Source organism: Chanodichthys erythropterus, chromosome 7 (assembly GCF_024489055.1).
Source record: "Chanodichthys erythropterus isolate Z2021 chromosome 7, ASM2448905v1, whole genome shotgun sequence".
Taxonomy (NCBI): domain Eukaryota; kingdom Metazoa; phylum Chordata; class Actinopteri; order Cypriniformes; family Xenocyprididae; genus Chanodichthys; species Chanodichthys erythropterus.
This window is the reverse complement of record NC_090227.1, coordinates 4,381,926-4,526,104: the sequence shown is the minus strand read 5'-3', so window position 1 is coordinate 4,526,104 and position 144,179 is coordinate 4,381,926. Positions and strand designations below refer to the sequence as shown.

The 144,179-nt window shown below is 37.1% G+C and overlaps 5 protein-coding genes and 1 long non-coding RNA gene across 8 annotated transcripts; 1 reads left to right on the top strand and 5 right to left on the bottom strand.

Moving 5' to 3' along the window:
• Positions 1 to 17,375: 17,375 nt before the first annotated feature.
• Positions 17,376 to 25,477, bottom strand: LOC137022550 (uncharacterized). The gene is made up of 3 exons (XR_010895403.1): positions 25,385 to 25,477; positions 17,595 to 17,677; positions 17,376 to 17,419 (listed from the first exon to the last, which is right to left on the bottom strand). It is a non-coding gene; the product is annotated as an uncharacterized lncRNA (long non-coding RNA).
• Positions 21,180 to 25,476, bottom strand: foxa3 (forkhead box A3). Its single transcript, XM_067388939.1, has 2 exons — positions 25,048 to 25,476; positions 21,180 to 24,033 (listed from the first exon to the last, which is right to left on the bottom strand). The coding sequence occupies exons 1-2, from the start codon at positions 25,117 to 25,119 to the stop codon at positions 22,783 to 22,785; spliced, it is 1,323 nt and encodes a 440-aa protein (XP_067245040.1). The 5' UTR covers positions 25,120 to 25,476; the 3' UTR covers positions 21,180 to 22,782.
• A 4,642-nt stretch (positions 25,478 to 30,119) lies between the features above and the next one.
• On the bottom strand, positions 30,120 to 34,803 carry irf2bp1 (interferon regulatory factor 2 binding protein 1). Its single transcript, XM_067389644.1, has 2 exons — positions 32,713 to 34,803; positions 30,120 to 31,630 (listed from the first exon to the last, which is right to left on the bottom strand). Exon 1 carries the CDS (start codon positions 34,565 to 34,567, stop codon positions 32,726 to 32,728), a length of 1,842 nt encoding a protein of 613 aa, XP_067245745.1. The 5' UTR covers positions 34,568 to 34,803; the 3' UTR covers positions 30,120 to 31,630; positions 32,713 to 32,725.
• Positions 34,804 to 35,000: 197 nt separating this feature from the next.
• Positions 35,001 to 47,353, bottom strand: slc19a3b (solute carrier family 19 member 3b). The gene is made up of 5 exons (XM_067389645.1): positions 47,091 to 47,353; positions 43,962 to 44,727; positions 40,542 to 40,734; positions 38,777 to 38,918; positions 35,001 to 35,889 (listed from the first exon to the last, which is right to left on the bottom strand). The coding sequence occupies exons 1-5, from the start codon at positions 47,235 to 47,237 to the stop codon at positions 35,731 to 35,733; spliced, it is 1,407 nt and encodes a 468-aa protein (XP_067245746.1). The 5' UTR covers positions 47,238 to 47,353; the 3' UTR covers positions 35,001 to 35,730.
• Positions 47,354 to 47,990: 637 nt separating this feature from the next.
• daw1 (dynein assembly factor with WDR repeat domains 1) lies at positions 47,991 to 57,654 on the top strand. Of its 2 annotated transcripts, XM_067388938.1 has the most exons (13): positions 47,991 to 48,030; positions 48,182 to 48,254; positions 49,370 to 49,514; positions 51,247 to 51,305; positions 51,392 to 51,514; positions 51,765 to 51,864; positions 53,295 to 53,402; positions 53,981 to 54,087; positions 54,177 to 54,279; positions 55,415 to 55,529; positions 56,030 to 56,106; positions 56,789 to 56,951; positions 57,039 to 57,654. In XM_067388938.1, exons 1-13 carry the CDS (start codon positions 47,991 to 47,993, stop codon positions 57,071 to 57,073), a joined length of 1,248 nt encoding a protein of 415 aa, XP_067245039.1. In that variant the 3' UTR covers positions 57,074 to 57,654. The 2 variants fall into 2 exon arrangements, with proteins under 2 accessions (XP_067245039.1, XP_067245038.1); XM_067388937.1 differs by having other exon boundaries at positions 56,789 to 57,654.
• Positions 57,655 to 59,362: 1,708 nt separating this feature from the next.
• sphkap (SPHK1 interactor, AKAP domain containing) lies at positions 59,363 to 123,944 on the bottom strand. 2 transcript variants are annotated; one of them, XM_067389642.1, is made up of 12 exons: positions 123,704 to 123,944; positions 115,602 to 115,704; positions 108,750 to 108,860; positions 85,947 to 86,006; positions 85,468 to 85,605; positions 85,113 to 85,371; positions 80,394 to 83,778; positions 78,369 to 78,533; positions 75,182 to 75,265; positions 74,687 to 74,733; positions 63,539 to 63,723; positions 59,363 to 60,790 (listed from the first exon to the last, which is right to left on the bottom strand). In XM_067389642.1, exons 2-12 carry the CDS (start codon positions 115,683 to 115,685, stop codon positions 60,635 to 60,637), a joined length of 4,674 nt encoding a protein of 1,557 aa, XP_067245743.1. In that variant the 5' UTR covers positions 115,686 to 115,704; positions 123,704 to 123,944; the 3' UTR covers positions 59,363 to 60,634. The 2 variants fall into 2 exon arrangements, with proteins under 2 accessions (XP_067245743.1, XP_067245744.1); XM_067389643.1 differs by lacking the exon at positions 78,369 to 78,533.
• Between the last annotated feature and the right edge of the window lie 20,235 nt (positions 123,945 to 144,179).

The following is a 144,179-nucleotide window of genomic DNA, read 5'->3' as shown; positions in this document are numbered from 1 at the left end:
AGGACTGAGGCGGAGCCAGTGGAACTGAGGACCCAGGCGGAGTCGGAGGGAAGGTGAAGCCTGATGGAGCCACAGAGGTGGAGGGATGCAGCAACTGAAGTCTGTGGCGCAGAGAGAGTGACGACTGACCAAGGCATTGTGGAGGGACGTGGGAGCCCAGTGGAGCTGTAAGGACAATGGTGGAGCCGAGGGAGGGAGGATCCAAGGTGGGGCCAACTGGTTGACGAGCCACGGCGGAGTAACGGGCTCAACGGCTGGAGACGGAGCCAGGGGATCCTCTTGCCAAGGTGGAGCTGGAGACTGGAAGACTCGAGGCAGATCCACGTAGCAGAGTGGAGTCAGAGGAGGAGCCAAGGGACTGAAGGGAACCAGCGGTGGTGTGGGTGAAAGACTGGCTGTGGGATCACTTGAGATGTAGGAGACTTGGAGCTGGGCGGAACTATCGTAGACGCAGGAGATGGGCAGGACCAGTGGAGACAGGAGACTATGGGGATAATCGTCTTCCAAATCCTCATAAAAAACACAGAGGCCAGCTGCAGCTCACACTCAGCACACACTTTGAACTCCACGATCACACCCACTGGCACAGACCATGTTGTGGCTCGCACACCTGGTCAGACTCTGCGTTGGGTTCGTGCTCCTGGGTGATGGTTGGCTTATTATTCTTTCTGGTGCTGACATCACAGCAGGCTCGGGCTCTGTGTCTGCGGTGGGCTCTGGCATAAGCTCTGTGCAGGGTATTGGAGGTGGCTGGCTGGGCTCTGGGTCTGAAGTGGGGCTGGTGATATCCTCTTCAGTGGGGCAGATGGTTAACAGATGGAGATCTGTTATTCACTAGCACCCACTCCACAAATGTTTTTTCAAAGACAATAGAATGAAATTACATGTAAAGATGTAAGTCCTACTATAGGTGAGTCAAAAAGGCACTCTTAAGTTCAACTGATTTTAATACAATTTTTAAATATAATTGACACGGTGGCTGTATAACAACAGTCTTTAATATAATCACAGGAGAACTACAACCACTCAAACAAGATCAGACAAAGAACTGAAAGAACACAGGGCTTATAAACACTAGAGGTAATCATGGGAAAAACAGAACAGGTGTGAACTAATTAACTAATGATCAGGAAAACAGGCAAACTGAAACAGAGCAAACAAAACCAAAAACAGAGTGAAACCGTTACAGTTGCTCCCTGCTTCTGGAAGATGTGACGAATACACCTGAGGAGGGAGGGGGCTTTGGAGGAAGGTGTAGAACTGGTGATGGGCAGTGACGTGGAGGAGTCAGTTGAGACATACACCATGGTGGAGTGAGCTGATAGTAGAATTCAAAGGTGGAACCCGGAGACCACCTGACGTAGGCAGATCCAGGGTGCGTTGAGTATTTCAGCGGAGCAGAGAGGCAGATGGACCAGGACGACATCCACGGCCTGGAAACCCAAGGTGGTGCTGCAATTTCGTGGGGCTCTGCAGACCTGGGTCACGATGGAAGGAATGAGAACGACGAGGAAGCTGGAGGGAAGGAGAAGCCTGGTGGAGCCAAAGGGGTGGAGGGTCGAGGCGCAGCCGGAGATCCGAAAGTCTGTGGTGGAGGCAGAGCGACAACTGACTGAGGCTGATCCAGAGGGACGAGGGAGCCTGGAGGAGTCTTAGGGCTGACGGACCGTGGTGGAGAAAGGGAAGGCAGAGCCAGGGTGGAGCTGATGGGCTGAAAGTCCGAGGTGGAGACATGGGCCTGGAGGCCCGAGGTGCAGCCGGGGACTCAACGTCACGCTGAGCTGGTGGAGGGGAATCTGAGGCAGAGCTGAAGAGACGCATAGAGCTAGCGGCTGGGGCAGAGCCAAGGAGCTGGACAACACGAGTGGTGCCGATGGATCCAGGGGACTGGACATAACCAGCGGAGGGGATGGGATCAGGCAGTTGGGCGGGAACATTTTTGGATGGGACCAGAGCATCCAGATCGCGGGGCGGGACCGCCGTAGAACTGGATCTGCGGACCACAGATCTATAAGGCAGAGGTCCACTCATTGCTCTGGGATGGACTGAGCAGTGCACGTAGACTCCGTTGCTCTGATGGTAGCCGGCTCTGATTCCGGAACAATCACTGTGGCTGCCTCGGGCTCGCAGGCCGTGATAGAGAGGCTGCCGTTCCGGAGCATCCAGCTCAAATACCCCAACACACACCAGTTCTCTGGAAGGGGAAGGTGGAGACACAACGCTGGTGAGTCCATAGTTTTTCTTACTCGTCTTTGAGGGCCTGATCTTTTGTCATACGTTGGCTGTATAAATATACGCAGGAAGAAGGGAATGCTATAACAACAGTCTTTAATATAATTAGTTAATATAATTACTAATTAAGTGTCTGAAATATCTGAAGTGTCTGAAAACTCGCACTTAAGTATATCCTTTTAAAGTAAATGCGAATAAATGCTTTTTTAAAGTATGCTAAAGTGTACTTCTTTTTCACAAGGGTTAGATCGCCAAAAAAAAACGTTTTTTCTCCCCAAAATTAAGACTTTTTGGATCATGTTCAGAGTTAACATGATGAACTACACCTGTGCAGACGCTGACAATCAGACATTTTAACTGTGGCTTACGTGTTCAAATACTTCTTGTGGCCACAGAATATGTGGAGACGCCAGCATGGGCGAAATATATTTCTGTTCTATTTATCATCTGTTAAAATGAATGGCAAGAACGCAGCTTGGCATAGGTGGCTGTTCTTTTTCCGGTCATTAGTGTTCCAGGCAGGTAAGAATACTTCCTCTAGGTGAGATGCTGGAAAGTTAGCGTCAGGACGGCTGAAATATGGAGACCCTGAGCAGAGCTTGCTAAACTTAACTGACCCACGCAGGTTCAACCAACACATTAAAATGCTATTTATCCTTTCCTATTTGTTCACCTATTTTTGTTGCCAAATGGGAAGGATTTTTTTTCAGCGTGGAATGTCTGTATGACAGAGATAGAAAGAGAGAGGGAGAGCAACAGAGAGTGGGGAGAGAGAACAGTGAATGAGTCGGTGTTATTTATTTAGTTTGGAGCAGTGAAAAATCACCCGCCGTATCACTAATTCCGTCTCCCCCCGGCCACCGGACGAATGAAAGCACTTTGAGGGCCAAACAGACCAGAGCAGTGTGTGCCACACTACAGAGGACATACACCATCCAGCCGCTGTCACACACTCTCACACACTCCCTCTCTGTCTCTCGCACAAATACTCACACGCAAACTCACACTCAGGCAGAGGTGTCAACCGCACCGCACCCATTCAATGGAAGGAAAAATGTGTTGTTTGTACTTTTATGATTTAAAAACACTGATTCTTTAACATTTTTTATATATTTTTCTCTTTTTTTGGTCGTATTTCATTATGATATATATGAATTATATGAATACATACACATACACATGTGTGTGTGTTTTGAACAAATCATTTATAAGGCTTTTACTTGAATTATTATTATTGTTACTGTTTTATTTTTTCAACTATATATATATATATATATATATATATATATATATATATATATATATGTATATATATATATATATATATATATAATTATGAAATAATTATAACTATTATATAAATACTCCCATATTAGATATATATGTATATGTATTCTATCTATCTATCTATCTATCTATCTATCTATCTATCTATCTATCTATCTATCTATCTATCTATCTATCTATATATATATATATATATATATATATATATATATTCTAATATATAATTATAATATGGGAGTATTTATATAATAGTTATAATTATTTCCTAATTATATATAACTATATATATAATTATATAAGATTATATGTAAATGTATAATTCTTAAATAAATAATATTAATTAATAATTAATTTAAATTGAAAAACTATGATTTTTTTTATTATTTATAATTTAAAAATATATAATTATATAAAAAATATAATTATTTGTATTATTTAAAATGATTAATTATTTAAAATTTAAAATTTTTAAATAATTAATAATTTTAAATAATACAAATAATTATATTTTTTATATAATTATATATATATTTTTAAATTATAAATAATTTAAAAATATATATAATAGTTATAATAGTAATTAATACAGGATGGCCTGTATGTATAATTTTAAGCTATTATTTCAAAGTAAAAAGCCATAAATTGTTTTTTTATAAAAATATGTACATAAATGTACAAATAGTTGACATATATTCATATAAATATTTAAATTATTAATGCATTAAATGGTTATGATGATAATATTATAATATGATAATGATATGATATGATAATAAATTTATATTAAAAATTTTATGGCTAAAACCAGATTTTTTTGTGTGTGTGTGGTCTGACCAGTGAAAAATATCCTTATTATTGAGTTATGCAATATAGCTATTGAACATTTTAGTTGAAAGAAATCAGTATCCATTTACATGTTCATTCATTCATCGCAGTTTTTAAAAGCAAAATAAGTAAACAAATAGATAAACTTTGAGTTAAATGGCAGACTTTGGCTGAATAAAATGATAGAAGTACCTCTTGTATGAAAAAAGAGTGATGATATAGAAAGAGAGAGAGAGAGAGCAACAGAAGAAGGCAAAAGGTTGAGAGAAGTTTAAGCAGCCATGAGTCATGAATGAGCACACATTGTTAGCTCAGTGAAAATCCTCGCAAGTTCTTGGAAAAAAAAAGTCCTGCGTGACACCAGGATGCAAGACAGAGCAGAAAAAAGAGCAGAGAAGAACACAGCTGTGCCTCTGCTAACACTGCGGCTCCAGTGTTAATCTACAGCACAAACGATCCTGCGCTGCAGCAGACATCTACATCAAATCATCCTACACAACGTCTGATTAACGATGCTCAGACTCATCTACTGCATAAATGTCTTCATTCGACTGATGACAGCTCATGATCCAAAGAGTTTCCATATTTCCTCTCCTAATTTAACCTTTGCTATTTTTTCATCTTATACCTTCCTCTGTTTATCATCTTTTTTTGGCCTTCACCTTTCCTTCATTTGAATAAAGTACACAGCTCGTTTACGGGAAATACCGTGGAAAACCATCACTCCTGGCCCCTGTTTTCCGCTCTCATACTCTCCGCCTTTTTCCAAATGGTTTTTGCGAACCCCGCCGTTTAGAAGCGCTTTTAATTTTACTCTACACAACCTCCCGCACCTAAGAAATGGACAGCGGTGAAGAAGGAGGCTAAATATAAACCTGTAAAAGGTAGCTTTGTGAAGGCGGGCGCTGGAGAGAGTGAGAGCTAGAGAAATTCTCCCTGCGGCCTAACTGCTAGGAAGGAGCCAGGGGCCGAATTTTTTGCCCTCAATGAAAGAAGCGATTGTCCGGGGCCCTGCAGAGCCAGGAAAGTTACCCCAGTGGTCTGGTCCTATCTGGCAGGAATGCAAAAGAGAGAAAGAGAGGGGGACAGACAGACTCACATTCGTTCGGTCAGATACCTTCAACCCTTCAGGAAAAAAAGCAGCTTTTGAGGTGTTTATAAATATCACCTGTGAAGAGTGCAGCAGGCTGACTTAAAATGAGCATGTTGGGAATGTTCAAAAAAGACTCTCAACTTGTTTGTTTAGACAGTGGCCAGTAGGAGAGGGACAGGGGAAGAACAGGTATTTTAGGAGCAGACTTCATTGAGAAGAAGGCCCCATTGATGATGATGGTGAGGAGGGGATGCTCTTAGAAGAACATGTTAAATGCACAAGGAGCCACGTTGAGCTCAACACTGCTCTGCTGTTTTGTCCGGTCACGCAAATCCACAAATCTCTGTGCCACACTATTGCCTTGTGAAAAAAACCCTTGTGAAAAAGAAGTGCCCTTAATTGTATTGAATGTGGAGAGTACACTTTCATGACTATGTTTCTTACACAGCGCACTTTGAACAAACTTTTACTTTAAAGTACATTTTAAATCATTATGTTTTAAGAATCTTTAAAAGAAATATACAAAGTAAAGCATGCATGTGTGACAAAATGTACTAAACTGGAAAATCATTACAGTGTAATTACAAATATATTTAAATACACAACAAACAAGTTTCAATAAAAGTGACAATACATTATATTTAATTTGACCATAAATGCTTGCCAGTATACACTTTATCCATACTTCAGAGTATTTCGAGTAATTATGAAATTACATATAAAGATGTACTTAAGTCTTACTGGTTAAGTGGTTCAAAAAAGTGTAGCTAATTGCATTTATTATACAAATTATTTTTTTTTTATCCATTTTTATTTAATTGAAATTACATGCATTAAGTGTCCAAAACATTACATTCATTTTGCACTTTATTATTTGTGCCATACAAGTTTGCTTAAGTGTACTTCTTTTTCCACAAGTGAAGGTGTCTTCCTATTATAACACAAGCACTGACCTGAGAACAGTGAGCATCTGTGAGCATATTAATACTCAAAAACACAACTAGGGAGAGGCATTTTAAATACTGCTTGTGAAGGTAAGCAATCACTAACTGTATTAAACATTGGCCAAGTCTTCTTTTTTCTTCTTCTTTTTTTTTAAAGCATCAGACTTTTTTTGTTTTTGTTTTCTCACCTGGCAGATGATAAAAAAACATTCAAGATTTATTTTTTAAACTTTTCACTCAGACTTTGGCACATAACTTGTCCTCAAGTTATTCAAATAGCTAAGACAAAAGCAACCCGTAAGAGAAAGTAGCTAGTACAGTTAGCAACACTGAAGCTATACTTCTTTTTTTTTTTTTTTTTGTGATATATTAAAAACAATAAGCTGTAATGCAACCCGATCTTATGAATTAAGCCGTATGAATTTTTACAATGAGAACAGATTTATTTTTTTTGAAGTTCCACCCTAAAATTAAATTTGAAAGTCCAACATAAGAGCCATTGGGGCGTAAGCAGATCATACGAAAACATTTGAATTAGCCACCAATTTGCCAAAACAGTTATGATTGCATAAGATTGTGTTGGTTGAACCCTTCATATGCTCTAATCTCAAATAGACATGATTACTGTTGAATCCTTGTTAAATATGTAAAGTGTGTGATTGATTCATGCCATCAAAATCTAATTCCAGCAAAAGGAGGGGACCAAAAGATATCTATTTTGACCCAAAATACCCTAACAACCACCCAAAGGACCCTAGAACATCTCAGCAATGGTCTGGCAATCCGCCACAGCGTGATGGCAAAGTTACGATAAGTTTTGCAAAAGCAAACATTCAGATTTTCTTTAGAAACGACAAAATCTTGTTAAAAGTGTTTTCATGTGGATTAAGACTCATCTGTGTATGACGCTCACAGGAACAGTGACAGTTTCAGTAGCAATGAGCGCTGCAGGACATTACCTCTATTCATACCTCTTTCCCCTTCCACTCCAGCCACGGCTGTTTATGGACCCCAGCAGCCTAAAAACAGATACATGGAAAAAGAGAGGGAGGAGAGGAAAAAAGGTAAAACTCTGTTCTGTTTGGGATGAGCAGCTTCAGTAGAGGTTCTGGGGGGAAACCTCCACCCATTAAAAGGGTCCTTGATTATGATTTCATTTTTTTTTATTATCATTAGTTAGTGTGTAATGTTGCTGTTTGAGAATAAACAACATCTGCAAAGTTATGATGCTCAAAGTTCAATGCAAAGGGAGATATTTTCTTTTACAGAAATTGTTTTTTAAGGACTACAATAAACGGCTGGTAGGGACTACACCAAGCTTTTTCCTGTGTTGGTGACATCACAAACCCTAACATTTATATAAACCCCGCCCCCGAGAACATGCAACAAATGGGGCGGGGCCATGTTGGGCTGCTTTAGAGAAGAGGAAGAGTTGTTGTAGTAGAGTGTTGTTATCATGCTGTCATTTTATACTGCACTGCTTCACAAACGAGGGTCAATTTAATGCTGGATTTGCACAAAAGATTAACATGACGGCACATTACATAACAAGCAACTACATAAATTGAAAAGCTCTTTTCCAAAACGCGATAAACTCCAAAAAAATCAATAAAAATGAGTTTGTCATGCCATTTTGCTGTGTACTGAACCTATTCTCTGCTCCATCAATGTTTCATGCCAAATCGATATATTTCCTTGTTTAAAGGTGTCTTTTTAAAAGATATAAGTCTAAGGTGTCCCCTGAATGTGTCTGTGAAGTTTCAGCTCAAAATACCCCATAGATTTTTTTTAATTCATTTTTTTAATTGCCTATTTTGGGGCATCATTAAATATGCGCCGATTCAGGCTGCGGCCCCTTTAAATCTCGTGCTCCCCGCCTGCGGAGCTCGCGCTTGCCTTGAACAGCATAAACAAAGTTCACACAGCTAATATAACCCTTAAAATGGATCTTTACAAAGTGTTCATCATGCAACATGTCTAATCCCGTAAGTATAGTATTTATTTGGATGTTTACATTTGATTCTGAATGAGTTTGATAGTGCTCCGTGGCTAAAGCTAACATTACACACTGTTGGAGAGATTTATAAAGAATGAAGATGTGTTTATGAATTATACAGACTGTAAGTGTTTAAAAATGAAAATAACAAAGGTCTTGTCTCCGTGAATACAGTAATAAACGATGGTAACTTTAACCACATTTAACTGTACATTAGCAACATGCTAATGAAACATTTAGAAAGACAATTTACAAATATCACAAAAAAAATCATGTAATCATGGATCATGTCAGTTATTATTGCTCCATCTGCCATTTTTCGCTGTTGTTCTTGCTTGCTTACCTAGTCTGATGATTCAGCTGTGCACATCCAGACGTTAGTCTAATGCCTTGAACATGAGCTGGCATATGCAAATATTGGGGCTTACATATTAATGATCCCGACTGTTACGTAACAGTCGGTGTTATGTTGAGATTCGCCTGTTCTTCGGAGGTCTTTTAAACAAATGAGATTTATATAAGAAGGAGGAAACAATGGTGTTTGAGACTCACTGTATGTCATTTCCATGTACTGAACTCTTGTTATTTATGCAGAGGTAAATTACCTTTAAAATGTACTGCAAGATGCAGTTTCTTTCCAAACCGCTATAAGCACCGAACCTGTTTTTAGCCTATAAATGCGATATGTCCTCTCGACCAATCAGAATTCGGCGAGCGTTCAATGCAATCTCACATGGTGGTTCTTTGAAGCGAGGGAGTTTGTTTTTGCTCAGTCTTCAAAATGAGTGCTTTAAACTCTATTAACACTTTTGATGGCCTGGATGAGCCAGTGAGACCTATACCTGGGGGCCGGAGTCCGGAGCCCCAACTCGGCTCGGTTCCCGAGATAGGGTCGTTTGAATAAAAGGGTGTCTCGGCTCGCCTTGCCTCGCCTCGTATGTGTGTGTGTGTGCAAGTGTGTGACATCGTATAAGGCGATCAACCTGTTCAGTAAACTGTTTAAAACATATAGTCACCCTTTCAATACTGAGATTCTAGATGTTTTTTATATAAAAAGGCTAAAAAAAGATGGATTTGTAGCATTTTGAAACAAACAAACAAAAAAAAAACCTTTGAATTTACAATCAACACAATTGTTGTTTCATTTAACAATCATTGTTTAACATGTTCAGACTGAGCAAATAGACCATTTTAACAGGATAAATAGAATATTAACAAAATGTATAGGTCTAGGTAAATAAATGTCATTTTCATGAAAACTATTCAAATGGATTTATAGCGTTTTGGAAAAGAGCTCCTCAATTTATCCACTAACCATTCAGAAACGTTCAGTTTCATTCTAAAAGTTGTAACTTCTTCCTGAGTCTCTCCATCAGTGTCGACTCCGGTTTGAACAAGGTAAGGCTGAACACCGTTACTGACAATCCTCATTTTGGCTGCGCGAGATTCTCCAGCTTTGTTGTTGTTGAGCTGTTAAAGCTCCGCCCTCTTCTGGAAAGTGGGCCAGGAGCAGCAGTTTATTTGCATTTAAAGGGACACACACAAAAACAGCGTGTTTTTGCTCACACCCAAATAGGGCAAGTTTGACAAGCTATAATAAATGATCTGTGGGGTATTTTGAGCTGAACACCAGAGACTTATATTACATCTTGTGAAAAGGGGCATTATAGGTCCCCTTTAAAACAATGACTGGTATAGATAGACCTTAGTCAGGTTATATGCCATATTGAATTTAACTCTAATAAAACGAGGCTGTGAAGGATACACTTAAAAGCTGCGTCCGAAAGGTAGAAAGGCATCAAGAAGGCACATCCAAATCTAATGTTAGCTTCACTTCCTGTCTCTTGAGATACCTTCATCTGATCAATTTTTGAAGGCAGCATAGACGTATCTTTCGCTGCCTTTGATTTCCCACAATCCTGTGCTTTCCATTCTGTGACAGTTAAGCTAAAAAAAAATAAAGATGGTGTCTGAAAGTTGTGGTTGGTGGTTAGTTTGTGTGCAAATATATGTTTTTGACTTCTGATATAATTTCTAGAGGGAAATTACGCTGCCTCAGATGCCTTTGTGCGCAAACGCTGCCAGCAAAGTCATTGCCTATAAGGCAGCGGGATGACAAGTCAGATGGAAGTCTTTACAATGGTGTGCACTGAATAAAGGTCCTAGATCACTTAATTGTCAGAACTCACAAATTTCAAAACAATCTATGGAGATTTTGTCCATTTTGCCCACAACCCTACAGAGGACACACAATATGGATGGATGGATAGATAGATGGATAGACTGATCTAATTTTCATTAACATTTGCTTTACCTGTACTGAATTGATACATTTTTTTTCTATTGTTTTTTCATAATTATTGCCTTTTTTTGTATTTGCTCTTACATAGTTCTCACAGCTGAGGGGTGTTCGTTAACACTTTACATTAAAGTCCCATTAGTTAACATTAGTTAATGGCATTAAATTACATTTGTTAAAGTATTTATTAATCAATAAATTTATTAAGTAGTTCATATTAGTTAATAAAAATGTTAGCTCAGGTCCATTAAATCATATCACCAGATACAACTTTTGATTTTAATATATATTTATTTATATTTAATATAAAATGTATTAGTAAATGCTGAAATTAACATTAACTAAGATTAATAAATGTTTCAAAAGTATTCTTCATTATAGTTTATTGCAAAGTGTTATCGGCTTCTCTTTGTTGTTTCAGTTTCCTTTTCATTTAAAACATAAAAGAAGATATTTTGAGAAATGTCTCGGTGTTTTGTGTTGATTTTTGTGCATACAATGAAAGTCAGTGGGATATGATGTTGTCTGGACCCCAACGTTCTTCAAAATAACTTTTTTTGTTCTGCAGAAGAAGACATTCATACAGGTTTGAAATGACATGGGGGTGAGTAAATGATGACATATCTCTTAAAGTAAGACTGATTTACTGTTCTTTAAATATGACAGAGTTAAGATTGTGAGGCAGAATGTCACAGAAGTCACGAGACAAATGCAGCCTCAGAGAATGATCTATTACAGTTTCTGGTGAGCATACAGAAAATGTGTTGTTAGCTACATATACCTGGCAATGCATACGTAAAGAGATGTGTATGTATGTATGTGGGAGTGGAATGTGTATGAGCAGACATGAGAGAATGTGTAAGTGCATGAGGAAGGGAAGTATTCGACGCATTCCAGTGCTATGGCTAGTGAATGATGTGATTCTCTCTTTCTCACACGCGGGTGTTGTTTTTAGACCCTCGCGCTGCTATAAGGAGAGGAGGGTGCTGGTGGACCATTAATTTGGCCCAGCTGGATTCCTGTCATTGCTAATTGGTGCAAACGAGGGAAACCTGAGATTGGCAGGGCACGAAAACAAACCCCCCAGTAACGGGACCGTGGCAGGGGCTGGGAAGCTGGAGGGGGGCTGAGAACTTGGCGAGACTTTCACCTATATTCACCCAGAGATGTTTATCTGACCGTCTTTAGTGAGGTGTCATGTACTGCTGCGCTTCAAATGTCAAGAGCTACAGTTGTGGCCAAAGGCGATTGAACGCATCACTCAATTAGCCGAGACAAGCTGGTACACTACAAATATTGCGATGTTTCTTAACTGTTCCCCGGGGCGGTACATGCAAATGAGAAGCTGCTTTCAAAGAAGTTTACTTAAATGAAGAAATACAGGAGCTGGCTTTTCAAAGTAAGCACTTTACAGTTATAGTGAGCTAATATGTTAAGATTAAGATATTAGATTTGACAAGGAAAGTTATTATTTGGTCTGTGGCCAAATATTGCACATAATAATAAACACAAAATTGTGTAATTGAATTAAATCTGCATAAAACAGAAGTTCTGCCTTTAAAAGCATATAGATTAAGGATTTACATGGCTTAATTAACACATTTTAGGGAATTATGGGGAGACACTACAGGCAAAAACACATTTTTTTCTGGCACCTGTCAATTTTTTTTGCACTTTTTCGCTTTTTATAAAGTGTTTTTTCAGACTGGTGGAAAGAAAACATCCAAAATACACTTTAAAGTGTATATTTTATAGCACTTTATCTATTTGCATCTATAGATTTCAATTACAGTAAATATCTTTAAAGGCCGTTTTCTCAAAACGAGTCAGAAATTTCCACTTCTTACATACACCAAACTTTACAGTTTTATTCCTATTTATATTCTGAAGGTTTTTACAGAGGGATTTGTTGTTATATAATTTGCCTGATTTTATACAACATTTTATTCCTAAAAAAATGGTGAAAATATTTTTTTTTCTGGCTGAGTGATAAAAAGAGATAACCAAAATTTCCTCTGTAAAAGCCTTTGAATTTAATATGTCCAAAAAATTAAACAATCAAATTTTGCACTTTTTTGTTCTAGAAATGTATGCAAATTAGCGCATATTTAATTAGATAACGGCTAATTTGCAAATTTAAACATAACATTTTAGAAAACTTGTAATACAAAATTTTTTTGCAATTTTTTATGTAATAAATCAGCTGGGGTAGTATGATGATATCTATTAGTTAACTTTTTTACCCTATTCACCTGGGGTGTCTCGCCACTTTAACAAACATAAAAAGGGCTATTTTTAAAACCTCCACAATTGCTCAACACAGCTTAGTTTTGAATATATTTTGTAGTTTGTTAAGTGAAAAATAAAGGTATTGTTACTGCTTAAACAGGTTTCTACGGTTCTCTAGGGAAATGCAGGAGACAGTTAAAGTATAGCAATTTAACATGATAAATAATTGATTGAATCACTGACATGTGAGAGTGAGTATTCATGAGGTCATACATGAGGGGGCGGAGCCTGTAACTGACTGTGACCAATAATTCTAGTGTTTGTGTGGATGACAATGTGTGAGCAAGGAAAAGGGGGCGTGTCTTGCTTCAGCACATAATTCAACACAATATATCTGCACCTGCCTGTTATCAGTCTGCCATATTTTTATGTTTGTGTTATGACCGACAGTCATTCGGCTGTAGTCTTCTGGTCAAACTCCACTCGAACGCTTTTAGTTTAGACCTACTAACCTTAGCATACTCTAGTCACTATCACTCAGATGAGTAAGTTTTTATTACTTACGGAGGTGTGGAAGATGTCTGAGCCTGGCTATTGGCTACTTATTCAGTAAATGCATTAATATTATAGGTTTCAGTGCTGATAACAATATTTAGAGCTAGTCAAAGGATTTCGGAAGGGCCTTTATCAATTCAGTTAGTTATTTGATCTCAAAATTGTCTTCAGAGGTTAAAGGTGAGGTTGTATGTGTGTTTGAAGACACTATGGGAATGAACTCAACAGGAATGTCTGTGCACATCTGGGGTCCATGTGGACATAAGGGGACAGATCAGGAAGAAAGTGTCAGTCTTGACTAGACCAAAAGACAACACAGCCTGACTTGACAACCACTATCCATGGCCTCATAAATCACCAAAGCACTAATACACACTCACACATATACACACAAACACAGCCTTCTCTATATGACTTTTAGACCATATAAACCTCTTTTCTTTAACACAAAAGAGTAATTTCAACATAGTTTGGTCAGTTTTACCACCAGAAAGTCAGGCACACACAAATGTATTCACTTAGTCTGACCCGATTAAAACCAGGGGTGCAAAGTACTTGTACTTAGATAACAATACTATATTTAGGCATTATTTTAGGAATTTTTAAAAACTTTACTAATTGTTAAATATGTATTTACAATTTCATTTAGACCATCTAAGTACACTTTACAGGTCATTAAAGCTGCAATATGGAAGATTGTTTGGTTAAAAATTTACGAAATTCTATTTTAAGCCAGTAGCCTACATAAAAAACAAAAAACAAAAAAAAAACCCTCAGTGTTCAAACTTATCTTCTTGCCTTATCTTGATATATTATAGTAGGCTTATCAAATATATTTCGGTTTTGAGCTGCAGGGTCGTATTTCGAGGGAAATCCCTAGCCTACATAAGTCATGCTCCACTAGTATATCACGTGCGTGGCGTGTTGCTACAATTGTTTGAACTAAATAGTTAGACAGCATTTAACATTATAAGCTCTAAACAGCAACAATAACCCTTCTTGGGGAATCACTTATTGTTAAAATATAGCTAGAAACCTTGAACTGAAAAGTCTGTGATCAAAAAAGGAAAGCGTACTGAACAGATTCCAAAAAACGATTCGAAGCGCAACGGTAGATGTGACATCAAATTGCTCAAAGGACTTTTTTTTTGGAAATACATTTTGTGGTCATTTTTCTTACTGTCCAAATCTGCTTTGATATGGTGATCTCTGGTAACCATGGAGATTCAAAAGCATCCAATTAATCGCAGTGTAGAAGCACAACTGACATGAAAGGGTTAGTTCACCCAAAAATGAAAATAACATCATTAATTACTCACCCTCATGTCGTTCCACACCCTTAAAACTTTTTTTAATCTTCAGAACACAAATTAAGATATTGTTGATCAAATCCGATGGCTCAGTGAGGCCTCCACAGACGGCAATTACACTCTCTTTTTCAATGCCCAGAAAGCTACTAAAAACATTTAAAACAGTTCATATGACAACAGTGGTTCAACCTTAATATTAATATTAATATTTGCAAAAATAACAAAATAGCGACTTTATTTCACAATATCTAGTGATGGGCGATTTCAAAACACTGCTTCATGAAGCTTCGAAGCTTTACGAATCATTTGTTTCGAATCAGTGGTTCGGAGCGCGTATCAAACTGCCAAAGTCACATGAACTATTGAAGTTTCAAAACGCTTATGATGTAACCAAGCCTCGTTTACTGAAATCATGTGATTTTGGCGCTCCGAACCACTGATTCGAAACAAATGATTCGTAAAGATTCGAAGCTTCATGAAGCAGTGTTTTGAAATCACCCATCACTAGATATTGTTGAATAAAGTCGCTATTTTGTTATTTTTTTTTCAGAATAAAAAATATTCTCGTCGCTTTATAATATTAAGGTTAAACCACTGTAATCACATGAACTGATTTAAATATGTTTTTAGTAGCTTTCTGGGCATTGAAAAAGCGAGTGTTATTGCTGGAGATGCAGGCCTTACTGAGCCATCGGATTTTATCAAAAAATATCTTAATTTGTGTTCTGGGTCTTACGTGTGTGGAACAACATTAGGGTGAGTAATAAATGACAGAATTTTCATTTTTGGGTGAAGTAATCCTTTAAAATCTACTCCACAAATTACATGTAATTTTATGTATCAACCACGGATGGCGATAGAGAGTTGCACAAAATTCCTTAGTGCAGCTTTAAATCTTTGTTTTTATCGTTCTAATAATAAGCAAATCAAATTATTTTAATTTACTTTTATTTAAAGAAAACAAAAACAATAAACAAAACAGAATTCTTTAGAGTAAAATGTAATAACTAGGCCTCTATGAATACACCTCTATAAGCAATTTTGACCTAAAGCATTTTTTTTTTATTAATGCATTAAATAATTTGTTTTATACACATCATTAGTAATAAACTGAACGATAATTGCTTTTAAATAAATGAGGTTAAATTTCAAATTAATCAATTTCAGGACAGGTTTTAGGAAGGATTGAGTTTAACTAGTAGCCTATTGTGGTGAAACAGGTTTCTTTAACATGTTTGCGCATCAAAATACTTGAATGAGAAAATCTCCCCTCTCTCTGAAGAAAGAAAAGCTTACTTTTACATTTAAAATAGTACATTTAAATAGGAATACTTTTGACTTTCGCTCAGTGTTCTTATATAAAAGTAAAACACTAGATAAAAATAACCCATATTTTAACTTAAAAACTTCTATTTACTTTTTACACCTCTGATTACAACTAAAAAGGAAACTGACATTGGAAGAGAATATTTAAATGAAGCTATGTGAAGGATTTAGAGCGTTTAAGTATAGATTGGCCTCGCTCTAATGTGTGTGTCAAGGTAGAATGAACTGACTCCATTGACAGACTGCATTTGACTGCGGCTATGAGGCCTATACAGTGACGAGAACACCAGGTCTCTGTTTTGTTGACACAGTGATCAAGCCAAGATCAATCTCCCTCTGAAAGGAAAATTTAATCATGCTGTTCGGCTGTCGTTGTCTCTGTCTGGCCTAATCAGCAGCCATTTTACCTTCACCCACAGCATGCCATAGAGCAAAGTCCAGCTCTTTATCTACCTCTAACCTGCACACTATGAATGCTCCCTGTGACACACACTCGCTCTCTCGCTCTCTCTCTCTCTTTCCCGCTCTTGTTTATGTTCTTTTGCTGGCTCAGTTTCTTCACCGAAACCTGTTGTAGACAGCCAGCCAATGGAGTGACAGTAACTTGTGCTCAAAATAGTTTATGGATTGTTTGAAGTAAAAATACACCAAATATATTGTAGTACTTTGGGATGAATGAATAGACATCGAGGGCACATATGCAATACTAAGGAGAGTCATCAATATTTCAATGACTGATTCTAAAAGCTTTACATTTGCACCCACCCACCTTGATTATTTGGTTTCATTCTTGATTAGATGTCCTGTAGATATAAATAACAACAGTTCATTACTAACTATTCTCACTAATAATGTCACTTTCCATTTCAGAAAAAAAAAAAAAACCATTTTACTAATATGCAAATGCTTCAAATGAATGTCACTCTGGCAGACTTTTAATGACTAATATGCAAATGGCTCATTTATCATACAAATGACTCAAACTTCAGCACTCATAAAGAGAAAAGAAAGAAAAGAAAGTCTAAATCCATCTGCCTCAGGGCACACCTTGAAAAAACCTGACACCTAAGCAATCGCCTGTGGCACGAACAGGGTGTTGCTCTGAGAGGCCCATGCAAGCACCTCTTTAAAGAACACCCGCAAAAGTCAACAAAGCACACCCCTCCTACAGGATACAGTTAAGGATGCTGTGCTCGTCATTTGCATAGCACATCTTCTGGGACGGCCTTGTGTGTGTGTTTTAGGTCACCTTTTCCTTATATTCAGTTTTCTGTCTCTGTCCATCTTTGCCCCTTTAACCGTTTTACACAGGCTCTCTTCAGTCTAAAAAGTGGCAAACAGGATAGAGATAATGAGAGACGTGGCAAGACTGAGGAAGTAATAGAGATGAAAGTGATTTTATACATGAATGTCTCTTATCAGCGTCTGTTGTCCTATCAGCAGAATATGGCTCATAACATCCAGGATTAATACAGCAAGAACGGAAGTTATTACTCACCTTCACGCTGTCCGGTAAAAGGCCAGCGTCACAGGTGTGATGTTTTTCCATATCAGCATCAGCACTGCGCAGCACCTGTCGCACTTTAGGAACAACAGTGCTTTAGTGTATGATACTGTTATAGGCCTAACATGATTTGTTATTATTAATATTCCTTGTGGGGGGGAAAAGTGCACTTAATTGTATTGAATGAACACCTGTAGTGTACTACAAGGTGATGTAGTTACATTGTACTTAAATAAGTACTGTGTAATATTAATTAACTATACTATAGAGTTTGGGTTTGGTTTAAGGGTTAGTTATTATGCATAATTTACTGTTATTACATGTAGTAACATGTAACTGCACTGTAAAAAAGAATTGTTGGTTTAACTTTAAAAAGTAAGTTACCTGGTTGCCTTTTAAAGTTCAGTGAAATTAAAAATTGATGAAGGCGATTGATTTAATCAACAGAAACTCAAAATAGTATGTTATTTGAACCGCATTAATTATTGAAATTGATTTGACAAAAGATAACAAATCCTAAAAATATTTTTTTGTGTCACAGTGTGTCACCTTAAAATGAAGTGTTACCAATAGTGTTGTAGTAGGCCTAGTCAAGACCGTTTCGGTCTTGTCTTGGTCTCAGACTAAAAGGACTCAATTTCAACATTATTGAAATGTTTGAAAGGACATTATTTCAACACCGGTCAAGAGCACAACTGCGGGATATCGCTAAATGACGTTGCATTGTCTGATTTCTTTGTTAACATTAATGTGATTGGATGTAAAACTCACACTGGTCTTGGTCTCGGTTTAGGCTGTCTTGACTACAACACTAGTTGCCAACTATTATTTAAAAAAAAAGTGCAATTAAAGAGAGTACGATTTCATGACTGTTTCTTAACACACTTAAGCACACTTTTAAAAAGTGCACTTTGTAATAAAGTCAAGTTTTACTTTAAAGTACATTTTAAATAATTGTTTAAATAACATTTTGTCCTGCTTTAAAAAAAGAGCACTTATTTAATTGATGTTTTACAAACATACTAAAGTACTTGACTACAATTGTAATGGCTGTTTGTTATTCAAAATTACATTTAAAGTTAATATATTTTAAATGTTTTAAACTGCAAGTGTGTACTTACAAATGGCATACAAGTTTCAATAGAAATGACTTATGACTTAGAAATGATTATTTAGACACCATAAATGCTTGTCAGTTCATTTGACAGTACAGTTTAACCATGTTTCAAAGACAATATAAGTAATAATTATGAAATTACATATAAAGATGTATTTAAGTCCTACTTAAGTGGGTCAAAAAAGCACTTTTAATTAGATAATTATATTTGAAAACATTACATTCATTTCGCACTCTTTATAAAAGTACACTAAAGTTGTTCAAAATGTCCCAGTGGTTTTAGGACCCTACTGACTACTTTAATTGCATGCAAAACATATTTCTTCAAAGTATCTTCTTTTGTTTTCTGCAGAAGAAAGAAAGTCATACAGGTTTGGAACACTTTGCTGTGAACTATTCCTTTAAAACTGAGATAATCAAAGTTCTTAATTAGGTCACAATGGAAAAGGTACGCTCCAGTTTAGTCATGATGGGAAGGGCCCTCTGTTCCTTGTCCCTAATTTGCCATTGTGTCACCCTGGAAACCATATCAGTGGTGTATTGGCGTATCTTATCAGGCTGGTGCCCCAGCAGCAAGGTCCCTTTGTGTTTCTCATGAAGAAATAGCTACTATAGATTCCCACCAGGAGACCCAGGGCAGAGTCTACTTTACATTCTCTCATATTCTCCAGCCCCGTCTATCTTTCATCCTTGCCTCGCTTTTGCATGTGATCCGCTCTGCCTTTGAAAAAGCTCTACAGAGTGACGTGACAAGAGAGAATGGTTTCACAGCTCTCTGTGATAAAGCAAAAAACACTGAGCTGAACCGTGTGGCTTGAGAGTTCTGCCTGCCATCAGTCTCAGAGGACCAAAAGAGACAGGGTGGGATATTTCACACCAAAATAAGAAAGAACACAATAAAATACATGTTTAAAATCATCATGAAAACTTTCTGGTTCTTGCGGTATAGATGATTTATCATTACCGGATGCTCTTGGGGACAATAAAACATGATAGGGCTATTATCCTGGCAGATGTGCAACATGGTTGTTATATTGCTCATGCTCTCATTTTACAGTAAGGGTCTTCAAAATGTCACCCTTCAGATTGTGATTGTTTTATTTAAACATACAGTGGGATCCAAATGCTTTTGTTTTTCAGTGTTTTCTAACTTGATACAAAGATTTGCATTACAGCTCATCAGCATAACAATTTGACAGCAGCACTTAAAGGATTAGTTCACCCAAAAATGAAAATTACCCCATAATTTACGCACCCTCAAGCCACCTATGTGACTTTCTTCTTTCAGGCAAACACAATCAAAGTTTGAAAATATCCTGGCTCGTTCAAGTTTTATAATGGGAGTGAATGGAGGATGAGATTTTGAAGCCCAAAAAAGTGCATCCATTGATCATAAAATGTACTCCATGTGGCTCAGGGGGGTTAATAAAGACCTTCTGAAGCAAATCGATGTGTTCGTGCAAGACAAATATCCTTATTTAAAACTTTATGAAGTAAAATAATGAGCTTCTGCCGCGACTTACGTCTAAAACTTCCGCAATCTTCCACAATGTTATGGCGTTCTACACTATGTCCTACGTTATAACGTAGTACATCTGAAGCTTGTTATTTTACTTTATAAAGTTTTAAATAAGGATATCTGTCTTACACAAACACATTGATTCACTTCAGAAGGCCTTTATTAACCCCCCAGAGCTGCATGGAGTACATCTTATGATCAATGGATGCACTTTTTTGGCCTTCAAAATCTCATCCTCCAATCATTCCCATTAAAAACTTGGATGAGCCGGGATATTTTAAAATATTACTCTGATTGTGTTTGGCTGAAAGAAGAAAGTCATATAGACCTAGGATGGCTTGAGGGTGAGTAAATTATGGGGTAATTTTCATTTTTGGGTGAACTATCCCTTTAAGCTGTATTTTAACCGTAAGTTTATATACATTTATGTCAAACCTGATGATCATGTTACTTGATCTCAAATGTCAAAATGGGGCAATTCTTGTGCAATTACAATTCTGTATTAATCTTTATTTCTGCAATGATCAGGGCACTTACTGCTTATTTCTTCACTCATTTGCAGAAACTAGGGGCAGTACACTTAAAAGTACAACTTTCTACCTGTAAAGGGTGCATATTCTTTTCTTAGAGTATAATATGTACCCTTAAGAAACTACTTTGAACCTTTTATGGGTGATAAATAAGGTACATTTTTGGACTTTCTTTCTGGCAGTGTTCTGTTCATCCTTGATTAGATGCATTGCAATACTTTAAGACATCATAAAAATGACAACAACTTATAAAACTGACTAAGAGTCAGTGTAAAAGCTGTTCTAAAATACTATCTAGGGTAATTTATATACATCAATGTATAATATTTTTTTTACATTTGACTATTTTCAATAGTGTCACATTTATATTTTAGGAATATGTATATTTAAAATAACTCCAAAGCATATGTGAGAAGTTTCTTTTAATAAGAAGAGAACATAACAAACATTAAGAACATACCATGAAACGATCAACCAAATAAAGCAATATATATATATATTAAGACACTTATCTTCTAAGCCCAATGGCCAAAAAGCTGGGTTTAAATAAAACTAAACAGTACAAGAACATCAATTCTGACCTGCTTTCTTACAAGACTTGCAAGAAATTTGTGTATGAATGACATGATGGCTTGAGACAAAGTTTTTATTTTTAAAACTGCTTTAAAACCTCTGAGGAAGATTTTAAAATGACGAGATCTTACAAAAATACATCATGGCAATTTCGCTAGGGTCTGTATAATTTTCTGATAAAAAGGTAGTTACAAAGCATTTTTGTAACAAAACAATCCCACCCCTCCCCAACAGTGAAGAACAGAGAGGTCACTAGTGCAAAGTATTGTATGGAAATGGCCCTTAGTGCATTGTCTGCTGATCTAAATAAGAGCCGAAGCTGAGCATTGGCACACTGGAATAACAGTGAAAGGTCTTTGACATCTTTTTCATGAATCTTACTCTAAAAAGGGAAGTCTGGAAAACAAATAAGCTGGATTTACCACAGTTTAATCCATCTTTGTCAAACTTTTATCTCTTTATATATATATATATATACTTAACACAAAATTCTTCAGAATATACAAAATGACTTCATGGCCAAATGTAAAAAAAGTAATTCTTCAGCTTCTCTGAGGGACAAGCATAACGATACACACTCTCCTTACATGTGCACTGTATGTTAGTGCACTTCAAATGAACATGCGTTATGCTGTAACACAAAACAGGAGAGTTTCCCTGTAACACAGTAACACCTGCTCACAGCAGTAACCTGAACTCAATCATGCTCACGTCCTCTTATTGTCACATTGTTTACGTAACTTCACAACACAAAATCGTACAAGATATATTAAATTCTTCCCTTCATAAATAAATGCCTAACTCCTGCTTCCCCAAAACAGTATATACACATGGCATCATTTGTATACATCTTCTGTGTTACATCCAAGAACCAAAAACGTTTAGTTCCTGAATATATGTTAATTAAATTAGTTTCTGTAAAATAGCATTGGAACGGTCCTTTGGTTCAGGTAAAAGCATTTTTCTCAGCATCACTCTTAAAAATAAAGGTTCTTATTGGCATCTAGGGTTCCAAAAAAGAACCTTCAACATCCATGGAACCCTTTCATTGCACAAAAGGTTCTTTAGTAGAAAAGGGATTCTTTTAAAACACTAAGAAAAAATGGTTCTTTTAAGAACTGTTCACTGAAAGGTTCTTTGGGGAACCAAAATGTTTCTTGTATGCGGTGTTACTTTTAAAAGTAATGTTACTCCCTAAAAAAATAACTAATTGCATTACTTTTTGTAGGAAGTAATGCGTTACTTTACTAGTTACTTGAAAAAATTAATCTGATTATGTACGTAACTCAAGTTACTTGTAATTCGTTACCCCCAACATTTCTTAAATGGAATCACCCCCTTTATTTTTAAGAGTGCAGGAAACGTATTGTTGGCAAAGCAAGCTCTGAGATGAAGATGTCCTGCCATTAAGAGTCTGTAGAGTTCAAATGGCTGGTAAGCACATTAGGATGCATTGAGGACAGACCTGCTGTAGAGGGTCTGGTAATACGCACCAGAGTCAATGGCGGACGGACCAGCAGTGTCATAGATCTGTTTGGCAGCCATGGGAGAAGATGTGGTGTAGCTGTTGTAAGCCATCACCTGGTCCTGGTATGACTTGAGGTCCATCTTCTGCTCGTTGGACATGAGATTGGTGATGGAGAACGGATGGTTGAAATTGTAGTGTGGGTCCATGGACTTCAGAGGGTCGTTCTGCAGGTCCAGGTGCTGCATCGGGCTGGCCAACAGGTGAGGGCTGCCGCCCATGCCCTGAGAGTGCAGGTGCGAGCTGGACGGGGGCATGGAGGAGGACACCGAAGACGGGATTGGCACCGGTGAGCTGTGTGAAAGGTTGGGCGCTTGAGAAGGGCAGTCCAGCTGCACCAGGCTCCTCTGCTGCTCCTCCGAGGCTGATCCGGCATGGGAGCTGTCGGAATGGGCAGAGTCGGCACCTTCGGAGCCGGTGGCGGGACTGTGCTCCTCCTGCATCCCCTCACCACTGTGGCCGCCCTTGGCGGCACTGCCACCCTCCTGGGACTTTGTCGAGCTCTTTTTACCGGATTTTTCCTCGATCTTGAAGCGCTTCTGGCGACGCAGGTAGCAGCCGTTCTCGAACATGTTCCCGGAATTGGGATGCAATGCCCAGTAGGAGCCCTTGCCAGGCTTGTCAGGTGAACGCGCCACTTTGACGAAGCAGTCGTTGAAGGACAGAGAGTGGCGGATGGAGTTCTGCCAGCGTTGCTGGTTCTCGCGGTAGTACGGGAACAGATCCATGATCCACTGGTAGATTTCGTTGAGGGTTAGCATCTTGCTGTTGGACTGCTGGATCGCCATCGTGATGAGGGATATGTAGGAGTACGGTGGCTTGGCGTGGGTCAGAGAGCGACGGTATGGCTTTGGCATCTCCTTAGTCCGGTTAAGAGAGGTAGGAGAGGGGTAGCTGATCTGGGACATGGGCTGACCCATGCTTTGGTAATGCGAGAGGGGACCCAGCGAGGAGGCTGAAGACCCCAGCTGGGTCAGAGAACTGGGGTTCAGAGAGGAGGGGGACAGGCTCATGTGGTTGGGGCCTCCACCCATGCTGCTCAATGGGCTGCTGTTGAGACCTGTGCTGGGATAGCCCATATTCATGCTGGATGTGGAACAGGCCGAGTTCAGATTTATGTAGCTGTTCAAGCTGCTCACTGAGTTCATGGCGCTCGGAGAGGAATACATCTGAAAGAAAATAACACAGGACATTAATGTTTCGCCTTCAATTTGTTATCAAGAGTTTAGTAACTATAAAACAAAATCTAACAGTTTATGAACACACACAACATTAGATTATAACAGCATTTCACCTAAGGCTTCTATATTATAAAGTTAATGCTAAACTACAATACAACCTAACTTTGTTAAATTCTAACATAGAATATATTATATTCTATTACACGATTTGTATAGAATTAAGTGTAATTTAAGTGTTTTATAATGACATCTTTTCTTTCCTTTTTACAATATAAAACAAAATTTCAGTTAAAATAGCACTATTGTGATGTTTTAATGTCGGTGTTAAAATAGCAATGAGTCTCAGAAATAGAAATAAACACAAAGAAATACTAAATAAACAAATAAATAATAATAATAATTAGGCTACAATTATGGCGCAGTGTTCGCGGTCACGAAATTTTGGGCAGAAATAAAACAAGTTTGAATGGAAATGCGCAAATATAGAATGGAGAATAAAATTTGAAAATAATGCTGCTTTATGAATAAACAATTCTCTATTCTATAAAATTCACAGATAACGTTTTCTAGATTATTGGTTCCACTGGCATATAAAACGAGAGTGTAACCTCAAATTAAAATCGAAATCTAACAGAAAACTAAATGTCGACTCTTAAAAATAATATAATTTATTCAATTAATAAATTAATAGTAACGTGCATAAATGACATCTCTATAGATGGTATTTTATTGTCCTATTTAAATGTTACATGTTATTTCGTAATTCTATCTATATATCTATCTATCTATCTATCTATCTATCTATCTATCTATCTATCTATCTATCTATCTATCTATCTATCTATCTATCTATCTATCTATCTATCTATCATATTCTTATATATATATATATATATATATATATATATATATATATATATATATATATATATATATATATATATATATATATATATATTTGATTAACTATCAATCGAATATTGAAGACTTTCCAGAACTTACCTCGCTTGCCTCACTGTAGAAAGCATTCCATTCCGGAATTTCATGCGATTCCATCTTCACGGAGCTCAACATCCCCAAATAAAGTTGTAACTCGTAAGAAAGTGACCGGAGACTAACCGTGTATTAAAATACCCTTGTGTGTTTTTTTTTTTCCTCAGCGGTTTTGTAAAAAAAAAACAAAAAAACAACAACAACAAAACTGTCCCACAAGACGACACACTTTGTAATTCCACGTAATATTACGGCATGAACTGTAATAAAAAAGTTAGACAAAGTTAGGCTCTTCTGTTGTCTTCAGTCCCGTGGATCAATCAGTTGGTTTCTCATGATTGGGTACCTTAGTTCTCTCGGTTCTTGTGTGTGGAAGGACCCGTAAACATTTTCAAGTAATCCCGAGAAGTCCAAAGTGAAGCTGTCGTGGAGACTGTCAGGTCTCTGTGGTGAATACTGTAGAAAAGCCTCACCTCAGGCTTTAAACACGCGCAGGTGAGGGACCGCCCAAAACAGGCCCCGGGACTCAGGAAGACGTCCCTAAAGGTCTCTCTTGCCCCCTGCTGTTCTGTATATTGGCCAGCCGACGCATCCAGCTCAATTGTCATCCCAGACAACTTCAGGCCTAGAATGAAAATGAATAGAAATGTAGAAGATTTTGGGCAACTTACAGAAGGATGGGCTTCTTATAGACTTCTGATAGATAGATAGATAGATAGATAGATAGATAGATAGATAGATAGATAGATAGATAGATAGATAGATAGATAGATAGATAGATAGATAGATAGATAGATAGATAGATAGATAGATAGATAGATACTGGTGAGGTTCTTGACTTGCTTTTGATTTGTCAATCTTTTGATTCCGTCATCAGTGATGAGTTCAGGGTGGTATAAGCTCATCAGGGCTTAAACTCATCACGGCGGGGTTCCGCATCAGTAATCTGAGGTGCCAGTTTTAAAAGTTGTTAAATCCCCTCGGCTATCACTTTCACGACGGTCACAGTAAGAGAAGGACGGTGATTAATTCTCGAGATTTAAAAAAGATGATCTCATGCCGTCATTTCTCAAATCTGAGGAGAACATATGCGATTGAAGAACTACAAGAGAATCGAAATATGCTGATTTGATGGTTAAAGGCGTAGTGTGAGATTAGAAAATATGCAATGCATGCGATAAAACCGCCTTCTCTTGATATTTTCGTTTTAATTACAAATTTATCGTAGTTTTTTGGTTCATATTTATCCTATAGCTATTCTTTTTAATGATCCTATAACCTATCATTATTTTATTTCAAGCAAATCGCTTTTATTTGCCTTTTTCCTGGTCAAACATAGATTCAAATTTTGAAGGCTTTCCACAAATTTTCAATGAGAACATTTGTGAACTTTTTCCTGGCTTGAAATGACCCGTGAAGATGCGACTGTAGTAGCTGGGAATACACATCTGTTGTTAGGCGCAGACAGGAACATCACAATGTCAATGCATTTCCTAATGGCTAATGAATGGAGATGTAATTGATCAATTGGCGGGGGGTCGACAGGATTAGGAGAGACCTGACCCCCAAAATGCAATTTATGAGATGTTCCCATGGAACAACAATCTCCAAACATGTCAATCTAAAATAGATATGAGCTAGAATTATTCACAGAATTGCTATTAATTTTATGATAGCTTGTATCAAATCAGATGGGATGAATTTTCAACAAATTTTCCTATCTGTGTGTGTACATGATCATGTATAAAAGACACAAACTCTCTTGAGAATTGCAGACTTGTCTGTGTAGAGTTCGGCACGCTTTTCTTCCTCAGTAATCCCCGCGCGCGGAGTCTTGAGATGGTGTATTGGCGAACACACATCTGAACATCCTCCTGCTGGCTCAGCGCTTCTCATGCCAATGCAGCGGCGCATCGTTCATTAACACCTCTATAATTGGATAACAATAGTCTTAATGGGTGACGCTAATGGAGGAAGCAGAATATTAGAAACGTGTCTTAAGGCTTTTGAGGAGTCGAACAGCAGTGAGTCATTAATGATAGTCTAACAGGTTGAAAATACGAAGAATTCACATAATAAGCAGACTCCAGGCAGGAAGTTTTCACCCTAAAATCTATTAAAATAAATACGAAAAGCTTCAAGAACAATAGCAATATCTGTATTTGTCGTAATTTAGGCTGTTACTGTATGTTATATTAAAAAATAGCCTTCACTTAAGTGGCTTTTTATTTCATCAATGTTATATATTAGCCTATCTGCAAGCACAGTTTATAGGCTACTTCTAAGATTTGAGTGCACAATACAAGCGCAATTGGGGGTCTTTTATGTGACTAAATGTACAGAAGACTGATTTTAAGTAGTCCCCCCCCCCCCTGAACATCAACGAATCACGTGTTCCATGTCTGACCACCCTTACAAAAGAGAATTTTATTCAAGTGTATATGTATTTTAAACTAAAAATAAGTCTATTTTTATGTACTTCTCAGAAATATACTTAAAATTACAAGTACTTGACAGAAAAGTCTGTGTATTTGGCCTTTAGATACTCAATCTTTCGATCTAGATATACTTAAAAGTATGTATTCTAAGTATTATTGATTGAGTAGCCTATATTAAATACTTTCTTTTACTGTCTTATATGCTTACATTGTTTGAAAACAGATATGCTCTGAATTCTGAGTGAATTTTTCTGAAGTCCACTGGTAGTAAACTATAATGATGTCAAGTTCACTTAAAGAAAACTTACTTGCAGTACTATTAAACTAATAGTTTAATGAGATCATAAAAGTATTTAACTACCTATAAGTTCACTTAGTTACAGTGCAAATCAAAAATTGTGTAAAAGTTTACCACTTAATGTATTGGCTATTAGAGTTATATGCATATATTGAAAGTGAACTTGAGTACCCTACACTTAAGTGGCTTTTTTATTAGTATTAGTGTTAATATTAATATTATATTAGCCTATCTGCAAGCACAGTTTATGATTTGAGTGCACATTCAATACAATTAAGCACAATTAAAGGAGGTCTTTTATGTGATTAATGTTAAAGACTGATTTTAAGTAAACTTTTTTTTTTCCCCTGAAAATGAATGAATCGCGTGTTCCATGTCTGACCACCCTTACAAAAAAGAAGTTTATTCAAGTGTACTATCGCTTTATTTGTATGTACATCTCATACATATACGTAAAATTAAGTACATTAAAAAATGTTGGGTTAAAAACAACCCAAGTTAGTTTGAAAATGGACAAACTCGGTGGTTGGGTTAAATGTTTGAGCATTGGGCAGTCAACATTGTTTAAAAATGACTACATGTCTGGCTTAAAATTAACCCAAAATAGGTTGGATATTAAAAATCAGACACATAATTACTAGAGGCAACAATAATTATCAAAAGGTGGACATTTATTAATAAGCAATTTAATAAAAGTTCATTGTTAAATTATTATTCATTAAACTGATTAATAAATGTTCATTTATTAAACATATTATTAAATGTTAAAAAAAAAAACATATTTTGGGTTCATTTTAAGCAAGCAATACAGTAATTTTTAAACAATATTAGAGTTAAATAAAACTACCCAGCATACAAACATTTAACCCAACTGTTGGGTTTGTCCAACATTTTTTAGAGCGTATACTTGAAAGAAAAATCTAAGTATATTTAGCATACTTGTACTCAATCTTTTGATTAAGCCTATTAAATACTTTCTTTTACATACTGTCTTATGAACTTACATTACAAATATATTTTCTAAACAAATACTGATTTATAAAGAAAACAGATATGCAGTGTGAATTTGTGTAGAAGTGCACTAAACTATAATGTTAAGTTCACTTATAGAAAACTTGAATTCTTGCAGGATAAAACTAGTAGTTTAATGTAGTATACGTCAAAGTGTAAACTATGAAAGTATTTAACTAGTAAAATACCTATAAGTTCACTTGTTACGGTACAAACAAAAAACTGTGTACTCAATAAAAAATGTGTAGCCTACTCAAAGTTTACACTTTAGGCTACTAAAAAGTATTCTTTTATACACTAAAAAGGGGGCCAATTTAGTCCCAAGTAGTATTGAAATAGTATACTTACTACATAAAGTTTACTTAAAAATATACAGTACTTGAGCTTTAAGCATATAGGCCTACCTAATAAAACCAACTTAAAGTAGGTCAATGGTTTGGCCAATCGTTTTGCTGAGGCTACATTCTGTTCTATTCTATAGAAAAGTATATATGTAAAATTACAGTTCTTTTGAGGTTTTACACGCTGCAAAATGCATGAAAAAGTTTTTTTTATAAACTAAATCCATTGCCCCTATTGTGTTGTTGCATGGTATTTTTGGTTTATACAGACACATACTGTCCAGTCCCATGAGGTTTAATGGCATTCATGTCACTAAATGCTTTTTGGTTTACATTTCATCCCGCTTATCAACTAAATCAAGCGTTTACTAAACAAGCCGATACAGTTTCGTTCTGTTTCAATGTGTTGTAGAATATTTCCATCTGCTGGACAAAGTTCGGCATTACAGAAAATGACAAAACCCACGAGACTTTCACTGTTCATTTACAATCATTGAGATACTATTATAGTTTTTATTTTATTAGGCTTTTTTCTTTTTTTTTTTAGTTTTTGTTAAATGTCTATAGTTTGTACTCTTTAATTTTAGTTAACATTTATTTTATTTCAAGTAACAAAAATGTTTTAATGAAAATTGACAATTACCTGGATATTGCAGTTGGTCAGAGATTTGACAACATTCAGAGTGACCTGGTTTAACAGCTAACTAACTGTAACATCATGCATATTCAAAAATACTGTAATAAACTGTGACATTTGAAATCATGTCCTTTTTCCACACAAACACAGCAGATAAGCAGACTATAAGAAAGCAAACATGTTCTAACCTTGAACACTTTATAAGAATCTCCAATAGGTATTAAAACAAGCCAGTGAGGTTTACCCATAATCACACTTTCATAATGACTAATTCAAAGTCCAGAGCAGTTCCACCTTTTATTGGGTCATACCGTTTCCACATTGCACCATGTAGTTTTCCAAGTTAACCATGCCGTAAAAATGTTCTGCCAGTTAACCTAAAACTAATTCGAGTGTTATTCAAGTGAAAAAGGACATGATTTATTACTGGAAAACCTGACTACACTGGGTTACATCAGTGGAAGTTATCTGAAGGGTTAAAAGGACGCAGCTACCAACATTTACATCATTAAAAATGACCAAAGTCTCAGAGATTGTGAAAAGTCAATCTTTTAATTTAAATACAATTTAAGCTGTAACATAAAAGCCGATTAAACAGAGGTCTTACAGAACAGTACTTTGTGCATTTATATATTTAGTCATATATTTTTCAATGTCATGAAACAAGACTGAAGACGTGTCAAAACAATATGGAGAACCAAACCTACATGGACCCAAAAATATCTGGAAGAGCCCAAATAAGTCTGGGGCCACCGTTTATTGGACTACCTGTCTAATATACGCTGGTTCTTACAAATCTTTTATCACTTACATTAAAACAATTGTCATAAAGTATGTCTTTAACATGTAAAAACAGAAAGAAAAAACATATACTGGTAAAAAAACAGAGTGGCTCTGTTGTCGTAATATTAAACTAGTCATCGCCTCCACGGATTTTAAAAGCCAATGGGTTACAATAGAAAATATAGCGATCTGCTTACTCGTAATAAAAATCTATTGTGTCTCTACTCATAAGTTCCCAATGTAAAACATTCCCCATATCTGTCCTCGTTGTCTGACGAAAGCCACAAAACCATTTTACCACAAAAATATATGTTATAGCATCATATGATACGACAATATTCAGCATGTCTATCTTTGGTTTTCTATTCATTCAAAGACTTAGTGGTACATAAAGCAACATAGTATCAAATCTAGAGATTGCACATCTATAACCATTGAAAGGGATAACAATCTACACGGAGTAAAAAACATAAAGATATCTATTATACATGCTGTATCAAGAAGCAATCTGAAGGAAGGGCTTTTAGCACTTAGTAATATTCCTGGACTATTGAACAGTTTTATGCAGCATAGACAACAGCAAAAACAAGAGTGGGCCTGAAGTCGGTGCAGTTCTGTGATTGTGAAGGAAGTCGCCTTCCCGCTGTACAATCTGCATCTGTCTGGTGGTTTGTAGCACATTCTGGGAAATCACCGCTCACCCCACTGGATCTTTGAAATGCGTTTCTTGTCATAGTAAATACCGCACGGTATACGTGAACCTGATTTCGCTTTGCAGTACTGAAAGCTCTTGAGAATCGACAGGGCCAACAAATCAACAAATCTACGAGTCTGAAATAAGTGCTGGAGGGTTTAATACGTGGGCATCTCTGAAGAGAAAAATGGCTGCGTTCTCCTTCGTCTTGGCTGAAAGAGAGACGGTGAAGGGAAGGAAAATGAGAGGGAAAAACAGTGAGGGGGCCTGGTTAGATGGAGGAAGAGGATCTGCCCACCAGCAGTCGTCTCTTCAGTGCCGTGGGCCACGCGATCGCAGCGGCCATCTTTAGGGCTCAGGATCGCAGCTCCCTCAGAGTGAGGTGTAGTTCTGTTAGGGAGGCATTACAATACAGGTTAATGTATAGATTTCACATTATTGATATTATAAATAATATACTCACACTCTCAAAGGTTTGGGGTTGGAACATTTCAAAAAATGCTGGGTTGAAAATGGACAAACCCAGCGAGAAATGTTTGCCCAACCTGCTGGGTAGTTTCATTTAACCCAACTATTGTTTAATAATTACTCTATTGCTTGCTGGAAATGAACATTTATTAATAAGTTTATTCAATAATAAATAATAAACATTTATTAAATAGCTTATTAATAAATGTTCACTTTTTGATTATTATTGTTTCCTTCCCTTTAGTAATTATGTGTCTGATTTTTAATTTCCAACCTATTTTGGGTTCATTTTAAGTCAATTAGTCATTTTTAAACAATAGCTGGATTAAATAAAACTGGCCAGCATGTTGGGCAAATATTTGACCCAACCACTGGGTTCATCCATTTTCAACCCAGCATTTTTTTAGAGTGTAAAATGTGATGTTTTTGAAATACTGTGAAAATTTATTTTCTATTGGAATATATTGTAAAATCATTCTAAGTTGATTTACTGCTCAAGAAAATGTTATTATCATCAATGTTGAAAACAGTTTTGCTGCTTAATACACTGCAAAAAAACTTTTATTTAGTATTTTTGTCTTGTTTCCAGTCCAAATATCTAAAAATTATGATATTAAGATTTTTTTTCTTGTTTTCTGGGAAAAAAAAACAACAAAACGAAACGAGTTTTTGCTTAAAACAAGCAAAATTATCTGCCAATGGGGCAAGAAAAATCATCTTGCTTCTGTTTGAATTCTTATTCCTGTCCCAAACAGAAACAAGCTTATTTTTCTTGCCCCATTGGCAGATAATTTAGCTTGTTTTAAGCAAAAACTCCCTTCATTTTGATTCCCCCCACCCAGAAAACAAGAAAAAATCTCTTATGTCATTTTACTTATTGATTTAAGAATCTTTAGATATTTGGACTGGAACACAAGACAAAAATACTAAGTAAGAAAAGCAATTTTTAATGTCACATTTGATCAGTTTTATGCATCCTCTCTGAATTACGCATGTTTTCTAACCTGCTGCTGGCCGTTAGGGGTCTCTTTCCTTCTTCACCTTCACATCACCTGCCAGGATTGTGGAGATCTCGCCTTGCATGAAGGCCCACGGCACGTTGGAGCCCACGAGGGGGCACTTCTCCCCGCTGGGACAGTACACCTCACTTCCCGAGCCCTGTCTGCGGATGAAGTCTCGGGTGCAAGGGAAGCAGAACTTGTGCCCGGGCACAGATGGACACTGGACGAAGTGTGTGTCCTCCAGGCGCTCGTGGCAGATGGTGCAGCAGAGAGGGGCGCCGCCGCCTCCGGCTCCTCCTGAGCCTTCGGCTCCCATAACGGCGCCCTGGTCAGAGAGGGGCACGGTGACGGTCGTGGTCGGCCCTCCCGAGCTACTGCCAGCCGACGGTTCTCCGTTGCGCGAGGCCAGCCGCCGCTGACCGCCGGGCGAAGGACTGGTGCTGTTCTGACGGCCCGCGTTCGCCGAGTGGCTTCCGCTGCCGCCGGGAGCATCTTTCGGGGTGGCGGTGCCGACGTTGTCCGCCACGCTCATGAGCGCAGTGATGGGCGAAGGGTCGCTACTGTGGGCCTCCGGAGGCTGTCCTGCGCTGGCTAGCGAGGTGGCGGGCATATGGCCGGGAATGCCAGGGTAGACGCCCAGGGACCAGTGCTGGCGCATTTCCTCTGAGGTCATCCTCTCGGCGCCTTCCGGCTCGGGCGAGGCTTTGCGTCTGCGTACCCTGGGCTGCGTGGGACGGCCGATGTGGCAGAGCGCGGTGGGCAACATGGAGCAGCTGGCATCCAGGTACGGCTGTGGGAGGGCATCCGGGGCCGGCGCGTCTTTGAACGCTCGCACTGCGTCGCTGAGAAGCTCCGACAGGAGACGCCAGTCGCCGGTGCCGTGCCTTTTCTCGTACTCGACGTATTTGAAGCCCGAGTTGATGACCTTGCCAGTGTCTTTCTGAGAGTCGTGGAACATCTGTTTAACTAGCGCCAACACGCTGGAGAACACGTTACCAGACCCGCACGGGTACTCGACGAAGACCTTCAGCTCACACTCAACCATCAGCTTGGCGTCGAAGGCGAACACCCTCCCCACCAGGCCGTGGTCCTTCTTAAAGCGGACATTGAACGGGGTGCAGCCAGAGAGGGTGTGCAGGGCCTCGCGCATGTGTTTGGGCCGTCCCGCCCAGTCGTCGGCGCGGTTCCTTACGCTTTCAGAGAGCTCGGTGAGCGCTTCAGCGTTCCTCTGCTTCTCCTTGAGCTCCTTTTCAAACTCAGGGCTCATGAAAGAAGCCACACCCACGTTCATCCCCATGCCCAGGGCCTGTCTTTTACTGATCTCGTTCAGCATGGGAGCAGAAATGGTCAACGGGGCGCCTCCGGCTCGGGCATTCAGACCAGGCATGGCGGTCAGCAGACCATGAGGGGCTCCGACAAGCCCCTGCGCCATTAAATTGGGTGGCACAGCCCCCACCAAAGTCCTCCTGGCAGTAGGACTCTGCCTACTCACCTCAGGCGGACCTCCATCTTCCAGTCTGGGCAGCCCGTTGGGCAGCCTGCTGGACCCATACTCTCCCCTTCCCCGCTCATATCGCTCGGAGGGCGGTCTGCCGGCCTCCATAGGACCCTCCTTACCAGCGGGACCGTGTTTACCGCCGGGCTGCGGACCCGGAGATCTGCCGTCCTGCATCACGTGTGTTCGCTTGAGCTGCCGCGCCGTGTCTATGAGCAACTCTATTCGGTCCGCGCCCTCGTAGTTCACACAGCCTCTGCACACGGCCTCGCTGAAGTCCCAAATCATGGCCCAAGGCATCTTTGGCAGGTCGCAAAGGTAGCACCATTGCCGCCTGGAAGATGCCTGCGAGGAAGAGGACATATTTGATAGGCCCTCGCGATCTTGCGTTCTCAAATCCACCCTGAATCTCTTTCACAGTCAACCTCCGAGCGCTTGCGATCGACTATTTCCTCGTTACGGACCACTATATACAACTCCGTCGGATTTTGTGTCATTCAGAATCGAGGTGTTTGATGTTTCTGCCAAGTCGTCTGGGCCGCAGAGTTTCTCCTGGAAGACGTTCCGAAAGTTACGCAACTCTGAGCCGTTGGATTGTGGGAAGTGTAGTTTTCTACAGCTGAACGCGCTCTTCACTCGTAGTGCTTTTGGCCAAAGAAAGTCCTTTATTTTTTATAAATAAAGTCCCCTGATATTAATATTAAGAGAGGCGTCAATCATCACATCATCTTTTTGTTGTAAAGCTCACAATGTATATGTAAAAAAACTTATTTAATTATATTTATTGCGGAAAAATAATTTGTATGTATTTAATGTATCATTTTATTTAGAATATATTTTATATAATTTATTTTATTAGATTTATCTCGAACTATAATGACATATTGCATCGTTGTTGTTGTTGTTTTGGTCATAAAAAGATCATTTTAATGACAATTGCTTAGTCAAATCAAACGTAACCGCTCCAGCAATATGGATAAATGTGAATAACCGCTATACGTTCTTGCAAAAATGTTATTCGACTGCAATTCCCAGTTTACAAATAGTTAACGTCACGTCCGCTATTCCTAATGACGTGTTTCAAAAACTTCCGGTGTTATATTACAGAAATGACGTTCCATGTTACTGTAGTAAGCGCTCGTCTTTTGTTTACTGGTTTAACTATTTGATTCTGTTTAAGATGATTTAGTCTTGATACTGATTCTTGATTTGATTTTTTTTTTTTACTTGAAAATCGTCTAAACAAGCTTATTGTATTAAAATGTTAGCATTTGTTTAATATTTGCTTAGAACAAATAGTAATCGCTTCTTTTTAATTTATAAACAGGAAATGACAGGACAGAACAGTCTATGCAAATATACTGGTTGAAATAAATAGTTATACATATTATACAATACACAACCACTTACAGTATAATTTTAGTTTAGGCTAATAACAACATTAAAAAAGACAAAAAAGCAATGGGCTTGTGGATTTTTTTTTTTTTTTTTTTTTTTTGTAAACTCATGGTGTTGAATGTTCCATCTTATTTTGTGTCTGTGGATTGCTGCTCCAGAATGGCAGAAGGAGGCCGGTCTGTGTTTGTTTGTGCTGCAGACCTGCGGTAATGCTTACAGACTGTGTACAGCCCTTGTGTGAGGAAGAGCACAGAGATGATGCTGTAGTAACCTCCATATACAAGAAACTAAAAGAAGGGCCAAAATACAGGTTAATACAAACATTCATGGCTATTCTTTTACTCTCATGAAAATCTTTTTAACCCTGTAAAGCTCACTGTTTTCATATTTTACACATTCATTTCTGAGCCATTCCACCGAATGGGTGCCATTTATGTCCCCAGGACATTTTATGTAATATGCATGAAAATTACCTCTAAAATACATTTTATTATTAAGCAAAATGTCCTGAACATTAATCTAACTGCAAATTTAAAATATATAATTTAAAAACAACTGAAAATACTACAAAGATAGCATTTTTTACATCCATAAGAAATCATTTCACTCAGTCCTGTTACCCTCACACATTCCCCCTCTAAAAAACATTCCACAAGACACATTTTCAACAGGAAGTTGCATCATCTGGATCTTATGCAGGCCATGAGAAGACCAAAGGTAAGTCCTCTCATTTTAATTTCTGTATATTTGATGAAATTTTAATTATGAATGAGAGGGCCAATTTCAATGTACTGTCCTGTTACCTAAATTATTTCTTATTTGTTTATTTTAAAAATAATAACTTTAGGTAAGTCACTAGAAGTTGATCAGTGTCCTTGTGCTATTAGAATGTACGCCATCTGGCCATATGTCATGTATTTGACCATTTTTTGCTTTAAAACTCAATCCTGTTACTTTCAGTCCTGTTACTCATATGAAAAATAACAGGAGTGAGTTAAGAGTATCAGGAGTGAGTAGAGTTTTTTTTAATTAACAGTGTGAATATTTTGTTGATATAATACTATTCACTTGTATCATGAGTTTTACAGTTGAAATTACTTAAATTGTAGATTTTTAGGATTATTTTTACTGTGTGAATGCCATACTTGCAGGGACTTAATCTTTTTCTCCTTTTCTTTCTTATCTTTTGTAGAACCCATTCTATGCAGCTGCCAGAAACACCCACCCATGTCATGCTGCAAGGGAAGGAGTGAAACACACCTGCAGACTTTTCTTTTTTCTTTCCTTCCCTCTCTCTCTCTTCTCCTCTCTCTCCTTTTTCTTTCCACCTCCTTCACAGTGAAGTACCACCAGCACACAGCACATCCTTTCAACACAGAAATCTCACTCGCACACATGCACACACTCTCTTTCTCACAAACATGCACACACATATGGACACTCATTCCTGTTACAAAGTGTTCATTCCTGTTACTGAATTTATTTATTTTTCTAAAAAAAAAAAAAAAAAAAGTTAAACCACTGTTTTTATCAGTTTTGTTTGATCCATGATTTACAAAATTGTTAAATAAATTAAATTATTTCAAAAATTATAAACTTGAGGCTTCTGTCTTCTATGGAGGAGGATTAGGGCCAAGCAATAATAAAAAAATAAAATCATCTCGAGATTAAAATAGTTAAATTTCGAGAAAAATGTCGAGATAAAATGTTGAGAAAAAACTCATTAAATTACAAGAAAAAAGTTGTTAAATTACAAGAACAAATTTGTTAAATTATGAGAAAAATGTCGTTAAATTTAGAGAAAAAAGTTGAGATGTTGAGAATAAACTCATTAAATAAAAAAAATTTGTTCTCATAATTTAACAACTTTTTTCTCGAAATGTAACAAGTTTATTCTCAACATTTTATTTCGACTTTTTTCTCTAAATTTAACGAGTTTTTTCTCGTAATTTAAAACATTTTTTTCTCAATATTTTATCTTTTTTCTTGAAATTTAACAACTTTAATCTCGAGATGGTTTTATTTTTTTATTATTGCTTGGCCCTAATCCTCTTCCGTAGTCTTCTTTTAAATGAAAAAATCGTTTTGCATTTTTTTATTAAAATACACCTTGCCTTAATAAAGTGATTTTTTTGTCACAAATATCAATTATTTGAACAAATAAACAACCATTTCTTTAAAATAAACACTTTCTTTAGGTGAATACAAAGGAATTAACTGACATGATTTTAAACAGCACATGAGTTTTGATAACAGGACTGAGAAAACATGTGTCCATCTTCTGCTTTGAAACCTTGTAAAAAATTAAATAAAGTTGCCAGAGATTGACCAATAAACATTTTGAATAGTTAAATATGTGTAGTATTAGATTCAGTGTTGAAAAAAGATAAAAAAAATAAAGTTTAGTTTTGAAGAGTTACAACATGCAAATGTCACCTATTTGGTGGAATGGCCCATTTACAGCCTCTAAATGATCAACATGATCAAAACTTTGCTGACACATGCCTTCTGTCGTCTGAATGATAGTTTATCCTTTTTAGCAAGTAAGAGGAGTTTTAGTATAATTGTAAAACTGTCCACCTGTCTTTTTGCTCAGAAATCTTTACTGATTTTTATAAAGTAAATATGAGAATAACTTGCATATTATTAGTATTATTTCAAGATGAACAGTTACACGACTGCAGAAACTTGTTTACACTTGATTAGCCATACAGCATTTCTTAGGAAAGTCATGTTAAAATGTAAGTATTAAATATGATACATCAGGCTTTTGAGGAACGTTTATTTGTTCATCTCTCTGTCATCATTGTAATGCACTGCATTATATGTTTTACCCCAACAATAAAACTACAGAGCTTTGATCAAAAATCTAAGTATCATCATCATATTATTGTGAGATATAGTGTGACAAATGATATTTAAATGTGACATTTTTGATAATCTTGAGTTTGCTAAGATACATATTCTCACTATATCATATTATATCTGTCATAAAAGCCTAATGTATTAAATATGATACAAAACATGCTAACTTCTTGATTTTCTTTCATATTTTGTCTACGGGTTCAATAAACTGTATTTTCAAAAAAGAAATAAATAAATATTGGACTATTATTTCATATGTTAGGCTTTACAGGGTTAAATTTCACTCAGTTGCATGTAGTGAGAGCTTACTTGTGTTGTAATGTCCAGTCCCAGAGCTGAATTGTCCACCACAATAGCAGTAAGTATAGTTTGAAGTGTAAGGGCAACAAAAGTGTTAATGCCAAAAGTTAGAGCATAACATTCCATAGAGAGGTTAACTGCGATCTGAAACCTTCCAGCAAAGGAAAAAAGAAGGGCAAACAAATTAGTCAAGGAGAAAACAAAAAACACTTAAGTTCAGCTGCTGACTTAAATTTTTAAGTTCAATCATCAACTTAAAACAAATTATATTAAACTGAATGTCACCGTCCTACTGGCAGGACGCTTGGTGCTCTTTGTTTTATTGCCTTTTTTCCCTGTTACATATTTTAGTAATCATCATAAATAAGGAATCATTTGAAATCTTAAAAATTTGGACACTGTATTACCATGGAAAAGGTACTTTAAATTCTTTTGGCAGGCTCCTCCCCCTAGTGGCCATTTCATGTTTCATATTACAAAATTAACTATTTTATAATGAAAAAATTTTCAAATCTTGATAAAACACATTTTCGGAAACGTCTAAAACTCAATGTTCCATATATGGTGACTGTTTTATGATAGAAGTGATATTGTGACAGAAATATATTAATTTGTTACAGGAGAACATCAAAACCTGGTGGCAGCTTTTGGTATTATGCCTAAACAAAATTTTTGAGTAAAACTGAAAATGTTGTTCTCCAAGTTATATTATTAACCTTACTTTCACATTATAAGTTAAACAGATGTAATAATAAACTTAGTCTTGTCAACATTTTGGAAGTTGTTTTTGTGTTCATTGAGATATTGTTTAAAATGTTAATTTTCAAAGGGGGTGTACTCATTTACGCTGAGCACTGTATATATATATATATATATATATATATATATATATATATATATATATATATATATATATATATATATATATATATATATATAATATACAGTACAGTCCAACGTTTGGAACCACTAAGATTTTTAATGTTTAATGTTTTTAAAGTTTCGTCTGCTCACCAAGGCTACATTTATTTAATTAAAAATACAGTAAAAACAGTAATATTGTGAAATATTATTACAATTTAAAATAACTGTTTTCTATTTGAATATATTTTAAAATGTAATTTATTCCTGTGATGGCAAAACTGAATTTTCAGCATCATTACTCCAGTCTTCAGTGTCACATGATCCTTCAGAAATCAATCTAATATGCTGATCTGCTGCTCAAGAAACATTTAATGTGTAAAATTGTACAAAATATTTGTGTACAATATTTTTTTTCAGGATTATTTGATGAATAGAAAGTTCAAAAGAACAGTGTTTATCTGAAATCTAATCTTTTGTAACATTATAAATGTCTCTACTGCCACTTTTGATTGATTTAATGCATCCTTGCTGAATAAAAGTATTAATTTCTTTAATTTCTTTTCAAAAAAATAAAAATAAAAATTCTTACTGACCCCAAACTTTTGAACGGTAGTGTATAATGCTACAGAAGCTTTGTATTTCAGATAAATGCTGTTCTTTTCAACTTTCTATTGATCAAGGAATCCTGAAAAAGTACACAACTGTTTTCAACATTGAAAATAATCATAAATGTTTATTGAGCAGCAGATCAGCATATTAGAATGATTTCTGAAGGATCATGTGACACTGAAGACTGTATTATATATATATATATATATATATATATAATACAAAATATATTAATTATATAATTAATATATTAATTCATACATTAATCTGCTTTCTGTTCATTGTATAATGGATAACTTACATTGTGATTGTGATGAGGAACATGTATGATGCTTTGAAGATAGCGTAGCCTGCGTAACACAGCCAGATACTGTCAGTGAGGCCCATGAGAAAGACACACCCTGCACCTATGGCAGAGAAAACACCCAGAAAGAGCTCGCCCCACACGCCCCACTGGACTCTGATATAACCCACAGAGAACGCTGCAGCTGCACCTGAAAGCAACAATCACAACATCACTCATAATAAGAGAATCTGTGAACAAAGAAGAGGCACAATGGAAGCCAACAAATAAATCTGAGAAATGCATTTAGGCTCATTTTTATTCTGTGTGGTATTCAGTACACATTTATGTTGCTTTTGTTGGAATGTTCTTGTCAAGACATCAAAACTGAGAGACATTCTTTTCTGCTGCAATTAAAGTGACTACTAACCAAACCCCTACTGCTGTAATTGCTTAAATTATCTTCCCCACACACACTGGGCTGCTGAATTCCTAAGCAGTCTGCATAACAATTAAGCGTCAGAAGGCTTCTGCAGCTCGACGCATATGCTGATTTGACGTATAATTTGCGGATAAAGCACATTGGTTAGGTTTTTGCACATGGTTTCCCAAATAGGGGTTAACACATACAGTACGTGGGAACTGAAGGAGGTTTGTGAGTTGATAAAACGCTAATATGTAATCGAATGAAAAAATAAAATAAATAAATGTAGCTGCGGAATTAATTGAAAAAAAAAAAGAAGCCAAAATCGCAATCAAATCAAAGGGTGTTATTTAAAGGTAGGGTGGGTAGGTAACATACACTGTGTGCAGAATTATTAGGCAAGTTGATTTTCTGATCATATTATGAAAAATGCCCTATATTCAGGTGTGCAGAATTATTAGGCAGGTTTTCTTTTACAGATAAAATGAGCCAAAAAAGAGATTTAACTCAGACTGAAAAGTCAAAAATTATCAGCGGGGTCATACAAAAACAGCTGGAGAAGAAAAGACACGTTAACTGCAAAATAATTAAGAATTAATGTGAAGAATTAAGTGTGAAACCGTCATTTTTTAGGATTCTTCACCTAACCTAAGTCTCTGAGATCCTGACACCTCACACTTCTGAAGACTCCAGGTAGGTTTCAGTACTGGGAAATGGTGGCGCTGGAGACTAAAGGGTTCCCGATGGTTTCACACTTAATTCTTCACCTTAATTCTTAATTATTTTGCAGTTAACGTGTCTTTTCTTCTCCAGCTGTTTTTGTATGACCCCGCTGACCCAATGAACATTTCACTGTCCAATGGTCATGCTTTAACTTTGCAATTTCTAGTATTACATTAGTATTGCGTCCTTCTCATGAGTATTTAATAATTTTTGACTTTTATGTCTGAGTTAAATCTCTTTTTTGGCTCATTTTATCTGTAAAAGAAAACCTGCCTAATAATTCTGCACACCTGAATATAGGGCATTCTTCATTTCCAGCCTTCATGAACAATTATATATCACTTATAAATGATTAAAAACAATATTAATAGTAGTTATTAAGATTGATGTGGATTGGAATTGGTAAAATGTGCTTGGAAAAAAAATATGATCAGAAAATCAACTTGCCTAATAATTCTGCACACAGTGTATACAAAACATGTTTCAAAGCTAGCTTGCTATTGCTAGCCTCTCTGAAATTGCCTACCCTACCTTTAATGAAATAAGCTCATCTGTTTTTCAGAGTTGTGCTCTAGCTTCCTAGGTCGTGAATCAGTATATCGTGTACACGTTTTTGGGCACTGTAAGGACAGTGAGGACCCCGGCTCACTACACATTAGGACAACAATGATGACTCTACTCTACTCTACTCGTTGTACAACATCACTACTGGTTTTTATGAACGACAGCAGAACTGATATCTTTCCGACATAATTTTTAATGTTATTTAAAGTACATTATGATAAATATTTTGCTTGTTACATATACATGCAACATTTCAGCCATAAGTAAATAATAAATGTTAGCTAGATTATGATCATTACCAGTCTAGCGATAAATGTTTATACTTAAATATAATTAAATAATAGTTTGTATTTAAAAAAAAAATGTATTGCATGTGTAGTGAGTTGAATAATGTACACTATATTGCAAAAAGTATTGGGACACCCCTCCAACTCATTGAATTCAGGCGTTCCATGTAAAATCACAGAAACGGGGTCAGAGCATGCTGAGGCGCACAGTGCGCAGAAGTCACCAACTTTCTAAAGAGTCAACTGCTACAGACCTCCAAACTTCGTGTGGCCTTCAGATTAGCTAAAGAACAGTGCGTAGAGAGCTTCATGGAATGGGTTTCCATGGCCGAGCAGCTGCATCCAAGCCTTACATCACCAAGTGCAATGCAAAGCTTCGGATGCAGTGGTGTAAAGCATGATGCCACTGGACGAGCAGTGGAGACGTGTTTTCTGGAGTGACCAATCACGCTTCTCCATCTGGCAATCTGATGGACGAGTCTGGGTTTGGCAGTTGCCAGGAAAATGATACTTGCCTGACTGCATTGTGCCAAGTGTAAAGTTAGGGGATTATAAAATAAGGGGATTATGATGTGGGGTTGTTTTTCAGGGGTTGGGCTTGGCCCCTTAGTTCCAGTGAAAGGAACTCTTAATGCTTCAGCATATCAAGACATTTTGGACAATTTCATGCTCCCAACATTGTGGGAACAGTTTGGGGATGGCCCTTCCTGTTCCCACGTGACTGCGCACCAGTGCGCAAAGCAAGGTCCAGAAAGACATGTATGAGCGAGTTTGACTTGGAGGGACTTGACTGGCCTGATCTCAACCCGATAGAACACGTTTGGGATGAATTAGAGCGGAGACTGCGAGCCAGGCCTTCTCGCCAACATCAATGCCTGACCTCACAAATGCGCTTCTAGAAAAATTGTCAGAAATTCCCATAAACACACTCCTAAACCTTATGGAAAGCCTTCCCAGAAGAGTTGAGGCTGTTATAGCTACAAAGGGTGGGCCAACTCCATATTAAACCCTACGGGTTTGAATGGGATGTCATTAAAGTTCATGTGCATGTAAAGGCAGGTGTCCCAAAACTTTTGGCAATATAGTGTCATCGATGCTCCCTGGTTTTCATGGTGCATTGTGGGACTTTTTAGGGAGCGAACGTTTCAGTGCACTGGTAGGATTTTACTAAAAAAGGCAGTAAGATATTTTATCTATTTTACCTCTATTATGATGATTAACCAACATCAGAGAATCATGACAATGCAAATTTTTCATTAAATAATTAAAATATTAATCTTGGGGGTGTACTTCTTGTAAATAATTTACACCTAAATGCATATTCTGATATCATTAAAGATAATGGCTTTATTACATAGTGATAGTGTTCTGGTAAATAAAATCTTTGAGTGCAGTGTCTAATCAGATACGCTCACTAAAATATTACACAAAATGCCTCACCTACAAGTGCGCAGATGGCCTCTACTCCACCATTGTACACAGAGGACGTACTGGAGGGCTCAATGTGGTCCCACATCAGCTGGACGTAGTTGAAGACCTGTCCATATCCAGCTGTGGCCAGAGCCCACCAGAGGGACCACTGCAGCAGAGTTCTGGAGGAGTAGGATTCTTTGAGACTCTTCCACATTTGTTTTCCGGAAGTTTTAATGTTTCCCCAAGCACAGCATCTTCCTGTGTCCTCCTTTGCTAGATCCGTTCCTCCCCCGGATGCGCCTGCAACCTCGTTCAGTGTCTCCGTAGACACCTCCACCTTCTTCTTAAAAAACATTCCATGTTGAGGCATTGGCAGGACCAAAGAAACACAGAAAGCCACTGCCATTAGACCCAGAGTAATAGTGTTTACATGGAAGTAGCTTGTGCCAGCTAATGATATTAACACCTGCCCTAATGTGGCTCCAAATGTATAGCCAGTCAGCATGGCACTGCGAACGTACCCCGTGGCTCTCTGGTAGCGTTCAGGAGGTATGACGCTGTAGATATATGAAAAATAGGCCACTTCGGTGGAGGTGACCATTGCAAAGTTGAACTGTAGGTAGGTCAGAGCGGTCAAGCTGTTAGCAAAGCACAGAATTATATAATTTGTGACAAGAAAAAGGCCTTGAGCTACAATTAAAGGTTTGTATCTAAGCAAATCTGTCAGGAGGAAGACCGGGCAGAGCACAGCCAGATATGAGTACGTCCAGATGGGAAACAGATAGTTCGTTACCTGGATGAAAGGAAAGAAGATTGTTTTTTGGTCATTTGAATATGAGACTGTAGGAAATGTTAAAGGCACAATATGTAAGATTTTTGGATTAAAATATCCAAAAACCACTAAAACAATGTTATATATTTTGTGGACTTGTGTACTGACATTGTCCCAAATGTTTCCAAGAATTTATAAATCAATGCAAAGACGCGAATAGACATCCTGTGGCAGTGGCGGCTGGTGCAAAAAGATTTGGGTGGGGTACAAATTTTTTTTTTTTTTTTTTTTAGAAATGCAGGAATGAATAGGCTAATTGTTAAATAATCATCTAACAAGTGATATAATAATGTATCATTACTAATCTAAAACATGGAAAATTCAGTATTTAAAGCATGCATAGGACTGGGATCTAAAGATTCTAAATAAAATCTGTATTTAATAAAAAAATATATATATAAATAAATATATATATATATATATATATATATATATATATATATATATATATCACATCCTGCCCAATATTGTCCTAGAAACAATGTTCATATTGAAGACTATAAAAAGAAACATGAATGCATGCGCGCGGCGGCGCTCGTTCACGGAAGTTTGTGCTTGCTGAAGGCTCGTCCCGGCTCGTCCACGCCATATTTTCTCGACTTTCTAACATTTGCAGATGGAGAATATATCTGTGAAATGTAAATAATGCACTGAGAAAATTATTGGATGTCACTTCAGTTTAAAAAAAAATATATTAAGAGGTATGTTATTTTCCACCAATCGCTGCACAAGTTAAGGTTACGTATGATGATGAAAGCACGTTAGTGCGAGCCCTCCCGGAACCCATAGAGATTGCATTGCAGTGCCTGCAGTTCGAAAAAAAAGTTTTTTGAATAGAAGTCTATGGGAGCAGTCGGGGCAAATCTCCACCAGATTGAAATGCCCAAAAAGAGGCGGTACTCCACAGAGCGTGACTCGATGCTGATTGGACTATATCCAGAGGGAGAACAAACAGCAGTGACAGCTAGCATAACTCTGGTTGAATGTGATTGAAAAATCCGTCCCTTTCTCACTTTGGTGGTGTGTTGCCCTATTGCCATAATGAAGAAACCGCCCCTGTCCTGTGGCATGATTCACACAAATGAGGCGACGCGAATTGAGCGTTTCGGGCGTTTGATGCATGTAAAGCGTGATTTGCGCGAATTGTGCAAGTTGAAAAATCTGAACTTTGCAGAATATTCACGTTGCATTAACCAATCAGGAGCTTACTCTAGTAGTGATGTGATTACGACATAGCGAGCAGAGGCAGGAATCCGAAAAAACATTAAACATTGTCGCTGTATGATACATCTTTGTACTTTTATAGAAACAGGAATTAAATGGATCTGGCTTGGAAGAAAGTGAGTGACGAGGCTGGTTGATCTGGTAAGATGTAAAAAACGCTCTTTACTCAATTTGAGCTATATATATATACATATAGAGACTACAAGCTAGCTAAAGCCGAGCTTATTCGCTGTATTTTACAGCTACTTTCCCGCTGACTTTCCCGAGTTGATGTGTTTATTCAGAGGAAGTGTGCAGAAACGAGACTGGAGCCGCCTGGCAGAAGCCCCTCTCATGACGTGAATTTGCGTCTGTTGTGAAGTGAATTTCACGCACGAATGAAGCGAGTAAACTCAAAATGTTCAAGCGTCCAACTACGCGCGAATAGCGCGATTTATTCGTGAAAGTCGTATCTGGTGTGAACGCCCCATTAGTCATCAAGCTACACCTTTGTTTTGAATAAGCGACCTCTAGTGGCGAAAATTACACAGTGTGCCTTTAAAGTAAATGATTTGAAATCAGTGCAGCTAATTAAAGGGGAAATTGCGTAACAGACATTATTAAGATAAGACTGACAAAGCATGTGTAGCTTGGGTGCGACAGTCATTAGTAATCAATGGAGAATGTTAATGCAGTTAGCCAATATTTGAGCTGCTGATGTTTTAAAATAGATGATTATTGTGATTATCACACCATACGTTACCTGAAAATGGTTTGGGTAGGAAAATCTGTTTTTCTATACATCTACCTTACAAAATACAATCAATACTAGACAGATTATCATTTCTATTGTAATGGGAGTGTTAAAAATCCATATTGTCTTAGCAGAAAATTAGCAGTACCTTTTCTGTTGAGTTTAGGGACATTTCCTTCAACCCTAAAACACAACGCAATGCAATGCGTAATTCGAAATGTGGGTGAAATGCCTGTGAAAAATCAATGTAGAAACTTCCTTCATATTAATAAAGGTACATTGGGCCCTATTTTACGGACTGTTGTTGTTATCTAAGCCCTAAAACAATCTCTAAGCCAACATGCAAATGTAAAAAAGCAATCCTCACCACTTCCTCTGAGATGTTTTTCGGTCCCACTAAGTAGGGTGTAAGGAAAGGCTCTGCCGGTCTGCAGTTGGCAAAGAAACCATAAAGAGAGAGTAAAACAGTGGGGAAGACCCAGTCTGACCTCTTCATTTTCCTCCAGAAATTCATTTTTATCTGCCTGACTATGTTTTCACCACCACAAGATTATGTCTCTCCTTTTAGGTCCAGGAACTGCTGGTTTAGTATATCTATTGCCGTTTTTGTTGTGCAGTGTAAAGTAAGCCAAGTCCAGTCCCTGAATTCCACGAAAGGATCTTATTTATGACGGAGACTTTGATCTGTGTTCATGTACGCCCTATATGTGTATGTGTTGACAAAAACAAAAGCTTTAATGACTTAACATTGTAATCATTTAACCATAAAATTAATGATTAATCATTGTTATCATTTAACCATAATATTCAATTCAATTCAACACATTTATTTGTATAGTGCTTTTTCCAATAGAGGCCTAGCCTACGCTCTAAAAACACTGGGTTGTTTCAACGCATGTTTGGGTCAAATATGGACAAACCCAACCGTTTTAAAGCAGAAAATGCATGTTTCAAATAAATAATAATAAAATAAATAGCAGGTAACTATATGATATAGCTTGGGAAGATTCAGGAAAGTACACAGATAGGCATTTGAGTAATCTGCAGTGTGGCTAATATTTTCAGTATTATAAATGAGTTGGATTTTTTTCCCAACCAGATATCATGAGAAAACATAACTATTTCACGTGGTGGCGACATCGTATGAATCCGTACGATTTTTAAAAAATACGTAGGAAAATGATCAGAAGACCGCGCGCATGCGCAGTAGGGAGCACATGTGTCTAGTCACCTTAGTAACCGTTTGTTGACAGTATTTAGCGGCGCGATGAGACTGAAACGGCTGCACATACGATACTACCCACCAGGTAATATACATGTTTAAAGTTTTATATTGCATTATATTCACGTTATACAGTTTTACAGAGTACCTGCTTCAATTTGACGCTGGAAACGGTTTGACTGAAAACACGTTTATACGCATTAAAAAAAAGTAAAGCTTGTTTTGTTGCTGTGCAGGAATATTCCTGGACTATGAGCAAGGTGGGGAGCTTAGGACGAAATCCATCGATCTGTTAAACTTGACTCCAGAGTAAGTTTGATTATATCAAACTAAACACAATTTTAACATTAGTTAGGCCTAACTAATACACAAAGTAACACTCTAAAGCTTTTATTATGCTAATTTAAACATTTACTACATTATTAAAATCAAAAACAATAAAAATTGTTGGCTTATCTATTAATATTATTTAATTGACCTGAGCTAATATGAAGTAACAATGAAAAGTTGTATTTTTTTTATTATTGTTTACTAATGTTAACAAAGATGAATAAATAATGTAACAAACTTACATTAAAGGGTTAGTTCGACCAAAAATGAAAATAACGTCATTTATTACTCACCCTCATGTCGTTCTACACCCGTAAGACCTTCGTTCATCTTCAGAACACAAATTAAGATATTGTTGATGAAATTTGGTCACGTTCACTTCCAGCAATGTTACTGCACCTCTCAAGATCCATTAAGGTATTAAAAACACATTTAAATCAGTTCATGTGAGTACAGTGGTTCTATCTTAATATTATAAAGCAATAAGAATACTTTTTGTACGCCAAAAAAAAACAAAATAACGATTTTTCAACAATATCTATATGGGCCGATTTCAAAACACTGCTTCAGAGCTTTACGGGATCTGTGAATCGGAGCGCCAAAGTCACGTGATTTCAGCAGTTTAGCCGTTTGATAGGAGATCAAAATCACTAAATTCATAAAGATTCATAAAGCTCAGAAGCTTCATGAAGCAGTGTTTTGAAATCGGCCCATATAGATATTGTTGAAAAATCATTATTTTGTTTTTTTTTTGGCGTACAAAAAGTATTCTTATTGCTTTATAATATTAAGATAGAACCACTGTTCTCACATGAACTGATTAGTGTTTTTAGTACCTTTATGGACCTTGAGAGTTTCAATGGCTTTGCTCTCAATAGAGGCCTCACTCGGATTTCATCAACAATATCTTTTTTGTGTTCTGATACTGAAGATGAACGCAGGTCTTACAGGTGTGGAACGACATGAGGGTGAGTAATTAATTACATTATTTTTATTTTTGGGTGAACTAACCCTATAACTAGTGAGACCTTATTGTAAAGTGTTACCAGTATAACTGTCAATCAGATAAACAAGTGTCTGTTTTCCTCCTGTAGGACTGATGTGAATGAGTTGCTGTCAGACATTAGAGCAGCTGAGCCTCTCATCACCTCATCCTGTGTTGAGCAGGTCAAAGTCTTTATCGGAAAACTACAGGAGAAAGTTGGCCAAAAGGATGAACGAAAGTTCTACCTTTTCAGGGTACTAATAAATACTGACCAGCCAAGCACAAACATATATGGGTCATGCATATTTTATCTACTTTAGATATTATGATTCCAGGCCCGGCTCCAGCTTTGAGATGCAATGTGGGCAAGTGATATTCCTGGTGGGCTGGAGGTGTTCAGTTAAAGGATTAGTTTACCCCAAAAAAATTCTGTCATTAATTACTCACCCTCATGTCGTTCCAAACCCGTAAGAACTTCGTTCATCTTCAGAACACAAATTAAGATATTTTTGATGAAATCCAAGAGGTTTTTTATCCTCAATAGAAAGCAACGAAATTACCACATTCAAGGTCCAGAAAAGTAGTACATGAAGTGACAAGAATACTTTTTGTGAGCAAAAACAAAACAAAAATAACTTTTCAACAAATTCATCTCTTCCCTGTCATTCTCCTATGCTATTTTCATTGCAGCGCTTCCTGGTTCTACGTCTGAACAGTGGCTCAGTATTGGTCGACGCCTGTTCACGTGTGCAGAGCGATGCATGCGTGTGATGCTGACGCAGGAGCCGGCCAATAATGAGCCAGCATTCGGACGTAAACACAAAAACAGCATAGGAGAATGATGGGGAGAGATGAATTTGTTGAATAAAGTCATTATTTTTGTTTTGTTTTTGCGCACAAAAAGTATTCTCGTCGCCTCATAACATTAAGGCTGAACCACAGTAGTCATGTTGACTGTTTTAACAATGTTTTTACTACTTTTCTGGACCTTGAATGTGGTAATTTCAGTGCTTTCTATTGAGGACAAAAAAAACCTCTTGGATTTCATTAAACATATCTTGTGTCCCGAAGATGAACAAAGGTCTTACGGGTGTGGAATGACAAGCGAGTGATTAATTAATGATAGAAATTTCATTTTTTGGGTGAACTAACCCTTTAACTAGATGCATTACCATTAAAAAAAAAGTAATACTATTTTATTTTTGCCTCATAACAGATTTTGTAACAATTTTGTCATTTTTGATTTTTTAACAAATGGGACTATTAGTACCATCGCTATTACTATTTTTAGAAGCACAAATTTGGTGATTAATTTTTCTTTAATGCTTCAAAATTAATATCACGTCAACTATTACCATTATAAATTCAAATGATGTTTCAAATGGAAAATGATGTTTTTTTCATATTAGTTGGGGATTAAAAGAGTTCAAAGAACATAAATGATTACATTTTTTTTTTTTCAGAATGTAATTAAAAAAGGAACAAACTCAGTATTATAATTCTAGATAATTTTTTTATTAAATTTCATTCCAATAATTGAACCGGTTATTTAGCATTATCCAGCTTGTTATCTGATATCATGAAAAAATGATCAGAAGGAAATTAACAGGTTGTTAACAGTTTTCCAGCTTGTTATCTGATTTCCCGAATTGAATATCGCACTAGTTTTATAATAGGTTGTTATTTGATGTTGGGCCTTTGTTGATTTTGTCCCATACCACCTCATACCACCATGCTTATATATACTAGTAAATAGCCAAATTAAATGCATTTGAATGATTTTCTGAAGACATCTGCTCTGATCAAGACATCTTATATTGATATTACCCACAAGGTGGCAGCAGAGGGAAAACTGCTGTTTTTGTACATCAAAGGCATAGTAATTATGTATGGAAATTACACAGTCAAGCTTATATATCTGAAATGAATTAATGTGGTTAAGTGCTTTCCCCCCCGAGCATTCGTCTTCTCTGTTTTCGTCTACAGGCACTTCAGGCTCACATCTTGCCCCTGACAAATGTAGCCTTCAATAAATCAGGATCGAGGTGAGTTTATCAGCTGAGCTCACATGCCTGCTCCCCCTCCCTCCCTCTAATTCTGCCTCCCTCCTTTACTTTCCGTCTGTTTGCAGTTTTATAACCGGAAGCTATGACAGGACTTGTAAAATATGGGACACCGCATCCGGAGAGGAGCTGCACACTTTGGAGGGTCACAGGAACGTTGTGTACGCCATCGCCTTCAACAACCCTTATGGGTAACAGCACCGCTCCTGCACATTTGATCACTTATCATTCAGAATGGCTTACTCTTAATCTCTTTTTTTCCCCCTGTGGAGTAGAGAAAAGCCCCTCTCTGTCTCTCTCTGCAGGGTTAGGGCACTGCAGGGTAACTGGTGTTGTTTTTACAATGGGACCATTTGTCACTTTGAGTAATAACAGGAGCCCTTTTTTCTCTCTCCCTTTCTGCCCCCTTTCTCACTCAATGTCTCTTGTTTTCTCTCTCAGAGACAAGGTTGCCACAGGCTCCTTTGACAAGACCTGCAAATTGTGGAGTGCTGAAACGGGAAAGTGTTTCTACACGTTTAGAGGGCACACAGCAGAAATCGTACGTCTGCATTCTCACTTCCCACTGCTTAAAACACTGTTTTCTCCCTGCATTCACACTAGGCTCAGCAGTTTGAAGAACAGTTCAGCCAAAAATGATGATTCTGTCATCATTTACTCACCCTCAGTTGTTCCAAACCTGTATGACTTTCTTTCTTCTAGAGGTATTTCACAGAATGTCCTGGCATGAGATACATGTGATGCCACTGAATTCAAACCTGGCACGACTTGATATATTTCAGTGTTTGTGAAATGAGATTTAAACCAGTTAATTGTCAGTCTGTTCCTCCAACAAAGGCTTTGGAAGAATGGTGAACGTGATTTTACCAAGTACTTCTTTGTTGATCCTGGAACAACATCCAATCAACCAATCAGATTTGAGTGACAAGTTTTCAGTTTATGTCAAGTTTAGGCTTAAAACCAGGGTTAGGTGCTTCAACATCAGTGTTATTCACATATCATTTCCCTCTGATTTTAGGGATAAGTTATGGGTAGGGTTAAGTTTAGGGGTAGAGATGTTGTTTCAGGATCAACAAAATATGTTGATCACAAACTATTTGGTGACCAACATTCTTCAAAAAATTCCACAGAAGAAAGAAAGTCATAGAGGTTTGGAAGGACATGACTAAATGTCTGATCACAGAATTTTCATTTTTGTGTCTGGGATTGAAAAGCTGTCCCTTAGAAGCAATAATGCATGCTTGAACTGACATTTTGTTTTAAGAACAGACAAAATAAAAGTCACTAATGCATGTGTCTGATTCGCTGTTTGTTTGGCTGTTCATTGATTTTTGGCTGGTATTTATTTATTTCATTAAAGTATTTTTTGGACAGGACATCTAGCAACAACTTTAGGGGGCCTGAACTGGGTTCCAAAAGACAACAGTGTAAATGGAAAGTTATGAGACTATAGTGGACCAAAATGAGATCCAATCCACTTTCAAGGTCAAGGATGGTGTGAATGCAAAGAGCCTGTTTAGTATATATATATAATTTTTACTGAACAAATTGAAATGGCTGGTGAAATTGGGCAAGGCCATTCAACCCATTAGACAACATATCTGACCACCTAGGGTGGGCCCCATTTTAAAGGGGTGGTTGATTATGATTTCACTTTTTTAACTTTAGTTAGTGTGTAATGTTGCTGTTTGAGCATAAACAACATCTGCAAAGTTATGACGCTCAAAGTTCAATGCAAAGGGAGGGTATTTTGAGCTGAAACTTCACACACACACTCTGGGGACACCAGAGACCTATACTACATCTTGTAAAAGGGGCATGAAAGGTCCCCTTTAAGTATGTTGAACAGGCAGTGTCACCTGGGATGCCAAACATGCAGAACCCTGTTTATGAATATTGTGCTTTTGGAATTTATTAAACACCATTTGTTCGATGAAATGTCTCTAAATTTCTGCGTGTGTCTACTATTAGGTGTGCCTGGCCTTTAACCCTCAGAGTACCCTCGTTGCTACAGGCAGCATGGACACCACGGCTAAATTATGGGATGTTGAGAGCGGGGTAGAAGTGTCCACATTGGCAGTACGTATTATCCTCTGGTTTTTCTGTATTATTGTTGCCGCCTATCCTCCATCATTTCCCCCTCATCTGCTCTTCTCCTAAGGGATTTTTAATTATATCTCTGTTAATTCGCAGTGATCTGCAGCGATCAGTGAAAACTCACCCATGCGTATGTTTCTTAATGAATTTGAATCAAATCTTTCATTACGGGCATTTATGGGATAATTCAAGCATTCCACATTGTTTAGCTGAACGTGCACACGGAATGCAAACGGATGCGTCAGGTGACGCGGTCTGAACCAAATCTGTGTAGAAACGTGTGGACGGAGGGAGAGGGATGAGACGCAGCATTTGGAGGTCTTTTCCTCTCCGCAGCACATGGCAGAGCAGTGTGACTGAGCGTTGTGTGTGTGTGTGCTGCGTAATTACCCCTCTTAACTCTCCAATTATTTCTCTATGAATCTAAATTATGAATAGCTCTGTGAGTTCTTACAGATGAATTGGGGAAATTAATATGATATTTCTTTGCAGAAGTGAAAAAGGCTGCCTTTCTGTTCCTCTCTCCACTCACAGCATTTCTCTATTCAACACTTTCCCAGGGTCACTTCGCTGAGATCATCTCTCTCTCCTTCAACACAACGGGCGATCGGTTGGTCACGGGGTCGTTTGACCACACTGCCATCCTGTGGGACGTTCCGTCTGGCAGGTCAGTGTGTACAACACGGTTAATGTTTAATGCTTTAACTTCCTTTCAGACAGCCTAATGGCATTTTTTATTTTGTCCGTCTCTCCCAGGAAAGTTCATGTTCTCACAGGTCACCGTGGAGAGATCAGCTGTGTTCAGTTCAACTGGGACTGTTCCCTCATCGCCACGGCCTCTCTGGATAAAACTTGCAAGGTTTCTGTTTCTCTTCACTCTGTAATTCTCATTCTGTCTCATAAAAGAGCCTCCTTAAATTATGCAGGTCCATTTTTCCCTCATCAACATTTGACGGTTGCATCAAAAGCAGCTTGATAGCAAGATGATAATCAAATGAATTTGGTTGTTTTTAGCTGATATTTTTTATAAAACACAACAATTCTGGAACAAGACATTTGAGTTCACAGTTTTGAGTTCTAAAACTATGTTTACATGTTACATGACCACAACTTTTATTTCAAAAGATAAAGGAAAAGTCGATTTTTCATGATGTGACCCCTTTAATGTTCTTTTTCTTACATGTTGCATTCACTTTCATCTGTCTGAGTAACTTTCCCCTCTGATTGTGTGTTCCTAGAAGTGTGAGAGCTCTTAATTATTTAGCACAGTCAGATGTTTCTGAAAAACAAAGTCATCCTCATTTATACGCTGTTTTACAGGTTTTTAAAAGTGTCAGTTTATTTGGTCTGTAGTTTAAGGGACCCCTTTTCAAAGTCTTGATTTTGTTTTTGGGTTTTCATGCTTGAATGATCATTATTTTTCACATATTTTAGCTTACTGCAGCACCTCTCTTCCCAGTCTGTCAGTAACACTCTGTTTCTGTCTCTATGGCGAAATGTGTTCTGATTGGTCAACTGGATTAGTGTGTTGTGATTGGTCAACCGCTTTGAGCGTTTGGGAAATGTCCCATCCCTTACCATAACTGCAAGTTTCAACACACACTAACAGCACAACTCAACCAGGAATTATTTAAACGAGGAATACTATGACGTGTTCGTTCTTTAAAGAAAACTCAAGACTACAATTGAGGTGTTTCAGGGAATTCAGAAACATTGGAGTGGACTTTTCCCTGCTTAAACAGCAACATTACACAATAAAAAAATGCTGAAACTGTAACAAAGTATAATAGGACCCCTTATAAGAATGGGAAAATTCCATTGACAGGAACTATGGGTGGGACACACTGAACCCTTCATAGTACTCACACTTAATGAGTGAGCAGGGTAAAGCGAATTCACCCAAATGAATATACAGTGTGTTTATGAGGCTATTTTGGTCATCATGTGGTCTGTGTGTGTTATATAACAGGTTCTGTGTGTGTTTGTGTGTGCAGGTGTGGGACACAGACAACGGTCAGTGTTTGGCTACTCTCTTAGGTCATAATGATGAGGTGTTGGATGTGTGTTTTAACTACACCGGTCAATTGATCGCTACTGCCTCTGCTGATGGTGAGACACCTCCATCTCTCTACATCTTAATGGGCTCTTAACGGGTCTTTATACAAAATATATGGGGTAAAATGTGTCAGTGAGTAAACTGTGGCACCCTCTCTCTCTCCCTCTCTCTCTCTCTCTCTCTCTCTATATATATATATATATATAAATCCTTTTTTTTCTGGGGGTTTATGAAAAAAGTTAATATATGCTGTAAAAAGACTTTTTCATTTCTGTTCTTAGGTTCATTTAAAATGTAAATCATTCATGTATTACCATATAATTCCACTTAGCACATACATGACACGGCTTTCTCATTTCAAGTGACAGCAGACGAAGGAATATTAGGAATATTCATTTTACACTTCTCTTAACCTAGAGGATAACTTGAAGTTAAAATGGAAGTAGCGACAGATCCTTTCTTCCTTATTGGGATTATTGAAAAAGATCCGCTTTTGGGACCTGGGCATGTTTTCGTGACATTCACTCAAAACTGCTGTGGTGTTTGTGTGCAGGTACATCAAGAGTGTTCAGCGCAGAAACGTTCCAGTGTTTATGTCAATTAGAGGGCCATAAAGGAGAGATATCAAAGGTAAGAAATCACATGATCTCCATCCTCACCCTGTCACTCGAGCTTCGGACTCAATAATCCTCTCTGCTTCTCTCATATCTCTTCACTCAGTCTCTTTCTTCATCTGCTAAGGCACTCATTTCCTTCCATTTCTGTCATTTCCTGTCTAGGTCCCTTCCTGTTTTTATCCACCTGTTCTGCCCTTTTGCTTTCATCCCAGCATCCTGCCTGTCGTTCGTCATCTTCACAACAATCAGCATATTCATGCGGCCGCTTTCTTTCTTATTGCTCTCTTCATCTGCCTGCTCTTCTTTTCTTAGGCCTATCCCTAAACGATCTTGCCATAATATCCTCGCTCCATTCTTTTCCATCCCCCTCCCGACCGTCGTCGTCATCATCATCACCACCAGAATGTTTCCATTTCCTGTGTAAAGGTGATAACTCAAGTACGCACACTCAGTTCTTCAGCGCTATAATAAAACGCCTGTCATATCAACACGGGTCAAATTGAGTTCAGCTGTCTTTCTCTCCGACTGACACGTTCTTCCTCCTGTTTTTCTCCTGCACGTTGAAATAGGATGTTCTCACATGCAAAACAAAAAGTAATTGTTTCACGATGGAATATGATTAAGAGCCGTCCCGAAGCATTATCATAACAAAAGGCAGAAATATAATTTGCTTCTTATTTTCTCCCTCGCTCTAGGTGTGTTTTAATCCGCAGGGGAGCCGCGTTTTGACGGCGAGCGTGGATAAGACGGCTCGTGTGTGGTGCGTGAACACGGGAGTGTGTTTGCAGGTGCTGGAGGGACATTCTGATGAGATCTTCTCCTGCGCTTTCAACTATGAGGGAGACACCGTCATCACAGGCAATTACACGCACCTGCGCAACACTCACATACACAAAAGTAATCATACGTCAGTAATTTCAAGCCTTGTTGTCAATCTTTCTGCAGGCAGTAAAGACAACACCTGCAGGATCTGGCACTGAGAGAGCGGCTGAACTCTGATGTTACAGTATTCCTACACCTCACTGGATTAAGATATCGTGTGTCATCTTGTCACACTGCTGTAGTATTTCTATTCACAGAGAACATGTGGGATGTGTAGAGGATATTTTTGCTGTGACATTTTCCCCCTCTTAAAAAATATTCCTGGTTAAATACAAGTTAAACTTATTTGTGGTGTGTGTGTGTATATATACATAGATAACATCACAAATTATGCTATAAAAGATAAAAGCTGTGTCAGTGGCTCAACTTGCTGGAATACTATTACAAATACTGTTAATATTATAAATAATATTACAAAAATATTGTTTCAATATATTCAAATGTTCTGAAAAATTAAACCTTGTTTTGTCTATGAAAAAGTTAATGTGCTGTAAAAAGACTTTTTTTTTTCATTTCTGTTAGGTTAATTTAAAATGTAAATCATTCATGTATTACCATATAATTCCACTTACCACTTACATTTTCCCCCAATAAAAGAATATTCTGGGTTAAACTTATTTGTGGTATATACAGTGGCAAGAAAAAGTATGTGAACCCCTTGCAGAATCAGTGAAAATGAGAATTAGTTTAATAAAATAAGTGAGAACATACAAAATGCATGTTATTTTTTGTTTAATACTGTCCTGAGTAAGATATTTTACATAAAAGATGTTCACATATAGTCCACAAGACAAAAAAATAGCTGAATTTATTAAAATAAAGTATAAGTATAATATAAGTATGTGAACCATTGATTCTCAATACTGTGTGTGGTTACCTGATGATCCACGACTGTTTTTATGTTTTGTGATGGTTGTTCATGAGTCTCTTGTTTGTCCTGAGCAGTTAAACTGAGCTCTGTTCTTCAGGAAAATCCTCCAGGTCCTGCAGATTCATCAGTTTTCAAGCATTTTTGCATATTTGAACCCTTTCCAGCAGTGGCTGTATGATTTTGAGATTCATCTTTTCACACTGAGGACAACTGAGGGACTCAAACACAACTATTAAAAGGTTCAAACCTTCACTGATGCTCCAGAAGGAAACACGATGCATTAAGAGTAAGGGGGTGAAAACTTTTGAATTCAAATATCAAGGTAAATTGTACTTAATTTTTTTTCCGGGAAACATGTAAGTATCTTCTGTTGGTTCCGAAGGGCAGTAGTAAATGAAAAACAACGATATTTAAACAAAATAAGAAAAATGTGGACATCTTCATCCTGTTCAAAAGTTTTCACCCCCTGACTCTTAATGCATCGTGTTTCCTTCTGGATCATCAGTGAATGTTTGAACCTTTTTTAATAGTTGTGTTTGAGTCCCTCAATTGTTCTCAGTGTGAAACACAGATCTCAAAATCCTACAGTCACTGCTGGAAAGGGTTCAAAAATGCTTGAAAACGGATGAATCTGCAGGAGCTGGAGGATTTTTCTGAAGAACAGAGCTCAGTTTAACTGCTCAGGACAAACAAGAGACTCATGAACAACCATCACAAAACATAAAAACAGTCGTGGATCATCAGGTAACCACACACAGTATTGAGAATCAATGGTTTGCATACTTTTGAATGGGGCCATTTTAATAAGTTCAGCTATTGTTTTGTCTTGTTAACTAAATGCAAACATCTTTTATGTAAAATATCTTACTCAGGACAGTACTAAACAAAAAATAACATGCATTTTGTATTATCTCTCATTTCATTAAAATTCTTCACAAGTGGTTCACATACTTTTTCTTGCCACTGTGTGTGTGTATATATATATATATATATATATATATATATATATATATATATATATATATATATATATATATATATATATACACACACACACACACACACACACACACACATATATATATATATATATACAAAATGAAAAAAATAAAATTATATATATATATATAATATATATGTCCTCATGTCCTGTGCGGGGCTCCGTAGTATGCTGTCAAAAATAATTTGAATCATACCTGTCTGTTAAACCAACAAAAAAACATTCTCAGAGAAATGCACTTACAATGGAAGTCTGTGGAGACTCTTTTGCGCAATAGATTTTCAATGTAAGCGCATATTTGTCAACTTAATATTAAGTTAGTTATTCAATATTAAGACTTAGGACCTACTATATTAAATGTAAATTATTTTCTGGTGTATTTAACCAGGAATATCTTCTCTTTAGTATGCAAGTCTATTTTTGAGTTAACAACTTGCTGAAAGTGTATGTACAGACTTCATTCACATACGTGTGGCTGTTTTCAAATAAAGACTGTTGACGTCAAAGTCACCGTACGCAAATTTTATTTTGAAAAGATAAATACATTCAGGTATACCGTGACAGACTGGATACAGTTGTGTGCCTTCAACGCTGATATTAAAACACATTACTATTATGTTACTATGCGGAGAAAACCATTATGCCACCAGATTTCACATTTACACGTCAACTTTTACGTGACAAAACTGTACTTGTACTTTAAATATACTCTTTTATGTTCATACTTTTATATTCAAACGTTTACAGTGGTGCTGTAATCCTGTCTGTCCACGCGTCTTTGCAATCGTAAAACCGAAAACTTATATTTCCATTTGCAGCCCAAAGGTACAATAGCTCACAATCTAGACTATTTACATCTAGCCAAAATAAAATCTCTTAAATAACACAAATACTAAACATAGAATTCAGTCTCAGAGGTACAATAAAATGACTGAACGTGTTCGCCAATGTAAACTTAAAACAACAAGTGTGGTTGGAATGGGATCTCACTATATTTCACTTTAAATACAAACATTTAAATATCTTTAAATCCTTACCCCAGAGCTCGCACGTCCATTATTCTTGATAAAAAGTCACGTTGTGCATTTGAAACGGTTTGTTGTACAGTAAAAATCTGCAAGCTACAAAACGTCAAGGCTGATCGGTTGGTTTAAACCATGTTCCTCTACGTTGGCCGGTAACTGGTGGATCTAAGTTTGCGTGCGCGTAAAGACAGGAACATGCTTAATTTAAAGGGAAAAATCGTCAAATCACAATCTATGCGATATGCGAATGTGCATCTATAGCACATGTTTATGGACAAGGCATTTTTTCCTACAGTATATCCCATGATTCCTGTTACCTAGCAAGGACATATACAAGTGTGACAGTGATGGAGGTATCCGAATAAAAGTTTGTCGTTTGTGTTGGTTGTAAGCTGTGAATCTTAATGAAGATATCAAATATGGGATGTGCTGGTGATTAGAGATGGCACGTTCGGTACTAAGGAAGCCTCATGCTAAGGATTGTGGGATTGAGAGCCATGAATGCATGTCTTGTAAACCTTGCTAACTTGTGATAAGCAGAGTTTCACAGCTGAGCTCTAGAAAAACGTGCCGATGTACAGTCGTGCCGGTGGTTGTGGATTGGTCTGTTGGATCTATGAGGCGTATGTTTACAGTTGAGAAAGTTGTGGTTGTGACGATGGGATGTTTGTTGGTGTTTTCACACTGGCTCCAGACTATATACGTGCTAGCACAGGACGGATATGTGGCGTCTCCAGCTCCTGGTCTGTAGGTGGGTGGCGCTCTAGCGCTTGGTCTTCAGTATCCAGTCAAACAGGCTGGGCACTGGCCGTCCTCTCTGCTCCAGGTCCTGGTGGAGCTGACAGAACTGAGCCACAGTGCTGAACAAGTCACCAACACGCCAAGCCTTCTGACCTGCCAACTGCACCACTCTGTGGAACTGAGAAACAAACACACGCTGTTGAGTTCCTCGTGCAGACGACTGCTGAACCATGATCGTTCTTATCAGCAGTCGGTGCGGTTAGGGGCTGTTCACATAGAAGGCATTTTTGCATTCTACTGCACTGCTTTTCCATTGGTTTTCTATGTAAACATGCTAGATGGCGTGTTTGACTGTTGTGCTCGTGACTTGCATCTTTTAGAATGTGCATGAACCAGCATTCTAAAAATGTGGCCATGAAGTTAAAAGAAGTTCAGCTTTTAAGAAAAGGGCTTCTACACTATGGAAGCTTGTTTCCATGAAATAAAACATAAAATGTAATTGTGACTTTTTATCTCACACTTCTGACTTTTTTTTCTCGCAACTGCGAGTTTATATCTCACAATTCTGACTTTTTTTCTTAGAATTGCGAGATATAAAGTTGCAGTTGCCTGTTATAATGCCCAGTTGTGAGGGAAAAAAGACTGACATTTTCTCAGAATTGCAATTTTGACTTTATCATTTGCAATTTTGATTTTATATCACACAATTGTGACTTTATATCTCAATTTTGACTTTATAATTCGCAATTATTGACTTACATGCAATTCTGACTTTGTCTCACAATTCTGACTTTAAAACATGCAATTCTGACTTTATAATTCACAATTTTGACTTTATATCTCAATTTTGACTTTATAATTCGCAATTTTGATTTTATATCACACAATTCTTACTCTATATCTCACAATTCTGACTTTATATCTCAATTTTGACTTTATAATTAGCAAATTTTGACTAACATGCAATTCTGACTTTATAACTCACAATTTTTGACTTTGTATCTCAATTTTGACTTTTAACTCGTAATTCTGACTTTATAACATGCAATTTTGACTTTATAACTCACAATTCTGACTTTATATCTCAATTTTGACTTTATAATTCGCAATTTTGATTTTATATCGCACAATTCTTACTTTATATCTCACAATTCTGACTTTATATCTCAATTTTGACTTTATAATTAGCAAATTTTGACTAACATGCAATTCTGACTTTATAACTCACAATTTTTGACTTTGTATCTCAATTTTGACTTTATATCTCAATTTTGACTTTATAATTCGCAATTTTGATTTTATATCACACAATTCTGACTTTATATCTCAATTTTGACTTTATAATTAGCAAATTTTGACTAACATGCAATTCTGACTTTATAACTCACAATTTTTGACTTTGTATCTCAATTATGACTTTTAACTCGTAATTCTGACTTTATAACATGCAATTTTGACTTTATATCTCGCAATTCTGACTTTATAATTCACAATTTTGACTATCACACAATTCTGACTTTATATCTCAATTTTGACTTTATAATTAGCAAATTTTGACTAACATGCAATTCTGACTTTATAACTCACAATTTTTGACTTTGTATCTCAATTTTGACTTTATAACTCGTAATTCTGACTTTATAACATGCAATTTTGACTTTATAACTCACAATTCTGACTTTATATCTCAATTTTGCCTTTATAATTCTCAATTTTGACTGTAATTAGCAATTCTGACTTTATATCTCAATTTTGACTTTATATCTCAATTTTAATCTCAATTTTGACTTTATAACATAATTCTGAATTTATAACTCGCAATTGCAAGTTTAAATCTTGCAATTCTGAAAAAATTCAGAATTGTGAGATAAAAAGGATGCTACATTATGGTGACAATGGTTTATTTTATTCAATTCTTATATATATATGGGCTAGTATGAATGATAAAAAAAAAATAGCACCAACTCCACTGTCTTCTACCCTTTCAAAATTCACATTTGAGGTATGACTGTATAATTTGTGTTGTCGAACAAAATGTGAAAGTCTCCTCAGATGATGTTAACCACCGACCTTATTTTACTCACAAATCGAAAACTGCTATTCTAAAAACCCATTAGAAATTCCTGAGGGAATTCATGCTAATTCTTTTTCAGGTTTGAGGACTAGAGCCTGAACAGCTCTATACCCCTGGAGCCTCGCTGAAGGGCACAATGATGATGGTTTGTGCCTCGTTCCTCTGCAGGGCTCAAATCAAATGTCAGTGCACTACACTGCCTCCATACACACTTCATCCTGTATTTCCTAAAAATAGTATATGAAACAGTATGTAATGTTACAGTATGCAGTGTTAAAATGCTTTGAAATTGTAATATGCAACACCATAGACACAAACTGACTGCATTCACGTTGTATGTTTTCATTAGTAGCATGAGAATAATAACTCCTGAATGATTGTCAGTATACTAGCTGGCAGGATCTGAGAAAGTGATTTATTTATTTATTTTTCCGTCTATACTGTGGTATATGTTGATTGTTGTCATGTTGGTAACATTAAATGTTGAATTATTGCCAGGAACTGTAGAGAAACACTGACTCTCCCATGTCTGGGCTGAATAACAATAAAGTGAACTTGAACTAATGGCCCAGATCAATTCTGCAGGCCTTTTTTAAAGGATTTTTTTTCTGATTCTGCAAGATGGATTTAAACATTGAAACTCTGTAAACATTGTTGCTTACATTTTATAAAGTATTAACTCTTATACTGGAACTATAATCAAATTAGCTAAACATAGTGAGACTGTAGTATTTTATGAATGACAGGCGCTCCAGCTCTGCAGAAATCTGTGAGTTCTGTAAGCGCAAATTCCATCCAGACCTGGTTAGTTATTCTAACAAACCGTTGCGCATGACCTCCATTTGCCCTCACCTTAGCGAGATTGTGCTCCGGGCTCTTTCTGAAGTAGAGAGCCGGCACGCCGAGCTCAGACGCAGCAATCCACTGGAGCGCTGCTCTTAGTTCTCCATCCACACACTCTGGTTCCAGGTCAAAGTTCAGCACCAGAAGCTCCCTTTGACAGCTGCTGCCGGCTGTGGACAAACCCGATGTGACTTCTGCCAGACAAAATGAAACTGGTTACTTTGAGACACTTCTGTGCAGGTTACTCTCAATGAGATTTCTATAGATCTAATATGTTGCAAGCAGAATCTAAAGGAAAGAAAAAGCATTTGAAGGTGTAGAATTGAGTAGCTCTATGTTTTATGCATGTTTTAACTACAGGTACATTTCTGAAGGAAGTGTGAGCAGTGCAAACCTCTCCACTACAATGCTACCATATTATGGGTGGTTGCCAAGGCGTTGCTATGCTGTTGCTAAGGTGTTCTGAGTGGTTGTTAGGTGGTATGATATTCAGGTCTCTAGATATGGCTTGGGTTCCTCAGTCTTTATCAACAGTCGGTGTAGTTATTCCATCATTTCAGTTACTGGAAATCTGTTAAAGGATTAGTCCACTTTTAAATCAACTTTTCCTGATAATTTACTCACCCCCACGTCATCCAAGTTGTCCATGTCTTTCTTTCTTCAGTCGAAAAGAAATTAAAGTTTTTGATGAAAACATTTTCTCCATATAGTGGACTTCAATGGGCACCAAACAGTTGAAGGTCAAAATTAGTTTCACTGCAGCTTCAAATTGTTCTACACGATCCCAGATGAGAAATAAGGGTTTTATCTAGAGAAACAATCACTCATTTTCTAAAAAAAAATTAAACTTTTATACATTTTAACCATAAATGCTCGTCTTGAACTAGCTCTCTTCTTCTTCTTCTCTATTAGAATTCCGGCAGTGTAGACACTGCTAAGTGTATTACTGCCCTCCACAGGTCAAAGTTTGAACTAACTGTTATATACTTGCACAAGCATATTGCATATAAAAATTAGTTCAAAACTTCTGGGATCGTGTAGAACAATTTGAAGCTGCAGTGAAACTAATTTTGACCTTCAACTGTTTGGTGCCCATTGAAGTCCACTATAAGAAAATGTTTGCATCAAAAACTTTAATTTCTTTTCGACTGAAGAAAGAAAGACATGGACAACTTGGATGACATGGGGGTGAGTAAATTATCAGGAAAAGTTTATTTAAAAGTGGACTAATCCTTTAAAGTCACTGTGAAATCAAAATGGACAATTCTTATTACTTTAATCAGAACTTCCCCTCCCTCTTGCAGTGACTTCTCTGATGATGTGTTTACATATGTGAGGGCGGGGCAACCTGTCACTCACATGAGATCCACCAATAGCAAACCACATCCATCCAATCAATTCCCCATGGACAAAATCTAGCCCCGCCCTACATTTCTTCTTGTTCCAGAAGCCGCTTCACTTGGATAGACGATACAATAGGTAAGAAAAGACCATTGCAACTTCCATTTCATGATGACTTTATATGATGCTTGCTACATAGTTAAGTTGTATTTATTTTATTTTATTTTTTATTGTTTTTTTGGTATATAATGTCTAATATGAATACTTATAAACAGTACTAACTCTTAAAATTCATGTTTGGGTAAGACATGTGTCATGTTTTTTTTTGTTTTGTCATTTGTTATTAGCCTTTTTTATTTGTCTGTTCATTCACCAGGTAAAAAGGTCTTTTTTAAGACATGCATTGAAATCATTCATCTTGTTCATGATATGTCCCCTGCAACATTTTTAGCCGCAAGATTCCTCATTAAAACTGAATTACATATTTTTATTAGTAATTTATTTTATTTGTTTTAAGTTTTAAAAGCTATGGTCATTAAACATTAAAGGGTTAGTTCACCCAAAAATGAAAATAATGTCATTAATTACTCACCCTCATGTCGTTCCACACCCGTAAGACCTTTGTTCATCTTCGGAACACAAATTAAGATATTTTTGATGAAATCTGATGGCTCAGTAAGGCCTCCATTCACAGCAATGCCACTGAACTTCTCAAGATCCAGAAAGGTACTAAAAACATATTTAAATCAGTTCATGTCAGTTCAGTGGTTCTACCTTAATATTATAAAGAGACGAGAATACTTTCTGTGCCAAAAAAACAAAATAACAACTTTTCAACAATGTCTAGTGATGGCCGATTTCAAAACACTGCTTCGAATCTTTTGTTTCAGCTGTTCAGAGTGCCAAAGTCACATGATTTCAGCAGTCTGGCAGTTTGACATGATCCGAACCACTGATTCAAAACAAAAGATTCGAAGCAGTGTTTTGAAATCGGCCATCACTAGATATTGTTGAAAAGTCGTTATTTTGTTTTTTTGGTGCACACAAAGTAATCTTGTCGCTTTATAATCTTGAGGTTGAACCACTGTACTCACATCAACTGATTTAAATGTGTTTTTAGTTCCTGTCTGGATCTTGAGAGTTTCAGTGGCATTGCTGCCTCAGATTTCATCAAAAATATCTTAATTTGTGTTGGAACGACAGAGTTAGTTTTATGACCCTCTCTGTGCAGACTAAGAGAGTTCATTTTTTGTTGTTGTTTTACAAAGTTTAGTTCATCTAAGTGAAGAAAGTGATCCTTCTGTAAGATATACAAGAAGACTTGTTTGACTTTTCTAAAAATGTGTCAAATTGTCACTGAGCTGTCATCAAATATTTGATAAGTTTTAACTTTATTTATTTATTTATTTATTTTTATAATTACTTTTCAACTACTGGAGTACCCTAATTCTGTTTTGTATTTCCTAACAGAGACACTATATTTGCACATTTTAGAGAGAACAGAAGACTGAAGGACTTTCTTGAATTGTTTCATTGCATGAGCCAGTGAGCTGTTGTCAGATGACTGATGATCTCATGCAACTTCAGGATTTGCAATTTTCAGGAAGTTTAATTAAATGCTCATTACATTTTGGTTGCATTTGTGAGTTCTGGGGCACATACAAGCTCAAACCGGTGCGCAATGTTTTGCTACGTTTTCCGGGTTGAACGTCATGTTTCCTGGAAACGGTGTGCAACGGTGTGCAACAGGTTTGAGATACGTTTTCTCTTGTTTGGTGGGTGTGTCAGAAATATCAGCCCAATCAGCGGCCAGATGTATATAAACCACGCGGTATTAAAGAGACAGCTTGCACAATGGGTATTAATGTTACAAAAATACTATACTTATATATTTTGCTATTGTATTGTGAAGTGACACTTTTAAGAAACTTTTCTATACTCCTCTGATTATATAATGGTAAATATTACAATATCATATCACAACAACAGTGATCAGCAATAATGATAAGATAATACCCACAATAAAAATAATATAGATCAACCGAGATCACCTGAAATGTTTGTCTTTTCATGCTGAAATGCAAGGCAAGTGTTGTATCACAATAATTCAATTCCACAAATCCCTTCACTTGATTGCGATGTTCTCTTTCATACTGGACGGCAAGGGCAGTGACTGTAATATTGAGCGTGTTTTGTAGTATTAAACAAGTATTTATACCGACTTCATCAGGCTCAGAAAATTCTTCAAAAAGAACACAAAGAATGGCCTTCTCAGCTGCCATAGTTGCAACACTTGCGTCATCAGAACGGGGTGTTCAACACACCACCGTTTCCGTTTAAAAAACGTTTTGTCGGGGCTGAACACAGCCCTGGTTGTGTAAAATAGTCACATAATATTGTAATATTGACATAATGATTGCAGACCCCTCAATCTAAACAATTTGTATTGCAGCTTGTTTTGAGATATCAGCAAACCAGATTGTATCTTGATGAACATCCAGTTTACACTTCCAGTATTGTAGGGTGATCATATGTGCCATTTTCCCAGGACGCGTCCTGTCCAGGATTTCTAAATTGCCTAAAATGGCTTGAGCCCTTGCCTCTTTAATTGTGAAAGTGGTCATATTGATGTGCCCCCTGAACGTGATTTCTAAACGGAGGTCTGTGCAAGCCACTGTAAAATGTTGTCGTATTTGCAATGCTTTGACCGTTCTCTGTAGATCCAGCCTTCTCGCAAGCCACGATTGGTCGATTATGTATAATGCACGCTATTGGTAAAATAATTTAATCATTACCTTCCTCAAATATGAAAACAAAACCAAAACTACATTTTATGCAACTTAGAAATACTGGACAGGACGTGTCCTGGGAAAATGGCACATATGGTCACCCTATAGTATTGTGCATTTTAGTGTGTGCTCACACTTGGCAGGTTTGGTTTGATTAAAACGAACTCTGGTGTGATTGCTCTGTTAGTGCGGTTCATTTGAATAAGCGTAAACAATGCCATCTGAACCCTGGTGCCCACCAAACAAGCGGACCGAGACCTACATTTTTTTAGGATGTCTCGGTCCGCTTCAAACAAACTCTGGTGCGATCTGACTGAACGAATGAATGCAACACCAACCAAAGACATCTAAACCAGTGGTTCCCAACCACACTCCTGGGTACCAACACTGCACATTTTGCATGTGTCCTCAATCAAGCACACCTGATTAAGGCTATCAGCTCGTTAGTAGCTACTCAAAGATCTAAAATAGGTGTGTCAGACAAAGGAGACATGCAAAATGTGTAGTGTTGGTGGGCCTCCAGGAACGTGGTTGGGAACCACTGATCTAAATGAACCGAAAAGGACAGAATGCTCAAGAATACCCGTTTCTTTTCATCATCAAGTTGCCCATTACAGTTCAGTACAGGCGTCGGAAAAGCCATCTCCTTGCAGCAGATCTTCATTTGTGTGCAACGAAGGAAATCCTAGCACTGTTTTGACTCCTTTACACATTTTATAAGCTCTTCATAAGTTCTCAGCTGGTAACAACAATCACATTTAGCACAGCATTGTTTTGGATGTTTGGTACATTTCGCCACAAAATATACATGATAAAAGCTGTTTTTTGTTTTGTTTTGTTTTGTATCTTTAGGTTTGGTGTTAAAAATGAAGTGTGAACGCTAAGCGAATCAGGACTTAATATATAATTTTCTTATTTGACCCAGACCAAAAGAACCAAGTGTGAACACACCCTTAAACTCACTTTATAAAGTCAAAAGCCAACATTTATGGGCGCACAATCCAATGTGAGTCGAGACCCTTACTTTAAAAGCGACTGTTCTACAGGAATGAGGATCAGTGTGAATGATAAAAAGCTCATGGGAAATAAAGAGAGGGCTTAAATATGCAGAGAGCCTACCGCCTCACTGCTAAACCCTATTGTTCTACAGGAAAGATGGGCTAAACTCTTCTCCCTCCCACTATTTTAGAGTTATATTCAAAAGTAACATTTTTTTTTTTCCCATTTTAGCTTATTTCTTAAAGAGCAAATCAAGCTGTTCTTTCTTTGCCTCAGTAATATTCATTTCATCATGACACCTCTATCCTCCTCCTCAGTGCTCCAAAAAAACGTAAAGATTTGTTCCAAAATTAATCTGTCCTCTGTTTTCTTGCTCTATCACACATCTTCCCATTTTAACACCCTCTCGTCATCGCTCCTTCTCTCTCCCAGCAGGATGATGCGTTGCCTGTCAGTTCTTGTGTCTGTGTGCCTGAACGTCTCTTTTGTTCTCCTGCATGTGAATGAGTCATTTGTGAGGTGTGAGTTTGTGTTGGCAATACAAAAGTCTTTTTAGCTTTCTCGCGCTCTCTCTCGCTCACTCATTCAAGAGCGTCTGTCCATCTGCCAAAGACTAGAAGCACACTGAGCGATGAGGAGCAGAGGGCAAGTATGCTGCTCTTGCAGAAAGGATGACTGTATGCTAATTCAGGACATGTACTGAAGATGTTACTCAGATAGAAGAAGTCAAAGATTAAAGGCCAAAGAAAAGAACACAGAGAGAAAAATGCATAAAGGTCATGAGTAGAATCGTAGCAACCACAATAGGGCTGCACAGTGCCAATTTTTTTTTTATATATATAGTTTTAAAATTGAAAGTAAAGACTATTTTAAGCCATTTGTATGTGTGCCATTTGATTTCTGGAGCTTAGAACTAAGAACACGTACGATGAGTCTAAAGGCATTTGCACACTGAGTCTGAAATTCGCATGCGAAATTTTCGACCTCACATTATGTCAATCACGTTTGCACACTGCCTCCGAAACTTTCGTCCGTCAAAAAAATATTATTGCCGCATCCGTGGCAAGCATTTTGAGAGACGTTTTGACAATTCAGAGCCACCGTATGCGAACGCAAAAATCCCGAATGCCATCTGACAAGTTGATCCACGTTGCCTACAGCACAAAACAGCAGCACTGAATGACAAACAACGTGAGGAATACAAAGAGACCGAATATAAAGACAGATTGTGCCAGTAGTGACATCCTGAAGTAAACTTTGAAACGCTCGGGATAATCACGCAGCTCCTTGATGAGGTGAATTCTTTCTCTCTATGCAATCTCGAAATTGGATGGACCCAATATTTCCTCTTTTTAAAGAGAGAGAGGACAACTAAATCGTGCTCACTGCTTGAAGACTTCATTTTGAATTGTTTTCTGATTTTTTTCGCAACGAATTCATTAATACGCATCGGACTCGGTGTGCAAGGTCTCTGTACGTGACGACTTTTTAGGATTACAATACGAAAAATGCATGCGAAAATTTCGGACTCAGTGTGCAAAGGCCTTAATGTTTTGCTATTACCAAATCCTGAGCATTTAAATATGGAGAAACAAACATGTAGAAAAAATTAAAATAAATAAATAATAGAAAAACAAATAAAGGAATAAATGACTTGGTAAAACAAATATTTAAAAAACAATTTTTTTATATTTATAATTTATTTTTATTCTTTACAACTATTATTTACTTATTTTTTCATTTATTTTATATTCGTTTATTAATGTGTTCATTTATTGTTATATTTATTTATTCCCACATGTATTTATTTCCAGATTTATACATTTATTTATTTTTACTTTTTCGTGTGCAACATGAAAATTAGGGAGGCGGTCCTTGCGTAGCTCCAGTGCTTCATTGGTTGAGAACTCACATATAAGAGTCAGATCTAACTAAGCCATAGAGATCAGAATTTGACACAGGGCATGACAAATCAACTGAAGAGTTGTAAGTTATTTTCACTTATTCGCATTACGTTGAATTATTTTGTAGCGACCACGGTTTTCCAGAAACAGAATCCAGCTATTTATGTGACCGTTCCTCATGGCATCGCCAGCAAGTCCGGAACCATCAACAACATCGTCATATTCTAGGTTGATGACACCTAGTGGATGGTAGTTTTGTAAACTAATACCTGTGTTTGTTTTGTAATCACGGAGAAAATCCTGACTCTGCAATAACTGATATGATCAGGGTTGCTTTCCCAACCAACCAATGGCTTCAATGAAGAATGGAACAATCCAGGGCTGCATTTCCCAAAAACATAAGCTTAAGTAGATCTTATAGACCTTTAGTGCAATTGGTTTACGATCTACTTATGCTCACCATGCTTTTGGAAGTAAAGATTTTCTCTGTGATTACAAACTAAACACCTACCATCCACTGGGTGTCATCAACCTAGAATCCGACGAGGATTAGATCGAACCAAGCCATATCGTAATGCCTGTTTTATTTCACTGAATCATGCGGCCCTATTGCAAAGTTTGTTTTTAGCTTCAGTGGTCCAACATATTAACTTCTGGCTCAGAAGCATCAAGCCCACTCACACTGGCCCCTCAGAGATTTGAGCTAAAAGTTATTTTAATACATTCAATAACTTCCAAAATCAAGTTATAGAGACCATCCTGTCTTACATTTGCATGAAGAACAACTAAAGTTGAAAAAGTATCTCATCTAGGGCACCAAGTGAGCCTCTTGTGCCCCCTCAAAAATGTCAATTCCCTCATTCACAGAGAAATAACATGAAGTTCACTCTCGAGAAGAATATGTAAGATTTATGTAAACGATCAGACTGTCAGACAACGGCTTAGTTCAGACTGAATACATTAGCGCAGAAGTGTGAAGAGCAGTGATAGCATGATTTCCTTTTAATTCCAAACAGAGCTGTGAAATTTCAGTGATGTATCTTTAACTCTTTCCCCACCATTGATGGAATTTTCCAACTGACTGCAGTACTACAAGCCACGCCCCTACTGATTACACCCCCTAGATCAAGTTACACACACTACAATGAAACAGCCATTCCAGAGCCCCTCCCTCTGGAATCTCTGATGTCGTCACTAGTACTTCACTATCGCCACCTAGTTATAAGGCATACAGATTGTATAAAATAACAGACGGTGCAGTCATCCTGTTTGTTTTCATCAGTTTTTAAAGTATTTTAATTATGAAACTCTACAGTAAATTTTATTTTTATGGAAGGGTTGGTTTAGGGTAAGGTTTCAGTATGGGGGGTAGGTTTTTAGCTATAATTACTAGTATGTCTGTATTCATTTAATAGTATAGTTTATTTTATTTCATACTTAAAAGGTTAGTTCACCCAAAAATGAAAATTCTGTCATTAATTACTCACCCTCATGTTCCACACCCGTAAGATCTTCGTTCATCTTTGGAACACAAATTAAGATATTTTTGATAAAATCCGATGGCTCAGTGAGGCCTCCATTGACAGCAAGATAATTTACACTTTCAATGCCCAGAAAAGCTACTAAAGACGTATTTAAAACGGTTCATGTGACTACAGTGGTTCAACCTTAATGTTATGAAGCGACGAGAATACTTTTTGTGCGACAAAAACAAAAAACAAAATAACGACTTTATTCAACAATATCTAGTGAGGGGTGATTTCAAAACACTGCTTCATGAAGCTTCGAAGCTTTACAAATCTTTTCGAATCAGTGGTTCGGAGCGTGTATCAAACTGCCAAAGTCACATGATTTCAGTAAACAAGGATTCATTATGTCATAAGTGTTTCAACATGTTTTGAAATTTCAATGCTTTACCACTGGGAGGCGATGATCTCTGTCATCTAGCGATGGGCAGAGCGAGGCTTCGTGAAACACTGAAACACCCTGCGTTCCATTCAGAAGCGTTATCTTAATGAGACAATCAAAGAGGAGTAGATTGTGCAAGCTGCGCTCTTTGTTTAACGTTAGTTTATTTATTTATTTATTTTAGGTTTATCGCACCATGTACTGTATATTGTATCTATGTATTTTAAACATTTGAAAAAGGGAGCTGTAAAGTATTTTAGTTGAAGTACAAGGTCGTTTTGACCATAATAATGTACCAAATCTAACTAAAAATACTATACATACATTTATAGGTAAAATTGAACTCTGAGCCTCCTGTACCCACTGTGACATCAAACAACCTCCCTGTGCAAAGGATCATGGGGGCCCGAAGTGTCCATCAGTTGTACCCTTTGAAATCCTTAATTCTGAAGGCGGGCCCTTTAAAGTGGCCAGTTTTGAACACTTCGGTTTGGAACGACCCTTCAATATGGCAGCCATGATTGTTTTCACTCCGAAGTGCCCTTCGGAGGGCCATATATCCCGTTTGCAACGCACCGACAGTTGAAGCAAATGAGTCAAACTGTGTTGAGGCTTCGAAACAATCCAACACCCGTCTCCAAGGTGACACTTATTGGTATAATTATCATGATGTTTGTGCCAAGCAAGCAAGCGTGTGGGGGAGTGGATAGTGTTCTTGACTGGGTTTTGAATCCTGGTCAGAACAGTGCTTTCTATAAAATCTCAAATAAACACCTTTTACAAACCCATTGCAAATGTTTTATTCATAGTAAAATCTATAACTCATATAATAAGATTGAAAATTTTATTTTCAATAAAAATATGTTTATGTATAAAATGCTTTCTTTTATCAATTTTCAGGGCTTGTTTTGTTTGTTCCTTGGATGGCTCAGCTAAAAATGCCAATAAGAGACTATTAACTACTACTATTCTTTTTAATTATAGGCCTACTAATGTCTAATTAAAATGTCTACAAATGTATAAAACTAATCAGAGATCAGAAAAAAACTTTTTCATGGGTTCACAGAGATCATCGCCCCCCCAGTGGTGGACCACAGAAATTTTGAAACATTTTGAAACACTTATGACATAACGAGCCTCGTTTACTGAAAGCATGTGACTTTGGCAGTTTGATACATGCTCCGAACCACTAATTTGAAACAAGAGATTCGTAAAGCTTCGAAGCTTCACGAAGCAGTGTTTTGAAATCGCCCATCACTATAAAGTCATTATTTTGTTATTTTTGGAGCACAAAAAGTATTCTCGTCGCTTTATAGCATTAAGGTTGAACCACTGTACTCACATGAACTGATTTAAATATGTTTTTAGTACCTTTATGGATCTTGAGAGAGGAAGTGACATTGCTGGCTACCTTTCTCATTGGTACCTTTCTGGGCATTGAAAGTGTAAATTAACTTGCTGTCTATACAGGCCTCACTGAGCCATCGGATTTTATCAAAAACGGTTGTGGTACGACATGAGGGTGAGTAATTAATGTCAGAAATTTTGGGTGAACTAAACCTTTAATAAGATTCAAAAGCAATAAAAGTTTGTTGTACAAACGTTTCATTCATAAAATAATTTAAATAATTAATAATTTACTTCAAAAGATTGTTTTAGTCAATGACGTCCACCCTTGTTTCTTCGCGGGAGGCGAAGTAGGCGTAATCTGAAGGGGCGTGGTTTGTAGTACTGCAGGAGGTGGACAGACCCTTCTCGAATAGTGTTTTCACTGTTATATGGTAGAGGACACTATTATGCATCTTCTGACAGAGTACAGAATCTCTGAATCAAAACACAGGGAAAAAAGGAGCAGAAACAAGCGATAAAAGCATTGCTTATGCACGTTGCAGTCTTTGAAAAAAATGCAATTTTCTCAGCTTTTTGTTCAAGATGTTGCTTTTTTTAATGAAACTTTCCCACATTCAAGTGTTGATAAAAAAGAATGCATGAAACAAGAATAAAATGTAATAAAACATTTCTTTGAAAAGCAGAGGCTTTCTTTTGATATATTGCATGTTTAAATACTCATACAACAAAATATTCTGAGGGCCATGAAAGTTTTGGGAAAATGATCAAAAACGCTGATGGTAGCTGGCAACTTAAAAAAAAGAAGGGGAAGAGTTCATTCAAATATGTATGTGTGCTAGAGGGCTGTAAGAGAACATATCGCTCACCATCCGCCTGGTCCTGACAGTGCGAAGCCTTCCTCTCTCTCTCCTCACTGCAAACAGAGACACTATCATTATCATGCTGTATAGAGCAATGCTGGCCTTGTTCCAGTCACCTCATGGAGCCCTTCAGGGGCCAGGACTGTATTGCACTCATCTAATATGAGCTTAAAATAGTAATGACTGCAAGTTTTTGGCGACAAAGCACATTAGAACTGCTGATGTTTGAGACTGTTCACAGACACAACAAACAACAGCACTTAGGGAGCACATTTACAAACTCGCAGAAGACACTATCGGCTCTAATATGATAGACTGTGATCCAAATTTGAGCCAAGTTTCTTGTCCTCTAACTGTGGCCGTATTCTCATGAGGGGATCTGCAGAAATAAGGATTTGGCCAACACTCTGGGTTATGGATGAGCGCTTAACATCTATTAGCTCTGGCGCTCTGAGCAAGTCTCTCTAAGTGTGGCGCAGTTAGCGTGTTGCCGTTGGATACCTGATTAGGTTGCCGGAGATGGAGAAGTCTAGAAAGCCCTCCAGGTCTGCCAATCCCAGACTAGAAGCGCTGCTGTTTCCGTTTCTGAAACACAGATATGTACATGAAAAGATAAATGTGTACACAAACACTACAGGTCAAAAGTTTGGAATTAGAATTTTTTATTGTTTTGAAAGAAGTCTCTTCTGCTCACCAATGCTGCATTTATTTAATCAAAAATATTGTGAAATATCATTACAATTTCAAAGAACTGTTTGTATTGGAATATGTTTTAAAATATAATTTATTCCTGTGATGCAAAGCTAAATTTTCAGCATCATTACTCCAGTCTTCAGTGTCACATGATCCTTCAGAAATCATTCTGATATACTGATTTGCTGCTCAAAAATATTACTTTTATTATTATTTATTATTGTGCTGCTTAATATTTTTGTGGAAACAAAACATCATATATATTTATATATATTTTTTTTGGGATTCTTTGATGAATAGAAAATTCAAAATAAATGGCTTTAATTTTGATCTATTTAATGCATCCTTGCTGAATTAAAACATTCAAAATACAATTTTTTTATTTACTTTAAAAAAAAAAAAAAAAATCTTTCTTAACCCAAACCTTTGAATGGTACTGTATGATGGTGTCCAAAAAAATATAAAGCAGCACAACTGTTTTCATGCAGGAAAAAAGTAAATCGGGTGCACTATTTACTAATATGTTCCCTCGATCTACTAAAACGTGTGAACGATTTAATATATTTTATTGCCTTGATTTACTAAACTGTGCAAACGATTTAATATTTCGTTCCCTCGATTTGCTGAATCGAGCGCAGTATTTACTAATTCCTTCCCTAGATTTACTATTTCGTCCTTTGATTTACTAAATCGTCCGTATGATTTAGCCTACTATTTTTTTCCTGGATGTCATGTGCAGGGCTCCATAGTTTTCAACATTGATAATAATCAGAAATGTTTCTTGAGCAGCAAATCATCATATTAGAATGATTTCTGAAGGATCATGTGACATTGAAGACTGGAGTAATGATGCAGAAAATTCAGCTTTGCATCACAGGAATAAATTATATTTTAAAATATATGCAAATAGAAAATGGTTATTTTAAATTGTAATAATATTTCACAATACTACTGTTTTTACTGTATTTTTTTAATAAAATAAACAGCCTTGGTGGGCATAAGTGATGTCTTTCTGCAACATAAAAAAAAAAAAAAAAATCTTAATTATTCCAAACTTTTGATTGGTAGTTGGGTGAACTTTTCAACACTTTCTCTTGTTGGATCTGTAAGAATGCGAACAATGCAGAAGCTACTAATTCTCTCAGCAATGATCACTAAGGCGTGAACAGCAGCGGGGCTTGGAGCAGAGGGAGTAGGCATGAACACTGGCATGAGATTCATTAGCATGGGCATCTCCCCTGCCAGCTGATGACTATGAACGCTTGCCACCTGTGCCCGTACCGACAACAGCCGGGTGGAAAGCAGAGAGTAACCTTTCCCCCTGACAGGGCAGAAAGAAAACTGGGAATGAAGTGGGGGTTAAAGCCAGATGGAGGCAAATGGCCGGATACTCAGACTCGGGTAAGTGAGGATGGCGTTGAGTTGGCACAGGTAAGGCGGCGTCAGTGAGCGGGGCAGGCTGGGCATGATTCAATCAGCAAGGAGGACACGCACACCCATTACATCCTTTTCATTCTAGAGTCAACAGGATATGACATATGGCACCTGCCTGTCAGTGTGAGGCACATCCTGTCAGGGCTATGTGCGCTGGCTCTGGGCGAAAGCTCGGCTCCAGACTCCAGTCATGCTGTCAGAGCCACTTACTCCGACAGCTGTGCTGGACTAGACTCGCAAATGAAAACTCTCTCACTTCAGAGAGTTACACTACCTCAGGCACGTGTGCAATAGTTAACTATAATAATCATGGTTTAAAAGAAAGTACTTTTCTAATCTGACCGAATGTTTCCATTTTTGCCATATCAAATACAAATACTAACATGAAAAACTGGTCATTTATTTCAGGTGTTTCTTTTTTTTCACTTCTGCAATCAAAATATTTCAAATAAAACATTTTCTGGCACGATTTCTTGACAATATTGCTATAAATTTAGTTTTATCTGTGTCCTCAATTTTGCTTCCACTTTTGTAAAAAAAAGTCCATAAAACAGGGCCCAATGTGCTGTATAAATATGAAGGAATTTTCCGTATTGGTATTTTATAGGTGTTTCACCTGTATTTTGAATTACGCTTTGTATCATGTTGTGTTCTAAGGATTAAAGGAAAATTCCGTAAAATTACTGGATAATGTCCTGGCAGAACAGTTTTTACAGTGTGGGAAAACAACACATAACACGTATTGTAACATAATAGCAAGAGAGTTGATGTTTTGTGGTAAATATTCTGTTAAAATGACTAAATAAAAATTTTGAAAGATGGTTAAGAAAAATATGCAAATGTACTTAACTGACAGCCTCATGTAAGCCAGTTCTCAATTCCTCAAAAAGCAAGTGCTAACTGTGGCTCTTTATTTCCACCCTTCTTTTATGTAAGGAATCCTTAAATTATTTGCTTGCCATTGTGTAAATAATTCAGTTTAAATGAATAAAGTGCCTGAGCGTGGGGAGAGCACAGTACTGAAGGTTTGGTATAAACTATAAATTACATCACAGGCATATTTATTTTTTAAAACGTACAGAGCTCAAAGAGTACAGCATAACAGGAATGACATGAATGTCTAGTAGGCAATTTTCTTGAATTATAACACTCTCTGTGTGTGCATGTCTCTTCAAGGCATTATGTCTCATTTTGCATCACTATGTCTGTGCATTTGTGCTCTAGACGGTAAATTAATGGCAACGGCTACAGACTTTAAAGACAACACTGTTACGTGAGCGACGAATCACACAAGCCACATCACATTAATATCAATTAAGATATGTCAAAACTGTTATATTAGTCATATGCACAGTGAGTGCTTTAACTCTTAATTCTCGCCTGAGCTTTAATTTAACCAATTACTGCTGTAAAGATGAGGGAAGCAGGCTCACATATGGGTGCTACACTGGATGTGCTCAGTACTGTCAAGAATTGCATCTAGCACATGTAGCTTAATGAAAAGCCAAAATGGGGAAGCCACACAGTCCAGCAAGGCATGATGGTCTACTGGAAGACTGACCCCTCGCTTAGCTGGATAAAGCTACTGGTGGTCTCCTCCTGGGGGTCGTCTTCAGGGGCAATCTGGGCCCAGCTGCCTGAGCCACTTTCCTCACTGCTAGCGCTGAAAGAGCGTCGCTCCACCTCCACACCTGCAGAGGCCACTGAGGAGACCCTGTCTTTGTCACTGTTGAGGGGGGAAAGAGGATACACGGCAAAACTGCAGTGTCACAATGAGCCAGTAATTCTACCAGATGACTGATCCTCAAGCAGCAGCTCCTTTTCAATGTAAAATTGCTCTTTTTTAAATTAAAGGGATTGCTCACCCAAAAATGAAAAATATCCCATGATTTACTCACCCTCAAGCCATCCTAGCTGTATATGACTATCTTCTTTCAGACGAATAAAATATAAAAAAACATCCTTGCTCTTCCAAGCTTTATAATGGCACTCCTGATCTTGAAAAAGTGCATCCATCCATCATAAAAAGTAATTCATATGAATCCAGGGGATTCTGAAGCGAAGTGATGGGGATTTGTAAGAAAAATATCCATATTTAAAACATTATAAACTAAAATAACTAGCTTACGGCAGATGGCCTATGCAAGTCAACTTGCGTCAAAAAGTAACTTCTGGCGCAATATACGATGGAGGATGTAGGAGTATCAAAGATATTTTTCTTCCTAATTTCCATCGCTTCACTTCAGAAGGCGTTTATTAACTCCCTGGAGTCTTGTGGATATCTTTTATGATGGATGGATGCACTTTTTGGACTTCAAAACAGCGGAGCCAGGATTTTTTCATAGGGGTGGCCAGGCAGGAGCCAGCAACCAGTCTGAGGTGGCACATAAATCTTCATTATTTCAACTTAAAAATGAGTCTGACTATAATGGACTGGACTGTGCCTACAACACAACTGAATACATTTAATTTGTTCTTAATTGTTATTGAAATAGTGAATTAGATCACGGAATGCTGAGTGAATTTGACCATTTTTTTTTTTTTCTTTTTTTTTTATATCATTCCTCACTTGCAGGCATATTAATAAAGGGGCTGACACTATAGCTACATTTTTCAGTCAGTTCTGGTTCTCAAACCCCCCAATAGCTTGTTCTCCATTGTTGCATCTCCATGGATGAGACATGCAGATAACTACGTACTGTAGTTCAAAGATTATTCAACCTTCATTGAATTTTATGTATAATCAATGAACTTCAACAATTCTGAGTTTGTCTGTTTCAAAAACGTACCAAAAAAGTTTAAAAAAGTTTAACTTTCTATATTGTCCAATTGCAACAGTTCTATCATACCTAAATTAAACTCAGTACACAGTGTGTATAGTGTGTTTGAAGTTCAAAATCAGGATCTCCATTCACTACCATTATAAAGCTTGGAAAAGGCAGGATTTTATAATATAATTCTGTGTTCTTCTGAAAGAAGATAGTCTCATACACCTAGGATGGCTTGAGGGTGAGTGAATCATGCGATAATTTTCATTTTTTGGGTGAACTATCCCTTTAAAATTGCTAATTTTGCCCCACAATATCTTTTGGTGTACAGAGCCGGGGCCAAGAAAAGAATCAAGGGAACATAGGTATTAAGTCTATATTTCTTTTTTTTTTTTAGAAGTGTAGGAAACTGGTGGTAAAAATGGGTTTTACAGAGAACCGTTCTATCCCTTTATAGAGATGTGTTATTTGTTTTATAGACCTTGTATCAATGTTTTGTGTTGTCTTCTGAAAACTTCCAGTTTTAAAGGGTTCATAAACTGAGAAATCAAACTTTTGATTTTTTAACGTATAAGAGTGGTACTATAAAAACACTAACACTACCATTAAAAAAAAAAAAAGCAATTAATGACCCCTTTTGCATTTGTGCAGCTGTTCTTTATTTTTTTTTATCTATATACCAACTTGCTTCTCACACTCACGTCAAATTCATACGGTTGATTTGAGATGTTTTGACACATATTGTACAATGAGCAGTTACAAGAATTAAGGCTTGACTTCTGATAGCAAGAATGTGTATGCTTTTATGTAGACTGTACCTGCTTTTGGCTGCTGTCTCACTCTCTCTACCACTTTGCGGCTGGATCTGATAGGATGCTTCCCTGTGGTGGGGTCCAACCCTCCCCTTGTCTTCTGAGGCCTCTTCTCTTTGATCTGGTTCAATGTGAATCAAGGGTACCTCCCTCTGTCCACGCCATGCTTGCCTCACACAGGAGGGACTGTGGGAGCTACCGCTGTTTTCCTGATGTTCCACGCTTGGCTGGTTTCCACTATTTTCACGACGTGAATGTTTAAAGCCATATCTTCTTTCTCCAACTGTAGCTTGTGAAGCAGACACAATGACGTCCTGTTGGCCTCCAAGCAAGGATTTGCCACTCTCTACAATGTCTGCCGCTAGACGATTAGCAAAGAGCTGTACATGTGGCTGTGAGTCGGCAGAATCGAGTTCCACACTGTCCTCTGAGGGCTCCGCAATTATTTTATTCTTGCGCATTAGAGACTCAATAGAGCTGGCCCAGGTTTCATGAATCAGCATGTCTGTGATTTGGTCTGTTTGGCCACGCTTATACAAGCAAGAATCAGACTTGCAGAGTCCCGTTGATGACACAGAGTTGGTTGGATATATGTTGAGTGAGTCCCCATGTACATTTCGAGCAAAACCATCGAATGAATTAGCCTTGATGGGTGAGTTTACAGTTAGTCTGGAATCTGAGGATCGTCTATCAGGAACAGAAGACTGACGGAAACAAAACGGGGTTCTTGGGGATGGGGGTAATAGACTATTACTCCACTCTTTGGTCTTGGTCAGACTGTAATCCTTATTCTCCTTATCCATGTCTTTCAGCATGAAGCGATAAAATTCTTCCGTGATGCTCTCAGTGCTGGACTGCTTAGAGAGACAAGATGATGTCCGCACATTGAGGTGTCCGTTTTTTTTACTGGCAGCTTGTTGAACAGCTGCAGCAAGGATGCTGCTGGCATTTTTCCCAGCATAGTAGTCCAGCAGAAGGTCAAATCCTCGACCCTCTGTCTCCATCTGGTTCACCATGAACCGAGAGAACTCATCCGTAATACTCTCACAGCTGGACTGCTTGGAGATAGAGCTACCTCTGCTCAAATTATGCCCAAGCCTGTTTCCTGGCCCCAAAGTGTTTAGTGTTCCGGAGGGATCTGAGTCCTCCTCTGGAATGCTCTCATAGCTTGATGCTTTCCCCCTGCTGCTCCATTTCTCACACTGTAGGCGACTGCGCGATGCCTGACCAGATTTGGAAGTATCCACCACATTTAATTCTGGGCAGTTCATTATCCTGGCTGTAACCTCTGACGCAAATAGTGCAAATGGATCAGAAGTTGTGGGTTCATCTAGATTGACAGTTTCATCCACAACACGGTTGACCAGACGCTCCATGAGTTCAGGCTGTTCTTCGGTCTTACGTTTGATTTCACTGAGACGTGGAGGTCTGTGTTTCTTGGTGACTGCGGTGCCATTTTGTGTCTCCTTTCGGCGGAGTGCTGCAGCTGTGCGACAGGGCAGAAGCAGCCCCTCTGGACCTTCTGAACCTCCCTTTAAGGCGCAGAACCATGGCTGTTTTCCGCTCGAGTTCTCCAGGCATATCGCTGCCAGCTCTGTAGCCATGGATACCACTGTGGTCGCCAAGTCTTCAGCAAAGCATGTGACAGGAGTTTTGGTCTCACCCGAATCCATTTTAAGTGCCACAAGTGCTCCTGAAGAGGATGATACAGACTGCTGTCTGCTCTCGCTCTCTCCTCCTGCCCTCCCTCGTGCCATGTGAAGTGGTGAGCTTTCAACTGAAGGGAATGGAGAGTCTGCGTTCTTGTCACTTCTGCTCAGCTGCCCTTGCAGGTCAGATTGTTCCTTGACCAATGTGGCAGTCACTCTGTTCAGAGTAAGTCTGTAGGGTTCTTTCAGTTTGGGCTCCTTTTCTCTCTCCTCCTGTATGTGCTTTTGCTCTCTCTCTCTTTTCCCTATGAGAGCAGACAACTTCTCCACACTTCTTCGCCTCTCGTCATGATTATAAGCCTGGATTGGCTCAATCAAACGCTGTAACTGGCTCAATGCTTCCCTGCCAGACTTGTTATCAGCTTCATACTCCCTAAAACTGACACTGCCTTCTTGCCCATCAAATGATTCCATATTACATTTTGAAATTTCACTAATTTTCCTTGATGTTATACATAGGACATCAAAAAGCAAATTATTCACACAGTCCAAGAGAAAACCCTCAATGTTTGGGGCATCTTTTCCAGGACCCTCAAGCTCTTTTCTCTTCTCAGCCTTCTCAAGGGCATTCTGAAAGATACTGTCTGATATTTCCTGGGTAAAGTTATCCACGTCCTGTTGTTCCTGATAGGGCCTTCTTGGATTTGTGATGCCATTCACTATCTTGTTATGTGTGGTCTCAAGGAAATTTGCAACGCTTGAATAACTTTGTCTGTGGGTGAGTACAGCTGAAGCTTCCCTGAGGAGAACTTCAGCCACATTGGCTCTGAAAGCCTCGACACTGGTGCCCTCTGCAATGCTACAGTGGAGAGGTATTGCAGATGAAGCTTGGGCAACTGACAGAAGTCCCATAGAGGCAGAATACATGTCTGTCAAGTCTTCATTATCCCCAGAGTCATCTGCTAGATCTACCACAGCTACGGCTCCAGCGACCTGAGACATTCCACATACTGCAGAAGAAAATGAATAATCCCCTTGTTCGGTTTCACTCCCTTCTTCGTCTTCTTCGTCATCCTCACACTCATCTTCTTCTCCCGACTCCAGTGTGAGTTTTTCTGCGACTTGAGGGGCGGTAATGGTACCAATGACACTTGCAGCACATGCCAAAGCAATTTCCACTGGCTTAGTGGAGTGTCCAATTGGCGAGTTGTGCTGGGGGTGATGACCATGCTTCGTTCTGGCTTTATTTGGACTATCATGCTCAGTTGTCCCATGTGACTGTGCTTCCGGCCACTCTGTTACCTCCTCACTGTTGTCAGGGCTCTGGACGATCACGATTTTAGGAAGTTCAAAAGAGCAAGCTCGAGCTCTCGGTGGCTCTTCAGTGGAATGGCTTACATCACTTGAGTGCTGCGAGGTGGTGGACACACTCACAGCTGCCTCCGTTACAAAAGAAGGCTCATCTTGTGACAAACGAATAAAAGCATCTTGCAGGACTGATTCAGCCAGATTGGTGGCATAGTGACCAGCAGACTCCTTGGTGTGACGATTGACTTGTTTTTTGAGGGTGGCGTGTGGTCCTCTTGAAGGGCAGGAATATGTTCTTGAAAGCTTTTGGGAGTTGGAAGAGGTACAGAGGGTCTCAGAGTCCTCACTATCCTCTCTCTCTATTTCACTCCTTCTTTGAGCGTGGGCTGTTCTTAACACCTTAACCGACTCAGGCATGATAGAAATCTCAGGATCTGCAGAAAGAAAGACATGTGACAGGGTTGGTGAGGAATGGGGTGGTGGGGGATGGGGCAGAGAGAGATATACAGTAGATTAAAGACAGACCTCCTAAAACGGTTTCATAATCCCAAACAAAAAGTCAAATTTAATGAACATGTAAATGAAGTACATTCACATTCCCAAATAAAAAAATAGAGACAGAAAGACTCCTTCGGCGTTATGAGTAAAAATGAAAGACGAAACTGAGAAAAGGAGGTCAGATTTATCTCCTTGCCTGTTATGCCCAGTGGATATAGTGAGGGTCGGAGTCAGAGCTCTGAGCAAGCTATCCATAACACACAGTTATATTTGTATCAGTTTTCCCTTTTCCATAACCAAGCCCATACAAATGCAGATATCTATCTGGGCCATTTATGAATATTACATTGGCTTTAAGGAGAGCATAACCTTCCCACAGTATTACTTCTAATTTCATATGAGAGATTAATTATAGATTAGCCCAGCAGAGCCCAGTGCATCTTGTCTCTTTAATATTAGACTTGGGGTATGTAGATATTCAGGGGTCTGACTTACTGTTAGAGGCCAAATCAGAGGCACAGAGTAATGCAAGACAAATAAGCTTTCAGGCATGCACAATGGAAATGCACAAGACGTTTCGGGGCCAGCATTTCTTTGTTAGGGAGTATTCTGCAAATATAACCTTCATAAAATGTTTTGCTACTCCTGTTTGTGAATTTTTCTCTATCACACACATACTCAACATAGATTGAAGAGAATTAATTGTTTCCATGCTGCTGCTTGGTTACTTTGTATCTAAATAAACACAGCAGATTGCAGTTTCGATAAAGTCTATTATAACCAGTGACAAAAGTTAAGTTGGGATCCAAATTATTCCCAAAGGCGAAACTAAAGACTTTATTTATGTGCTTTTTATGGTTGCAAATTTATGTGACATGCCAAAATTGTTTTGAAAACCTTAATCTCATTTGTAGTGACTGGGGCTACATTATGTTACTAAACTAAGAAATAGCCTTGGGGTGGAAAACACTCTCGAACAGTCCTCCAAACAGGGCCAACTCTTATCGAAGCGGGCTCACAGATAGCAAGAAAACGTAAATGGCTCTTTCAATGCTCTTTCAACCATAATTCAAGCAATTTTCTGTCTATTCAAAAGGTGGACAGGAGGAAGATGCAGCCAAAGTGCCAGAGCTGCACTAAAGTAGCATTTTCTCATTACATATACAGACATAGAAAGATACATATGGACATATGGACTGATCTTTTGGACGGACGGATGAATTGGATTTCTGGATGGATTGGTGGATAGATGGATGGATGGACTGTTTACCATTTCTGAATGGGTCATCTTCACTGTCTTCCCCAAGCTGCTCGGAGGCAGTGAGAAAGTCTTCTTCTATGGATGAAACAGAGCGGTTGGTGTCATCTTCGGCAGCCCTCTGACCAGCCAATCGGCCATGTCTCTGCCTCTCTTGCCCAGACTGTAGTCCAATCAGGAATTTGTTGATCTCAAAAACGACATTGTTCGTTTGGGTAGGGCGTCGCCCACAGGAACAATGCACCAGACAGACATCCGCTGTTCTATGGCTCTGAAATACACATACATAAACACACACACAGTTAAACCAGGCAGACTGTAAGCTGTAAAATTCTGTCAGCTGTTCCGGTCTATATTCATATCTTACCTGTGGGTGGCTTGGGTCATGCTGGCAGGAGTCCGGTGACTCTAGGCTGCTGAGAAGCAGAATCTCATTTTCTTTGGGTTGCCGCACTCCGAGAGACTCAATTAACCGTGGCAGCTCTGGGCACACTGAGGCCAGTTTCTGTGGGAAAATTTATGCTAATATTCAAGTCACATAAATGTGAGTCTTTGCTTGCATTATCTTGGTAATTTGTATTGTTTCTAATTTCCCTTTTAATTAAATGAAACATTGTTTATGTTGTACGCTTAGGAAATGATGAAAGACATTCATATATTCGTTATTAACTAGAATAATTGAATGAATTAGAAATGAGAGGGTGGAGGGGAGCGAATATTTGTTTGGATATTAATAAAAACTGTCAACTGGGAATGACAAAACACTAGACTATTTATTAGTGATAGTAAATGCATTCCCTGGGAAATAAAGGAAAGGGAAATAAAGGAAAGGGAATCTCCACATACTTTGATGTAGCTGTCGTCATGCCGATCAGGGGTATGTCTGTCCAAGTTAACAAAGCAGATCTGAAGAAGAGAGAGAGGCTGAGTTGAAAAAGCACCTGGTAAAGTAAGGTAAAGTATCTTTTCACAGAAGTTTTAGTAAAGTTATACACACAGGACACAGAAGATCAGCACTGAAAACCTTCTCATTTGTTGCAGCTCTCAAATGTCATTCTTTGTTCCACATATTCTTATTTACAATGTCAAATCTTCTGCAGCGTTGCCTAAAAGTAAAAATTTTCATTGAATGTAGAAAAAAAATGACTCAAAGAACAAGTTTACAGATTTTTAAGCAGCTTTGTATTGTTATTTTGGTAGGATACGTAAATGAACAATGTTTAGTCTTTCTCCATGTTGCCTGCACCAGTATCTACCTGCTTATTTGTGAGCAGAAGTCTGCCGGATGACACAAAACACGTGATTTTTCGTCATCCTGGAGACTTTTGACAGCTCCAGGGATCTTGTTAAAACTACAGATCATACTTCTGCATTTTGGTATCCCTGTCCCCGGACAGTCGTATCAACAGGCAGTGCACAGTGCATTATGAGTGTTGAAGTTTCCCAAACTTTTTGGTAAAAAGGAACGCCACAGTTCTTTATTTTGTTTTCTCTTGTCATGTAGCACTGATTTAATAATAATAAAAAAAAAGATCTGCTGCACAGAGAGCCAAGTTTAAATTTGAATCCCTCACACAAATCTGCTGTTGGGCTTCAGAAGACTTGGAATACAGTGCATGAATTACATGGACCACTTTTAATGTAATTTTATGGTGTTTTTTTTTGTCATGCTTGACAGCTGTGTCACTATGAAGTGACAAAATAAAAGCATACAGGTTTGGAATAACACAAGGTTGAGTAATTTTAAGCTACTGCATATAAAAAACCTTCATCTCTTTCTCACTCATGTTTACAGAGCTTGAACAGCACTTATTTTCACTTATTTATCAATCTTAAGTACAAAACAAAAAGCTTTCTTACTCTCTTTTTTTCTTACTCTCATCTGCGTTCATCTCACATCACTCTATTCACTTGACATCTTTTAGACTGGTATTAATTGGTTCTTTAATGTGGGCACAAATTGACTCTTACACACACACACACACACACACACACACACACACACACACACACACACACACACACACACACACACACACACACACACACACACACACACACACACACACACACACACACATACGCTGCACCAAACTGATTCTGATGACTCATCAGTATTTTAAAAGCATATTGTGTTGCTAGTCGCATGCATATCTCAAATGTGTCCTTGTGGATGTGTGTGTGTGAGTGTGGGAGAGCTCTTCTTTCACTCTTCACTTAAGACACTTAAGATCACATTAGTGACAAATGTGTTTGGAATCTGTAGGTTTTTCTGAGTGAGGATGGATTTCACTCTCAGGTATCACAGATGTAGCACTTAATCTCTCTTATTCCAGCTGGTACTTAATGCAACAGTAAATTATCTACTACATCCATAAGCTTTAAGTGTGTGTGTGTGTGTGTGTGTGTATATATATACAGTATATGGGGACCAGCATTTTTTTTTTTTTTAATTTAGTATTTTTTCACATTATATTGTTTAGAGCATAAGAAACAAATGAAAAAATAACATTTTTGAAAAATGATATTTTATTCATATGTTATGCTATGTCCTCTGTAGTCGACACCAGGACTAAGTTGTTTAAAAAATAAAATGACATGAAATTACATGTATAGGCAAAAACAATGTTTTTTTTTTTTTTTTTTTTTTTTTTTAATTAACCAATCAATTTTTAGGCTTCAGGATTTTTTTTTAACCAAACTTTGTTTAAAGATGATTCTCAACTATGTTATGAAAGATATAATGGAATTAATTGATATACCATTTTACTTTATGAAATATGTGGGTAAAATAGCCATGGATTTTTCCATTCAATAAAATGCATCTATACACTGTATCTAATTTGCATATTAATATGTTCTTGGGGCAACATGTAATGAAAAAAGAAGTGTAATAATGATAATTGGCAACATTTTCATAATAATATCTAATAATTAATAGGAATATTGATATATAATTTATTTCGCTATTCACTTGTTGTCTCCCTGTTGTCCTCTACAGAGGTCATGTGTAAAACTGATGTTATGTGTTGTAACAGAAAGTCATATTTCGATTAGAAACCCCATAACATTTTGCTGAGATGTTGATTTATGACAAACAATTTGAAAATTATTCAGATGTAAATGATAATAACAAAATATTATCATATTTCCATAAGGGTGTTAAATTTGATCACTACATCAATATCAGTCATATTTAAAAAGAAATTAAAGAAATGAATACTTTTATTCAGCAAGGATGCATTAAATCAATCAAAAGTGGCAGTAAAGACATTTATAATGTTACAAAAGATTAGATTTCAGATAAACACTGTTCTTTTGAAATTTCTATTCATCAAATAATCCTGAAAAAAAATATTTTACACAAATATTTTGTATAATTGTACACATTAAATGTTTCTTGAGCAGCAGATCAGCATATTAGAATGATTTCTGAAGGATCATGTGACACTGAAGACTGGAGTAATGATGCTGAAAATTCAGCTTTGCATCACAGAAATAAATAACTTTGTGAAATATATTCAAATAGAAAACAGTTATTTTAAATTGTAATAATATTTCACAATATTACTGTTTTTACTGTATTTTTAATTAAATAAATGTAGCCTTGGTGAGCAGACGAATCTTCTTTTAAAAACATAAATAATCTTAGTGGTTCCAAACTTTTGGACTGTACTGTATATATATTATATACATATATGTGACTAGATTTCTCATCGAGGCGAAAAGTAGTCTCGTGATGTTGCCATGACAGAGTGTTAGGATGATTAGGAAAGAATATGCCACCACTATGTTTACATTACGCCTCCACTGTTGTTTTGCTTTGTATTTAAATAAAAAACATTTAATTCAGTTGGATAACGGTCACGCCAATCCATATTTACAGAGTTACGCACGATAGTGAAAGTAAACGTAAACGTAAAACTCTCAAAAATATTGAGAGAGTGTGATTATGGTTGCACTTAATGTAAAGTGTTACCATAAAAATGAATAACAGTTTTCTCCTAATCTTATTAAGCACAAACAATAAGGTTTCATTTGTTAACATTAGTTAATGCACTGTGAAATATCATGAACTAACAATGAATGACTATTTTTATTAACTAACATAAAGATTAATAAATACTGTAGCACATATATTGCTCATTGTTAGTTGATGTTGGTTAATACATTAATGTTAATAAATGAGACCTTATTGTAAAGTGTTACCATTTTTATTCATACTGTTTTTATTTCTATGATCAGTTTGTGGAAAGGAGTTCAGTTAAATAAATTCAGAAGCTCATAAATCATGTACAGCAAGGTCTGAAGAGACTGAAATCATACAGGAGAGAAGCCAGTCAGTTGAGTTAGTGGCAAAACCTTTTACAGTGCTTGAGTATTGTTGTCTTTTACTGCATATGATAATTCATACTCAGAAAGTAGAACTGAAATGACATTCATTATAAGATAATTAGTTAAAACATTTCAAATATACCTGCAGAATATTTTTTTCTAGTCATGTATTTCGCCATTGAGGATTTCTTAAAAATAGTGTGTAAAAATCTTGTCTCGTCTCGTCTCGTGAGATACCTGTCTCTAATAGTTCTGGCCTGAGGACTGCATCTGCTATTGAAAGACAGAGAATGAGAGAGAATGAGAGAGAGAGAGAGAGAGAGAGAGAGAGAGAGAGAGAGAAAGCACGAGTAACCTGCCATAATTGTCCTGAACTGTCATATTCACATATGAACCAATCTTGCGCTGGTGGTTTGGAGTGTCTCAGCTGTCAGGTGGCACTATTAATGTATTGTGGTGCTGATATGGTGACTCAGTCACTGCTTTTTTCTGAGCCACACACACACACACACACACACACACACACACACACACACACACACACACACACACACACACACACACACACACACACGCACACACATATATAAAAAAATAAATATATAATGATGTGTATTCTTAAAATAAACAGTATGTCTAATTCAATTTTTTTAAAGTAAGAAAATATGCATTGTGCTTGCCCATGCAAAACATGTTGCCATGATATTAATATGCTGGTTTGAAACCATTCTAAATGGCTGCTAGTGTTTTGCTAGGTGACTGTTTGGGTGTTCCAAGTCATTGCTTGGTGCAGTTTGCACAGATAAGGAAATTAGCTTGTATATGATGACACAACGTCCTGCCCTGTTTGTCACTAACAATCCAGGAAAAAGCAGCCAAATAATCCTTTTCATAAGGATTAACATTTTAGATAATTATAATGCAAAATAAAGTTTCAATTTTGGGAAAAAGTATGCCTGTTTATCTTACAAAGTCCATTTAAAAGCAATAAGGTCATTTTGTACCCTGATTTGAGGTGCCATTCAAAGAAGCGACAGGTTACAAATCCATGTACGAGAAATAATAACAGGGACACTTGCTTTAGCACCACTAATAATAAACTGGATTCTCTGAACCAGGGTTATTATAGTTAATTAAAAATAAAAATAAAATTAAAACAATAATAATAATTTAAAAAAAAAAATTGCTTGAAATAAAATTAACGTTAAAGGTCCCGTTCTTCGTGATCCCATGTTTCAAACTTTAGTTAGTGTGTAATGTTGTTGTTAGAGTATAAATAAAATCTGTAAAATTTTAAAGCTCAAAGTTCAATGCCAAGCGAGATATTTTATTGAACATAAGTCGCCTACATCGAACGGCCAGTTTGGACTACATCCCTCTACTTCCTTCTTTAATGACATCACTAAAACCGCCCACAGGAATACACAAAAAGGGGGCGTGGTCTTGTTGCGCTCCCACGGAGAAGAGCAAGAGTTGCGTTTGTAGAGTGTGTTTGTCGCCATGTCGTCGAAGCGCTGTTATTTTCATCCCACAGTCCAGTCACCTTTGTTTGGCCTTCCCAGGGACGCTGTACTTAGAGATCAATGGTTACAATTTATGTTTAACTCGGTTCCCGATGTTTACAATATCAATGAGCGCGTGCATCTCCACGTTATGGTAAGAGGCGTGACCTTTCCGGGCAAGGAGCGCTAAGCTGCTGTCGAATCACAACACAGGATCCGCTGGCACAATCAGAACTCGTTACGTATTTCGTATTTCGGACTTCATTGAACAAGGAAGTCATCAGCCCGTTTTTATGACAGTGGAAACAGCGGTATACAGATAAGTAAATTATGTGAAAAATACTGTTTTTTTTTTACACGCGAAACATGAACACATGTTATATTGCACACTGTAAACACAATCAAAGCTTCAAAAAAACACGAAAAATGGGACCTTTAATAAAAACTATAGTATCTCAAAGATACAAATAATATTGCTCTGAACATAGCGGGTCTATTCCTGGTAAAATTCCTAGTAAGTAAGGCTGAAAACTGTCGTTCTGGAAATGACTACAACACATTCAAATCAGAACAAAACTGATTCAATGTGACAAAGCTACAGCATGACTAGTAGGAGAATTTGCTGAAGGTTTAAGGTTATGAGAAGTGATTCAGGATGTTATGGTGGTGACTTTACTCATTAAATGATGATATTAAGTGAAACTGGAAAAGGAAACAGGGAGAAGATGACACAAAGATGGAGTTAGCAGCTGAGCCTGAATTAGACTCTGTTTATGCAGAGTGGAAATTTGCATCTCACAATACACACATTCCTCTCGCTCGCTCATTTTGGTGCTTTTGCACATCTCAGCTCATCCGACTGCCCATCTGTCTGTCTGGATTTCTGTAGCACACTATAACATTTATTCATCTCAGTGTACTTAAGCACAACACACTGGATGCTCTCTCTCTCTCGTTCTCTCTCACACACACATCACACATTGGGAACTTTCCACTGACGACTTCTGTTTTTATACTGAGCTAATGATATTTTCAACCTAGGCTCACTGGAAAATGTGCCTCTACTTACATTTTTTTTTTTTTTTTTTTTTTAAAAAACTAGAAAAAAAAAAAACATACCTGTACACACAATTCACTGCATTTTCCAGCTGAAATGACCACCAGTAGCAGTGAAACACCAACAACATTTAATCCGTTTTACACAAATTATAATTACAAGGCAGATGATTGATAAATAAAGAACTATTTTCCCACAGTTCCTTGCAGCAAAACACTTTTACCATACTGCATGATTTGTAAACTAATATATTTTCTGATGTAGTAAACTTCCTTGGTAGTTCACCAGGTACAGCAATGCACTTGTGTTCAAGTACAAGTCCTGTGAAACACAAGTCACAATAAAAGAGCTAAATGGACATGGTTGCTTCAGCAAATGTGATTTCTCAGGTTTGCTTTAGTTAACACTAGTGTAGGTGTTATGTTATTTTGAAATATAATATTAATAATAATAATAGTATAAGATTAGCATTAGAGCATTAACCTTGTGAACTGTGATATGTACAGGAACCAAGGTTGTCAGGTCTGTGCATCAAAAGTCTAATTCTGCGCTGAATTTTACATTGTTTTGAGGGTGTTGGAGCGCCAAAATCGTATGGGGGTGGAAATCAACCCGTGGAAAAAAATGTTACCCACGGCAACAACTTACAAGTAGCCCAATTCTGCGGGAAAACTGCAGATTTGGCAACACTGACAACAACTAACATAATAAAACATTGCCGGGACCCAACATCATTTTGCAGAAATATCACCTCAGACACATATTTCCAAGGTGCCTGGGATGGACATTTTCTATCCAAACATTTTGACCCTAACCCTCACTGAAACCATTTTTACATTTTCATTAAGATACGTTTAAATGGCACAAAAACATATTTAAAGAAATTGTTTATGCCTTGTTTTTTCTGGTAAAAAAATGTGTGTGTAAGATATTTAGGCTTGTTTTTATTAATATATGTTCAATTAAGTTCATACCCCATTGACAGCTTTAATGTAGCCTTAATTTAGGATATACTGCTGCAAAAAGATGTTTTTAAATTGGACTGCAATATTGCTACATTATAAGAGTCTTAGAGTCCTTCTATATAGGATTAATGTGATTCTAATAGCCTACACTACTGCTTTCTCCAAACAAGATGGTTTCTGGCTGTCAGTGTTAAGTTTCATTAGATGAAATCTGCTGACTTTTATTGTGCATTTTACTGTGCTCATTTTGGGAGATAATTTGTGTATTTCTATGGAATGGGTTTGTATATTGTTATATGTGCTCTTTCACTTCTTTTCAGTTGAAAGGATAATCAAAGTATCCAAAATATTTTAAAAATGAACACACAAAGGATAGGAATGCATATAACTTTGAGAATGGCGAGGATTTCAATTCTGTGGAAATCAGTAGAGCTTTCTGTGGAGTTCTATGTGTGCGATATGCTTATTACTTCCTGGTCATTTACTGTAACACAAAATTGCCATCACAGGGCGTCAGGCTGTGTAAATGGTCGCCTTCTGAATGATCTGTTACAAACCACAAAAAGCTAGCTGAAACATTAAACAGCCAACACATTCTAGTCAGTATTGATGAGGAAGGCAAGAGAAAACAGACACCAACATGGATTAAAATGTGTTTCAAAACCACCCTTACAAAAATTTACCATGAATTTACTGTAGTTAAAGGTGCCCTAGAACTTCTTTTTAAAAGATGTAATATAAGTCTAAGGTGCCTTAATGTGTCTGTGAAGTTTCAGCTCAAAATAACCCATAGATTTTTTTTTATTCATTTTTTCAACTGCCTATTTTGGGGCATCATTAACTATGCACCGATATATAGGTTGCAGCCCCTTTAAATCTCGCGCTCCCCCTCCCCCGGAGCTCGCACTTGCCTTGAACAGCATAAACACAGTTTACACAGCTAATATAACTCTCAAAATGGATCTTTACAAGATGTTCATCATGCATGCTGCTTGCATACATCGGATCGTGTGAGTATAGTATTTATTTGGATGTTTACATTTGAATCTGAATGAGTTTGAGGCTATGCTGCATGGCTAAAGCTAACATTACACACTGTTGGAGAGATTTATAAAGAATGAAGTGGTGCTTATGAATTATACAGACTGCAAGTGTTTAAAAATGAAAATAGCGATGGCTCTCTTGTCTCCGTGAATACAGTAAGAAACGATGGTAACTTTAACCACATTTAACAGTACATGAGCAACATGCTAATGAAACATTTCGAAAGACAATTTACAAATATCACTAAAAATATCATGATATCATGGATCATGTCAGTTATTATCGCTCCATCTGCCATTTTTCGCTATTGTTCTTGCTTGCTCACCTAGTCTGATGATTCAGCTGTGCACATCCAGACGTTCTGCCCTTATGTAATGCCTCGATCATGGGCTGGCATATGCAAATATTGGGGGCGTACACCTCGACTGTTACGTTATATAAGAGATTTATATAAGGAGGAGGAAACAATGGAGTTTGAAACTCAGTGTATGTCTTTTCCACGTACTGAACTCTTGTTATTCAACTATGCCAATATAAATTCAATATTTAATTCTAGGGCACCTTTAAAGCACTACTGAAATTGTAGCTTTTAACGCCATTCTCAAAGTTCTTCACATTTACATCCCTACTATATCTGTTTTACTATACCTATTTATATTAATGAGGATCCAGGCATAGTTTAACCTGTCTTATTATAATACCATAGTTAAACTTTGGATACTGTGCAAAAACCTTGGTAATTTTAGTAAGGGTAAGAACAAAGTAGAATCCTGAACTTTTAAGCCTCTTTCCTCCTAATATTCTAATGAACTGATGAAATCACTGGCTCTGTTTGCCTTCAGAAATTCTAAGCTTCAATAATTAAGATACTGATGAAGGAAAAACTATAATTTTCGAGGAGTCCCATCTCAGTTTACCTGCTGTGATAATAATTTATTTTTCAGCCCTATATAAACTGTGTTAATTAACATCTCAACTCAAAACCAATGCATATTAATGTATCTACAGGATAAAATATGCATATACAATCACAATTTAATTATTACTGTTGATTTCTGACCTTAAAATTTTCATTTTAATGACCTGTTCCTCTAGTGCTTTCAAATCAGGTGCAAATGCTCTCAGTCTGGATAGTCTGGATTACTGCTATCATGTGACACGTCAACTTTTCATTTATTATTCAGAAAGGACAGACGGTCACGGAAGCGTGTAGGTCACCAGTGTATGTTTAATTAAAGCTGTTCGTAATTTTGCCTTTTTGTCGGCATCTCTGTTTGAAACCTGCAATTGCAGTTGTTTGAGGAATTATCATTTTTACGTTGGATGTGCCTCGGCACGGCTCCTCAGCGCGGATGAATCTAATGTTTGCTGTCAGTCATCGGTGTGGATACTGTACTTTGGAATCACAGATTGTCGTCTTGGAAGTATGACCAAAGTAAGAATTTTCTCTGGAAAATGTCATGTGAAAAAGTAACATGTCTGCCACTTTTGTTCTGACCAACTGACAGAAAAAAAGCATTACAATAAATCACGTTCCTAGTGGTGATTAAATCTAACAATCGCTTAGCTCAGATCACATCAAAACATGCAGATTATTATTATCATTATACTTTGTTCTCAAATTGTTAATGTTAACAAAATCAGCATTGTGTGACTGTGTATTTAGTGTGTATTAGCGTTACCTGTAGATTTCAATTTCTGTACAGTCTAATCTCTAACGTTAATTTGTCATACTATACAATCCGCCATCAAAATGATAAGTTTAATTATTGCAGCCGCTGTGAGAAAAGGCTATAAATGATCCGCCTCACATGCAATTTAGCCTACTAGCTGGGACTCATTCTTTATGTATACAGAGGTGACGCAATGACGTAAAGACGAACGGCGACATGCTCGAATTTCCCGCGAAAACCCACCAGTACCACCTGAATTATAAAACATTATTACAAGCTTACCGTTGTGAATCGGGCTGAGGTAAGGAGATAGTTTTGAACACTGGCTGGTTATGTACTTGCTCAAAAATTGATTTTGCATCATTTTTAACCAAAAAAAAGTTACGGACAGCAGCTTTAACTAAATATAAAAATTCACTTGCTTACTTTTGGCCAAAATGTATCCATCTATACCAATGGTCGCAACCCGTCGATCGCAATCGACCGGTCGATCTTCATCACTGTTCCAGCAGCTCGCGAAAACAACAGAAATATGAGTGCAAAAATACATTACATTTCTCCAGTCTTTGTACTGTATTTCTGTATTTATTTTTCTGTTATTTTCGGGAGCTACTGGGACAGTGATAAAGGTAAATAGCCCACATTACGTCTGAGTCTGTAAACGGCCATTAACAAAAGGCCAGAAACGCTGAAGACGGACCTAAAGAGGAGAAAATTCTGTAGCAGGCAGAGCTGCTCACTGTTCACGATGCTCGAAATATATGAAGAAAATATAAATATTGAATTAGGGGTGAAGGGTTATATGAATGCATCTCTAAAAGGAATTACTGTCTTCAGAAAAAAATTCAATGGTAATGGCATTTTATTTTCCTCTTACCTCCGAATAAAGTTGCTAATTATTAGCGCATTTCAGCTTTGTTTACAGCGGAAACCAAGGAAACACTGTATCACAGCTGCTCCATAAGCGCCACCTGCTGTCAGAGAGTGAATTTGCATCTCATTCAGCCTGCTGTTTTTGTTTCAAGCTTTTTTTGTGTAGCATATAATTTCACAAAGATAAAGTCAGAAAAAAAAACTGCTCATGCAATGTGATAGCATCTTTGTTTGGATTGTGATTAAAAAGCAGTGGTTCCCTCTAATTTGAAATGGCTATGTATTTTTGCTTATAATAATAATAATAATAATAATAATAAATATCTGCAACCAGTATGAGAATCTGCCAATTTGCTTGTAAAAATAAATAAATAAATCAGAATCTAAATTGGCCATGAAAAAAATACTAAATACAATCTGGGCTGTCTTTTTCTATCAAGTAGATCTTGTCTTTCATAAAGGTCGAGGTCAGGGATCTTGGGCTTAAAAAGGTTGGTGACCACTGATCTATACATTACATTTCCCTTTACACAAGCCTAAAAATATTTCTACAAATAGCCTTCCTCACATATCAGCACTCATGATCATTATACATATCTGACATCACCATTTTTGCAAACACTTTTCTTTTCTCATATTTCAAAAATTTAATTTACTCATATTTCAAAAAACATTTCAGGATTTTTCTCCATTTAGTAGACTTCACTAGAGTCTAGAGTCTTGCACTTGCATCACGCTGGAAATGTGGAGCAGTGCAAGATGAGCATTTGTGCTTAAAAAGTAAAAATGACATTTTTTTTTTTTTTTTTTTTTTTTTTAGAAAATGACGACGTTATCGCTAGATAAGACCCTTGTTCCTCGTCTGGGATCGTGTTTGAAGCTGCACTGAAACTGACATTTGGACCTTCAACCCGTTGAACCCCAGTGAAGTCCACTATATGGAGAAAAATCCTGGAATGTTTTCCTCTGTTTTTTTCCACTGAAGAAAGAAAGACATAAACATCTTGGATGACATGGGGGTGAGTAAACTATCAGGAAATTTTAATTCTGAAGTGAACTAATCCTTTAAATGATTATATCTTGGTCCTATTGTTGTTATTTGTTCTATTGCTTGTAAATCCTGTCTCTGTATTTAACTGCATCACTGATATTTTGATATGACATCTCTAGTTCAGATGATCTGTCACTGTCTCACATACACACACGCTGCACGAGTCCTCATAATGGGTTAGAGGGGTCAATTCTCAACTTAGAGCATTTCACTCTTCACTGGAGAGAGAGACGGCAAGACAGATGGGAGAGAGAGAAATACAAGCTTGGGAAAGAGGAGGGAGGCCAAGAAAGAAAGGGGGAGGAATTTGTGGGAATGAAATATCAAGACATGGATGGAAGGACAGAGATGGCTGTTCGTCGTCCTTGCCAAGGACAAACTCATTTCACCCATTATCATCAGAGGGGAGACGGCAGACACTCGCCATCGTGGCTAAAAATTACCTCCGCTGGGACACGCCGCCACCTCGCCGCTCACAACACTACAGCGAGAGAGAGAGAGGAATGAAAATAATAGAAAGGGATGGAGAGGAACGGATAAAAGAACAAAGCTGGGGATCATGGGAGTGGAAAGAGGTTGTTTTGAGATGTTGCCATATTGCACTACTGGAACAGAGCAGACGTGCTCTTTATCATTTCCGACTGAGTGGGTTCACACACACTGATCTGCGCTTTCACATCCTCTGAGCTTCTAAATGGGGCATGGGAGGAGTGAAAAAGCGGACACAAGAACACACGCTCCCACTGAATGGTTAATCTTTGATGTGTCCTGTCATTTGACATTATCATAGAGCATGGATGTACACTTGACAGACCTTTACGTCACAGAGAGCCCAGGTTCTCGTGGTTTTGACACACACACGTGTGTGTGTGTTTGTGGGAGATCCGCCTGAGGCCTCGTCCTTGGTTCACTAGGCGCTCAGTGAGGAAGCAAATTCACAAATTCACATCTGTGCCCGTGGTTATGACCATGTAATGCTGTCACATCCTGAAGGCACGATCTGCCTGCAACCATTAACCAGTTAAAGCCCAGTTTTAAAATATATGGAAATCACAGGCCGTCACATTTTGTTGACATCCAGGGTGAGCGATCATTTGAGTGAAATTGCCTGTGCTTTTCTCACATCCCATTTTACTTTAAGGTTTGAAGCATAGGAATCTTTTCATTTTGTGAAAATTTTGATTGTTGCTTGAGGCAAAGAATAATGAGTACAGGAAGGGATGCTATTGCTGTCGCTTCTCTGCAAAGATGCCCAGTGTTTCTGCTGAAGCTTCTAAAACCAGCTGAACTAGAATGGTTTTTGCTCACATTCTTATAACTGCTGTTGAATGAAACCTATATAAAACAATACAATTTAATAAGGAAAACAAGATGGTTGCCCAGTAACCACTACACTTACAGGTAAAAAAAAAATGCATGGTTCCAGTAAGAACCAGGGGTGTTTCCTCCGAGGATGAGAAAATAATCCATATTATTTATTATTATCCACAAAAATAAAACAACGCAAATATTGCAAAATGTGACATTTAAAGGATTAGTTCACGTCAGAATTACAAATTACAGAATTCCTGATAATTTACTCACCCCCATGTCAATCAAGATGTTTGTCTTTCTTTCTTCAGTTGAAAAGAAATGAAGGTTTTTGAGGAAATATATAGTAAACATATAGTGGATTTTCTCCATAACTGGTTGAAGGTCCAAACTGCAGTTTTAGTGTAGCTTCAAAGAGCTCTACACGATCCCAGACAAGGAATAAGGGTCACATCTAGCAAAACAAGCAGACATTTTCTAAAAAAAGAAAAATGTATATACTTTTTAGCCACAAATGTTCCCCTTGCACTGCTCTGCGATGCGCCATCTTGGAAAGGTCACGCGTAATGTAGGCGGAAGTACCGCGGTAAGGTGAAAATCTCATTTTCTTCTCCAACTTCAATACTGTCTGACATTGTTGTTTTACCTTTTTTTGTAAAGGCCATTTGTCTTTGCACATTTGCTTTGTAGACACTTGCTCTGTACTTCCGCCTACGTCACGCGTGACCTTTCCAACATGATTAGCGCAGTGCAAGATCAGCATTTGTGGTTAAAAAGTATATATATATATATATATATATATATATATATATATATATATATATATATATATATATATATATATATATATATATATATATATATATATATATATATATAAAATGACTGTCTGATTGTTTTGCTAGATAAGACCCTTATTCCTCGTCTGGGACATATAGAGCCCTTTGAAGCTGCACTGAAACTGCAGTTTGGACCTTCAACCCATTGGTAACTGTTGAAGTCCACTACATATGGAGAAAAATCCTGGAATGTTTTCCTCAAAAACCTTAATTTCTTTTTGATTGACGAAAGAAAGACATAAACATCTTGGATGACATGGAGGTGAGTAAATTATCAGGAAATTTGAATTCTGAAGTGAACTAATCCTTGTGTAAATGTATTCCAAGTTATGATTGGATAGTGTTGTTTCATGCAATAAATCCCGCCTCTTGTATTCGTGTGTGTTTTGCATTCACAAATCAGTCTGATTGAACAAAATGAAGGCGTTACTGGGAAGACTAAATAAAAATTAAGTAAACAGCTCACCCACTTAGATATCACCGCTTTATGTCATGTCAAAATAAAACTTGAAATGACCTTAAAACATGAGTTTTTTTATTGAGCAATCAGCTTTGTGAAATTAAAAATACATCTTTGTGTCTGTGACCAGTGTTTACAGACTGATGATCCAAAAATAAGTCGACTATTATATAGAACAGCTGAGCATCAGTTTACACAAAGTATATTGTTTAAATTGTTTCTGCCTTTAGTTATTGTTTTGGAATAAATGTAAAATTGCATAAAACTCTAACTTGATATTTATACTTGGTTTTAATAAATAGGACATTAATTACACTGATAGTGTAAAAAAAATAAAATAAAAATAGTTTTGTATTGTTTTTTTTCGGTGTTAAGTAATGTTTATCTAACCAGGAAAATGTGACAAGATTAATTGTATCTGCTACATGAATTTACATTTGATTTATTTATTTCAGAACACCACTACATTCTATGTTTGGTAAAAATTCAATGTTTGGAGGAATTTTTTTATCTACAAGGTGTTATACGATACATATTTCAGGCAAAACAAAAAATGAGTCCTAATGAATTGACAAGTCCAGTTCTGATCTGTGTCTTAAAGGGTTAACACAAGCATTAAACTACAAAAACAGGTCATAGTGAACTTTCTGACATCAAATAAATGAACACATTGCCATCTCAATACATTTTATCAGACTGTTCAGCACAAGAACATGCTCACTCCCAAACCTCCCAAACTCTTCACTCTTCACACACAGCTAATTTTGAATGATCATCAATGGAGAAAGATGCTTTATTGGTCTAGATGGTGTCGTTACAGCATCTACTAGAGGAGATTAACAAACTGGTTAATTATAAATGGACAGAGAGAAGATGGATATGGTCATATATAACTAATTTATGACTGTTTAAGAAATAAAAATACCCTTGACTGACATTATAATTGGACCTCAAGGGAAAAAAATTAAAAAAGAAAATGATTTAAGGCCTTTAATGTGTGTAATGTATTGTGACCGTACCTCTAACACAGGAAGAGCTCAGCTTGTCTGTTCCTCTCTGCATCAGTTTCCATGGGTCATCTTTGACTGACTTACGTAATAATAGGTGTCATTTCAACCCAACTTTAAGGGTCAGAGTTTGAAATGAGTCCTATCATATCGCTGATCTTAAGAAAGGGGTCAATATGGGGATTCTGGTTACCTTGGTTATGGTAAGATGGGGCGGCGGAGATGGGATAGAACTGACCAACAGTATTCCTTACAAAAATACAAAAGTCTGAATAACAGATGCTAATTGTTTTGAGCGATCAGTGCATGTAATTTGACCAAACAGAGTTTGTGCAAATCACAAACACACACTGGGTTTTCATGTTTTATGCAGACTTTGCATAGACATAATGATTTTAATACTGTACAAAACTGTATATTAATGAAGGGATGGGAGGCAAAATGAAAGGAGACTAAATGAGAGGAAGGGGAGATAAGATGAGCCTTTTAAAAGAGTGAGAACTCACAAAAACAAATAGAGAAACACACACCTTCTCTACCTTCTTCGTTATTGTTATAATAACACAAAAAAATTGATGTACATTTAATCCCAAGTATGAAACTAGTTCTTGTTAACCTAGTCCTGCTCTGTGTTCACAGCGACACACACATCGAACACCAGGCTGCTCCAGCGGGACTGGCTATGCAATTAGTATTCTGTCCTTTTCCTGTCTGCTAAATGACAACTAATAATCTAAATTCTAATGAATAGAAAATGAATTTCTCACACACTGTTTTAATGGAGGCAATATTCCTTCTCTGAGCTTGTCTAGCAGAGATCAATGCTGTACAGTTAATTGCTGTATATGCCAATGGAACACAGTATGAAGATGAGAGAAAAACATTAGATTATAAAAGATGGTTTTGTGATTTTTCGCCAAGAACAAAACAGTCAGATTGGAAGGATGGAGATGAGGGAAAAGAGCGGGAATATGTCTTGAAAGAGCAGGAATATAGTGGGAATGCAATGACATTAGATAGTACGCACATACATAGAGATTTTGTGTTTGTCCTGTATCTTGAGTATGTTTACATTTATGATTTTATTGTTAATGAGCTGACAATGTGTAAGGTCATGTTAACACCTTAAATTGATTATTTATCAGGGAAAAGTCATGAATGGTTTAAGCAAAACCCACCAACACTATATTTTGACCTCTTACCCTGATTTCACTTCACATGAAATCACTAATTTTAGTCTTTTTGAAGTCTCTTCTGCTCACCAAGGCTGCAATTATTTGATCAAAAATACAGTAATATTTTGAAATAAAAATGTTATTATTTAAAATAGTTGTTTTTTAAAAAATATATATTTAAGTGTATAATTTATCCCTGTGATCAAAGCTGGATTTTCAGCATCATTACTCCAGTCTTCAGTGTCACATGATCCTTCAGAAATCATTCTAATATGATGATTTGATGCTCAAGAAACATTTCTTCTTTTTATGTTGAAAGCAGTTGTGCTGCATAAAATGTTTGTGGAAACCATGATGATTTTTTTCAGCATTTATTTGAAATAGAATCTTTTGTAATATTATAAAAGTCTTTACTGTCCCTTTTGATCAATTTAATGCCTTGCTTTTTTTTTATTTATTTTTTTTAAGATTTATGAATTTAAATTATGTAAAATTCCATCAAACTGAATTGAATAATCCTTACATATTATTCATATTATGAATTAAGAATAAGTAAAATGGAACAAGGGGATGGACGATTTATGTGATTCGTATTCATAAATCTATTTTTTGAGTGTATAAACATGCTGTTTCACGGCAATGACATAAAAACATTAGTACAATAAAGCTGAATCTGTATAGTGATATGTTGTAGAATTGCTATTCATTTGTGATCGATGGACAAATTTCTAATTTCAAAGGGTTAAAAAATCTATGCAGTGAAAAAAAATAAAATGTTAAAGGGTCGTGAACGCGGATTGACAACAGACCCGGAAGAGAAGACAATGCTGAATAAAGTCGTAGTTTTTGTTATTTTTGGACCAAAATGTATTTTCGATGCTTCAACAAATTCTAACTGACCCACTGATGTCACATGGACTACTTTGATGATGTTTTTATTACCTTTCTGGACATGGACAGTATACTGTACATACATTTTCAATGGAGGGACAGAAAGCTCTCGGACTAAATCTAAAATATCTTAAACTGTGTTCTGAAGATGAACGGAGGTCTTACGGGTTTGGAACGACATGAGGGTGAGTCATTAATGACATCATTTTCATTTTTGGGTGAACTAACCCTTTAAGTTTCTGCAAGAGTTCTCTTCTAGATCACATAAATGTAAAATTATAGTTTTTTTATATTATATTTAAAGGGACAGAGGAAATATCTACCTTTTACCATGTAGCATGTAACTCACCAATGCGATTCTCATGAAATCCATGCCTCTGCATTTTAACCAACAAAATGGAGTCATTATAGTATGTCTGATGGGCTGCGGATGATCTATGGCTGATTACTGATAATGGCAGTGAATGCAGCTGTGTGAATATGTGACACAGTGAACCGTGGCTTTGATATACAGCAGAGTCTGGGTTTATAAGTTCCCAATAGAATTTGAGTATCAAACTTATTTTCAAACCTCTTGAACAATTTAATTAATAACCATAATTAAGTCAAAGCATTAACAATAGGTTAGTTCAATTATTCACCCTCATATTGTTCCAAACCCACAAGACTTTTGTTAATCTTCAAAACACAAATGAAGATATTTTAATGAAGCCTAAGAGATTTTTGTCCCTGAAAGTCCATAATCTTCTGAAGATACATTGCATTACATGATGAATAGATTTAATTTATGCTGTTATTCACATATAAACATCATAGAGCACATCAAATATGGTAAACAGAGGCTCAAACGTACTTGCGCGACGCAAATTTTGCAAAGTCACAAGGCGGCGCTGTTGCGCATTCTACAAGCTCGCGCAACAGCGCTTCAGACTGCTTCAAAGTGATTCTCACTCAATGAAAAGCGCAGATTTATGCCAAGCGATTGCTAATGAACTCAAGTTGATGAATTATTACAAAGTCTACTTTATGGCCTTTATATAAAATGTTTTAGACAATTGTAAGAATCTGAAGGATCAGCCTGCAATAGTACAGACATTTCAAAATAAGAGTCCCTGTGTATTTCAGCCTTGTTTATAATTAAAAGTCACACGCTAAGTTTTTTTCTTTTTCCTTTGGGCATTAATAGGTATTTTGGTTACACAATAAATTGTATTTAATTTGATTTCCATTTAATTCATAGAAAATTATTGTAGTCTCTCCCACAGGAAGAAAAGACTAAGAACATTATTTGACACATATATTATTCTTTTATAAATTTTACTAGTAAAATCTGTGTCCCATTCACTGAGAGAGACACTATATGACAGCAAGGAGAACATAGGAAAAGGTTAACCATTTAAATGCTGTAATTTTGCATAATTTACAATGCATAATAATGCATAATATTATAATGTAATATGCTATGTAATTAAAATTGATTTCAATAAATAAAAATACTGTTAAAAATCACACATTATTTGTTTGTCACATGTAGTAGACCATTTTTTGTGCCATGGGTAATAGGAGGATTTTTCGCCCGGCTACCACCGCAAGTATATTTCAAACCTGTGGGAAGCACTGTAAGTTATTAGACAGAACTGTTAAACAGAGAAGGCAAACTAATGAAGATGGAGAATGGGAACTCAGTGTGCTCAGGCGCTGGCGTTCTCAGCCCCGTCAAAATAAATGTCCCACTTCTTACACAGAAAATAGTATAGGCCAATGCCGATATTTAAAAAATGCCAAATATTGGCCGATATCTGCCGTGACAATGTTTTGGCTGTCCACTACTTTAAATACTAACAGGTCTTTCCCTTTACTAAAAACAAACAAACAAACAAACAAACAAACAAAAAAAACACTATCTAGTCCTATGCAAAGCATGTTGGAAAATACACTAAATACCTTTTTTTTTTTTTTTAAATCAACGCAGACATTTTAGTTTAAATTACACAAAATATTAATTTAATGTAATGATCTACATTATTAAATCAACAGAACTCATCAAAATAATATTTGAATTTTAAAAGGTTTAATTAAATTTGAATCTTTCTAGCTGGAACCATGCATTTAGGTTGCGGTAATAGGTCCCCTCAATTACTTTTAAGAGCGTGTCTTTCTCACTGTCTCTCTACTTCATCCTAGCGTTGGCACTCGGCGCTGGCATTAGAATCTTGGTGCCAGCTGGTGTGTGTGGGTTTTGATTCCCTGTGTGGAGATTTTGTGTTAAAGGAACATCATGTGTGACATCAGCACAGTAAAAGCACAGCCCTGATGAAACCTGTTCTGACTGCACCTGAGCCTGGGGCGGAGAAGTCACAGTCTGACCAGCCCAGCGCACTGATACGGAACATGTTATACGATTTTCTGCCATCACAAATTACGGACTGTTATTTTCTGGCAACTGAACCAGCGGACATCATTGCACAATTAAAAACAGTGTTGTATTGGTTTGTATTTCAAGGTGCTCCAATAGTTTTTCACTATTTGTGGTAGTGAAACAAACAGGATAGTTTGTATACTATTTTTTTAGTAGGAGTTATCAGTTTATTAATTTGTGTGTTCTGAACAAGAATACTCTAAACATGTTGCTAACAAAAGTTGTCCTTACTTAGATACTCAAGTATGTTCAAATGTTGTCCCAACTTTCCATGTTGAGTCATCTGAACCACATAATTTTATGTTGAACAAAGTTCCCAGCATGCATTGGAGATTAAAATAATTATGTTGTGATTATTATTAAAACTTATATTTTACTGAATTTATGCTGCCGCTGCTGCTGTTGTCACTGTTAGTTAGAGTTCATGGCTGGATTTCCCTATAATGTTGTCTCTTAGCGCACTACGAAGACTCTAAAGGTAGACCTTAATGTTTCTAAACGTGTTCCCCAAACTATCTCTTAGGAGGCTGCTTAAGGTATATCTTCTTAAGTGTGACGTTACCAGGTGCTGTCCATAGCGGCGGTGCTGAATTGGTTGATATCGATGGTTCGAGAATCGATTATTCACTCTATACAAGAGCTGCTTCACTGCATTATGTGAGAAATCAGTGTTCTTTATAAAAAGAAGCACTTCAGAAGTAGAAATTGCATTTATGCAATGTTTTAAAAGTAATCCGAAATGCAAACTAAATCTACATTGTAATTTATCTATATTCTGGGGGCACGAAGCCCCCATCAGTGTGAGTTTAAGGTGACCGTTATTTTAGAACAAAGTTTTAATTCCTTGAAGATGCGTCATGCAGCTGACAGACATGTAGGTATCGCGTTTATATTGTTTTTTCATTTTTTATTCAAAATATTCACAATCTTATCATGAATTTTATGATATATTCTGATTGTAAAATATCCAGACCAACCTTACGAAGGTATGATTTACAGAAGTTATACTTAACTAAGAATGTTTCGGGAAACACGTATTTACATTAAGGTACGGTTTAAGGTATAATTTAGGAACAACACACAGTTAAGAAGGTTTCAGGAAATCCAGCCCAGATTTTTACTGAATTAACATTTGTTGAGATTTGTGCATCTCACTGAATCTTTGGGATTTAATATTCTTACCTAGCAGGGTGATATGTTTAGTTTTAAGACTAGTAATAAATAAAGCCCATGTCATGAAGTTGGCTTTAAAAATCAAACATGATGAAAGAATGAGGTTTGTGGCTTCTTGCATTGCTAAATACTAAACCTTCTTAAAGTGGACGTATAATAAAAATCTGAATTTTTCCGTGTTTAAGTTCTGTAATCGGGTCCCTGGTGCATCTACCAACCCAGAAAATGTGAAACAGGACAACCCAGTAACTTTGTTTTGGCAAGCCTTTCCCTGCAAGCATGTGAAAAAACAAGCCGTTCATTGTAACATAGGAAGGGGATCTTATTATAATATTAGTGGCCCTTACTCTGTACGTTTCCACCCATGTCGCCGCCATTTTGCATTCAGGCGAGAACAGAACACTATTTAGGGTCTCGTTAGCTTGAATAGCCTTGCAAGTAGATCCTGACAAGCTTGATTGCTAAAAAAAAAAGAGCATTTTTGTCCAAGCAATATTTTGGAAAAAATATTAGACAATTCACAGTAATTCATAGCAATCATAAACATTAGCCTGGAGTGTATGGCTCTGTTGGGCAAACAGGTACACTATGTACTGTACCGTGGGCGTCCATACGGGTTTGTTAAGATTAAAATGACGACACATGCTAGTCGATGAATCAACTTCACAACAACTGCATAAATTTATCCACTAACCATTCAGAAATATACATTTTCATTCTAAAAGTTGTAACTTCTTCCTGAGTCTCTCCATCAGTGTCGACTCCGGTTTGAACAATGTAAGGCTGAACACCGTTACTGACAATCCTCATTTTGGCTGCGTGAGATTCTCCAGCTTTGGCGGGAGCAGCAGCTCATTTGCATTTAAAGGGGCACATACAAAAACTGCACATTTTGCTCAAATCCAAACAGGAGCAAATTTGACAAACTATAATAAATGATCTGTGGGGTATTTTAAGCTGAAACTTCACTGACACATTCTGGAGACACCAGAGACTTATATTATATCTTGTGAAGAGGGGCATAATAGGTCCCCTTTAAGTTGCCTTGACAAGATTTTACAAAAGATTTTACATTTTCAGTTGTTAGTTGAGTTAACTTACCAAGTTGATTGTAATAGGTTGCCTTATTTTTCTTAAGTTAGGTCAACTTTTTTATAATGTTTCTAGAGTACCGATATGAGAGTGATCTTGGACTTCATACTGATGCCTATCATTGAGGAGGCAATGCGTTTTTGTTTAGTAGCTTTGTCAAAATGCGTGTTGAAATAACGCACACATTCTAACCAATCAAAATTGAGTATTCACTTCCCAAAGTATAATTTTTAATTAATGAATTCTAGTAAAATGCTTCAGAGTTCACAAAAATTAAGCAGAGACCTACATCACTGAACAATCCTGGCGTAAATTTTCCATAAAATTAGCATTACGCAGATAATCAGAAAGGTAGTTTCATCACCAAGGAGCAGAAATGCTAGCGTGATCATGGCATAATTTTATGCATAGTAAGATGGTTGCAAAGCCGTCATTTACATGAGACAAGAAACTTGTCATTAAAGTAAAGTGAGGTATGAAATCTGTCATTAGACTCTAATTATCCTGTCCTGCAGTTAGTGCAGCTGTCATCCGTGTGCAGTTAAATGTATTCTCTCAGTTCAGAGAATTACTGCATATATTATTCAGCCACAGCCAACATCATACCACATTATCACCCTAATCAGGACCACATTTATCAGTGGGAGGCTGAACACAATATAAATGCCACTGCACTTCCACGCGGTCACATGTGCGCACACACTCAAGATAAATCACATGGACATATGTGTGTCGATGATTTCAGCTGTTCTGAAAGTGTGTGATATGTGAGAGAGACTCACTGTCGGGCAGCCGCCATCATGCTGGTCCTCAAGGAATCCAATTCTGCAGAGCGCCTTATCGTTCTTCAGCCAGTACTCCGACGAATCCAGAACACTGTTACTGCACAAAACCTGACAAAAACACATACTTTTATCAGACTAAGGCACAGCATTTAAAAAATGTTAAACTTACAGGGTTTACAAATATTTTTACCTCCACATCTTTAAAAATACCATGTATAAATTTTGTGAAGTTCACAATGTGGAACTGGATTTTATCAAGAAAGAACACTGATTTCACGATTACACACATCACTTCATGCCAGTGTATCATGGTTTGTTGCTTTCAGACATTCTAGAAATGTTTGGCATTGTGCATGTATATGTTTATGTTTTCACATTTTTGGATTGGATGGGTGTTTTTGAGTTTTTAAAGGACTAGAAGTGCCATTTAAAATGAAAATGTCAGTCATGATGTCGTAAATGAAGTCATAAAATGTGTCAAACCAACAAATAAACATGTAAAATCGTTTATTTAATTTGTTTAACCCTTGTGTATCAATAAAAAAAGTTACTCTGAGGTCCTTAGAGGACAAAAATATCCGTCAAAAAACTGTCATAAAAATGTGAAGTTTGGGATTACAGATATACTGTAAGTTTGGTCTTATTTTATAGAAGACCCTTGGTAGATTGTTGAAGCCAAAAAAAAAAAAAAAAAGTAAAAAAAAAAAAAAAAATACTAAAAAAAGAAACTAAAAGGTTACAGAGGTTTTAGTTTATGAAAATGATTTATGATCACATTTTTATATAAAATATACATTTTATAAAACATGCTGAAAATGCTAAAAATATCAAAAATAAATCTAAACAAGTTGTTTTCCAAATTTGAGGTTGATATCTCAAAAAATGAGCTTTCAGTAAGATTTTGTTTTGGGCGCAGTATCACATTTTCCCCATTAACATGCCAGCAAAACTCCACTGGTACACACAGTGGTTGGATTTGTGATTTGCAGCAGAGTTTTTCTCTCTCAAATAGTACATGCACACACACAAACATTTTTTTTTATTACACACACAAACCACACTCTGACATCCATACCAACACACCCACACAATTATATGCATAATTTATCCAATTGGCTCTAATATGCAGAAGCAGAAAACAGGAATAAAGCCAGTATTTGCTTTATAGGCCAAACCTTAGAAAATGGCACCATCTGGTAAAATAGCAAAAATTTTGATTTCAATAATACAAATTTCAACAGAATGAAAGCCTATTAACAAAGATTGTATCATTTTATAGAGCGCACGTCACTCCTCTCTTCATCAGTCTGCACTGGCTGCCAGTAGCTGCTCACATCAAATTCAAGGCTCTGATGTTTGCCTACAGAACGACCGCTGGCTCTGCACCGCTATACCTTAACTCACTACTTATGTGCCCTCCAGAAACTTGCATTCTGCAAGTGAACGGCGCCACAAAGGGGCACAAAATCACTCTCACGGACCTTCTCCGGGTCTGTTCCTGGCTGGTGGAATGACCTGCCACGCTCTATCCGAGCAGCTGAATCTTTAGCCATTTTCAAAAAAATGCTAAAGACGTATCTTTTTCATCAGCACTTGACCCAGTAATAACAGCACTTACCTTGATTTCTATTCTTCTTCCATCTATTTGTGTATTTATTAAAAAACAAAAAACAAAAATCCTTGCTACAAGCACGTTACTGTCATAACTGTGACTTCACACAGCACTTATATACTGTTGTTCTAATGATGATTTTATTGATTCTACTATTCTCATTTGTAAGTCACTTTGGATAAAAGCATCTGCTAAATGACTGAATGTAAATGTAATGTAAATGTAGTTAAATGGCCCTGGTATTAAAAATTGCAGTTTTAATGGGTTTCAGTGAGGACATTTTTGTCCTTAAGGACCTGCATGTAACTATTTTGTGTACCTAGTGTAAAAAAGATTTATTAAAGGAAATGAAGGTGAAATATTAAAATTCTAATAAAAATACACACTTCTATTTAAAATCTATGCTGCTGGCAATAAAATAGGCAAAATTATATATATATACAAAAGATGTCCTTAAGGATGCACAAGGGTTAAAAATCAAGTTGCATGTGACAGTAAAAATAAATAATTTTTCAAATCAACATTTAGGCATAAGCATGTTTAAAATGTTAAAAGTAATAAAATAACACTTAAATACCTCTGTGACTTTAAATTGCAAAAAAAAACACTGATCAATTGGTTTTCTTATAGTCCATTTGCCAGCTGCGTTTCTTGAAACTTTTGTCACATGCTTTTGTTGATCCATTTGTCACTTGTGTTAAGAAATGCCACTGTACAGTTCACACACAAGAAATAAACTGAATTTAAAGACGTGCCTTCTTGATCTACGATGGGCACCAGCAGAGACATTTTTATTTGTAATATTTAATTACATTTTCAAAACATATTTTAATACATATTTATTATTAAATGATAATAAATAAGTGCATTTATCAATTTGAAAAAAGTGGTTTACTTATTTAGATTTTCATTTAGATCATCATTTTATTTTTAAGTGGCACTCCTAGTCCCCCATTTAAATCCTTTGGCACAATGATAATGTGTTCGTTTGAGTAAGCAGACCTTTGTAGTCCTCTGGGATGCTTCAGAACACATTAGTGTTTACACCTCTGAATGTGCTTTGAGTTTCTGAAAGTCATTTACTGCATCCCCTTGTCAGAGAAAGTGTTAACAGCAGTATGAGCTGATGGATATATGTATATATATCTATATATATATATATATATATATATATATACTTTTAAAGTAAGCCGCTAACCTAGCTATTTATTTTTATTGTTGACATTTTATTTAAAGGCACAATATGTAATTTTTCACCACTAGAAGTCGCCTATTTAAAACAAAGGCATAACTTGATGCTGTTGGAAAATAATCGGGACGGGACTCGGGCAGAAATCATGTTCATGGATGAGATTATTAACATTACTGTAGTATGAAGTAGAGCAGGACCAAGTGGAAGCAGAATGAGGCCGCTGGAGCGATTGCTAATGATAGACAAGTGCGACACATGACACAAGAGCAGCAGAGCTTTTATTATGACACAGTCACCGCTTCCGCTTCTTCTGGTCAAGTGAATGTGGGGTAAAGCAGCACTGTTTATCATATTAGATACATGTGAGTGTGTTGAAAATTATGTTATAACGTTACTCTGAACGTTACTCTAAACGTGTTGAGCTATATAACAATGATTAGTTTTCTGTCTATAAATATACAAACACTTGTCTAATAAAACACATAATATATTAAAGCGTCTTTGGTGTTTCCATGGATTCTACAAAATAAAACCGCACGGACACGTCCCGTATCCTTGGTTAAAATGGCTTATTTCTCTGGATTTAAACATTCTTGGAAACATTTGGGATAATGAAAGTACACAAGTCAACAAAATATATAACATTGTTTTAGTGGTTTTTGGATATTTTAATCTAAAAAGCTTACATATTGTGCCTTTAATTTTAATATCTGAATGTTAGTGATTAGATAAAAAATAAAAAACTTTTTGATATCAGTCTGCATATGCAATAGACATCGTTTTTGCTCATCTTTGCTCGCTCCTTCAAAGCTATCTTGAGTATAACAGCTATAAAAAAGTCCTGAACCAGAAGCGATGCGACCTGATTTACAGCATACGGAAGTGTGTTGTGGACAATCTGCATACAGTGCATATTACTTTAATACAGTATGAGCTGAATTGTTGCAATACACATAATTCATTTCTTTTCAGTCTCTCACACTTAAATGATTTTTCCTCAATTAAATATTCAGCACACAAGCATCTCATTCTATCCGGTCCATGGCAAGCAAGCACCCTTTGACCTCACCATGTCTGTGTAGTCTGTTAGTATAATTTACATATGAATATTTATTATGGCCTTATATTTCTGGCAATCATGCTGTCACTGCTGTGTAACATACAAACTTTACAGTCAATAATGGACTATTATGGATTATTAATGAAGAATGGAGTGTATGGCCCTTCAGTGAACCGTGCTGAACATGAACGTATATGTGCAGGTCATGAGTTCAACATATGCTTATTTCATTCAGGCACAAACAGTAGTTTTGATGCAAAATGTAAATGCAAACAGAAAATGTTTGTTATTACATAAATAAACATAGACCTCTAATTGAATTACCACTACTACTGGTACGATAGACATCCCTAAAACAAACATAAACCCTCTCTGTTAGTGTGTAACCTTCAGTTTGAGTCATTATCTGTGTGGCTAAGCAAGCATTGATTATCTCAGTGTGTATTTAAGGAGTAAACACATATCCCTGTGTGTGTGTGTGTGTGCGTGTGCGTGTGCGTGTGTGTGTGTCTGTGTGTGTGTGTGTGTGTGTGTGTGACAGTGCATGTGTTTACTTTGTTTAATTTGAGTTTGTGGGTGTTTGTATCTGTGTATTTATGTGCGAGCACATGTGTGTATTTTCTCTGCCCTTGCTGCGTGTGCCATCTGTACCGACTGTTTTCCTGGCAGAGTCAACCATATGACAGGGTCGCTGGGACAGTTGCGTCACAGTTCAACGTGGTTAAACTACTGACAGAGCTAATATGCCATTACAGGAAACGATAACCTTCGGCAGATGGATAATCATTAGCATGCAATGGATAAGCGTGCGAGAGATTAATGTGTATTTATGTATTTATTTTATTTAGAAATGTTGAAGTTAATCACATCTGCTGGCCAAATTAAATGACCTCTCACAGTAATCCATCCTCAGAGTTACTCAGCCAGTTTTCACAAAACACTCATAAAAGTGTGTGTTTTTTTTTTCTTCAGTATTGGGTCTAGCAATAGCGTTGATTCACAACAAGCGCAATCAAGGCACAGAACAGAATAAATCTTGTGACCAAACAGATTGCAAAACAACTTTGCATACATATAATGTCATTAAAAACATTAATAATAATAATAGCAATAACATATTGTTAATACTACTACTAATTATTATTATTATTATTATTATTATTATTATTATTATTATTATACTTATATACTAATAACAATAATAATATAATAATACTCATTATTATATAATGTGATACTACTATACTATTAATAATAATAATTAGTATAATACAATAATAAAACACAAATATGCATTATTTAATAATAATAATAATAATAATAAATATTTAATAATAAAACCACAATATATATTATTTAATAATAATCAATAATAATAATTGTTATGTTTATAACAATATATAAATAATAATAAATAAGTGATATAATATTTTGTTATTAAATAATAATGCATATTATAGTTTTGTTATTTGTATCTCTTTTATATTATTTTAAAATGTTAAACGTAATAATAAAATAACACTTTAATAACTTATTTTAATTGCAACTTAAAATGTATTTAATAATTTATTTATTAATAATAATAATAATAATATACTGTAAATAAAATACTGTTAATACTACTAATTATTATCATTGTTAAATTTGTTATTACTATTGTTATTATTATGTGCATGTACTAATAACAATAACATACTAATAATCATAAAATAATTATTAATAATGAATACGTAGTACACTACAATAATAAAATCAAAAGATGCATTTAATAATAATAATTATAAGGTTAATACTACTATTATTATTATGCATATGTACTAATAACAATAATAAATATAATTATACTCATTACTATATAATGTGATACTATTATACTATTATTATTAATAATAATAATAATATAATTAGTACAATACAAAATAAAATAAAAATATGCATTATTTAATAAAAATCATAATAATAAAATATTTAATAACAAAACAAAAATATGCATTATTTAATAATATTAATAATAATAATTGTTATAATTATATACAACAATATATAAATAATCAATAATAAATTCTATATTCTATCTATCTATCTATCTATCTATCTATCTATCTATCTATCTATCTATCTATCTATCTATCTATCTATCTATCTATCTATCTATCTATCTATCTATTATGTCAAAAATTATAATTAAATTATTTACAAAAATAAAACAAATTAAACTATTGCAAGCAATATTACACAGCAGATATTGGACACTTAAAAGTAAAAATAAGCTGTATCGATATCAGTCATAAAGAATAACAATGTTCTATATCTAGTTCAATATCAGTGATTAACAGGAAAATTCTTTAAACAAAAAAAAATACCACCACATGTCAAACAGGTTGCCGACCCCTGAGCTCATGAAGAATGACCAATCCCCTTAATCTCATAACAGCTCCCATGAGAGCTACAAAAATGATTAGTACAGTGTCACGCTATTGTAACTTTCTCTTCCCATGATCCTTCATCTGCCTCCACAGGGGCCACTTTCCTTTAGCACCAACCCACTAATAAAGCGCTCGGCTGAATGAGACAAAGACAAGGGAGACATTGGGCTAATCATGCTGCTTGTTCTATCACACTCCCTGTTCCTCTCTCAGTCTCGCTCCTTCTGTCCTTTCTCTCTCACACTGGCAGAACATCAGCTAATGTAACCTGACTTGTAGTGCAGCTGCCTACAGAGTAAAAAGTGCTGATGGCAAAAAGCCAAAGTCTCTGTTCCCTGGACAGGTGGGAGCAGCCAGCCAATCAGTAAGGCTTCATGTTAATCACACTGTGATTGGAGCTTGAGATTCTTGCTAGTGTTCAACCGCAAGAGCTCACCTGGTGAGTGTGGTGCCTTGGGCCAAAATCTACTGCACGCCAACTAAATAGCTTTCATGTTGATGGAAGTGTTTGCGCTCATGTACTTGCATTAGTGTATGTTTCAGGCTTTGGCACACACACCTTCTTACAGGCGGAGACAGAGGACCCAAGGGTGCTGTCAGATTTGACTTCCTGTGTGTCCGCGGACTCCGACCCCTCAAACATGGCAGATGATTGGAAATTACTGTGGAAAAAGAGAGAGAGAAAGACAACTGAATCCACCATCAATTCAATGGAGTGCAACAGTGCTCACCCACTTTCTCAGTGTTGTTGGTTCTGCGTTTTCCCAGAGGGACTTAATAATATATATTTTTTAAACGTTATAAGCCGTGAACAAAATCAACCAGCTATGAGGAGAATCACAACATTACAAACTTTGATTTGAAGCAAAAAGTATTTGAAACAAACCCAAAAAAGACAAATATAGAAGTTTCTGCCACCGGATAAAAAATAAAAAAGGTAATTGCGACTTTTTATCCCACAATTCTGCCTTTTTTCTCAGGAATGAGTTTATATCTCGCAATTCTGACATTATAACTCGCAATTGTGAGTTTATATTTCACAAATGTTAGAAAAAAAGCCAGAATTGTGAGATGAAAAGTCACAATTGCAATTTTGAATGATTATATACTCGCAATTTTGACTTTTTTTCTCAGGATTGTGAGATTGCAATTATGACATTATAACTTGCAATTATGACTATTTCTCACAATTGCAAGATATAAACGTAAAAAAGTCAGAATTGTGAGATGAAAAGTCGCAAATACATGTCAGAATTGCAATTTTGAACAATTATAAACTCACAATTCTGACATTTTCTCAGGATTGCGAGTTTATTTCTCACAATTCTGACATTATAACTCGCAATTCTGACTTTATTTCTCACAATTGTGTTTATATCTTGCAATTCTGACATTATATCTCGTAATTCTGACATTATAACACACAATTGCAAGTTGATATCTCGCAATTGTGAGCAAAAAAGTCAGAATTGTGCAATGAAAAGTCACAATTATCTTTTTTTTTAGAGGCGAAAACAAGTATAGACAAAGGTACAAGACTACCTAACTGTTTCAGAAAAAGAAAGAACTACAATCCCATGAAGCACTGCAAATGACATAATTGAGAAATATAAAACTAACTATTTAAAGTTGTTAATTATACCTACAGAAACAATATATTTGTTAGGTTTATTGCAAAATATGCATATATAAACAAATATTTATGTATTTTGTAATTTGCAGGGCTTCATGGGAGTGGGCGGAGCTAAACAGCTCTTCCGCTTATTTGTGGAATTTTCTGTACAGCATCATGGGTAATGTAGTTTTTCACCATACAATTATTAAATACAATTATTTTAAAAATAAGTTGAAATAATGCAAACGGATGGCTCAAAAAAATATACTATCGATTAACAACCTGATGACTCACAGTATGTCTGTCTTTAAAGGTTTAAAAGTTAAATCAAATTCTTTATGGAGAAAATGAAACAAGTTTTTACCTCCCAAACCTTACAATTGCGCTCTATGACAAACTTTCTTATTTGCTTCTTACTGTAAAACATTAAGTCTGAAATAGTGCTAGAATGGGTTAGCATCTTTTAGAAACTGGAAGTTTAGATGTCGAAATAAACTGAAGCAATTTCTCACTCTCTCATGAAAATTGTAGATAATGGCACAGTGAAAAGAGACAGTGAGAGTGGGAATGGAAAAGAAAATAACTTGGACTATTTAATTAAATTTGTTCAGATTAATTGACTACTGGGGGCACATTAAGTAAGGATGAAACACAGTCAAACCTCTGAGGTGACAGAAGTACAACATTACCCAGATCATAGAGTGTGCAGTGATGTTCTTCTGCTCCAGAGCATTTCTCTCTGAGCTCCTCTGTATTCTCCCTGAACACAGCCAAATTAACCTCCTTTGTTTATATTATAAACGAACCAAAATTTTATTCATACATTTTCCCTGCAGAATGCATGTGCTCAGAACAAAAAAGCACCATAAATGGATCATTAAACGATTACGTTAAAAAATCAACTCACGTGATCAAAACGCATTTGAACACAAATGACAAAATTTAAGACCCGGAATACAGTTTTACTATATAAAGGTATCTAAGGGTACTTTTACTGTGATTTTCTGTACAGTATAAATCACTTTTTTTGGAAACATTCTTCCAAAGATTGCTTTTTGTGTTTCCCAGTTGAAATAAAGTAATAGGAGGTCAAAATGGCATGACATGAACTATTGTCAATGTGAACTAAATGCGAAATTTGAACTAAATGTGAGTCAAAAGTGTGAGCTATTCTTTATTTTGTATGATAAAATATTTAAACAGTTCATCTAGTGCCTTGTGAAATGGACTGTAAAACATATAAGCGATGTTCAAAAGGACTTTTTACAAAATCAATCAGTCGATGACCGACCTTAAGGAAGCTGTGTATAAGCTGGTTTCAGGGAGCATTCAGACATATACTAGCATTCAAAAACAGCTAGACAGAGTGCAACAGAATGGAAGAGAGCACAGACGACACATGTTTTTCAATGTCTGGACTACATTTAACTTAACATGGTGTGATTTTTAAACGCAACACTCGTGGCAGGATGTTCAAAAGAACAGCTTGAGATGTGACGCATGTCTGAATGTGCTATAACATTTCAGAGAGGGTTATATACCGTGCAAACTGTCTAACAGCTAAACAACAACATGCTGTGAGCATGCTAAAAATGTCAAAATAAGAAAATAAAGTTACTAGGTTACCATTGTGACTTATCACTTGTGTGTATTTGTTTTTGCTCCTTGTTATTTCATGCCCTTCACCCATGAGAAAAGACTAGTTTGACCGGGCTTTCCTCAAGGTCATAAAGGTTAGTTAACAAATGACATAAGCTTTCCATTCAGGAAGGCAAACACTTGAGCATCGGAAGGCTTAACTGCTTCATTCTGAGCTTTTGTCTTGGGATGTCAGCCTATATTCACACAATATGTCTATGAATATCTTTTGGCCTCAATCGAGGATTACCTGCGAGCCTGGAGGGACTCTTTTAGCATTAAACACTCAAAATAGCTGCAACTATACAAGCAATTGTCTTGAATGTGTGGTTCAGTTGATGGATGTGAGAAATGTGAAAAAACAGACTTCAAATCCCTTCCATTACCACTTCAGCTGCCATGATAAAACAGAGTTCTTTCTTAGTTATGTTTAATTCATTTTAGCTCAGTTATCTCGTGACTAAGGTCAATAATTGTTTGCTTCTGGTTACGGGACTCCAACAACGTGTGCGACAAGCAATTTGTCTCTCCATACCGGATGTGACAGAGATAAAAGACACAACAAAATCAATCACAAATCAGAAGAGCGTGTGGGCGGGGTCTCTCTACAAATGTACTGCTGTCTCGCACTCATAATGAAATCGATAAGTATGTACACAAATTAAAAAATATTAAATGATTTTAACATTACTCAAAATAAGAACACAGTAATTGATACAATCTTTGTCATTGTTTGTTCATCTAGAGTTCACAGTTTGAACGTTCATGTTATTTTCAAGGTCTGAGGTGAATTATCCATTGTTGCTTTCAACATTTTTTTTTTTTTAAATTAAAAAATTAAACAATTTTAATATTCTACAAAACATACAAGAACCAGAGATAATCATTGAGCTGTCAGTCATGATGTAAAAACCACTGCAAAAATGAAATCCCCTGTCGCTTGTCGCGTATCACAGATGGTTGGGACAAAAACGTATTAGCATGGAGGAGATACCTTGGTTAGGACACTGTGTAAACATTTTTTTCCATTGCTGATTTTCTCACCATCACTTTATGAAATATCTTGCAGCAGGAATATATCGAACACAAATGAAGCATAGCAGATGAAGTACAAGTGAAGTACTGCATCAAGGGTCGGCTTGAGTTCTGTAGCCAGTCGGTCACAGTTCATTTAGCCTAATGGTAAGTCTGCATTTTCTCATTAAGGGGCTGTTGTTATTTTTATGTAAACACATGTTAGATGGACGTCTTTGACTTTTGCATTCACGTCTCACGTCTTTTACAGAATCTAAAACATGCTGCTCAAGTTGTGCTGCTTTAGAGAAGAGGAAGAGTTGTTGTATTAGACTGCTTCACAAACGAGGATCAATTCAACGCTGGATTTGCACAAAAGATGAACAATACAGCACATGCTAGTGGATGAGTTGAATCAACTCCACAGCAACTACATAAATGTATCCACTAACCATTCAGAAACGTCCAGATTCATACTAAAAGTTGTAACTTCTTCCTGAGTCTCTCCATCAGTGTCGACTCCGGTTTGAACAATGTAAGGCTGAACACCATTACTGACAATCCTCATTTTGGCTGTTAAAGCTCCGCCCTCTTCTGGAAAGTGGGCGGGAGCAGCAGCTCATTTGCATTTAAAGGGACACACACAAAAACGGCGTGTTTTTGCTCACACCCAAATAGGGGCAAATTTGACAAGCTAAAAATAAATGATCTGTGGGGTATTTTGAGCTGAAACTTCACAGACACATTCTGGGGAATCAGAGACTTATATTACATATTGTAAAAGGGGAATTACAGGTCCCCTTTAAAATAAGTTGAGCATTTAAAAAAAGTATCTCGAGACACATTCCCATTCCACTGCCATGCGTCTTGTGTTTTTCAACACACAAAAAAACGATTTCTGTGTGAACCATCCCTTAGTTTGTTAAGTTTGCCTCACTTTTGATGTGTTGAATTAAACAACAGGTTTTTGCACACTTTATTTGTTTGGGTGCACATACACATTTGAAATATGAACTAGTAAATCAGCTAAATATGAAGAAATGGTCCTCTCGGGTGACATCCTGTCACATAGCTCAACCAGAAGTCATGATTTAAACTACATTTACTGTAAAACTATATCTGTTCTAGCAACATTTGCAAGACAGCAGACATTCATTTGTGTAACTTGTGTCAGATTGAACTCTCTTTCTCCTTCTAATGCAATGGGTTATGACATGAAACCATAAATGCCATTTGACAGCTATCAAATGCACTACTCTTGTGATCACTTTGAAGCTGAATGAAAACAGATGTTAAAATCCTCAAATTATCCCTGGAGGACATGAGCGCAGCTGCCTGATGTGTTCGGATGTGTTGTCGGCCTGAGAACAGTGAATCTCCATTCTTTATGGAAATGTTTCAATGTTATGTGAAGCGTCGTTATTGTTTATCAACAAAAAAATGGAAACATTTTCTAGCCGGAGGACAGTAATGTTGCGGAAACTGACACACGATTAAACAAGCACACGCACGAAATACACACTCGCATGTGCGCTTTGCTCATGATGACCTGTCAAAAGCACATTCAATTTTCTCAGTCTGTCAATCAGAGATTCGCCAATGATGCAAATGCTGTTTTAAGCTCTGTTTACACCACCAGCGAACTGAACTGAATTTTCAATGAGAGTTACCCAGCTAACAGGGAACATTCTGGAAAGGTTTGCTCAAAGTTATGAACAAACATTCTGCCAGTAATGTTTAAGGAATGTTTGTTCAAAGATATCTTTTACTTGCTTCAGAATGTTCAGAGAACATTCAAAATGAACATTCTCATAATGTCTGCAAAATGATCTAATGAAATGTTCCCTTAACGTTCATATAACCAAGACATTTTTTTTTAAACATGTAACAAACTGAACATTTTGAACATTCAGAAATAATGTTTTCATTACTTAAAGGATTAGTTCACATCAAAATGAAAATTTCCTGATAATTTACTCACCCCCATGTCATCCAAGATGTTTATGTACCTGTATTTCTTTCTTCAGCCGAAAAGAAAACATTCCAGGATTTTTCTCCATATAGTGGGGTTCAACGGGTTGAAGGTCAAAATGTCAGTTTCAGTGCATCTTCAAAGGGCTTTACATGATCCCAGATGAGGAATAGGAGTCTTATCTAGCGAAACATTTGGTCATTTTCTAAAAAAAAATAAAAAATTCTATGCTTTTTAACCACATAATGCTCGTCTGGCACTGCTCTGCGACGTGCCACGCATTATGTAATCATGTTGGAAAGGTCCATCTCATTTTCTCCTCCAACTTCAAAATCATCTGACATCGTTGTTTTACCTTTTTTTTTTGTAAAGGACTTAGTTTGCACGTTTGCTTTGTAAACACTTGCTCGGTACTTCCGCCTACGTCACGTGTGACCTTTCCAACGTAATTACATAATGCATGGTGCATCGCAGAGCAGTGCAAAATGAGCATTTGTTGTTAAAAAGTATATCATTTTTTTTTTTTTTTTAAGGGTCTAGACAAGACCCTTATTCCTCATCTGGGATCATATAGAGCTCTTTGAAGCTGCATTGAAACTTCAGTTTGGACCTTCAACCCGTTGGTAAGTGTTGAAGTCCACTATATATGGAGAATGTTTTCCTCAAAAACTTTAATTTCTTTTTGACTGAAGAAAGAAAGACATAAACATCTTGGATGACATGGGGGTGTATTATCAGGAAATTTTAATTCTGAAGTGAACTAATCCTTTAATGAGAATGTTAATAAGCGAACATGAGTTCTCTATTAGTTAGTAGAACATTAATAGAACATACTTTTGTTCTCTCTGTAGTGAATTCCAGTGGCATAGCAAACAGCGACCTTTGGCAACAGGATGTGGGCACATGACAAGGCTTTATGCAAATGCAGACTGACTTAATACAAACTTACACTTCCAGATCTCATGTGTTAAAGGGATTTTGCAAAGGCGGTTTGCATTTTTCACCATATCGATCAAAACTAGGAAAAACATGTTTAGGCTAAATAAAATGTAAGTGGAAGTAATGTTGCTTGTGTTCTAACTTCGGCTACAGTCACTAAGATCTTGATTTTGAGAGGCATCAGCAAAATAAACAATGAATGAATGTAATTTCACACATTTCTGTGCGCCCTCGGTCCAAACCCCAAGACTCAAAAGATATGTCCTGGAACATGAACATCCAAAATGACTGAACAGGCAGTAAGCCTTTCTGATTGGCTAATATACAAGGGCAGGCTGCTCACCTGACTCTTTTTTTATGTTTACAAAGCCTGTCACCGAGACAGGAGGATAATTTCACATTTAATATGGTTTTAAGTCCGGTAATTGGGCCATTTTACTACTGTAACAGTTTAAATCTAAATAAAAATAATCGACGATACGTACTTTTCCAGAAAAGCCATATATTACAGGCAAGTTGTTAATTAACATCCGAGATTTGTTTCGTGCATTTGCCGCTCTCCGCGCGTGACAGAACGTGCAGCGTGACTGTAGTTTATTTCTCTCTGGCAGACTGGAGCCTGTTCTCTCAAACCGGGGAACGATTCAACTTTAATTTGATGTGGTTAATGAACTTTAAGATTGTAATGACACTTCGTTTAAAATAAATCATTTCGCTGTCATGGTTGTTAGTTTTAAAATGATCCTGTTGACCGTTTAGGTTAGAGATTGAGGTGAAAGGTTTACACGCTTCTCACTCATCACAATGGTTTAAGACTGACAACCGAGACCAGATATCTGTCACAGTACTCTCAGGTGGTAATCCTTGTAGTTCAGCAAATATATGGGAAAGCGGTGGGTCATTCTGCTAGCTAGAAAGGAAAAAATTATTAAAAAAGGACCGAGTTTCTCCACAGCCAGCGCGCGAACAGATGCGCAATAAATGAGCGTGCACTGCGCGACGTCAGCAGCCACCTGAGATAAATAGGTTGTTTTACAAAGACACCTTATCTTGAGACACGAGCATTTATTCTAGCTACTACAATGCCTTTAACATGCATTCTGGAGGAGTGAGCAAACAATAAACAGAATGGCGCTCAATATATTCGAAGTCTGTAAGTAAACATTCGAATGTGTGCAAAACAAACAAATTCAAATACATATTCACACCACATCATAGAGCTTGTACACTTTTTTTTCCGCGTATTGTAGGCTACATGACCCATGGAGAGCAGTCGCACGACTGCACATTTATTGTTTACTAATTGAAGTCTTTTCCGTGTCGTTTAAGTACAAGTTAATCTGATTTAACACCCTAAAATGTCAGACAACGTTGCTAAGAAGCATATTAAAGGAGAAAATCGGACATATGATTTATCTCATATTAAAAACAGTGTGTCGTGCTACAAGATTTAAGATGAAAAGGTTAAAATGCGCGCACTTACCCCAATGTTTTCAGAAGGCACTGAGTTTCTGCCACTCATCCAACAAAAAAACGAGCACTAAGTAGCCTTATGTTCCTATATCCTGCGTGCCAAGAAGCCAAGGCTCTGTGGCGCGTGCCGGTCCCCCTGTCCCGAGCGCGAGCACATCACAGTCTGTCAGTGCAGCGGAGGAATTTCCAGCCCTCGCGCAGCGCTCTGCTGTTAGTTAATATACTCGCGCGCGGGAGCTGCGCACTGACTGTACGGCAGTGAATGCCAGATACGACTATGGGACCGGTCAAGCATAATCAAAACAGCGGGGGAACTCTACGTCACTGCGGTTTCATTTGATAAACAGAAAGCTGTAAAGCGCCAAACAACGCGTGCTCATAAAAAGACCAACTGTAAAAGGAAAATGAAGACAGATAGGCATAATTTGAAACCATAGCTCACGAAATGCAGTTACATGGTATATGGAACACCATGTGTAGATAAATAGATAGATAGATAGATAGATAGATAGATAGATAGATAGATAGATAGATAGATAGATAGATAGATAGATAGATAGATAGATAGATAGATAGATAGATAGATAGATAGATAGATAGATAGATAGATAGATAGATAGATAGATAGATAGATAGATAGATAGATAGATAGATAGATAGATAGATAGATAGATAGGGCAATTAGGCCACATATGTAGATGCCCAAATGTATATCTTACATTGTAATTGGTCAAAATTTCTTTTGTTTTTCACAATTTTTTATCACATTTCCTCTTCATTAATTTACACAGTGTGAAAAATGAATTTGTAAAAAGTACACATATAATATTCAGTTACTAAATTAATATGAGGTAATAAAAGCTGCAATAACAGAATAATCTGAAAAGTAATGTTTCAAATCATTTTACATGAAATGTAATGTCACACCACAGGACACTTATGTCACTGCTTAAAATTTCATGTCTTCATGCTTCGTTTCATTTCAGATTGCAATTCCACAGTATTAACATTATAAATCTAGCAAAGTTTTTTTTTAATTTCTCTCTCTATCCTGATTGCCGTAATCAAGCTCTCAATATTTTTCCCTCTCTTAAAAAGTCCTACAAATGCTATAATGGATTATATATTTTGCTATTGAATCAAAAGGGAAAACAAAAATGATATCTGATATAGTTTCCGTCACCACTATAGAGTTTTACCCAAACTATGATGGCTTCCAATTCTGAGAACCCTACAAATGTGAAAAGGGTTGATGGAAGTGCTTTTCATCTCTACATAAAGAAGTGTTGTTTTTTCACACCCTATAATATTTCATTGATTTATCAGGGAGAAAGTGAGAGAAAAGAGACAGAACTGCTGTCTGCATCTTTTAGTGCATTAGATGACAAGACAGTAGTGATTCTCTCAGTTTCCTCACAGCATCTTTCATAAGTATAGATTCAACCCTCAACACCCACAAATTTCTATAGCACATTTTCACACACTACAATGCAAAATTTTCTTTCAGTCCCCAGTCAACTTTAAAACACTCTGTATTAAAAGCTGCATGAAAATATGTCTCTTTAGGGACGTGCTATTATGACAATACTGGTCACAGTTTTATTGTGTAATATAAATTATGCAGAAGGCAGCACAAGCAGCAGATGTTTAATCACAGTCTCTGCTGACATTATTCTGAACACACATCTGGTTTAATTTACTGCTTTTTAATGACTGATAAGAGTGTTATTGTGCAAACACTGAGACGTGGCACAGGCTCCAACGTCTCTCTCTCATCTGTCTCTCCGGACAGAGGTCGGCTGTTTAACGTGCGTTATTCAGAACTGCCCCTGCTGGGCTTGTGATGATGACTGACAGCTGTCACTGTGACTTTGATGACAGCAGAGAGAGCTGGCCTGAGGGTTACAATATGGATATACAATCTTGCTCATCCTGGTTTTTTTTTATCAATTTCTCTTCCTAATTATGTAGAGATTTCAGTCATAAGGGAGTAGGAATGCACTGATCCCATACTCGTTTTTTGGGGATTGATCTAATGGGACAGATCCAAATCTGACACTCTATTATGGTTGTTACTCTTAAGCTCAAAAAGGACAAAAAAGTATTATAAAAGAACCATAAACTTTTTCGTGCACTATATTTTAGATCTTAGACATTCGATAGCTTGTTAAATTTAAGTTCACAGAAATGATTCCCTCCAATGCAGCTGGCGTCAGCCTCCAATGCATATGGGCATCAGGTGAAGTGAATAACACTGATCATCTCTTCATCACAGCACCTGTTAGTGGGTGGATATATTAGGCAGCAAGTGAACATTTTGTCCTCAAAGTTGTTGTGTTAGAAGCAGTAAAAATGGGCAAACGTAAGAATTTGAGTGAGTTTGACAAGGGCCAAATTGTCTAGACGACTGGGTCAGAGCATCTCCAAAACTGCAACTCTTGTGGGGTGTTCCCGGTCTGCAGTGGTCGGTATCTATCAAAAGTGCTCCAAGGAAGGAACAGTGGTGAACCGGTGACAGGGTCATGGGCGGCCAAGGCTCATTGATGAAGGCTGGCCTGTGTGGTCCGATCCAACAGACGAGCTACTGTAGCTCAAATTGCTCAAGAAGTGAATGCTGGTTCTGATAGAAAGGTGTCAGAATACACAGTGCATCAGTTTGTTGCGTATGGAGCTGCATAGCTGCAGATCAGTCAGGGTGTCCATGCTGACCCCTGTCCACCGCTGAAAGAGCCAACAGTGGACACGTGAGCATCAGAACTGGACCACGGAGCAATGGAAAAAGGTGGCCTGGTCTGATGAATCACGTTTTCTTTTACATCACATGGATGGCCGGGTGCGTGTGCGTCGCTTACCTGGGGAACACATGGCATCAGGATGCACTATACATTGTTGAGACCATGTACACCCTTTCATGGAAACGGTATTCCCTGGTGGCTGTGGCCTGTTTCAGCAGGTGTTGACTTAATCTCCAAATTCCACAGATCTCAATCCAGTCGAGCATCTGTGGGATATGCTGAACAAACAAATCCGATTCATGGAGGCTCCACCTTTACTTACAGGACTTAAAGGATCTGCTGCTAACATCTTGGTGCCAGATACCACAGCACACCTTCAGGGGTCTAGTGGAGTCCATGCCTCGACAGGTCAGAGATGTTTTAGCAGCAAAAGGCAGACCAACACAATATTAGGAAGGTGGTCATAATGTTATGCCTGAACGGTGTGTATATATATATATATATATATATATATATATAGTGAAGTGCCTTCACTTCCCTAGGTAAACGGTGCACACATCCACAGCCGTCCACGTGATGTAACAGAAAACAGGACTCACTGGACCAGATGACCTTCTTCCATTGCTCCAATGTCCAGTTCCAATGATCACAAGCCCATTGTAGGTGCTTTCAACGGTGGACAGGGGTCACCATAGGCACTTTGATACACAGCAGAGTGAGATGCACTGTGTGTTGTGACATATTCCTCTCATAACCATAATTAAAATTTTGTGTGGCTTAGACATTCTATTGGCTTGGACCAGACAGGATAGCTTTCGTTGCCCTTGTGGATGCCCAAAACCATGTCTTTTGTCCCTCCTCTGACCACTGTTGGTAAATTCTCACCACTGCTGACTGGGAGCAACCTATTTTTCTTTTTTTATAAAATGAAGCATTGTGCAGTTAGCAAGTTAATGAGGTATTGAATGTTGTTGGATTGCATTGGTATTGGCATATGCTCAAGGTTACAGTATCGGTCTCTATATCAGGTATGAAAAAGTGGTAAAGAGGCATCTCTATGAAGGAGGAAGACTAAAGATTTGCTGTGATGATAGAGTGATGAGCAAAATAATACAGATGGCAAAAGAATACTAAACAGCTTCGGCTTGAAAACCTCAGAAATTCAGTCAAGTCAGAGATGAGGAGCACTTCAGCTCTTTCCCAAAATGAGAGACTCAACGCCCAGGAGGGAGTCTGCTTTGATAAAATAAGTGAAAATGAGAGACTCGGAACAGAGAAAGAGCACTATGGAAATCAGCTGAGAGTATCCACTGTACACACAGACAGATGAAAGAAACACGAGTACAGCAGAGAGGGCGTGTAGGGGAAGTGATGAAGAAGGCGGACATGAGGAAGAGGAGATGTGACACCGAAGGAGATATTTATGGGATACAGGCGGCATGACCCGCAGGCCCAGGGGCTCTTGGGAAAGGGCAGGCCGCATGACAAGACACAGATGTGTTTCCAAGCGCTCTTTCATGACGAGTGCGTACACCAGGGGCCACATTAGAGTTATGCAAATCAAATGCAAATTTCATGTGTCACTTTAATGATATGCTAATTCCTGGTGTTATCTAAATGCCGTAAAGACAGGAGTCTGTCATCTAATTAGGAGGGACGCGTCAGAGGCAGGGCAAGGTGTGTTTACAGATGCAAGAGATGCTATCGTAATGGACTGATCAGTCTGTGTGTGTGTGTGTGGATTACGATACAGCTGTGCTGGAGAACGAAATTAAATTGACAATCATTTCCACCTAATCCCACAGTCAGATAAACAGGCCTTTTATCACATCATCAAAGACAGAGAGTGCCCTTTGTCAAGAGTACACACTCCAATCGGGTTAACTCTCCTCTGCAGAGTGATTGGAGGAGGCACACAGGGTTTGACCCACGTGGGTGTAATTAGCGTTAATGGGATGGTTGATCAGTATAATTACTGAGTATCTGGCTGCTGTTATTCTAATCGTGGGGATTTATAAGTGTGTCTGTGTCCTCTGCACATCAGCTACCTCTCATAATTCAGATGGTTACGACCTGCATTGCTGATTATGATAATCGCGCGCCGCAACCAGGGTGCACCGCGAGTGCATTTGTGGCCGCCGTTCTCGTGAGATTGCACTGTAAAAATGAATTTTCAAAGATTATTAAAGTATGCCTCACAAGAAAATACTACACTATAAAAAGAGATTTCAAAGTTGTAAATAAAATAGATTATTGCAATACGTTTTACAAGAAAACACTATATCAGTCTTTCTGCTTCAAAATTTCATGTTTAAAGGTGCCGTAGAACGTCTTTTTAAAAGATGTAATAAAAGTCTATGGTGTCCCCTGAATGTGTCTGTGAAGTTTCAGCTCAAAATACCACATAGATTTTTTTTTAATTAATATTTTTAACTGTCTATTTTGGGGCATCATTAAATATGCGCCGATTCAGGCTGCGCGGCCCCTTTAAATCACGTGCTCCCCTCCCCCGGAGCTCGCGCTTGCCTCAACCAGCATAAACAAAGTTCACACAACTAATATAACCCTTAAAAGGGATCTTTACAAAGTGTTCGTCATGCAGCATGTCTAATCGAGTAAGTATGGTATTTATTTGGATGTTTACATTTGATTCTGAATGAGTTTGATAGTGCTCCGTGGCTAACGGCTAATGCTACACTGTTGGAGAGATTTATAAAGAATGAAGTTGTGTTTATGAATTATACAGACTGCAAGTGTTTAAAAATGAAAATAACGACAGTCTTGTCTCCATGAATATAGTAATAAACGATGTTAACTTTAACCACATTTAACAGTATATTAGCAACATGCTAACGAAACATTTAGACAATTTACAAATATCACTAAAAATATCATGTTATCATGGATCATGTCAGTTATTATTGCTCCATCTGCCATTTTTCGCTATTGTCCTTGCTTCTGATGATTCAGCTGTGCACAGATCCAGACCTTAATACTGGCTGCCCTTGTGTAATGCCTTGAACATGAGCTGGCATATGCAAATGCTGGGGTGTACATATTAATGATCCCGATTGTTACGTTATAGTCGGTGTTATGTTGAGATTCGCCTGTTTTACGGAGGTCTTTTAAACAAATGAGATTTATATAAGAAGAAGGAAGCAATGGATTTGAGACTCATTGTATGTCTTTCCATGTACTGAACTTGTGTTAACTATGCCAAAATAAATTCAATTTTTAATTCTAGGGCACCTTTAATTCATTGTGTTACTTATTATTTTGTAATTATTTGTGAATTATATTAGCTATTTATGACAAGGAGGAAATTACATAGATAACCGTGTGTATGCGTTTATGAGTTCATGAGTTTCCGGTGGTGGAAAGATTGGTGACAGATTGTGTTTCTAGACCACTGGTGAGAGAGCATCACCATTCAGACCAGTTTTACAGTCTACTGTGCCAAGATCTTCTCTCTCTGAGCATCAGTTGCCCATCATGTCTGTCTGGCATGGTGAGTCTTTACATCTGTCATCTGACTGATCTTTATTCACTGTCCATTTTGATTATGCTCTCTTCTAGTCTCCACTTATTCCTATCACTCATTATCACTTGACATTTCTCTCACAAGTCCAATATCTTTCACTGTCTGTCACTATCTCTATGTCCCTCAGTTCTGATAAAGGCCCATTTTCTTTAAGGAACAGATCACACAACATTTTAGGGTGTTTTCACACCTATGGATCATTTGGTTTGTTCCGAAACAGGGACTAAATTTGATACAATGTTGCATTTTCTTCTTGGTTTGGTTTTGCTTTCACAAGGCAACATTTCAAAGCATACCAAAATGTGTTTATGCAAGTCACTTATTGGTCAGTTTTTTCAGCATCATCCATCAAAATGATTGACAAGTTAGCTCCATGAGCTCATTGTGGCTTTATTTGTAACTATCAAGATAAGCAAACACTATACAAATGTAGAATTATATGCTACATTCTTATTAATACTGCAGCAAATTCAAATGTGCTCTCGCTGGATCTCCCAGCGCTGTCTAATAGACTGTGTCGAGACCATATATGAATTGTTTTGTAAATTGATATTGATATTACCTGTTTCAGGGTTGTTATTTGCTTGCTTTTAAGTTAAGGCCATATATGATTGAATGCATGAATGATTATGAAATTAAGTAACTGCAGTACTTCCTTTGTTTGTTATAAGATAAGATGACTAAGCAACAGTTGAGAAAGTTAAGTTTTTGAGTTTGATGTTTGTAACCAACCACAAAGGTTAATAATAAGGATGAAGAGAGCATGTTGCAACCTTGAGCGGAGATGAGCCAGATGAAGACTTCAGTGAAGAAGAGGAAGAGTGCTAGAAGAAGACAAGAGCGTAAGCAAAGAGGAAGGCCATCCGGCTTAGTAAGCAAGAGATACAGAGACTGATACGCGTACAACAGGAAGATGGGATCATAGGAATTGATCAATTGATGAAAAGTGTAATATGAAGTTGGAATTTTCCAAAAAGTAGTATAAAAGTCTGAGGAGTAAAAGGCCTCCTCAGATGCTGCCTGCATTAAGCATAGAAGGACACCTGATACCCTAACGAGGGGCACTTACCAGCATTAACAGCAGGACTGCTGGATAAAGCTAGGTTATAGAGCTTTTTAGCTTAAGGTGATTTAAGTTTTATTTTGTTTTATTTTGCATTTATTGCTTTGTATTGTAACCAATAAAAGAGGTATTTTTATTGTTACGATTGGCGTCCGTGAGACTTTACTTATAACTACAAACTGAGCCTCAAGAAAGAACAACCACAAGGTAGTCTTCTATGTCATTCCTGAAGGACTTCCACCTGCGGACGGGTGAGTACTTGGTTTAGGCTAGATTTTACTAACCTAACCCTACCTCAGGGGTGTCCAATCCTGCTCCTGGAGGGCCACTGTCCTGCAGAGTTTAGCTCTAACCCTAATTAAACACACCTGAACCAGCTAATCAAGGTCTTACTATAGGCTAGAAACCTTCAAGCAGGTGTGTTGAGGCAAGTTGGAGCTAAACTCTGCTGGCCATCCAGGAACGAGTTTGGACACCCTGCCCTACCTGAATAATCTTAAGGTTAAAAGGTGTACTATCAAAGTCGCACCAACTAACAGAATGTTATAATACAGGTAGAGCCAGAATCAAGGCTTCATTCTTGCACGGAGAAGCGCAATACACAACATTTTAAGATGAAGAGGCACTCTTTGGTTTTCAACTACGGTAACTAATGTGGTCTCTCACAGAATCAGATATTACTGCTTTATATATAACACATTTCCTGTTATGAATTATGATATATTCGTAGGTCCTTTGGGTTGGACTGCTTTCAGATCTCAAGCAAACCACTTCAGAGTTTGTATGAAAGCGTACCAAGACCACTATTTCAAGGAAATCTCGGTACATCTGCTTGGGCCACTTTTGGTGCGCACCCAAGTGTGTTTCCTGCATTCACACCTGCCCAAATGAACTGCACCAACGGGGATAACGAACTGCGATTCAACCAAAATATTTAGCTTGAATTCTTCCCCTACAACAGGGGTGTCCAAACTCGGTCCTGGAGGGCCACTGTCTTGTAGAGTTTAGCTCCAACCCCAATTCCCAATTAAACACACCTGAACCAGCTAATCAAGCTCTAACTAGGCATAGAAACTTACAGGCAGGCATTTTGGAGCTGGCTGGAGTGAAACTTTGCAGGACAGTGGCCCTCCGGGACTGGGTCTGGACACCCCTGCCCTACGCAGAAGCTATCATATATAAATTATTTACATTTAAATATGACATGCCAAGAGATGCTGTGCCAGGTTTGACGTTCGATGTCATTGAATGTCAAATGTGACACGTCTAGATGGGTTAATAATGACGTAAGGGTGAGAATGCAATGTCAAACTATTTTTGGTGAACTGTTCCTTTAAATCTGCACAGGCTGGAAATGAACACATGCAATTATTTCTCTTACAACATTTTCCTTTTCAGACAATTGCATTCATGATATAGAACTTGATTATTGTTAAGAAACAAACACCTTTTGTGTCCTTTATATATTTGTATTATTAATATCTCTCAATGTTTGTGTACTCATTTGTTTGTTAGCATGTGTGTTGTGTGTTTGTGTGTAGTCATCCAAACCAGAGGGATTACTCAGATTTGTAATTAGTCCAACGGATGCTTCAGACAACTTAATTATGCTCCTTAATTAACATGCAGACCAAATGGAATACCAGGTGTTTGGTCTCCTCAATTCAATTAACGCTCCTTAATGCCAGTCGACCTGCATGGCAGGGCAATACATGCAACAATTATGGATCAGGATTAGAAATGAGACATAGCTGAGTGACACATCAGAGGACATTATCATATACAAAAGGGGCATCATTTAATGCTAATAACGGCACACAGAAGGCCACAATCATTCCTGGAATATGGAAGCTGTTCTAATGATCTGTGGAAATGGGACTGAAATGCACATCATTAGATCGGGACTAAAAACAAAGCCATGAGGCTGACACAACAGCGGGAACGATGTGACATATGTTTTATGTTTTCAAATTAAATCGTAACATATCCTTTATTATACACATCTTGTGTTAAACAGGATAAATTTCTCATTAATTTTGTTCATTTTATATTCTAATAAATCTGCTTCCTATTACTAGTGCATCCAGCATCAAGATGAGAATATTCATATATGTAAATATTCACAAGAATATTCACATTATGTAAAGTTTTGAGGCCAATGATTGCATATCCATTTTTGCTTTAATCATTTTTCACGTCTGTACTAATATAGTGAAATACACTGTACTTCCTCTAAATCTAAATGTTTTAATTCATCTAAATGTTTTACTAGCTGGCATGAAAACGGTGATGAGACGCCAGGCCCTGTGGTCCTGCTGGCCAGCGTGAGAATGCACGAGATTACACTGGCACAGACTGCACACCCACACCTATATCAGTGTTGCACAGAAAGAGACTGCGTAAGAGCAAGGAGAAAATATTAAAGTGCCGCTATCATGTTTTTTCGGATATTACCTTTCATGTGTGTTATATAACTGTTTATGAATGTAAAAGGTCTGAAAGTTTCAAAGACCAAAGTGCACTACAAAGGAAGTTATTGTCACTCAAAAGAAAGAACTGATTATGGTGTTTCCTGTGCTGGGTAATGAATCCGACGGAGTCATAAAAAAAATTCAGAGATGTTCAGTAGTAATATTTTTTTGTTCTGCAGACTGTTGTCATGTTGAGCTTTTGGTTTGCAGGCTTCCATCAACCAGACAGTTGACGGTAGCCATTGACTTCCATAAAAAATACTATGGAAGTTAATGGCTACCATCAGCTGTCTGGTTACCAGCATTCTTCAAAATATCTTCTTTTGTGTTCAGAGAAAAGAAATTATTTCAGTTTTGGAACAACATGACACTGTATATTTTGACCCACCCTTAAACACTGTAGTTGTAGCTGAGATGGGAAGAGATTGGCATAAAAAAAAATTATATACTTTTTAAGCACAAATGCTCATCTTGCACTAGCTCTGCGATGCGCCACGTAATCACGTGATCACATAGGAAAGGTCACATGTGACGTAGGCAGAAGTACTGATCCATTGTCTACAAAGTGAACATGCAAAGACTAAGTCAAACACCCTTTACAAAAAAACAAAGGTAAAACAACGAATTTTGAAGTTGGATGAGAAAATGTTTTTCGCCCTACCGCGGTACTTACGCCTACGTCACACGTGACCTTTCCAACATGATTATGTCATGCATGCGTGACGCATCGCAGAGCTAGCGCAAGATGCATATGTGCTTAAAAAGTATTTATATATTTTTTTAGAACATGACTGATCATTTCTCTAGATAAGACCCTTATTTCTCGTCTGGGATCATGTAGAGCTCTTTGAAGCTGCACTGAAACTTTCATTTGGAACTTCAACTCGTTGAACCCCAGTGAAGTCCACTATATGGAGAAAAATCCTGTTTTCCTCAAAAACCTTAATTTATTTTTGGCTGAAGAAAGAGAGACAAACATCTTGGATGACATGAGGGCAAGTAGATTATCAGGAAAAATAATGAAGTGAACTAATCCTTTAAAGGGTAAATAAGGTACAAAGGTGTACTGTACTTTTTCAAAAATGGTACTACCCCAGTGACAGTTTTTGTACCTTTTTTCTGAGGGTGTACACCAAATCTTTACAGTGTATGTCAGATCTTTCCAATCATTTTATACAAATTGCACGTTGCTGTTGCACATTGGGTTTGCCATTGGATCAAATGTAGTTTGCACTGCCCCATGCTTCAATAACAGTCTCTGTCTGACGTAAGGTATTAATGGAAATCAATGGAGTGTCCTTTACGGACATCGCACTGCTGAAGCAACTACATATGTCTTTTAATGTGCCGCATTTAGTGTACTAATGACTCTTGCAGAGGCAGTAACGGCTCTCATAAGAGCCATTCCAATGCAAAGCCTGCATTATACTGTGACAAGTTCACAAAACAATCTGCACAGAAATGTGCTGCACAAACTGTTAAGGTCAGGCCGAAATGATTGGGGACCTTGTTAAAACTAAACTTCAGGCACTCTTCTCTAATGTTGGGATGCTCTGGAAGAATATGCAGTGTAGCTTGTGCAAAACACAATCAGGAACAGCATGCTTTGGCATTTCAGTTGTTCCAGTGTTTAGGAATAACAGTATATTCTGCCTTATTCCTTCTTCTGGATCTACTTTTTAAAGTAGATCAACATTGGATACTTGTTTTAATAGGTACAGGAAAATTTGATTTCTCATGACCTCTCTTAAAGGGGTGGTTAATTATGATTTCACTTTTTAACTTTAGTTAGTGTGTAATGTTGCTGTTTGAGCATAAACAACATCTGCAAAGTTACGACGCTCAAAGTTCAATGCAAAGGGAGATATTTAAAAAATTCAGTGTTTAAAGGGATAGTTCACCCAAAAAAGAAAATTCTGTCATCATTTATTCACCCTCAAGTTGTTCCAAAGCTGTATAAATTTCTTTTTTTTGCTCTACTCAATGGAAGATATTTGGAAGAATGTTTGTAACCAAGCAGATCACGCCCCCCATTGACTACCATAGTATTTTTTTTCCCTACTATGGTTGAAATTTATACAGGTTTGTATAGAGTGTTGTTGCCATGTCGTCTCTGACTGCTCAAACGAGGGTCAATTCAATTATGGTTTCGCCCAAAAGATGAACATGACGGCACATGCTAGTGGATGAGTTGAATCAACTCCACAACAACTACCTAAATGTATCCACTAACCATTCAGAAACATCCAGTTTCATTCTAAAAAAGTTGTAACTTCTTCCTGAGTCTCTCCATCAGTGTCGAATCCGGTTTGAACAATGTAAGGCTGAACACTGTTACTGACAATCCTCATTTTGGCTGCGTGAGATTCTCCAAATTTGTTGTTGTTGAGCTGTTAAAGCTCCGCCCTCTTCTGGAAAGGGGGCGGGAGCAGCAGCTCATTTGCATTTAAAGGGACACACACAAAAATGGCGTGTTTTTGCTCACACCCAAATAGCGGCAAATTTGACAAGCTATAATAAATGATCTATGGGGGATTTTGGGCTGAAAATTCAAAGACACATTCTGGAGACACCAGAGACTTATAGTACATCTTGTGAAAGGGGCATAATAGGTCCCCTTTAAAGAACAATCCAGCAATATGTCAACTCATTGTAAAATAATCTACCTGCTCTATAACATTTACCCAAATATTGTGCAGCTTGGCAGATAAATAAAATCAATCATATGCACGTGCACTCACAATTACACATATAACTGAACAATTACTGCTGCCATTCCAAACATGAAAGAAAATCATTATTGACTATTTCAAGCATGAAGACATGCAAAACATTAAATATCTGAAAGCTAAGCCATACTTTACTGTGCACTTGTTACAGGTGTAAATTTGTAAACACATTTATAAGTGTGTATGTAAATGTTGTGTTTCCATGTTTTATGGGGACTTATAAACCGTATATTCAATTACCTAACCCTACCCATCACAGAAAACTTTATACATTTATACATTTTCAAAAAAAAAAAAAAAAATTTGTATGATTTATAAGTTGTTTTCCTCATGGGAACAAAAAAATGTCCGCACAAGGATAAGGATTTCAGATATTGCCATTTTTGGGGAACATTTTGCCCCCATAGCATATTGAATACCAGGACCACACACAAACACACTCAGTTTAAGGTAAAAAAAAAAAAAAAGCCGAAATGAGATAATGTTTGACCACAGTAATGCAACACTCTGTTGTGCCAAAGTTGCCTTCGCTCAGACTAGTTTGTGGGTGTCTGTATCAAAGTTAATCAATCCTTATCAATAATAAAACAGGGTCCAGACCTGGGCCGATATTCATTGGGAGTGTCAATTAACTCTGTGCCTGTAGAAAACTAATACTCAACTGGATCTGTCAATGTCTTTTAGGCCTCATTAGCAAACAGAAATTAATTATGTATGATCGCCTTTTAAATCAATTATAAATTAAACCCTGCAATGAAAACAGCAGGTAACAGGAATCAAAGGAGCAAAAGGAGAGAGTAGAAAGTGTGAGATTCAGCTTCTGTCATGGCACAAATGGCCTCCATAGGAATTGCAATAAAAAAAAAAAAATGAAACTCTGTCGCCTTCACACTACTATGGTGTTTTTATGGTTGCTTTTTAGCTACTGATATAACTGGAGTCTTGCAAGTCGACATAATATTACTTTCTTTTGTGTAAAATGTTTCTTAATGAGGAAAAAATGACTGCACCTTTAAATGTCTCAGCTTATGGCTCATCTCATAAACTGAGAGCACTGATGTTAACAGACAACGATCTGCAGATGCCACACAGGGCCAAGCAGGAGTGAGTCTAAAAATAGGCATGCATTACTGTTTCCTTTACTTCCTCGCTGCCTCCCTCCGCGAGCCACGCGTATGTCCCTTGTTGGCCCGCTCATGTGCTTTAGGGGCCACTATCATTTATTAAAATCGGCTGCAGGTTGCTGTGCCAGTAGGGGAAACTCTTTACCTGGTGCTCTGGCAGCATGAAATTACCCAGACCGCAACTCAACATGACACCAAAAAAATCACACAGGCCAATAAACCAATGAGAAAGAAGCAAGAGAAGTAAAAAGCAAGATATTTAATCTTTGGGAAACCTCTTTATAAGCTATTTTCTGTCTGTTATTTGTGTTGGAGTGTACCATTGTGTGTTTTTATGGGCATGATGTGTGATACTGCTAATATAATGCCTATTGTGTTCATTTTGCATGGTTGACAGTTAGAAGCCCAGTTCTGTGTCTCTCTCTTTCTTTACTTGCCAGAGCCCAACTGCAATGAGAAGGAAAACATGTGAGCATTACTGTTGAGGATTAAAATTCAAATTGTGTTTCATGAGTTTATCTCGCCGACCAGAAAGAGAACAAGAAACAGAGAGTGAGAGAAAGTGAGGGAGGAGCGGAGGAAGAACCGGCACTGTGCTCAGGAACAACAAACATGGACTAGATTTGAGACAGAAACACAGAGGATGCCTTCAGGTTTAATGTGTGTCTGTGTCAGAAGTTGCAACAGTAACTCCACTTGGAGACACTTTGCCCTCCGTTCTGGGTGACTTTCAAGTGTGAAATGAAATCGGTTCTGCTGTTTGGACTACCACCTCTCACTGTCTCACTTTCTCTCTCTACAAGTCATATGAAACCCCATATTTCACGGTATGAGCTTAAATGTGTTCCTTACTGTAGCTGAAACAGGAGAGCAAATACTTGCAACGGCAAAGTATGGGTTAAATTCCCAGACAATGCAATACATTGTTCAAGTTAAGCATTGTCAGCATTTTGATCTATCTATCTATCTATCTATCTATCTATCTATCTATCTATCTATCTATCTATCTATCTATCTATCTATCTATCTATCTATCTATCTATCTATCTATCTATCTATCTATCTATCTATCTATCTATCTATCTATCTATCTATCTATCTATCCATCCATCCATCCATCCATCCATCCATCCATCCATCCATCCATCCATCCATCCATCCATCCATCCATCCATCCATCCTGTTTGATTTGCAAGAACTCAAAATAAAAAAGTTAATAAATAAAAGTTAACTAAATCTGTTATGTTAATTGCGGTCAAAATGTATGAGTTAGCTAACTCAGTTCTTCAGGTTTGGAGCAACATGCATTAGTACTACAAACTTAAAAACTTATAGTTCTGCTTACTTAAAATTGGGAAAAACCTTTTTTTTTTTTTTTTTTTTTTTGATGTAACTGATTACCTATTTTTTTTTGAGTTACCCCAACTTATTTGGGTTTTCAATGAATGAATGAATGAATGAATGAATGAATGAATGAATGAATGAATGAATGAATGAATGAATCAATGAATCAATGAATCAATCAATCAATCAATCAATCAATTGTTAGATTTGCAAGAACTCAACATAAAAAAGTTAATTTACTAAATCTTTTATGTTAATTGCTATCAAAATGTATGAGTTTGCTAACTCAGTACTTCAAGTTAGGAGCAACATGCATGAGTACTACAAACTCAAAAACTGATAGTTCTGCTTACTTAAATTGGGAAAATCATAACTCAGAAAATTTTATGTAACTGATTACCTCAATTTTTTTGAGTTAGCCCAACTTGGGTTTACAATCTGTATGTCTGTCTGTCTGTCTATCTATCTATCTGACATTGCCTGACATTTCTGCAAAATTACATTGCTTCTTTCACGTTTTCTGGCACTTTCAGGTGAGTGGTGTTTCACTTTGAAAGTGCCAGAGGTTAATGGTTAATGCTCTACTGTGAAAGGTTAATGCTCTACTGTGTTCGAAAATAATGTAACAGCAACCTTAACCTGACCACAAACGCAAAAATGAGATAAAAATGCATTTGCTGTGCTCTTTTAGTTCATTTCTACAGTACATGTGTTTGAGTTTTTTTATTGAGTGTTGCGACATGAGTGTTCTGCATCACAAGTACAACGCTGTATCAGGTGATTTACAGAGCAAGTTTACTACATCCGGAAATCCATATATATGGAGCTGATTATTTGATGCAAACATCAGAATGTATTAGTTTACAAATAATGCATATGGTAAAGCGTTGGATGGGATTGAGGTCAGAGTTTTGAGGTCACAGTATTGTGCAAGGAAACATGTGAAAATAAGTCTAACATTTTTGGTGTTTTACTGCCACTAGTGTTTATTTTTGCTGGAAACTGCAGTGAATTGCATGTTTCGGTATATTTTGCAAAATTGTAGGTAGAGGAATTTTTTCCCCAGTGAGTCTATGTTGAGATTATGGTATTAGCTACTGGCAAGTATTTTAGAAATTGTGCATTGAATTTAAAAGCAATCCCTAAGCAACTTTTTTGGAAACTGATTAACATTATACTTGGAAAAGGAAAGTTGGCAAAGTAAGTTATTACATTTTGATAAAAAGATTACAAAGACCAGCACTGATCTCTCAGAACATCTTTATCCCAGACTCTCTAGACTCTATCTGTTGATCGCAAACACAGGAAGCAGGCCAGCAGACCACTCAAAGTATTAATTGACAATCGGCGTAGACCAACATAACCGACCTCTGCAAGACCTCCCAGACATGTCAAAACTCTTGTTAGGGCGTCGTGAGCAAGAGTCAACGTTTCTATGTGTTTGCTTGTGTACGTGTGTTTGTATGTGTGGAGGTGTTCGCAAACCTAAACCCTAGGTAATATCATTACCAGTCATGCTGCTCCAATATAACCCCACTATGGAGACATAAAAGACCTAAATCAATTCAGGTCTAGACACTACTGGCCAATCAATAAACACATAACATCACAAATAAAATGGAAAGCACAAAGAATAGCTTCAGGTCTACATGGTGAAGGCAAAAAACAAAGAAGGAAAAGAAGAGGAAAAGCGAGAGGGGGATTTGGCAAGTCCTGCGGGTTGCATTTGTTTGTTGTATTAAGGTACGATGATTTCAGATATACACCTGATGGAGTCTCAAACATGGCTGGATAGACAAACTAACAGCTTCCCATAATCAAACATGCACTTATGCTGTGTATGAACAGCAGGGGCAACCTGCAGGATTTATGGCATAATCCATGGTACACAGAAACAAATCATAAGCAAATGTTGCTGGGTCACAGCAACTATCTGTTTACATTTATCCATCCTCATTGCAATGGCGAGATCATTGCATTTGTGCGCTCAACAGACATGAATGATCGGCTATAATGCTCAGCGCTGCAACCTTTGATGTGAAAACATCTAAATATAATGCTAAAATAAACTGGGGAGCAGATTTGGCTATTTCTAATTATTATTATTAATACTTGTCCCTCTTAAAGGGTTACTTCACCCAACAATGAAAATGATGTCATTAATGACTCACCCTCATGTTGTTCCAAACCCGTAAGACCTCCATTCATCTTCGGAACACAGTTTAAGATATTTTAGATTTAGTCCGAGAGCTTTCTGTCCCTCCACTGAAAATGTATGTATGGTGCACTGTCCATGTCCAGAAAGGTAATAAAAACATCATCAAACTAGTCCATGTGACATCAGTGGGTTAGTTAGAATTTGTTGAAGCATCGAAAATACGTTTTGGTCCAAAAATAACAAAAACTACGACTTTATTCAGCATTGTCTTCTCTTCCGGGTCTGTTGTCAATCCGCGTTCTTGACTCCGCAGTGACGCTGCTGACGTGTTATCTGGTGCGCCAGAGCTTCGTTTACAGTCTGAGGGAGACGCACGCTGTAAACAAAACGACCTTCGCAAACATATCTAAGGATTTCGACACAGAGGAAGACTTGCATTTTTTTGCTCAGCCATATTTATTTGAACCCGAATACACGGATGAAGAACTAAGAGCGATGGAAGAAGCTCCTACACAGCAGCAACCGCTGTCACAAGCTTCAGAAAGGCAAAGAGCAATGGAGACCTGGTGGTGTAAATGTCAGTTGTGAATGCGGATTGACAACAGACCTGGAAGAGAAGACAATGCTGAATAAAGTCATAGTTTTTGTTATTTTTGGACCAAAATGTATTTTCGATGCTTCAAAAAATTCTAACTAACCCACTGATGTCACATGGACTATTTTGATGATGTTTTTATTACCTTTCTGGACATGGACAGTATACTGTACATACATTTTCAATGGAGGGAAAGAAAGCTCTTGGACTAAATCTAAAATATCTTAAACTGTGTTCTGAAGATGAATAAAGGTCTTACGGGTTTGGAACGACATGAGGGTGAGTCATAAATGACATCATTTTCTTTTTTGGGTGAATTAACCCTTTAATGTTTATGGTGGTTACGGCCCAGCTACATTCCTCTGCTGGGTTAAAAACAACCCAAGTTGGGTTGAAAATGGACAATTGGGTTGTTTTAACCCAGTGGTTGGGTTAAATGTTTGCCCACATGCTGGGCAGTTTTATTTAATCCAACTATTGTTAAAAAATTACTGTATTGCTTGCTTAAAATAAACCACAAATTGGTTGGAAATTAAAAATCAGACACATAATTACTAGAAGCAACAATAATAATCAAAAGGTGAACATTTATTAATAAGCAATTTAATAAATGTTTATTGTTTAATTATTAGTCATTAAACTTATTAACAAAAGTTAATTTATTAAACATATTATTAAATGTTAATTTCCAACATACCTTGGGTTCAATTTAAGCAAGAAATACAGTATTTTTTTAAACAAAAGTTGAGTTAAATAAAACTAAAAAAAACATTTAGCCCCAACCGCTGGGTTAAAACAACCCAATTGTCCATTTTCAACCCAGCATTTTGGGACACAGTTTTCAACTGTAATAAATACACACCTGTGGACCCTCTACACAGACTCAAACTTTCGCTCAAGTACAACAGTGTAGCCCAATTTCTGTTCACTCAGTGGGGCTTTATTTGCCGCATTATGCAGATTCACTTCCTGACCCCCTCCACACATGAACGTGTAATGCACCAGACAGAGGGCTGATTACACACATGCACAAAGACCTCCAAACACCCCTATCCACAAACACACTAATGAGAGCAGCTCTTCATTACCTTTCTGAGCTCAATCAGGATGAAGATTGCCCCCAACCCTTTATTAATTATCTATACTCACGCACACGCATACATACACAAACACATACACACATTCCCGTTTTTGTGAATTGTGGGGACATTCCATAGGCGTAATGGTTTTTATATTGTACAAACCGTATTTTCTATCCCCCTACACTACCCCTACCCCTAAACCTACCCATCACAGAAAACTGTATGATTTATAAGCCTTTTGAAAAGTGGGGACATGAGGTAATGTCCTCATAAGTCACCTCTTCCTATAATACCTATGTCATACCCATGTCATTATACACATCTGTGTCCTGATATGTCACAAAAACGTGCACACACACACACACACACACACACACACACACACACACACACACACACACACACACACACATCTCTATGCTCTTGCATACACATAACACATTATCAATACATTAACATTTTTCAAATCCGTTAAAGGATTGTTACGCTGCAATAATTAGGTCGGCCGGAACCGAGAACATTTCCTATAACACTAGATATACCTGTACATCAGAATAAGAATGGCATCTCCGCTAATATCAGTCTCTCTGCTTATCCTGAGGTTTGCCGGGTGCTGGATTCAGGCCGTATCCAGATCAGATGGAGAACCTGTGTCTGGACCTGACTACAACGTAGCCCAGGAGACAATGGGCCTAAAGATCCAATTCTGGCTGCATCTATAATTCAGATTTTTAATCTCCGTATCCGCTTACATATATTTATATATAATCTATTTTTAATCTCTATAATAAAAAAGTATAATTCAGATTTTGATCTCCATATCCATTTAAATATATTATATATATCTTCCAAGGGGTTTTTTCCCTTCTAGGACTTTTTTCCCAGTGCTAGCACGCTGGGTTTTTCTCCTAGGGTTTTTTTTCCACCCCTGGGAGTCAGCCAACATTGGCTTAATGTAGCACCATCTTGTATATGTTACATATTACCACGCTTGCTTGTACAGCTTATTTTTAACCACTTCTCTTTTTCTGTGCTTCTAATATGTAAAGCTGCTTTGAAACAATTACCAATTGTAAAAAGCGCTATATAAGTAAATTTGACTTGACTTGACTTGACACACACACTCCTCTATGTGTCCTTCTCGTCCCATTCCCGTCATTAACTACTGCAACCACCAGGACCACTTCACTATGTTAAAGAAATAGTGGAGGCTTCATATACATTCATCATCTATGACATTTATAACTCTCATGTTGTTCCAAAACTATAACATTTTTTCCTCTGTGGAACACAAAGAAGAAAAAAAAGAGAAAGACCATGTAAAGTCAGAGCGGGGTCACTGAGTGCTGAGGCGCATGGTACGTAAAAGTCATCAACGCTTTGCTGATTCCATAGCTGAAGAATTTCACACTTCCACTGGCATTAATATCAGCACATAAACTGTGTGGCGGGAGCTTCATGGAATGGGTTTCCATGGCAGAGCAGCTGCATACAAGCCTCACATCACCAAGTACAATGCCAAGCGTCAGATGGAGTGGTGTAAAGCACACCACCACTGGAGTCTGGAGTGACGAATAACACTTCTCTGATTGGCAATCTGATGGGTGAGTCTGGGTTTACCTGCCTGACTGCATTGTGTCAACT

Coding starts and splice junctions, on each gene's coding strand:
- irf2bp1 (XM_067389644.1), bottom strand. CDS start 34,567: ATGTCCTCTTCCTCGCAGGCATCTTCCAGGCGGCAATGGTGCTACCTT.
- sphkap (XM_067389642.1), bottom strand. CDS start 115,685: ATGTTTGAGGGGTCGGAGTCCGCGGACACACAGGAAGTCAAATCTGAC. Junction 108,861..115,601: donor CTGTCTCCGCCTGTAAGAAG/GTGTGTGTGCCA, acceptor TGTTTTTGTCAG/GTTTTGTGCAGTAACAGTGT. Junction 83,779..85,112: donor AGATGACCCATTCAGAAATG/GTAAACAGTCCA, acceptor TTCTTTCTGCAG/ATCCTGAGATTTCTATCATG.
- slc19a3b (XM_067389645.1), bottom strand. CDS start 47,237: ATGAATTTCTGGAGGAAAATGAAGAGGTCAGACTGGGTCTTCCCCACT. Junction 40,735..43,961: donor GGCCATCTGCGCACTTGTAG/GTGAGGCATTTT, acceptor TGTTGCTTTCAG/GTGCAGCTGCAGCGTTCTCT. Junction 35,890..38,776: donor GACTGGACATTACAACACAA/GTAAGCTCTCAC, acceptor CCCTTCTTTTAG/TTTCTTGTATATGGAGGTTA.
- daw1 (XM_067388937.1), top strand. CDS start 47,991: ATGAGACTGAAACGGCTGCACATACGATACTACCCACCAG. Junction 48,255..49,369: donor CTGTTAAACTTGACTCCAGA/GTAAGTTTGATT, acceptor TTCCTCCTGTAG/GACTGATGTGAATGAGTTGC. Junction 51,515..51,764: donor GCCTTCAACAACCCTTATGG/GTAACAGCACCG, acceptor TTTCTCTCTCAG/AGACAAGGTTGCCACAGGCT.
- foxa3 (XM_067388939.1), bottom strand. CDS start 25,119: ATGTTGAGCTCCGTGAAGATGGAATCGCATGAAATTCCGGAATGGAAT. Junction 24,034..25,047: donor TCTACAGTGAGGCAAGCGAG/GTAAGTTCTGGA, acceptor ATTTTCTTTCAG/ATGTATTCCTCTCCGAGCGC.